General features: G+C 43.8%; 1 protein-coding gene, 1 non-coding gene and 1 pseudogene across 4 annotated transcripts; all 3 read right to left on the reverse strand.

Moving 5' to 3' along the window:
* Positions 1 to 21,651: 21,651 nt before the first annotated feature.
* LOC136004239 (kelch-like protein 36) lies at positions 21,652 to 76,812 on the reverse strand. 3 transcript variants are annotated; one of them, XM_065660547.1, is made up of 7 exons: positions 76,575 to 76,812; positions 62,639 to 62,718; positions 45,810 to 45,877; positions 41,260 to 41,336; positions 35,144 to 36,217; positions 34,165 to 34,322; positions 21,652 to 23,603 (listed from the first exon to the last, which is right to left on the reverse strand). In XM_065660547.1, the coding sequence occupies exons 5-7, from the start codon at positions 36,059 to 36,061 to the stop codon at positions 23,054 to 23,056; spliced, it is 1,626 nt and encodes a 541-aa protein (XP_065516619.1). In that variant the 5' UTR covers positions 36,062 to 36,217; positions 41,260 to 41,336; positions 45,810 to 45,877; positions 62,639 to 62,718; positions 76,575 to 76,812; the 3' UTR covers positions 21,652 to 23,053. The 3 variants fall into 3 exon arrangements, with proteins under 3 accessions (XP_065516619.1, XP_065516621.1, XP_065516620.1); XM_065660549.1 differs by lacking the exons at positions 45,810 to 45,877; positions 62,639 to 62,718; positions 76,575 to 76,812 and adding an exon at positions 41,603 to 41,932 and having other exon boundaries at positions 41,260 to 41,333; XM_065660548.1 differs by lacking the exons at positions 45,810 to 45,877; positions 62,639 to 62,718; positions 76,575 to 76,812 and adding an exon at positions 41,603 to 41,932.
* Positions 65,100 to 65,204, reverse strand: LOC136004526 (U6 spliceosomal RNA). The gene has a single exon (XR_010608524.1). It is a non-coding gene; the product is annotated as a U6 spliceosomal RNA (small nuclear RNA).
* Positions 76,813 to 118,064: 41,252 nt separating the features above from the next.
* LOC136004240 (uncharacterized) lies at positions 118,065 to 122,503 on the reverse strand (annotated as a pseudogene).
* Positions 122,504 to 127,911: the final 5,408 nt, after the last annotated feature.

Below are 127,911 nucleotides of genomic sequence, written 5' to 3' on the forward strand. Positions count from 1 at the left end.
GTCACAACGGCGCCCAGGAGTTGAAGGATTTATACATATGACTTTTCTGAAGTAACCAGGACTCACACATCCATTCTTTCAGGGTGGAGGAGAGTATCTTCCTGGAGTGTTGCAAGAACTGTCACTGTGGTATGTTTCCTGCTGTCCATGCAAAGGTTCCTCCCAGTGCCAAGAGCTTTTAGAGCTCTGAAGACTTTTTCTTCAGAAATGCAGAACTTTTATTCCAACAGTCTCTAGGTAAAAGAAGGGCTTTGCTACTTCTCTGGTCATTCTGGTAATGGGATTCAACTGTGAAGAAGAAACAGCATTGTGCTGTATTTTGGGGGGAACCAAGGCACAGAAAGGTGTCTGCTGTGTAGAGAAATACCAGAAACCTTATTTAAAGCACCAAGAGTCTAAGGGGCCATTGTGGTGCCATTCTTGAGCCCATAATGGCACAAAAACTGTTGGGGAGGGAGATCTTTTCACTCCATCCATACCACTGCCTATCATAAAGTACTTAGAGGCAGCAGTCATCTACCCTGGTTGGCTTGCCAGGAGGGGTGTTTGCTCGTGGGTCTGTTGGCTCCTTTCATTTCAGGTTTTCCATTTAAAATGAACCTACTCTAGGCCAGCATCCCCAGAGGTGCTGTTGATGTACCCTGCCAAGCAAAGCTGTCGTGGAGCTCCTCCAGCATGAGGTCCAAGAGGTGCCATGAGTTTTGCTGGAGGGAGGTAGATAGATCAAGCTGTTTTCACTGTGGTCGTGGGGGCCTAAAGGCTGTTACATGGTGTGGTGCCTGTGAAGAAGGAACAAAGTAACTGCTCATGGCTATAACAACACATGTTTACAACCCTGATAAAGTGCTTCTCCTTCCTTTGGAGAACTTGCTTAGGTCCTTCTTGTTGAACCTCTTTTTTTTGACAGCTGCTATCGCTGGATAGGAGAAGGACAACTCTAATTTCAAACCTGGGCAGATGGAGCTCATCTAGCCTTGTAAGGCCATCCATCTAAGAGAAGGATACTCTAACCAAACCTACGACCTGAGGACTTTGCTGTCATCGTCCAAGCTCACTAGGCCCTGGCAGATAAACCTCAGGTGTAAAGGGTGGGGCCAGTTCCGCGCACACTGTACCTCACCTAAAAAATCCACTGCGCAGGCCCGAAGGGTTTACTCAGCTTGTAGTAAGCGTGGGTAAAGCCTTTCCCAGATCTTCATTTGCGAAGTCAAGCCATCATGTCGTGTCATGCTTCTGAGGTTTTCCCAAAGTCTTGTACTTCTGAGTACCCTGAGCACCAAAACAAGATTGTAGAATAAGTTTTAACTTGCTGTGGTCTGAATTGCAGGGGACAGAAGCAGATGGACACAATGAGCTGAGTAGCACAGGACACCATTAGTAAATGTTTCATTCCAAGAATGTGTTAATGCAAACCTGACTTCAAACTCTGTATTCCTAAATTTGCTGGAAAAATCTAACAAATACATTTAATTTGCCAGTGTAAGGAACTTCAGCATAGACCAGTTCAAGTTAACCTAAACCAAATTTGAAGTCTGGGCAAGCCTTTAGTAGATCATGTGGAGGCTTGGTTCACTATGTTTGGTGTTTCAATTATCTATGCAGACCTTTTGGCTGAATTATTTGTGGCTTATCCTTATCTTCAACATGAGCCTTCTTTCATTCAGTCATCTGGTTTAGGGCTGAAGTAGTCTTGAAAGAACCCACAAGTCTCTGTCTCACTTTCCTTTCATGTTCTGTCACCAAACCCATCAGGATAAAACCAAAGGTACATTTTTTTCCCAAATCCACTCTGAGTTCCAAAAAGAGCCTATGTGATGCTGAAAAATGGACGTGGGATTGACAAACCCACTGCTGGGCTGTCTGTCTCTCACTGAATTATGGAGTTATCAGAAGGGAGAAGGAAACTGCAAGTAGCTGGAGCTGGTCTGTGGTCTGATTCACACAGTGCAGCGACAGAACGTCTCCACCTGGACTGCAGATGCATCAGCTCTGACCCAGTCCCTAAAACAAAGCTGTAAGGTCACAAAGGGGTAATTAGCTTCTCATTATTACATTTATGAGAACTGAAATATGACAAGAAGCCAAAATAAAATTTAAAAAATATAAATATAAAAAATACAAAGCTTGTCACACCAGCTTTTTTTTTGGTTTTTTTTTCTTTCCTCCCCTGTAGAGTGTCTTACTGGTCAGAGCTTTCTTAAGATGTTTTAGCAAGGTAAAGAATCACAATTAGAATCCAGACTTTTTTTCCTGCAAGTTAAATTGCTTCTCAGAAAGAGTACTGAAGGTTAAATAGTTCTTTAAATTCTGTAGACATGAGACACTTTTTTGCTGTCACTTTAAGAATACTGAATCCTGAACAGCACATGGAAAATCACCAGTATTTGGAGGAAAGCAGTCTGATCTTATGGAGAAAAACAGACAGACAAAGAGGTGCTCAGGCACATTTTTTTCAATTTAGCAAAAATATTTCCATCTTTTTTTTTCAGGCCTTCAAAACAATTGCATGTCGCACCTCAGTCATTTTTCCTCAGGGTATCTTGAGGGATTTATGTCAGATAATGCTGGTGTTACAGGCAGCACCTCTTTGACAAGATATGGGTATGGAAGTGTGGGAAGAGAAAACCCAAGGCTTTCAATAGCTGCTTCGTGTCAGGTAAAACAAACTTTCCTCAGAATTTGGCAATAGGAGTCTTTTAAAAAAATTATGTAGAGCTGTAGTTATTTTCCCCCAGGGCAGGAAGAAAGAGCTATGCTTTCTGGCAAGAAGTAAAATGTTTTACAGAGTTTGCAGATGAAGGCAGTAGGGGGTGTACAGGTGCAGGAGCCAGGCTGATTCCTTAGGAGCACCTTGAAAATCAAAGTAGAAATCCACTTCCATCATACATATTCTTTCATTTCTACAGAATTCCAGCATACCAATTGCAGAGCAGTTCAGCACTTGGGAGCTCAAGTTATTTTCAAGTATTGTGTGCTATCTCCTAATGCTTCCCAAGTGATGATAAGCCATGTCTGGGTTCACAATATCAAAAATAACGTGCTTGTGGCAATGCTTACTGCTGTGGGTTTCAAAGGTGTAAATGGTAATCACTTCTTCCTTTAATAGTGGAGAAACGCTTATGGCAACAAGAGGTAGGATACTCCAGTGACTTCTGGTAACATGAGAGATGTCCCATACTCACTTCTAGCCTCTGTTTTTGAAGGGATGATACATGGACTGGGAAAGGTAAAGCTTGCTTTGATGACTACTGCGGTTCTGTTTTGCCTCTGCAATTAAGTTTAACATTATGAAGTCCTAACATATTTATCTATTCCCCATTAGGTACTATCTTTGAAGCCACTATATGGATCAGGTCTTTTCTCACAGCTGCAAACAAAAAATGTGAAAAGTAATTCATAGAATCATAGAATCATAGAATAGTTAGGGTTGGAAAGGACCTCAAGATAATCTAGTTCCAACCCCCCTGCCATGGACAGGGACACCTCACACTAAACCATCCCACACAAGGCTTCATCCAACCTGGCCTTGAACACTGCCAGGGATGGAGCACTCACAACCTCCCTGGGCAACCGATTCCAGTGTCTCACCACCCTAACAGGAAAGAATTTCCTCCTTATATCCAATCTAGACTTCCCCTGTTTAAGTTTTAACCCATTACCCCTTGTCCTGTCACTACAGTCCCTGACGAAGAGTCCCTCCCCAGCATCCCTATAGGCCCCCTTCAGATACTGGAAGGCTGCTATGAGGTCCCCACACAGCCTTCTCTTCTCCAGGCTGAACAGCCCCAACTTCCTCAGCCTGTCTTCATACGGGAGGTGCTCCAGTCCCCTGATCATCCTCGTGGCCCTCCTCTGGACTTGTTCCAGCAGTTCCATGTCCTTTTTATGTTGAGGACACCAGAACTGCACACAATGCTCCAGGTGAGGTCTCACAAGAGCAGAGTAGAGGGGCAGGATCACCTCCTTCGACCTGCTGGTAATGCTCCTTTTGATGCAGCCCAGGATACGGTTGGCTTTCTGGGCTGCGAGTGCACACTGCCGGCTCATGTTCATTTTCTCATCGACCAGCACCCCCAAGTCCTTCTCTGCAGGGCCGCTCTGAATCTCTTCTTTGCCCAGTCTGTAGCTGTGCCTGGGATTGCTCCGACCCAGGTGTAGGACCTTGCACTTGTTGTGGTTGAACTCCATAAGGTTGGCATCAGCCCACCTTACAAGCGTGTCAAGGTCCCTTTGAATGGCATCCCTTCCCTCCAGCATATCAACCGGACCGCACAGCTTGGTGTCATGGGCAAACTTGCTGAGGGCGCACTCAATCACACTGTCCATGTCAGCGACGAAGATGTTAAACAAGACCAGTCCCAACACCGATCCCTGAGGGACACCACTCGTTACCGGTCTCCAGCCGGACATCGAGCCATTGACCACAACTCTTTGTGTGTGGCCATCCAGCCAGTTCTTTATCCACCGAGTGGTCCATCCATCAAATTGATATCTCTTCAATTTAGAGAGAAGGATATCGTGTGGGACAGTGTCAAACACTTTGCACAAGTCCAGGTAGATGACGTCAACTGCTTTACCCTTATCCATCAATTCTGTAGCCCCATCATAGAAGGCCACCAAATTGGTCAGTCAGGATTTCCCCTTACTGAAGCCATGCTGGCTGTCACCAAGCACCTTGTTGTTTTTCAGGTGCCTTAGCATGCCATCCAGGAGAATGTGCTCCAAGATTTTACCAGGCACAGAGGTGAGACTGACTGGTCTGTAATTCCCCGGGTCTTCCATTTTCCCCTTCTTGAAAATGGGGGTTATATTTCCCTTTTTCCAGTCGTCGGGAACTTCACCTGATTGCCATGATTTTTCAAATATGATGGACAGTGACTTAGCAACTTCATTCGCCAGCTCCTTCAGGACCCGCGGATGGATTCTGTCAGGTGCTACGGACTTGTGCGCATTCAGATTTTTAAGATGGTCTCGAACCAGATCCTCTCCCACAGTGGGCCCAAGGTCTTCATTCTCACAATCCCTGCATCTACCTTCTAAGACCTGCGTGGTGCAGTCAGAGCATTTGCCAGTGAAGACTGAGGCAAAGAAGTCATTCAGAACCTCAGCCTTCTCCAAATCCTGTGTAGCCAGTTCTCCTGAAAGCTTCCTCAGGGGGCCTATGTTGTCCCTAGTCTGTTTTTTGTTTGCTACGTACCTGTAGAATCCCTTCCTGTTATCCTTAACATCCCAGGCTAGGTTTAATTCTAACTGGGCCTTAGCCTTCCTAACCAGGTCCCTAGCTTCCCGGACAACACCCCTGTACTCTACCCAGGCCACCTGTCCTTGCTTCCATTTTTTATAAGCCTCTTTTTTCCTTTGAATTTTCCTCAGCAGCTCCTTATCCATCCAAGGACGTCTCCTGGCCCTTCTGCTGCACTTCCTTCTAGTTGGGATGCAGCACTCCTGAGCTTGTAGCAGGTGATCCTTGAATATCAACCAACAGTCTTGGGCCCCCCTGCCCTCCAGGGCTATATCCCATGGAACCTTACTAAGCAGGCTCCTGAAGAGGCCAGTTTGCTCTTTTGAAGTCCAGGGCAGTGAGCTTGCTACACGCTCTTCTCACTGTCCTGGGGATCTCAAATTCCACCATCTCGTGATCACTGCATCCAAGGCTGCCCTGGAGTACCACATTCTCAACGAGCCCTTCCCTGTTGGTGAGCACAAGGTCAAGCATGGCACCTCTCCTTGTCGGCTCCTCTGTTACTTGCAGGAAGAAGTTGTCTTCCACACAATCGAGGAACCTCCTGGATTGCTGTGTCTGGTTTGAAGCACAATGCAGAAAAGGTGGATTAGACAAATAAGTTAATTTTCTACTTCATACTGTTACATTTAGCTTCTGTCTATTAAAATGTTTCCACCATTATCAATGCCACCTAAAAATAATTACAAAATTACTTCTCCAATTTCTTTAAAAGGAAAACCTCCATTAAATCAATACACAAGTCAAATGGTGATGAATACAACACTCTGAATTTATTGTTTCCAGACATTAATGTAATACATAAACACATTAAAAGGGGGATATAGGAACAAGCAACCTATTAACAAACACTGAAATTCATGTTCTATACACATGAAAATATATAAAAAAGTTAAGTAGTTGTCAGTCAACATAGCAAGGATTACAGATTATAAAATACACTCAAACAACTCAATAAGTTTGTCATAACCAACATTTTTTTGTTGTTGTTATTTTTAATTTATTTTTAGGATAAAAGAAGACTAACCATTACCTCATGCAGTATACAAAGGCTTTAAAAGTAATCCATTAATGCAAGTGAAAGACTAACTCCTGAGGCCTTTCTTTTTTTTAAACACCAAAAAATCCTCAAGGAGTTTCACAAAATTAATTTCAACTGGTTTTCTTTAATCCTCTTTTAGCACTGAAGAAGAAACCTGTAACTTCCTTGCACTCCAGAAACTTATTCAGAGGTACCTCTTTCAATACATTCTTGTAATGTATCTAAGAGTTCTTGAATTTACAAGACCTTCAAATGCAATTAAGTGCAAAATGTTTTCTTAGTGTTTTCCAATTATTGAGGTAAATAGTTAAAAAATAATAATAATAAAAAAGGAAGGGTAGCAGGATATCAGCTGTATGTGCACCACATGCAAATACAGAAGGCAAATCTGAAATACATAGTTATGGTGCATGAGGGAGATGTGAAAGAAGGATGGAGGAACAAAACCAGCAACAATCAACAGTTCCCCAGCAGGGCTTTAAACCAAAGCCTCTGACATGCCACACAGATCACCACTAGCTGAAAATAAAGCGTGTTTATCAGCATGTCTGGCGAGCTGGGCTATGAGGAAGAGCCTGTACAATAGTCACAATTACAGCCGACTGCCCCAAAATGCTGCAAATGTAAACGCTGCTCCAACAGCTGAACCACATCCCAAGCAACCACACAAAGATCAAAAGAGCCATCAAATGATGAGCTCCCGACAGCAACAGCGGGGTCACGATTACAGAGCAGTAACTTCTACAACAAATAATAGAATATATGGCAAACAAGAGATTGAGCTAGCAAAATGTGGTACAAAAACAGTATAAAAATTGTTTTTAAAAACTTTCTAAAAGTTCTTCTGTTGGGAAGGAGGAATATTAGTCTGTGGCATTATTACAATAACTGAAGTGGTTGTATCAGATTGCTGGTTATGAACTTCTTGCAAATCAGTGAATTTGTGAAATGCCCCAGGCTAAATGCCTGAAAGCTGCCCAGACAGTTGGTGAATTTTAGTATTTGCAGCAGAATCAGCTGTGTTTGTAGAGGGTGGACTAACACTTGGGTTGGAAATCTCTTTACTTGGTATGCAGAGGATAGTGTGACACAGAAGGTCTCAGATGATAGTCAGTTCAGTCCCGCTGTTTGGGCCACAAACACAGGCCTGATTATATTTTGGGTTTCTGCCTTTTCACAGAATCACAGAATCCCAAGGGTTGGAAGGGACCTCAAAAGATCATCTAGTCCAACCCCCCTGCAAGAGCAGGGTAACCTACAGTACATCACACAGGAACTTGTCCAGGCGGGCCTTGAATATCTCCAGTGTAGGAGACTCCACAACCCCCCTGGGCAACCTGTTCCAGTGCTCTGTCACTCTTACAGTAAAGAAGTTCTTCCTGATGTTAACGTGGAACTTCCTATGCTCCAGTTTACACCCATTGCCCCTTGTCCTATCACTGGATATCACTGAAAAAAGCCTAGCTCCATCATACTGACACCTACCCTTTACATATTTGTAAACATTGATGAGGTCACCCCTCAGTCTCCTCTTCTCCAAGCTAAAGAGACCCAGCTCCCTCAGCCTCTCCTCATAAGGGAGATGTTCCACTCCCTTAATCATCTTTGTGGCTCTGCGCTGGACTCCTTCCAGCAATTCCCTGTCCTTCTTGAACAGAGGGGCCCAGAACTGGACGCAATATTCCAGATGCGGCCTCACCAAGACTGAGTAGAGGGGGAGGAGAACCTCTCTTGACCTACTAACCACTCCCTTTCTAATGCACCCTAAGATGCCATTTGCCTTCTTGGCCACAAGAGCACATTGCTTGCCTGTCTCACTGGGGAAGGTGTCTGCACAACTGGTGAGCCATGGTGGCAATTCAACACCAAATCCATAAGGAAAGGCTACTCAGGAAAAGACATGTTGAACATTAAAAAAAGGAGGAAAGTATGAGGTATTAGCTCAGAAAAAAAACCCCAAAGTTGCTGTTTGAAGAACATCAATTACCGAAACCCAATTAATCATCCTTGGTTAATAAGCTTTGACAGCAAAGTCTAGTATAGGCCCCTGCTCACACTGGCTACTAGCCATGATTGCTGTGAGCCTTGAGTTAAATGATGTGGATCCCAGCTTCTACAGCCTGGTAGGGCTGGGCAGGGACATAGAACCATAGAATAACAGAATAGTTAGGATTGGAAAGGACCTGAAGATCATCTGGTTCCAACGCCCCAGCCATGGACAGGGACACCTCTCACTAAACCATGCCACCCAAGGGATGCCACTGACAGGGATGGAGAATTCACAACTTCCCTGGGAAACCCATTCCAGTGCCTCACCACCCTTACAGTAAAGAATTTCTTCCTTATATCACAGAATCACAGAATCCCAAGGGTTGGATGGGACCTCAAAAGATCATCTAGTCCAACCCCCCTGCAAGAGCAGGGCAACCTACAGTACATCACACAGGAACTTGTCCAGGCAGGCCTTGAATATCTCCAGTGTAGGAGACTCCACAACCCCCCTAGGCAACCTGTTCCAGTGCTCTGTCACTCTTACAGTAAAGAAGTTCTTCCTGATGTTAACGTGGAACTTCCTATGCTCCAGTTTACACCCATTGCCCCTTGTCCTATCACTGGATATCACTGAAAAAAGCCTAGCTCCATCATCCTGACACCTACCCTTTACATATTTGTAAACATTGATGAGGTCACCCCTCAGTCTCCTCTTCTCCAAGCTAAAGAGACCCAGCTCCCTCAGCCTCTCCTCATAAGGGAGATGTTCCACTCCCTTAATCATCTTTGTGGCTCTGCGCTGGACTCCTTCAAGCAATTCCCTGTCCTTCTTGAACAGAGGGGCCCAGAACTGGACGCAATATTCCAGATGCGGCCTCACCAAGGCTGAGTAGAGGGGGAGGAGAACCTCTCTTGACCTACTAACCACTCCCTTTCTAATGCACCCTAAGATGCCATTTGCCTTCTTGGCCACAAGACCACATTGCTGGCTCATGGTCATCCTCCTATCCACCAGGACCCCCAGGTCCCTTTCCCCTTCGCTACTTTCCAGCAGGTCAACCCCCAACCTATACTGGTACATGGGGTTGTTCTTCCCCAGATGCAAGACTCTACACTTGCCCTTGTTAAATTTCATCAAGTTTCTCCCTGCCCAACTCTCCAGCCTGTCCAGGTCTCGCTGAATGGCAGCACAGTCCTCTGGTGTGTCAGCCACTCCTCCCAGTTTTGTGTCATCAGCAAACTTGCTGAGGGTGCACTCAGTTCCCTCATCCAGGTCATTGATGAAAATATTAAACAGCACCGGTCCCAGCACCGACCCCTGAGGAACTCCACTAGTCACAGAACTTCCCCTGTTTAAGTTCTAACCCATTACCCCTTGTCCTGTCACTACAGTCCCTGACAAAGAGACCCTCCCCAGCATCCCTATAGGCCCCCTTCAGGTACTGGAAGGCTGCTATGACGTCTCCATGCAGCCTTCTCTTCTTCAGGCTGAACAGCCCCAACCTTCTCAGCCTATCTTCAAACGGGAGGTGCTCCAGTCCCCTGATCATCCTCGTGGCCCTCCTCTGGACTTGATCCAGCAGTTCCATGTCCTTTTTATGTTGAGGACACCAGAACTGCACACAATGCTCCAGATGAGGTCTCACAAGAGCAGAGTAGAGGGGCAGGATCACCTCCTTCCACCTGTTGGTCACGCTCCTTTTGATGCAGCCTAGGATACGGTTGACTTTCTGGGCTGTGAGCACACACTGCCAGCTCATATCATTTTCTCATCAACCAACACCCCCAAGTCCTTCTCCACAGGGCTGCTCTGAATCTCTTCTGTAGCTGTGCCTGGGATTGCCCCGATCCGGGTGTAGGACCTTGCACTTGGCATGGTTAAACTTCATAAGGTTGGCACAGGCCACCTCACAAGCGTATCAAGGTCCCTCTAGATGGCATTCCTTCCCTCCAGCATATCAACCGAACCACACAGCTTGGTTTCATCAGCAAACTTGCTGAGGGCGCACTCAATCCCACTGTCCATGTCACCAACAAAGACGTAGAACAAGACCGGTCCCAACACCGATCCCTGAGGGACACCACTCGCTACTGGTCTCCAGCTGGACATTGAGTCATTGATCACAACTCTTTGCGTGTGGCCATCCAGCCAGTTCTTTATCTATCAAGTGGTCCACCTATCAAATTGATGTCTCTCCAATTTAGAGACAAGGATGTCATGTGGGACAGGGTTGAACGCTTTGCACAAGTCCAGATAGATGACATCAACTGCTCTACACCTGTCCATCAGTTCCATAGCCCCATCATAGAAGGCCACCAAATTGGTCAGGCAGGATTTCCCCTTACTGAAGCCATGCTGGCTGTCACCAAGCACCTTGTTGTTTTTCAGGTGCCTTAGCATGCCTTCCAGGAGAATGTGCTCCAAGATTTTGCCAGGCACAGAGGTGAGACTGACTAGTCTGTAATTCCCCGGGTCTTCCATTTTCCCCTTCTTGAAAATGGGGGTTATATTTCCCTTTTTCCAGTTGTCAGGAACTTTACCTGACTGCCATGATTTTTCAAATATGATGGACAGTGGCTTAGAATCTTCATTTGCCAGCTCCTTCAGAACCCGCCAATGGATTTCATCAGGTCTCATGGACTTGTGTACGTTCAGGTTCTTAAGATGGTCTCAAACCATATCCTCTCCTACAGTGGGCCTAGGGTCTTCATTCTTGCAGTCCCTGCATCTGCCTTCCAAGACTTGGGTGGTGTGGTCAGAGCATTTGCCAGTGAAGACTGAAGCAAAGAATTAAGAACATCAGACTTCTCCAAATCCAGGGTAGTCAGTTCTGATCGCTTCCGGAGGGGGCCTAGCTTGTCTTTTATTTGCTACGTACCTATAGAATCCCTTCCTGATCGCTTCAAGTCCACCTGAGGGATCCTCCTGCCATTTCTCCCCACTGTTACCCTATTCAGCAAACCCCAGGCTTGCAGTGGGTTCTATCAGTTCCATCAGTTTTGAAGCCCAAGACAAATTGTGCAGTTTCCATGAAAATCCTCAAATCTTCAAGTTCTTCAGTAAATTTTTCCCCCCCAATCTGGGACACAGTTTAAAGCCCAAGGAAAATTTGCTATTGTGTTTAGATATGAAAAGCGTCATGACAAGGGATGCAAAAGTCATTTCACCTTTCCCAGATTTCCAAGTCACAGTGTTGTCAATCCAAACCCCAGTCAATCCTGTCTATTCTTCAGCCACACAGTAAAGTCTTAATCTTAAGAGTTGAGACAAGGGGGGCACAAAATCACAAAATGGAATATATAAGCCTTTAGAATTAGTTTTAAGTAATGTTAAGTTTGATGGCTTTGTAACAGTAGCAGTGCAAAATTACTGAGGTGCAGGATATATAGAGAAAAAATAGAGTACAGCTAGAGAACATACTGAGAATTCTCACACAAGATAAATCGTTATAGTTGACATAGTTTTAAGAAAAACAGTCTAGAAGAACAAGACACAGGGATAAGGAGTATCTGGGAACGGCAGGTGTCCAGGATGGGCTACAGCTAAACTAACTGATAAGTAGGAGGATAGGAGTCTCTGGTGCTAACGAACCAATTAAACTGGTATGAGCATCTACTGCGCATGCTTCAAAGGCTGCCAGAAGTGATGAAGATTGTTGGAAGAAGTAAACGACCTTCAGAGACCACCACCACAATTCTGTACGCATGCGGGGAGCTTTCTGGAAAATGATGTAATGTATGTATGCCTAGTGACTATAAAAGGACAGCGTGTGTGGCAATAGGGAGACTCACGTTAGGTGGAGCTATCTCCCGTGTCTCTCGGCGCCGCAATAAAGAATACCTGCTTGTCAGCTTGAAAACTTTGTTGGCAAGTTTGTTCCTGGAGTTTTCTCTGAATCAATCTGGCACCCCAGATGGGACCCTCTCTGCTCGGCTGCAGGACCCGCTGAGGACAGGGCTCTAAGGCCCTCGGGAATTTTTCCCGGAGGGACCCCTCGACTCATTTGGATCACTGCGGGAGCAGACAAGAACCATCTTCATAAAAAGGTATTCTTTTATATAGTCTGTAAGGTGCAGGGGGCATCTTGGTTTGGTAAGCGTACACATGGTTTGGAAGCCTTCCGTAAATCGAGATAGGAAATCTCGTAGGTAAAGTCGTATACCCGGCTGCTAGCGTCCGTTTGGTATACACCCACAAGAAGCAGGGGGCTTCTTGTGGTTTGGGTCCTACAAGACGCAAGGGGTGTCTTGTGGAAACGGTTTTGAATCTTACTGGTCGATTTGTTTTGTGGCTTGTTACAGTGCCGATTTTGGTCTTGTGATTTTGGTATCGGTGAACTGTATTGTTAATTGTGTTCTGTTTGATATAATTTTAGTCTCTGTATCTGTTTCAAGTGTTGCAACTGCGTGGAGTGTGTCTGTGGGATCCTTAGTGTGTGTTAGTGAGAGCTTGATAATGGGAAATCAGCAGAGTGAGAAGATCATGAAAAAGAGTCCTTTAGGGTGCATTTTGGCACACTGGAAAGAACTGGGAGGGTCTCCTGGGGGCTCAGTAAATAAGAAAACATTGATAAAATATTGTAACCAATGGTGGCCTTTGTACACTCTGGAGGATCAGGAAAAATGGCCTAAAAATGGAACTCTGAATTATAATATATTGTTGCAATTAATGTTGTTTTTGAGGCGACAAGGAAAATGGGATGAAGTAATATATGCAGATATGTCTTTCACATTGCGAAATCACCCAGAACGGCAGAAAGAATGTGGAATTAATATAGCACCTTCGGATCCTTTAATTTTGGCTTTAGAAAAAGAAAGGAAGCAGGCAGGGAATAGATTGGAAAGATGTTGTTCTGGTTGTGATATTGGGGAAATTTGTTTGAAACTTAAGAAACAAGCTGAAGATAACAGGGTTGAAGATAGAATGGAGGATTGTGTTTCCCCAAAAGTACCGGATCAGAGACCACCTCTGATTGAGGAGGAATCCTCTGATTCAGATGAGGAACAAGAACAAAGCGTAAAACAAGAACAAAGTGTAAAACAAAAACAAAGTGTAAAGCAAATTTCCTCCTCTCCTGTTGCTGCCCAGATTCACAGTAAAACTAAGACTGTCCTGCAAGCCCCTCTGAGGGAAGCAATGGGACCGGAGGGACTTACTAAAATAAAAATGAATTTTTCTTTAGGAGATTTGGATAATTGGAAGCAGATTGCAAAAGAGTATCGAAATGACCCTATAGGGGTAGCGAAAAAATTTGAGATACTGGTAAAAAGCCAGGATCCTGACTGGAATGATATAGATGTAATCCTGGATGCATTAACAGAGACAGAAAAACAATTGGTTATAAAAACTGCTTGTACTCAGGTAAATGCTCAGATTACTGCAGGGGCGATAGAGGGGAGGGTTGAAGATCATATTCCCCTTACAGCTCCAAATTGGGATTATGATGATGATGAAAATCATGCGTCTTTGAAAAGATATCAGAATTGGATTAAATATGGGCTTGAAAAGGCTGTTCCTAAAGCGGTAAATTGGTCGGTGCTGTTTGAAATAAGACAGGGGCCGAGGAAGTCACCGACAGAGTTTCTGGATAAGCTCAGAGAAGCTATGCGAAAACGCACCACACTGGATCCTTCCTCAGAGGAAAGAAAATTACAGCTTGCAAATTCCTTTGTGGGGCAATCATCGGAGGATATCAGGTGAAAGCTTCAAAAGTTATCTGTGACCGAAATAAGAGATATGGAAAAGTTACTGGAAGTGGCTTGGAAAGTATACAGGAATAGAGAACAAGTTAAAGAAAAGAAATTAGGAAAGGTCATAACAACAGCTACAATTGCAGCATTGGGACAAGTGAATGAGGGATATAGTGGAATGAGAGGCAGAGGTCATGGCCGAGGAATGGGAATGAGAGGCAGAGGGGGGGACTATAGGAGAACTCCCTTAGTCAGGATCAATGTGCAAACTGCAAAGGATTTGGACACTGGAAGTGGGAATGTCCACAGAGAAAACAGCAAACTCAATTGACCACTGAATTGGAATTAGATTGACGGGGACCTGGGGAATCTACCCTAGCGGATCCACTGGTTAAAATCAAGCTAGGGGCCACAGAAAAGGAAGTGGAATTTCTTATAGATACTGGGGCAACTTATTCAGTTCTGAATCAAGATATGACACTAAAAGGAAAAGAGTCTGCAATGGTTGTGGGAGCTACTGGCCGTCAGGAAAAAGCATTCTTTCTAAAACCTTTAAGATATAAGATAGGAAAACAAATTAGGGGTACGTAAATTTCTATATATGCCAAATTCACCCAAATCATTATTGGGAAGAGATTTATTAGAACATTTGGAGGCAATCATAACTTTCAAAAGAGGTGAAATAGAACTAAAAGTAAAAGAGGACCAATTAATTGAAGCTATAAGTGTGTCATTAATTCAACAGGAAATCGAGAAGTCCAATTCACCCGAAGTAGAAGAAATCCTCAATCAGGTACATCCAGGAGTTTGGGCATCAGAAATTCCAGGTAAGGCAAAAAATGCTTTGGCCTATTAAAATAGAAATAAAAAGGGGGGCCTGCCCAGTTTGAATAAAACAGTATCATTTAAGAATACAAGATAGAAGGGGAATTAAAGGAATAATTGATAATTTTTTAAGATATGGTGTATTAGTGGAATGTGAATCGGAACACAACACCCCCATTTTACCAGTAAAAAAAGCAGATGGGAAAAGCTATAGGCTAGTTCAAGATTTAAGAGCAATAAATAAAATACTAGAAGATATTCACCCTGTGGTGGCTAATCCATATACTTTATTGACCAAACTAAAACTAAATCAGAAATGGTTTGCCGTCCTGGATTTAAAGGACGCTTTCTTTTGCTTGCCATTAGCCAAAGAAAGCCAAAATTTATTTGCTTTTGAATGGGAAAATCCTGACACAGGAAGAAAAACCCAATTAATTTGGACGGTATTACCTCAGGGGTTTAAAAACAATCCAACAATTTTTGGAAATCAGTTAGCATGAGAACTAGAATCCTGGAAGCCACCTACTCAGACGGGGACTCTGTTACAATACGTGGATGACCTGTTAATTGCTACAGAAACAAAGGAAGAATGTATCCAGTGGACAGTGGAATTACTGAATTTTCTGGGACTGAATGGTTATCGGGTATCCAGACAAAAGGCCCAACTAATCCAAACCCGAGTTTCCTACCTAGGATATGAAATAACAGGAGGACAGAGAGAACTTGGAATTGCCAGAAAAGAAGCCATTTGCCAGACTCCACGACCGTCAACCGTCAAGGAGCTCCGGACATTCCTGGGAATGACTGGATGGTGCAGACTTTGGATCCATGATTATGGTGTTCTGGTAAGACCACCATATGAACTGTTGAAGGGAAACCCTCCCTCTTTAAAATGGACTGATAAAGCAGAGGAAGCTTTTAAAAATTTAATGAGAGCTCCAGCTCTGGAACTTCAGGATGTGACTAAACCATTTTGGCTATATTCCTACGAAAAACAAGGAATAGCCTTGGGGGTCCTTGCTCAGAAACTAGGACCATACAGAAGGACAGTGGCGTATTTTTCAAAACAACTGGATGAAGCGAGCAAAGGATGGCCCAGATGCCTAAGGGCTGTGGCAGCAGTCATCATGAATATTGAAGAGGCTCACAAATTCACCTTGGGACAGAAGATTACTGTGCTAGTGTCCCATGTGGTATCAGCAGTCCTAGAACAGAAAGGATCCCACTGGTTATCTCCTTCACGTTTTTTAAAATACCAGGCCACCCTTGTGGAACAGGATGATATAGAAATTGTGGTCACTAATGTTGTGAATCCAGCATCCTTTTTGCAGGAACAATCCACAGAACCACTAACACATGACTGCTTGGCCACAATAGAGACTGTATATTCGAGCCGACCAGACTTGAAAGAAAAACCTCTGGAAGGTGCTGATTCTTGGTTCACTGATGGCAGTAGCTTTGTGAAAAATGGTGAACGAAAGGCAGGATATGCCGTTACCACCACTTCACAGGTAATAGAAGCTAAACCTTTACCTGCGAACACCTCTGCCCAGAAGGCAGAAATAATAGCATTAACGAGAGCCGTGGAACTGGCTAAAGATCAAAGGATAAATATTTGGACTGATTCTAAATACGCATTTGTTGTGGTACATGCACATGGGGCTATCTGGAAAGAACGAGGACTTTTGAACACACAAGGGAAATAGATTAAACATGCTGCAGAAATTCTACAATTACTGGAAGCTGTTCAGCTACCTGAAGAAGTAGCTATTATGTACTGTAAGGGACATCAAGGTGACTCTGATCAGGAAATTGGAAATAATTTGGCTGATTTTGAAGCCAAACGAGCAGCTGAACAATCTCAAATCACGTCCTTAATCCCTGACGGCAAATTAATAATTGAGAAATCTAAACCTAGATATTCAAAAGAGGATAGAAAATTGATTGAGGATCTAAAGGGAGAGGAAAATAAAGAGGATTGGGTTCAAATACCTGATGGGCAAATTGTAATCCCCTATAACCAACTCTGGAAGTTAGATCAGGAAGAACATAATAAAATTCATTGGGGTAGCAACTCTTTACATAAATATTTAGACAAACAAATTGAAGGAAGAAATCTATACACCACAGTTCAATTAGTGACAAAACAATGTCAGCTATGTCTTAAGAATAATCCTAAAACTGAAAATAGAAATCAAATTGGGACAATTGGGAGAGGAAGTTATCCGGAACAGCAGTGGCAAACAGATTTTTCTGAATTACCAAGAAAAGGAGGCTATCGATACTTGTTGGTGTTAACGGATACTTTTTCAGGATGGCCAGAAGCATTCCCTTGTAGGATAAATAATGCAAGACAGGTGATTAAGACATTATTAAATGAAATAATACCTCGTTTTGGGGTACCAGCGACAATATCTTCTGACCGACATTCACACTTCAGTGCAAAATTGTTACGAGAAATTAGCAAAAAAATTAGAAATGGACTGGCAACTCCATGTTCCATATAGGCCTCAGGCCAGTGGGCAAGTACAAAAGATGAACCATCTGATTAAACAACAGATTAGTAAAATATGTCAGGAAACAAATTTATATTGGTAACAAGCTTCACCACTGGCTCTATTAAGAATTCAAACTAAACCTCGGTCAAAAGAAGAGGTTAGCCCATTTGAGATTTTGTATGGAAGACCTTATCAGTCCCAGTTTAAAGGAGAAAGTCTTCAGGAAGTGGGGGAAGGCTATCTCCGACAGTTTTTGATCAATCTGGGAAAACAGTTGGAGGAGATAAATAAGAGAATAGTAAGGACAAGAGCAAGAGGTTTGGATTATCCGATTCACCCTTTCAGATCTGGAGACTGGGTTTATGTTAAGAATTTTTCAGGAGATCCTCTGCACGAGAAGTGGAGTGGACCGTACCAGATATTACTGACCACCTTTACAGCAGTGAAGATAAAGGAACAACCTGCTTGGATACATTATTCAAGAGTAAAGAAAGCACCAGAGCCATGGAAAACATGGCAGATCGAACCTTCAGGACCCTTACGTATGAGATTGCGTCGATCATGATTTGGACTTATGTGATAACTGGCGCGCAAGCTTGGGACCAGAATTTATACCTGAAATTAGTGCAGAATGTTACTAATATTTTTAATCGTAGTGACTGTTGGGTATGTGCACTGTTGCCTAAATCAGGAGAAAGCCTGGATCTCCCATTGATTGGAATTCCAATTCCTAACACTGTCTCATGGACAAATTTGTGGGTGAACACTAGCAATCTGTATCTGAAGGAAAGTTTAAAATTTGGAATAGTTAATCCTAATCCAAGTAATAAATATTACACCTGTGCACAAAGATGTATTACACCAGGAACAAAGGTAGGAAATCATGCTTGTTCAAATGCCACAGATGTAGGTCACCATTCAAACTGCAATCATACTATTAATATAGATGGTATCATAGTTCAGTGGTGGCCTGTTCCTAAAGGGAAAGGATGGTATTGGTTATGTGGAGAGAATGCTTATAAGACTCCACCCACCAACTGGAAGGGAGCATGCACCTTAAGTGCTGTAATACCCAATTTTACTATTATCGACAGGTATCCTTCCGGGACCTGGATTAGAAGTTTTGCTAAACAGATTAAGCGAGGATTTAACCCTATTATTGAACGGCACACTGCATTTCGTAGTTTTGTAAGAGGACTAATTCCATCTTTGGGAGTAAGTGAATTAGAAAAAGCAAATGTAAATATCTCAGCAACTATAGAGGAAATGGAAAATAAAAACACTGATATAATCCAGGCGGAACAACAGGAGATAACTAGCCTGTCTAAAGTGTTATTACAAAACCGAATGGCTCTAGACATGTGTCCTGGGTTGAGCAGCAGCAGTCAGTTTTCTCCTTCTTAGGAGCTAGTGCAGTGCTGTGTTTTGATCTTTTGGCCTGGGAACAGTGCTGATAACGCCGATGTTTTCAGTTGCTGCTCGAATGTTTGGTCTGGCCAAGGACCTTCTGAGCCTCATGCTCTGCCAGGGAGGAGGGGAGGCTGGGAGGAAGCAGAGACAGGACACCTGACCCAAACTAGCCAAAGAGGTATTCCATACCACAGCACGTCATGCCCAGGATGTAACGGGGAGTGACCCGGAAGGGGTAGAGGGACTGCAGGGTTGGAGGAGGTATCGGTCGGTGCTTGGCTGGGGGAAGGGGGGCGAGTTATTGGTCGGCTGGTGTTGAGGTGTTGTATTCTTTCCTCTTGTTATTTCCTTTAGCACTATTATTATTGGTGGTAGCAGTAGTGATTTGTGTTATACCTTAGTTACTAAACTGTTCTTATCTCAACCCGTGGGAGTTGCATTCTTTTTGATTCTCCTCTCCGTCCCTCCAGAAGCAGGGGGAGGGCAAGAAGGGGGGGGAGTGAGTGGACGAGGTTTGTGGTTGGGTTCAAACCGCGACAGTTCTTTTTGGCGCCCAACGTGGGGCACGAAGGGTTGAGATAACGACGGAGATGATCAGATTAATAGTCGTCACAGTGCTGATTTATTGGCTCTCGAAGTTGTTTCTCTTGCTCTCAGAGCTTCAGAATGTAGTACATTACATAGAGCCGGTATTCCCTGTGTTCGTGTTTATCAAGTGTGGGGCTTGGGCTAAGGTTTTTGTTTCACTGTACTTTATGGCAATGGCTTGTAATACGGGTGGGCTCCAGCAGCAGGGAGAGATGGACGTGGCCGTGGACTTGTACCGGGCCGTCCCACTGCTCTTCACCGTCCTGGACCTTGTCCTCGCCTCCGTCTTCGTGAGGCTGCGGGGAGCCGAGGGGGAGCGGCCCCGGGAGCCGGCGGCGGCCGAAGCGGCCCGGGAGAGCGGCCCCGGGGACCAGGCGGCGGCGGGAGCGGGGCCCGAGGCCGGGAGGAAGGCGGCTGCTGAGCAGCGGGAGGAGGCGGCGAAGGAGCCGAGCCCCGCGGAGGAGCCGAGCCCCGCGGAGGAGCCGAGCCCAGCGGAGGAGCCGAGCCCAGCGGAGGAGCCGAGCCTCGTGGCGGCCGAGAGCGTCCCCCGGCAGCCGCCCGCAGAGCCCCCGGAGGATGCAGGAGTGCACACAGCATTTCCCAGCACGGCAGAGGAGGAAGAGCTGCACCCAGGAAGAGAGAAGCTGGTGGTGGGAGAGCCGGCAAGCACAGCAGCTGCACCAGCCCCAGGGACAAGTACAGCAGCATCGTTTGAGAGTTCTGAAGGGTTTGAATGGCCTTTGGGTACCCTCGAGACCTGCCTGCTGATTGTGATGGGGATCAGCATGTTGGCACACACACAGAGCGTGTTCTACCCATGGCCATTTTGTCTGATCTCAGAAGTCAAGCAGAGTCGGGTTTGCTTCTTGTCTGGGGTTAGACCACAATATGGGAGGACCAAGAGATCTTCCCCAAGGCTGGACAGCCATGAGTGGCAGGGTGTGTGGGACAGTATGAGCGAGTATCTGGTCTACTGGGCCCCTCCAGTGCTTTGGAAGCATTGGAGATGGAAGGCAGCTCTATGGAGTCCCCAGCAACAAGCTGCAGAAACTGCTGAAGGGGACAGTGAATTATTTTGAGCCTGGTGGGCCCATGGCACTTCAGGCCATCAGGGCAGAGATGCAACATAGAGATGGATTCATGATCGAGGGGTGGACTTAGCAATGGACACTATTGCCCAGGTTATTCATGAGTGTGAACACTGCACACAGACTCTCCTGCTCTAAGAGACTGTAACAAGAGATGGAGCCTGACATCATGGACCAGATGGACTCAGCAGCTTTATAGGTCCATGCACTAAGAAATGATCTTTTTCTCTGTGTATATGTAGATGTATATATATATGTAAGAGTGATGGCATATTGAAGATGTGGGATCTGAGCATGACGTGAATGGTATGGAATAAGGGGTGGATAATGTCCTGGGTTGAGCAGCAGCAGTCAGTTTTCTCCTTCTTAGGAGCTAGTGCAGTGCTGTGTTTTGATCTTTTGGCCTGGGAACAGTGCTGATAACGCTGATGTTTTCAGTTGCTGCTCGAATGTTTGGTCTGGCCAAGGACCTTCTGAGCCTCATGCTCTGCCAGGGAGGAGGGGAGGCTGGGAGGAAGCAGAGACAGGACACCTGACCCAAACTAGCCAAAGAGGTATTCCATACCACAGCACGTCATGCCCAGGATGTAACGGGGAGTGACCCGGAAGGGGTAGAGGGACTGCAGGGTTGGAGGAGGTATCGGTCGGTGCTTGGCTGGGGGAAGGGGGGTGAGTTATTGGTCGGCTGGTGTTGAGGTGTTGTATTCTTTCCTCTTGTTATTTCCTTTAGCACTATTATTATTGGTGGTAGCAGTAGTGATTTGTGTTATACCTTAGTTACTAAACTGTTCTTATCTCAACCCGTGGGAGTTGCATTCTTTTTGATTCTCCTCTCCGTCCCTCCAGAAGCAGGGGGAGGGCAAGAAGGGGGGGGAGTGAGTGGACGAGGTTTGTGGTTGGGTTCAAACCACGACAACATGTTACTGGCATCACAAGGAGGGGTTTGTTCCATAATCAGTGAAAGTTGTTGTTCCTATATAGACCAAAGTGGCAGAATTGAAACAGATCTGGAGGAAATTTGGAAACAAAGATATTTCATGAAATGGCCATGGATGACACCTCCTGGGGTTTTGAAGGGATATGGAAAAAGTTAATTTCGTGCTTACCTGATCTCTCCTGGTTGAGGCAACTGCTTGCAGGTATATTGGTGTCAATTATTTTAATATTGAGTACTTGTGGTATGATACAATGTTCCCTCTGGTGTTGTAAATGATCTATGTTAAATTATGAAGACTGGAAAAGGAATGAAATTAAGCACCAAGTAGAAACGGGAAATTATTTCAAAAAGACTTTTGATAGCAATGGTAATATATAAAATGTTGCAAAAGAATTTGTAAGAGTACAGAAAAAGGGGGGATTTGAGACAAGGGGGACACAAAATCACAAAATGGAATATATAAACCTTTAGAATCAGTTTTAAGTAATGTTAAGTTTGATGGCTTTGTAACAGTAGCAGTGGAAAATTACTAAAGTGCATTATACATAGAAAAAAATAGAATGCAGCTAGAGAACTCACTGAGCATTCTTGTACAAGATAAATTGTTATACTTGACACAGTTTTAAGAAAAACAGTCTAGAAGAACAGGACACAGGGATAAGGAGTATCTGGGAATGGCAGGTGTCCAGGATGGGCTACAGTTAAACTAACTGATAAATACGAGGAGAGGAGTCTCTGGTGCTAACGAACCAATTAAACTGGTATGAGCATCTACTGCGCGTGCTCCAAAGGCTGCCAGAAGTGATGAAGATTGTTGGAAGAAGTAAACGACCTTCAGAGACCACCACCACAATTCTGTACACATGCGGGGAGCTTCCTGGAAAATGATGTAATCAAAACGTAGCCTCATGAATATGTATGTATGCCCAGTGACTATAAAAGGACAGCGTGTGTGGCAACTGGGGAGACACACGTTAGGTGGAGCTATCTCCCGTGTCTCTCGGCGCCGCAATAAAGAATACCTGCTTGTCAGCTTGAAAACTTTGTTGGCAAGTTTGTTCCTGGAGTTTTCTCCAAATCAGAGTACAGTGGAGTTATTTGCTCTTCAAGCTGACCTGACCTGCATTCACCAAAAGCAATATCCTCTTTGAACACTCATGTGTTCCAGAAATCTGATACAACTGAAGAACATATTGTAAATGAAATTTAACGTTACAAATATTCAAAATCTATAGTAGTGAAGATCCATTTCATTTTCTCTTAGCAGTTGCTTCTGAACTCCTTTGAACTGCCCTGTAACTTCAAACCAGACACTCACTACTCTGCCTCCTTCCTCTCCCTTGAGATTATCACCTCAGCCACAGATTCAACTTTATTTTAAAAACATCGATATAATATGACATACGTGGAAATGCCAAAAAACACATAAGTAAAAGACTGAGCCTTAACATTCAGGAGAGGAGCACAACCTCTCTTGCCATCTCACCCCTTATATAGTAGGTGGGTTGGGGTGCTTCTGTTTTTTTGTTTGGGTTTTTTTTTTGTTTGTTTCTTTTGTTGTTTTTATCTTAAACATGAGCTTAATTCTAAAATCACATTCAACTGTACATTTTCTGAGGCTTCAGAAGCTGCGCCCCCCACCCTGCATTTTAAAAATAAAAAGAATCAAGGTTAAATAGAAATTATTAAATACAAGGTCCTTTTGGAGTCCACTATCAAAGGGTGGTTATCCAGGAATATTCATCTTCCTCTATCTTGATGGTTTTTTGTCTTTTTCTGTTTGTCCTCTGTTTTGGGTTTCAACACACAGACACATGCAGACACACCAGCAATTGCTTTGGGTAAGTCAGTTCCTTTGTACCACCTGTTTTTCTCCCTATCATAAACCTGGACTGTTTTGGAGAAGACCGTTTCTTCCCAGCTGTAGCCTCCGAGGATGTAAATCTTTCCTTCCCAAACTGCCACCCCTGACTCACTGTTTGCTTGCAGCAGAGGAGCAACTCTGGTCCACTGATTACATTGAGGACTGTAGGACTCCACATTCAGAATGTCAAAGCGAGCCATGGTTTCTATGTTGTCATCACTGCCACCAATGGAGTAGATGTTGTCCTGTAAGGTGCACATGCTGTGCCACCCTCGGGCAACAATCATTGGCCTCTTCTCTTCCCAAGCATCCGTGCGGTAGTCATAACATAGCAGATTTTTTCTATAGGGACCAATTTGGTAATCATGGCCTCCTGAAATGTACACAAATTCCTTGTAGACTGTTCCAGCATGGCCATAGGTAAATCTAGGACAGGCAACCAAAAATGATCTGGCTTAATGCTTACGGATTTCACCAAGACACAGTGTTCCAACAAGGATTGCTATTAAAGTACAATACAAACAGTAACTAAAGACAAAAGAATCCCTAACCCTGTTAGTTACCCAGTAACTATTCTCATCCATAGTGCTCCACCCTGCACTGCAGAATGCTAAAGGTATGACAGTCACTTTTTAAGGCATCCTCTACAGTGTGTCAAACAACACAAGTAACCCATCCTGCTCTAGGTGGCATGGTCTTCACTCCCATTTTCCTGCTCCAGTGCATGGGTTGGATCAGTCTGAGAGGGCCAGAGAGGAAAAAAAAAAAGTCCACATTCAGCAAGGGTTTCTATGACAGAAAGAGGAAATAATCATGATAGCTCTCAGACTTGAGAGTGGCTATTAACCAAGAAAACTACTGCTGCCTTCCCCTTTGACAGCTTCAGAATCATGAATCACATTTCTTACCCACTACTGTCCACAGCCCAGTGTATCTGCAGTCATGATACATGTAATTGTCCTTTTCATGAGTTATTCACTTGTTTTACCACTTCTCCTATTGTCCTGGTTCAGCTACAGCAGTCATTTTTCTCAGTCTTAGTAGTTAGTGAAGTGCTGTGTTTTTGACTTTCAGCCTGGGAACAATGCTGATAACACCAATGTTTTCAATTGCTGCTAAGTAATGTTTAGTCCTACCAAGGACTTTCTCGGTCTCATGCTCTACCAGGGAGGAGGGGAAGCCAGGAGGAAGCAGAGACAGGACACATAACCCAAACTAGGCAAAGGGGTATTCCATACCACAGCACATCATGCCCAGTTGTATAAACTGGGAGGAGTTACCCAAAAGGCCCAGATCACTGCTCGGTTGGGCTAGGTATCGGTTGGCAGGTGGTGGGCAATTGTATTCTTTTCCCTTGTTATTCCCCTTATCATTATTATTATTGGTGATAGCAGTAGTGGTTTTGTGTTATACCTTAGTTACTGGACTGTTCTTAACCTGTGGGAGTTACATTCTTTTGATTCTCCTCCCCATCCCTCCAGGGAGGAAGCGAGTAAGCAGCTGCGTGGTTCTGAGTTACCAGCTGGGTTTCAAACCACGACACCTATAAAGTTAATAACTTCTTTGGTCACTCCAAGACAAAGCAACAGACCTCAGTCAATCATACCTCAGAGTCCTCATGGAAGTCTAATGGAAGCACATAACTCATTCTCGGTTCTTCTTTTTGACATGACAGACCCTGAGCAATGCTCTCCAACTTTCACACCTGCTCTGGCAGGTGAAGTGTACATAGATGCTGCTCTACCTTATTTGTGGTCTCTTATGGACAAGAGCCATTAGCATGTCTCCAGTGGCACCCAGTCTGGTTGCTGGAGTCTTTGCTTCTCTATATGCACAGGGATGGGTCTTAAGAAGTAGACTACCTATCTGGGAAGTGGGATGAACAACTTGAATTCATCTCCTTTCTCAAACTGCACCAGATTTTAAACCCATATCTAACCAGCAAGCCACCTGGAGGATGTGCAGCGTGCTCCACTGTGGAGGTAGTGTCAGATAACAGATAGCTTTGAGGAGTCAGGAGAACAGTAAAATGACACTGGATCCAGCACAAAGCCTGCTGCTGACAGCAATCACATTACATTCAGCATTTTAAAAAATGACAGCAAGTTAAGAAAAACTTGAAAGACCTTTGTTGAAGTAGGTTAAATGTTTTCCTACACTAACTGGAAAGTGGAGTTCTGTACAGGTAAGCAAGCAAGACACTCTCAGAAGTACATGCATGCAGCCTAGCTTAGACAGCTACAGAAAAAGCTGATGCTTTTCTTTTTGCCACAATCAGTGGCTATGCCTAGTGAACAGCAATAGCTACAAGAATCATCTGAAAGAGGCAATCAAATCTGAAGAATCAAAATTGACCATCAATTTGTTATTTTTCAATGCAGGAATATTACTCATTGAAATATGCTGGAGGTGTTTCACTTTGCCTGACTTCTGAAAAGCTCATACAAAATTGCACATACCCTGCTTTGTTACTGTAAAAGTCTCTAAGGCTCAGTTTGGAGTTTCAGAAAGCAGGCATTCCTTATTGCAGCGCTGGGCACACATGCGAATCGTTTCGCAAAGGTGAGTGCAACCGATACTTGCCGACAGCGGCTATATATTTAGCATAGTCATGCATATTCATAAGGTTTCCAGGAATTATTTACATATTCATTAGATTTTCCAGGAACTACTTATAATATTTGCATCCTAATTACACATGTGCTTTCTTGCTGAGTGGGGGTCCCTGGCGGTCACTGATAATCTTCCTCACTGTATTTACTGAATGACCTCAGTGCTTGCGCACACTTGCAAGGTCCTAGTGCCGAGTTAACAGTTCACATATCCTTGCTTCTGTTCTGTTCCAGTCTCGCTCCATGCTGGGTGCCGCTCTGTTATCTTGAAGGCTGACATCCTTGGTTCTTATTTGCTGTCTTCCTACTTGTTATCAGTTCTGTGATGTTCCTTCCCCCATGAGCTGAACATTCTTTTCTCTCTATGTGCTAGTAAGTTAGAACAGTTTGGTCTATTCTACTAAGTTAAAGGTGCACACAGTCATCAGTTTAAGGTCTAGGGTTACAGCTTCATATTACTCATAGAATAGTTAGGGTTGGAAAGGACCTTAACATCATCTCGTTCCAACACCCCTGCCATGGGCAGGGACACCTCACACTAAACCACGTCACCCAAGACTCTATCCAACCTGTCCTTGAACACTGCCAGGGATGGAGCATTCACAACTACCTTGGCCAACCCATTCCAGTGCCTCACCACCCTCACAGTAAAGAGCTTCTTCCTTACATCTAACCTAAACTTCCCCTGTTTTAGTTTGAACCCGTTACCCCCTGTCACTACAGTCCCTAATGAAGAATCCCTCTCCAGCATCTTTGTAAGCCCCCTTCAGATACTGGAAGGCCACTAGTCAGTAAAAAAGTGTAGGAAGGGATGGGCACAGAAGAAAATATTCCTTCCTATTGCTATGTCTCTTCCCTTCTGTCCCACACCCCATCCTTTACATTTTGCTGGAGGAGATAAGAGCTCTGCAGATTCAGAAAATGTGATTAAAAGATTTAAAAAAAAATTAAAAATGGTATCAGAATAAACTTCCTTCTTTGTTTTGAATTCCTGTTTTGTGAAAAACACTGCCCTGAAAAACACAAAGTACTGGAGCTGCCTCTGGTAGAAGCGGAGCCTAATTTTGTGGTTGAAAGTTAGAGCAGGAACTGGAGTTGAAAACCTCAGCATGTGAAGCGTCACCAAGCCCCTCCATCAGGCTTGCTCTGTTCTACTTTCTGCAGGGGGGGAAGGGGGGGATTTGGTTGGGTTTTGTGGGGGTTCCCCCCCCCCCTTTTTTTTTTTGTTACTAGTTCTCAGCTTCCGGCATTAATGCCCTCCTCCTTTTCTGGATGTGCTATGGTGGATGCTTGTGGCCCCTGCACAGTTTGGGCCTGGGGTAAACAGCCCAGCTTCCCTGAAATCTTTTAGGTTACTGACAGTCTCCCGCAGCTCAGTCACCTGCTGCAGGAGGACCTCTACCAGAGCACACTGAGTGTGGCCCTGCCTATTGTGCACCCTTGCCTTAAGAGACAAGTGGCACCAACAATACTCCAAGGTCTGCACTGCAGCCTCCCCTCATCAGTTCTGTCTGGGTGCAGATGCTGGCTACTGCCAGGGCAGCCAGAGCAGAGCTGCCAGACCAAGCCATGGGCTTTAGACAAGTGCTCACCATCACACTCGACCACTCACTCTGCCTGCACGAACTGCCATGACACAACCTGCCTGCCCACACTGTTCACCATGCTCCTGGTTGCTCATGCTTGCTGAGGCACGTTTTAACCACTCAGGGCTGGCGCTGCCCCCTGTTAATCAGCTGCTCACATCAGCAGAGCTGCCGGCTCCTGGGCAAGTCCTGTCAAAGACTTCCTCAGTGGCTCTTGCCACTCAGAATTGAGGCACCTGGACGCTGTGTTTCCCCTTGCTCCAGTGTTGAAGACATTCTCTCTGGAGCTACTCACCTCGCCAAATGACCATTAGTGGCTGACGATGACTGGTTGTCATCTGCCACCACCCTTCCTGGTGCCGTCCCCTGACTTATATTGAGGAGGACTGGGGGAAGATTCAAAACCCTCCCCAGCAGAACCCCTGGCTACAGTTAGGTTGAGGAATGATAAGGTAAAATTTCTTGTAGAAACAGAAACTACTTATTCTGTTACAAATACTTCTAAATGGCAACTACGCAAACAAAGAGCTTCAGGCATTGGTGCCACAGGGTGGACAGGAACCCAGCCTTTCTTTAAATTTTAAAAAATGGCAAAGAGATGTTGACCCATCAAATTCTTTGCATGCCTGAGTGCCCCATGCTGCTATTGGATAAAGATATACTGAGTAAATTACATGCATAACTTAGGTTTAAAGAAGATTCAGATGCATGTTCCTGATGAAAAGGCTGTGGAGACACAAGTTTTTATGTTACAGAAACCAGCCACTGAGCTGGATAGACAAGATACGGAGAACATACCCCACAAGTATGGGCTGCTGGAGCACCAGGACAATCACAAAATGCAGAAGCAGTAACTATTCATCTGAAACCAAACATCAGACCACCAGTAAGACAGAAAAAATATCCTATAAAACTGGAAGCAAGAAGAGGACTCGAGACTCTAATAGAAAATTTTGTCAAACACTTTGGGACAAAATTAAACTGTATTTCTATTTCACATAGTAACAACCATACTGGAACAGAAAAGCAGTCATTGGCTTTCCCCAAGCAGGCTGTTAAAATATCAGGCTGTGCTTTTAGAACAAGAGGACATAGAATTGAAAGTAACTAACCTTTTGAACCCAGCAGTGGTTTTGATGACTGATCCAGAAGCAGGAGAGCTGACTCACAACTGTTTACAGACTATTGAGCAGGTGTATTCCAGTCATACTGACCTGCAAGATACATCCCTGAAGGATGTGGACTACTAACTGCTTGTGGATGGCAGCAGCTTTATGAAAATGGAAACTGGAAAGCAGGATTATGCTGTGATAACCAAACATAAGATAATGGAGGTTGAAGCCCTCTATTTACCCCCCCACACACACACACACATTAGCACAAGAAAGCCGAGCTGATGGTACTACTGAGACTTCTGGAATTGTCAGAAAGTCAAAATTCGCTTTTAAGGCACATCAATTTGATAACACTCCAGTGAATATTGGTAATCACATTGCTGACATAGCAGCCAAAGAAGGTATGTGTGGGGATCTTTTATTAATATTGACTCATAAGTATCAGTGCTTGGATAATGAAGTTCCAGGTTATCAGACAGAGGATGAGAAATTACCTAGTCTATTAGGAGCCAAGAAGAATGATGAATGGTGGGTTACACCAAACAGGCAAGTAATAATTGCCCAGCCTCTCATGAGAAGAAAACCACCAGGCAACTCATGGGGGAACAGAATCAATGACTGAGGCTTTAAAACTCCAAGTTCTGAGTATGCAAATGGCTGGAATTATAAAAGTGTTATAAAGAAGTGTGAACCTTGTTTACCATGCTAAGAGATCCCCACCTGGAACAAAGGCAATTGTCCAGGAGACTATTGGCAAGTGGACTTTACAGAATTGCCACAGTACAATGGGCTCAGGTATATGTATATATTGGTACTAATAGATGCGTTTTCTGGTTGGCCAGAGGCTTTGCCTTGTCGCACCAATATGGCTTGTGAAGTAGTAAAATATTTATTGAATCAAATAATACCCCAATATGGTGTACCAGCAGGCTTGTCCTCGCACAGAGGTCTACATTTTGTTGCAGAAGTAATTAGGAAGGTGGGAGAATGTTTAGGAATCAAGTAGGATCTGCATACCCTATATAGGCCTAAGGCTAGTGGGAAAGGGGAACGTATGAATCAGACACTCAAACTACAATTAAGTAAAATATGTCAAGAAACTTGTTTAACTTGGTTACACAAGCCCTACCAATTGTGTTAAGGATACAAATACAGCCAGGAAGACATCATGTGAATCCATATGAAGTGATGTATTGGTGGTCTTACCAACATGTAGCCACTCGCTCACTCCCCCCTCTTCCTCCCCTCACTCCCAGAGGGATGGGGAGGAGAATCGAAAGAATGTAACTCCCACAGGTTGACATAAGAACAGTCCAGTAACTAAGGTATAACACAAAACCACTAATGCTACCACCAGTAATAATAATAAGGGAAATAACAAGGGAAGAAAATACAACAGCTCACCACCTGCCGACTGATACCCATCCTGACCGAGCAGTGATCTTGCCCTTCTGGGTAACTGCCCCCAGTTCTACATCCTGGGCATGATGTGCTGTGGTATGGAATACCTCTTTGGCTAGTTTGGGTCAGGTGTCCCGTCTCTGCTTCCTCCTGGCTTCCCCTCCTCCCTGGCAGAGCATGAGACTCACAAAGTCCTCGGTCAGAGTAAACATTACTGAGCAACAACTAAAAACAATGGTATTATCAGCGCTGTTCCCAGGCTGAAAGTCAAAACCACAGCACTGCACCAACTACTAAGATGGAGAAAAATGACTGCTACTGCTGAACCCAGGGCAATCAGGAAAGGACTGCCCAGGTCCCTTCCGGCAGCCACCAACACCAGCCTGAGCTGCTCCTCTCTCAAGCAGCATTTGCCTGTTCCTGCATTCAGAAAGGTTTCTTCCTTTGTCCACCTCTGTGCTGATTTTTGCCTTTTGCAACGTGCATGAAGTACTTTTTGCTTTATTCCTTCTGTGCAGTAAAGTGGTTGTTGCAAACAATATGCTGCCCAAGGCAAGAGTTCTCCAAAAGGAGAAAGTGTCCTGAAAAGACAGAAAAGCTCTAGGTAGTAAGTGTCCATTAAGATCTTTAGAGATATTAACATGCAAGAGAGCAGCTACATGGAAGACTGGGAAACTATCTAGATCCCTAGGAACACCAGAACTGGCACAAGGGACAGTTAGCATGGGATGAAGACAGAGCAGGCAGGAAGAGAGGATGCAAAACTATTTCTGGGGGATGCAGAAATAACTTAAAACAGTCATTGTACAGCCCAACCCTGCAGCTTAGCGAGTGACCAGATAAGTCAGTATAAGTGGGGTCTATCCCATAAGGGGGACTTTTTCCTTGTCCAAGTGGATCAGCTAGGCAATTTATTTAAAAATAAGTAAATAAAATTCATCAACATGCCCCATGTCCAAGTTCACTTTGAAATACTGCAGCTGCAAAATTCCCAAAGCCAGCACTCAGGTAGCAGGAGGAACATGAAGACAAACTGCCCCTTTTTGGACAGTTTGCAGTCTGGTTGGCTTAAGCCAATCATACAAACTTCCCCAGGATCATTTATGAGCAAAAATATCCATACCTGTTCTAAGGTGTTTTTCTAACATCATACAAGACAGTCAGGTCACATCTACATTTCTCTCAAAAATGTTTAAAAGAAAAGCTGTGCTACAATTTCTATGAGATGTTACTGGGATCTCTCAGGTCACTCCAGTTAACAGGAAGGCTTAAAAATGGAGATGCTCTTATACACAGCTTCCCAGGAAAGAATGTGATGTTTAGCCTCAACTGCTCAGTCTTCCTGTATGAGCAGAAATAAAAAGGATAAAAGCACCATGGCTCTGAAGAGCACTCAAGCCCAGCTGTTAGTCTGGATCACACTCACATTGCAGCCCCCACCCAAAATAGAACTGAGCAACAGACACCTGTGCCTGCACTGGCTGCCTCTGGCTCTGCAGCTCTGTGGCTGAGGGAACAAGGGGAAAAGCCTGAACTCAGAAATCAGACAGCAACTATCTTACTCGTAATGCCATTAAGAAAGCAAGTGCTGCTGCTGATGTCACGGGTTTCAGACATCATGAAAACACCATCCACATAGCCAATACTCTTGTAATTTCCATGCATGTCAACTATTACTAAACCTGAAGAGCTGTTTACAAATGAAATGCTATCCTACCATTCTTACAAAGTCACCAATCAAACACTGATTCAAAATACTAGCAATGTCCTGTGCTGCTGTTACAAGAGCTGCAGTACTAAAGCCTCTCAGAAGTAGTACAGCTAAGTTTTAACTCAGACTGAGAGAAAGAGAGGTCATATTTGCCAGGGTTACCTATTTGCAATACAGGTCAATGTGGTTTAACTGCAACAGCCAACCAGAACAACCAGAAACACCTTACAAGGAAAACCACCACACCAAGGTGTCGTGTTTTTCCAAAAAACTGTCGTAGTTTTCCAAAAAACTGTCGTGGTTTAAGCTCAGCCAGCAACCCACAACCATGCAGCCACTCGCTCACTCCCCCCCACCTTCTCCCCCCGCTCCCAGAGGGATGGGGAAGAGAATCGAAAGAACATAACTTCCATGGGTTGAGATAAGAACAGTCAAGTAACTAAGGTATAAAACAAAACCACTACTGCTACCACCAGTAATAAACATGAGCCAGCAGTGTACACTCACAGCCCAGAAAGCCAACAGTATCCTGGACTGCATCAAAAGGAGCATGACCAGCAGGTGGAAGGAGGTGATCCTGCCCCTCTGCTCTGCTCTTGCAAGACCTCACTTGGAGTCCTGGGGACAGTTCTGGTGTCCTCAACATAAAAAGAACATGGAACTGTTGGAACAAGCCCAGAGGAGGGCCACGAAGGTGATCAGGGGACTGGAGCACCTCCCGTATGAAGATAGGCTGAGAAAGTTGGGGTTGTTCAGCCTGGAAAAGGCTGTGTGGAGACCTCAAAGCAGCCTTCTGGTATCTAAAGGGGGCCTACAAGGATGCTGAAGAGGGACTGCCTGTACTAGGGACTGTACTGATAGGACAAGGGGCAATGGGTTAAAATTTAAACAGGGGAAGTTTAGATTGGATATAAGGAAGAAATTCTTTACTGTAAGGGTGGTGAGGCACTGGAATGGATTACCCAGGGAAGTTGTGAATGCTCCATACCTGGTGGTGTTCCGGGCCAGGTTGGACAGAGCCTTGTGTGGGATGGTTTAGTGTGAGGTATCCTTGCCCATGGCAGGGGGGTTGGAACTTGATGATCTTAAGGTCCTTTCCAGCCCTAAGTATTCTAAGATCTTAAGGTCTTTTCCAACCCTAACTATTCTATGATTCTATAATAATAATAAGGGAAATAACAACGGAAGAGAATACAAATGCTCACCACCCCCCAACCGATACCCAGCCCGACCCGAGCAGTGATCTCACCCTTCTGGGTAACTGCCCCCAGTTTATATACTGAGACAAGGGGGGCACAAAATTACAAAATGGAATATATAAACCTTTAGAATTAGTTTTGAGTAATGTTAAGTTTGATGCTTTGTAACAGTAGCAGTGGAAAATTACTGAGGTGCAGGATACATGGAGAAAAAATAGAGTACAGCTAGAGAACACACTGAGAATTCTCACACAAGATAAATCATTATAGTTGACATAGTTTTAAGAAAAACAGTCTAGAAAAACAGGACATAGGGATAAGGAGTATCTGGGAACGGCAGGTGTCCAGGATGGGCTACAGCTAAACTAACTGATAAGTAGGAGGATAGGAGTCTCTGGTGCTAACGAACCAATTAAACTGGTATAAACATCTACTGCGCATGGTTCAAAGGCTGCCAGAAGTGATGAAGACTGTTGGAAGAAGTAAACGACCCTCAGAGACCACCACCACAATTCTGTACGCATGCGGGGAGCTTTCTGGAAAATGATGTAATCAAAACGTAGCCTCATGAATATGTATGTATGCCCAGTGACTATAAAAGGACAGCGTGTGTGGCAACTCAGGAGACACACGTTAGGAGGAGCTATCCCCCGTGTCTCCCGGCGCCGCAATAAAGAATACCTGCTTGTCAGCTTGAAAACTTTGTTGGCAAGTTTGTTCCTGGAGTTTTCTCCGAATCAATACTGGGCATGACATGCTGTCATATGGAATACCTCTTTGGCTAGTTTGTGTCAGGTGTCCTGTCTCTGCTTCCTCCCCTCCCTGGCAGAGCATGAGACTCAGAAAAGTCCTTGGGTCAGAGTAAACATTACTTAGCAGCAACTAAAAACATCGGTGTTATCAGCGTTGTTCCCAGGCTGAAAGTCAAAAACACAGCACTGCACCAGCTTCTAAGACTGAGAAAAATGACTGCTCCTGCTGAACCCAGGACACAAGGTAACAAAGTAAAGCCAAATAAATTATAAAAGCCTTTGCTCAAGATCTAAACAGTGCCTCTGAGAAGATTCAGCTCCAGATGACCTCAGGAAAAACATTTTAAGAAAAGTAGAGCTAAATTACAAGAGTTCTCCCTCCCGTCCTTCAGACATACCTCAGCACAAACATTACAGCTAATCAAGCTGACATGAAGCATGCTGTCACAGAAGAGCTGGTTGCTCAAATACCAAATGCTGATATGGTTTGTTACTTGCAGATACCATGTGGTTACATATCCCCTTGCCTCTCTTCTAGAGATACCCATTCATCAGCTCCCTTTACTAGCATTCTTCAAACACAGGATAACTTTCCAAACATCTCTATTTACCTGGGCAAGCCTGCTACGTAGGACCATGAATCCTTCTGAGGAGTGTAGGTCTCGACTGAAGAAAGTGCCCCATTTTCATTCCTGCCACCAACAGCTACCAGTATGTCGGTAACAGCTCCTAGGTAGAAATCTACACGGCGCTGTCTCATGGAGGCAACCTGTCAAAAAAAATAACATGCTGACATCTTCAAACATCTGGTAAGCAAGCTGACTGAAGGTACATTCATGTCTCAGGATAGGACAGTTGCTTCTTCCCATGTATTTGGAAAGCAGAGCTACTGGTTTTGACCATTATGTTCATAAAATACTTTTGTTTTTCTGCAGTAGCATATTACATAGCATTAATTTCCAAAAAAGGGGACAACAGGAAGCATCCAAGAGACAAGTTACTCTATAAATTTTGTCTTACATGGGCCTCCTTCCAAAAACTCTGCAAGAAATATACTGGAATCACTCAAAACCACAACTGAACAACAAAGGATGATTGGTTCATACAGGAATCTGTGCTGGCCCCAGGGTTTTACAGGACTGGGATTGAATAGCTTGTTCTAAGAGACATTTAGCACAGAGACATTGACAGAAACAGAGACATTTTCTTTTTATTTCATACCCAGTTTTGATTTTATTATATGTGTTACTGCTTGAGAAAGATGAACTACGCAATCACCTCTGCAAGTCCATTTTAGCATTATTCCCAAAGTACTCTAGAGTTGCAGATGGATGCTGACAAACAATTTCACAGATGAGACACCCAAATCCCAAGTGAAGTTGAAAATCTGCCCCAAAGTCTTCTGCTGTAACGTAAACACTCCCACAAAGGATTCAAGTAGCTGCTTTTTCAACTTAAATAGGTTGAATTTCCATTTGCAAGTATTGCTGTGTTGGCTATTCTAATGAGCCCTGTCCTCTCACCAAAAAGAAGAAAACACTCTAAACATTAAGAACTTTAAACAGAGAAATAATACAGCTCATGTCTCACCTTTATCCACTGGTTACAGCGGGGATCATACCTATATAAGAGATTTGAAGCTGCATCCCCTCCATTGTCTCTTGAAAAGCTGCCTCCAGCTATGAAGATGAAGCCTCCCAAGACTGCAACACAATGGTGACTTCGCCTGGCTGGGAGAGGAGTCTCTGCTACCCACTGCCCCTTTCTGGTGTCCAGGAAGCAGGTATCATCGCTCAGTTCCAGGCAGCACTCGGAAACCTCCCCACCCACAAAGAGAAGCCTCTCCTCGCAAGTCCACAGGGCTGTCTGCTTGTTCTGCAGCACTGGCTGAGCTGTGATGTTGTTGTGATAATGCATTGCCTCCTCTATAAACCCCTCACAGTTTGCTTCTTTGGGAAGAAGAGAGCAGACAGCAGGCTTGACTCGATGAAGGAGATCACTTTTAGGTATCAAGGGAAAATGAATGTTATCCAGAACCTGGTAAGCCTCATTCTCCCTTTCTGGGTACTGGGTAAGCCACTGCAAGGCAGCCTGCAGCAAGTCATGCTCACACTCCTGCTGCATGTTGCTGCTGTCCAGGTATTGGCACAACTTCTGCAAGGAAATGCTCTGCAGGAATTCCGGTGTGAAAGACAGTGTGCCGAAGTTCTGCAAGATGAAAGAATCAATGTAGGAGTCAAGGCTCTTCAGGTTGTAAATAGAGGCCAGCTCTTGCAGGTACAAATAGTTCTCCTCACTGACTTCATTCTCCAGATACTCACAACAGAAATCAACCACCTTCCAGATCTGCAGCAGGTGAGCTGTTTCGAGCACATAGTCAATATTGCCTCCATCTAAAGACAGCTCACTGCCGTAAAGGAAATCCACCACAACCTTGAGACCAATGTAAGAGGCTCCAAAAAGCTCAACCTCTTTTTGGTGGGCTTCTCGCATACCAATGGTGAACATAGAGTTGAAGTAGTCACTGCAAACAGCAAGGAGGTTCCGATGGGCGGGGACTCTCTGTTCATCCACAACAAGGACAATGTCACAGAAGAGACCTCGGTGCCTCTGCTCATTCAGGCTCTGAAGAACTAGACTGGAGTGGTCATCCCACCTGTATACCTGGAATAAACAAACGCTATTAGGTAGGTGTTATCTTCACCAAGATAAATTTCAGTATGTACAAAAGTGTTTTCCCACCAAATGTAGTCATATACAAGTGTGAGAATGCTTACTTGTGCTGTACATTTATGATAAATTCTGACTTCAAGCAGTTGGCAAGCAACATAGCACAAGCACCCAAGCCCCTCACCTTCACTTTGAAAGGTCTATGCAGACTTTAACTGCTTCCTACTCGCCCTTTTTATATATATATACACATATAAAAAAATTTTACTCTTATCTCCTCCACAATGCTGCATCCAAACCTCCTCTCTGATGATTTATACAGACACAGTTTTCTGAAACTCTTCCACTCATTGTCTTTGAGACATCTTGTTGAAATTTCCTTTCTTACTTGTCCCCCAAATGACTTATTACAGAGTTTTTCTCAACCGAGTTACTTGCTAAATATTTGGAGTGGGAGAAACACATGCAGCAGTATGACAAATTTTCATTCAGGACATGTATTTTGTTTGGGTTAGTGCTTACTTGACAGCTGCCCCCTCTTAAATCTTCTCAGAGATCTGCATTTCCAAGCTTGTTATGGTAAAATCTTTCTTTCTTTCCATATTATTCCAGACACACACACAGCATTCAAAATCATAGCTGTTTACTTATGTGCAAAGCCACACACGTGGATAACCTATTCCCATAAGATGACTACTTGCTTCCAGAAGCCAAGGTATTTTATGTTTTAATGAATACAACTAAGTATTTTCCTTTAAAAAAAAAAAAAAAAAAAGAAAGAAAAAAGAGGAAAATGCCCTCAGAACATGTCCATTAAGTGCCTTTCTGGGATCCCTCCAGTCCAGACATTCTTCCCACCAGCTCTGTACGTGCCACAGAGCTTGTGAAGCAACCACTGTTTGCTTCTTTCTCTACAGACTCACGTTACCAGTCTTAAGAACCGCTAAAATGGAAATGCTTTTGTTACCCTTTGAATGTCTTGCAGAACACATACTGAAGGGGCTGGTTACCCCAGTATGTCAGGCAATGCAGCTTTTAGGGACATCCTTCCAGAGGAATGGTGTCCTGGGTTCAGCAGTAGCAGTCATTTTTCTCCTTCCTAGTAGCTGGTACAGTGCTGTGTTTTTGACTTTAGTTTGGGAACAGTGCTGATAACACACTGATGTTTTTAGTTGTTGCTAATGTTTATTCCCATCAAGGACTTTCTGAGTCTCATGCTGTCGTGGTTTAAACCCAACCACAAAAACTCATTCACTCTCTCCCCCCGCCTTCTTGCCCTCCCCCTGCTCCTGGAGGGATGGAGAGGAGAATCGAAAAGAATGCAACTCCCACAGGTTGAGATAAGAACAGTTCAGTAACTAAGGTATGACACAAATCACTACTGCTACCAACAATAATAATAATGCTAAAGGAAATAACAAGAGGAAAGAATACAACACCTCAGCACCAGCCGACCGATAACTCGCCCCACTCCCCCCAGCTGAGCATCGACCGATACCTCTTCCAACCCTGCAGTCCCAGCCCTTCCAGGTAACTCTCAGTTACATCCTGGGCATTACGTGCTGTGGTATGGAATATCTCTTTGGTCAGTTTTGGGTCAGGTGTCCTGTCTCTGCTTCCTCCCAGCTTTCCCTCCTCCCTGGCAGAGCATGAGGCTCAGAAAGTCCTTGGCCAGACCAAACATTTGAGCAGCAACTGAAAACATCAGCATTATCAGCTCTCTTCCCAGGCCAAAAAATGAAAACATAGCACTGCACTAGCTACTAAGAAGGAGAAAAATGACTGCTACTGCTGAACCCAGGACACATGCTCTGCCAGGGAGGAGGGGAAACCAGGAGGAAACAGAGATAGGACACCTGACCCAAACCAGCCAAAGAGGTATTCCATACCACAGCACGTGTGTTCATGCCAAGTATATAAACTGAGGGGGGAGGAGTTACCCAGAAGGCCCAGATCTCTGCTCGGGTCGGGCTGGGTATTGGTCAGCACATGGTGAGCAATTGTATCCTCTCCCCTTGTTATTTCCCTTATCATTATTATTAGTGGTAGTAGAAGTAGCTTTGTATTATACTTTAGTCATTGGACTGTTCTTATCTCAACCCATGGGAGTTACATTCTTTTGATTCTCCTCTCCATCCCTCTGGGAGCAGGGGAGGAAAGAAGGGGAGAAGTGAGCAAGTGGCTGTGTGGTTCTGAGTTACTAGCTGGGCTTAAACCATGACAACTGGAATGCTTGATAGTCAGGTTAAGTTAAATGCAAATACGTAATTTTAATTACCAAATCCAAACCAGGTAAAGTTGCAGAGCCTTTAAAAACATGTAAGAGAAATGAAAGGAGGTGGAAAGGAAGCACATCTTGCCATTAAACCTAAATTAACTCTGAACAGTTCTGGCTGCAAGACCCTGGGTCTTGCCCAGTTCTATACCCTCAGGATGCATTCCCAGAAGTGACATCCTGAAAAGGCATATCAGCCCATATCTACATGGCAGTCACACAGATGACCTGAGGTCTCTTCAAGGCTCTCAGGCATTCAACCTTTCCTTCATCAATGTGTTGCTTCTCCTAGAAATCCTAACTATCCGTGGCTTTCCTGGTTTCCCCAAACAGAAAGCACATGATTATTGCTGTCTGGATAAGTCATTAATGGGTTGGTTAAACCATGGTGAGACAACCTCCTACCCACCTGGGTAGGAAAGGTTCAAGTCCTACAGTCAAGTTTTCTCCCCTGCATGCAACCCTTGCTCTAGATCTGTGCTGTGTGTACATAATTTGGTAATTGTACTTCTATCTGAGGAGATAACCAGGACTGAGGCATGCAGCTCACCACTGGCCAGACATGATGGCATCCAATCTTCCCGAGCTAACATCAACCTTGGGAACCTCGCCTCCTACATCTACCTTTTAGCAGTTTGTGGTACAGTGACAGGCATTCCACCAAAAGTGAGACCCAAATTAATAACCAAGTGTGCCGCTCTTAGCGTTATAGCCCAGTGGTTTCTCATTAGTTTTGCTTATGTTCTTCTCTAAACAATGGAGACTAAGCTGCCAAAAAGCCTTCTGTTGGAGTAGCCTTGTACATGCAAGTATACAGAGTTAAACCAATCTAAGTGAAGAGGCTTCAATAATTATAGGTTTCCTGGGCCAAAACTTTTTAATTTGCCTTACACTCATTGCCTAATCAGATCACTGAGCCTAAAAAGAAAACTCTGGCATAAACAACAAAGTAACTTCCATTGAGGAATAAAACTGCCAGAGATCTGTAACAGAAAAAAATACAGGGTTTAAGGACTGTGAAGTTTTTTATCTTCATTTTAATGAAGCTGAGAAAAGGTGGCACCACACAGGAGCCCAAATCAGAGATGAGGGGATGGAGGAGATGGGAAGAATAAATATGGCAAAGGACAAACAACAGATTTACGGCAACTATGATAAAGGACAGTGGATGAACAGACAATAACTAACATCTTACAGCACCTTCTTCTGCATCTGACTCCTTGGGGACAGTTACTGGATTACACCAAAAACATATTCCCTCTTGTCTCTTTAAATTGGCCAATCATTTCTCTCTAATATTCCCTTAATACCATCATGCATAACGAGATTACACTAGAACATGAAATTTGCCAGAGATCCCTATTTACTTGGCTGGATGTCAAGTCAGCAGCACACACACCTGATAACTTGTACTCCCAAAAGCCTTGTTGCCATGCAGAACTGCTGCTACTTCAGAAATCAAGCATCAAATCATGATGTACAGCATTGGATGGACTCAGAATACATTAATATGTTTCAGTCTCTTAGCAAGTTCATTGGTTCAGTGAGCAAATAACAGAAGCTGATAGCTGCATGTTTCAAAACCAAGATTAATTTTATACTGAACATTTTTCTCAAGCTATTTATATTCTGTAGAACAGCTTTAGCATTATCCAGTAATTTTAACATAGTTACAGCTGCTGTCTAAGCAAGAAAATAAAGCAATGCTGTCTAGTTAATTAATTTTTAATGCACTGAATTATTACTACACTCAGACTAAACTACTTGAATGGTAGACAGGATCAGCACTCAGGGAAAGATTATATTGGTAGGGATGTATTTAAAAATTAGTCCTATTTATCTTTTATCAATTGTATCAGAGCAGTATTTTAACTTCTTTCAGATTCAAAGATCTAATTTCTTTCAGATTGTTAATGCAGTACCACTACCCATCGGTGATGCAAGAGAAAATGAGATTTGTCTCATTTGACTTTGATAAGACAGATAAAGGCACTGAAAAGTTTCTCTTTTCTAGTTGTTGGTAGTACAAGGTACTAGCTCTGCAGCTTCTGTAACCTAGTGCTCACCCCAGAACAGAAAAGCAGTTTCCACTGGTATGAAACAAAGCAAACATAAAAATTGCAGCTGATATCAACATCTTATACACCTTAGGCCATCATCCTGGTGACCTGCATAAAGAGCTAACCTAAGGTGGACTTCTCTGGATTCCCAACTAAAATCAATGTACTTGTGCAAACAGATATTCTATGCAAAGAAAATTAACCTCACAACCCCAAGAAAACATCTTGAGTTCACTGGAATAACCCCTGTTTACAGGATCTGGACTCCCATTTTGCACAAAACAAAGACTAAATCTAAAGAGTAATCCCAGCTTTGCTTCTGTGGCTCACTTGGACAGATGGATCAGTGTGAAAAATTCCCCAAATAAACACTTTGCATTTAATGACTGAATTTTTGGTGCAGGGAAAACACTGTGCTGTGATGAAGTGGGTTTCTTTTTTAAGTTATGAGTCATGATGAGCAGATGCCCATTTGCTGCTGCTGATTTTTTATTTTTTTTTTTAATTGCTAGGTAGCAACTTTTTCTATCAAAACTATTTGAGCAGGTAGACCACCATTTTTATACCTCTTTTTAAAAGCTTTGAATATTCACATGCCTCCAAACAGTTCATCCAAGGGAGAGCTTTCACTACCCAACCCCGCCCCTCTCGAACCTTCTTGTTATTTCTGTAATTTGGGGTTTTACACAAAACATACAAACCTTTGAGGATTCACTTATCTTGTGTGGACGACAGATCCTTGTTTACCTGGTTCCCTCCATGACAGCCCGCAGTACTTCTGGAACAAAAGCAAAGATGTTAGCAGCATACCAATCCTTTCAAGCTGCTGAAACCACGGTGTACTGAATAAACACCACAATTAATAAGGCATGCACATCCTAATCTGCACCTCGAAAATGTCCAAGTTAAAAAAGGATGGTTTTGTCGCTGTCCGATATTGTTTTCTCACGTTAATAACGCTCGGTTGTGTCAACAAAGTTGGCTGTACGCTAGAGTATAACCGAAGACCACCACATGTACTACTGATGCAAGTTATTTACTTACCAGTGCTCGCTACAGCTGGCAGAGATAAGACCATTTCCCTCTCACGGCCAGGCCAGGCCAGGCCACGCTTCACCCCTGGCTGACACTGGGCCGCGGGTGGCTCCGGCAAGACCCCAGCCGCGCATTCTCATTGTGCTCGAACAGCTGCACAGACCGCGCTCCCTAGAAGCGCTCACCGAAGCGGAAAAGAGAGCGCGAAAGCAAAGCGGCAGCAAATATCAAGAGCCGGAGGCCAAGGGAAGACGCCTCGCAATCGGCTCGTAGCGCACGCAACAACCTACGGCGGGAGGAGGACCAAAAGTCGCAGCAGCGCACAACCACATCTCAAGGCCGGCCTAGGAAACGCTACTGGTCGGAACGGGGCGGGACCAAGGCGGGGCGGGAAGGGAAGAGATGCTGGGCAAATGGCAGCTGGGCTTGGAGTGACAGTTTGTGGGTCTGGACTGCAGCGGGGACTCCTTAGAGCTCGGGGATTTCCCCTGCCGTCAGTGTCAGGGCGGGCATTGTGTGGTGTTATTGGCACAGAGGTGATGAGCTGCACAGGGTGGGTGTGCTAAAGGTACAGTGAGAAGCCTGGTCAGCACTTCATCTGGTTTTCCTGGGTGTGAAGCTATCCGACCAGCCCAGGCTGCAGCCAGCACCACTGCAGCAGTGCATGCTGCTGTTGGGCTTTGTCTCATTAATTAGGGCCCAGAGGGCTTAAAAGTTAATAAAGCCACCTTGGTGAACAACAAGGATCCTTACAGGTGAAGTAAGATGCAAAGAGTTTGTATGCAGACCCCACCGAGTCCCCTTTCAGTGCAATGTTCTGCAGTGAAGTATGAGATGGAGACAGCATGCGTGTGCAAACTGAATCACTTTTACTGAGTTTCTTGCCATATTTATACAAAATCACACAAGCTACTTTTAGACAAGCTATTTTTAGATCTTAACTATTCAACTGTTATCCTTGTTTTTGTACTAGCTATGCTTTAATCAGTTCCAACACTACAATTCACACTGATACGCAGATTGACTCCACAACTCGTTAAAGTTGTAAAGTAGGTATGCTTTTATTCAGCGCTGAGGTGCATGGGGATAGTTCCTCCAAAGTATGCACACCCAGGGTCATTTTTCCCTTTACATTTATTCTCTTAAGTTATACATATGCATTAGATTATTCGATACGCCTATACGTATTTAGTATCTATCCCCGCTTCGTATTATAATGAGCTAGAAGGTCCTTTGTGCCTGTGCAGTGCCCCCTCTGGTCATGGGCAGGGGTCTCAAGATGAAGTAAATGAGTCTTCCTCCTGTGGGCAGGGGTCTTCAAGATGAAGTAAATGAGTCTTCCTCTTCTTAAACTTTTCACCTTTTAGTCTTATCCCATACGTAACTCCCACGGGTTGAGATAAGAACAGTCCAGTAACTAAGGTATAACACAAACCACTATTGCTACCACCAATAATAATAATGATAAGGGAAATAACAAGGGAAGAGAGTACAACCACTCACCACCCACCGATCGATACCCATCCTGACCGAGCAGTGATCTCGCCCTTCTGGGTAACTGCCCCCAGTTCTACATCATGGGCATGACGTGCTGCGGTATGGAATACCTTCAGAACTCTCAAATGATGCTATAAATAGTCTGGTGGGGAGGCTGGGAACGTAAGGGAATGTCTCCTTCATAAGTTGACCACCCAAAGCGGGGAAAAAAGATGTGCAATTGCTAAACACTTCCATTATATACCTCCCAAAGTATAGAGGTGGTGACCACACTCTGAACTGGTCTGGCTTCAGACCAGTTTCATGATCAGTGAGTCTAATGTATTGCAGGTTATTACCATAAAGTATAGTGAAACAAGAACCTTAGCCCAGGCTTCCCAGGCGATAAACTCTAAAACAACAAATACTGGCTCTAAGATGCAACATGCTGAAACTCCAAGATCAAGAGCAACAACTTTGTGAGACAATAAATCAGCACTGTGACAAGTGACTATTAATCATAGTAAATGCTTATGACAAATGTGATTAGACACACTCTGGTAAGATCTGTCATTATTTCAACCCTTCCAGCCCCATGTTGGGTGCCACAAAGAACTGTCGGGGATAAGACCAGCTGGCAAGCCAGAACCATGCAGCCACTCGCTCACTCCCCCCCTTCCTTCCCCCTCTCCCAGAGGGATAGAGAGGAGAATCCAAAGAATGTAACTCCCACAGGTTGAGATAAGAACAGTTCAGTAACTAAGGTATAACACAAAACCACTAATGCTACCACCAATAATAATAATGATAAGGGAAATAACAAGGGAAGATAATTCAACCACTCACCACCTGCCAACCGATACCCAGCCCGACCCGACCAGTGATGAAGCCCTTCCGGGTAACTGCCCCCACTTTTATACTGGGCATGATGTGCTGTGGTATGGAATACCCCTTTGTCTAGTTTGGGTCAGGTGTCCTGTCTCTGCTTCCTCCTGGCTTCCCCTCCTCCCTGGCAGAGCATGAGGCTCACAAAGTCCTTGGTCACAGTAAACATTACTGAGCAACAACTGAAAACATTGGTGTTATCAGCATTGTTCCCAGGCCAAAAGTCAAAAAACTACAGCACTGCACCAGCTACTAAGAAGGAGAAAAATGACTGCTACTGCTGAACCCAGGACACTAACATATCAGTGCTGCTAATTTGCAGGAGACTATGACAGCAGTGTTTTCAGAAGAGTCATTCCAGATTTCAGTTCATGCAGTTAATAAAATTTGCTCTACATTCAATATTACATTAAACTGCTCCTTTTAACATATCAAACCACTGCAGTGCTTTAAATTCTATACTTCCCCCTTTCTTACACTGTGCAGACACTGGTGTTCAGCAGCTAAAACCTAATTGTACAATGAAAATGATATATTGTTCTAATAAAAAAAATACACAAATTGCATGAAGCAACTTTACAGTGATAGACATTTACTCTAAAACAACATACAAATTTAACACCGATGGGAAGAAACAGTTTCAGCACAACAATTTAGTATGGTAGAAACAGGTAATTAATTTGTTTTGCAGTGACTTTTTCTGGAGTCATTTCAGCAATACCTATTCTGTAAGGGATAGAAAGATCCAAGGAGTCTTGATTAATGTGCAATGCCCTTCATTGCATTACTGTAAGCAGGGGAGTAGATGCCCCCTTCTCACCAGGAAAGAAATCACATAGACTGGTCCAAGCCAGGCCGATTTGCTACCAACTCCCTTGATCCAAACACAAAGACATTCGGATACCAGGAGGAGCAGGTGGTAAGCTTCTCTAGTAGCCTTTTGTGCCCAATTAGCAACTGGCTTAGGGGTGCCCAGCCAAGCAGGAGCAGAAGTGGTTCTGCCCTATCTTTCACTGGGGCAAGCAGGCCACTAGGTGGTAGCCTCTTCTGGCAAACCCAGGCTTTATGATGGCACAAAAGTCTGTTTGCCTCCTCTGGTCTTTGAAGCAGGGTCACAGGCCTGACTGCAGGCACATGCAGGACACCATCTCCACAGAAAAAATGAGAACTGCAGCTGAAGAAGACTCCTTTCACACTCACTGCAGAGATTAATACTTTCAGAGAGCAGTACAGGTCTCAGAGGTGCTACATCAGCCTCTGAAAGCACTAATTTCTTTACATTGATTATAACATCACTGTTGGATTAACTGACTCTTTACTTAGGGGTCTCAGATATTTGTCTGACATTGGGAAACAGAAAATCTGTGCCAAAGCAACTGCAGAATTTCCATAAGAATAAACTAGTTGAGATAGATCTAGATATGACATGACATATATAGAAAATAAATACGCTGGCAACTGAATTAAATTTTACCAAGGGTATGAAAAATTACATTGCAGAAAGGTATTTCAGCTAACACCCCAGGGAATCATCATGAAAACTGACTACCCTAATGCAAGAGGTGATGCCTCCAGAGCAGAGGCAAAACTAATGGGGGTATCTCCCAGATTCCTTCAATCCACACTATATCCATCCATGTAATGGCTTAAATGCAGTTTTTATCAACTCACTTGTAATGGTTGTAAAAAGTGACAAATTAAATTAAATGTGAGCCTGAATCAGTATCTTATTAAGAAATGCAAGTACACTAAAATTATTCAAGTAGTTAAAATAATTATACATCATGGAACAACAGTATTCCAAACATTAGTGACCAACAGCCCATATAGCCATAAACAATAACATTTTCCATACCTGTTTGCATATCTTAATGTATTTAGAGTGTTTTCACATGATGCCATCCCGCAAGAAATTTTAGCGATCTGTAGAAAACAAGCCATGCATTAATAAATCACTTTGTACAGATAAAAGGGTAGATGGATTTAAATGAACATTTTTTTTAATCTCCACTTTCATTTGAGATGTTCTACAAAAACTGTCTACTATGTGCAGCTGTCCTAATACAATGACATCTCAAGAAGAGGTGTCAAGTCAAAGCTTCAATTTAATTTTTTCAACCATACCTGAAACATTAAGAATTCATAGAAAATTCAATTTCCCCAATTTCACAGTCTTTGTAAGATAATATGCAAATGCAAAACTCAAATTAAAAAAAAAAAAGACTCCTCAAAGAAGGAAATATGCAACTTAGGAGAAAGTAAGTGAAATGTATCCTGCAAACAATTACCAGATTATTTATATATATATATCTTTGTAGACTGTTCAAGCAGACTAATTTGAGAAATTTTTTTTGGCCACAGTACAAAACTGTACTTAATAATATTAAAGATAAGCATGTGTTTAAATATTTTCCTAAGAAAAAATATTTTTTTTTCTTTTTTTCTGACCTGGACATTATCTGTAAATAATACTTGATAGCCAACTTATTATCAAACAGCTGGCATATAGAAGTCTTTCCTTTACCAGTTAAATATCAGGGAAGATCAGGGAAAATGGCCTGAAAATGACCTAAAAATGGAACTCTGAACTGTAATACATTGTTACAATTAATGTTGTTTTGAGGTGGCAAGGAAAATGGGATGAAGTAATGTATGCAGATATGTTTTTCACTTTAAGAAACCACGTGGAGTGACAGACTGTATGCAAAATTAATATAGCTCCGCCAGATCCCTTAATTTTGGCTTTGGAAAAGGACAAAAAAAACCTGAAAGTTAAGATGGAGAGATGTTGTTCAGCCTGTGATATTGGGGAAAGATGTTTAAAGTTAAAAAACAGTAATCAGGAAGATAGGTTGGAAAATTATGTGTCACAGGTACCTCTGAGAGGAGGACCCTCTGCACCTGTCCTACCTGATATTGATAAGGAGGAAGAGATTGCTGTCACTGGCAAAAAGCGGCAGATTCACATTCAGAGTTAAGAAAGGGTTAAACCAGAAGTGCTGTTGCAGAGGCAGGCATCTGCAGCCCCTGCAGAGCAGGGTGAGCAACTGCGAGGAAAAAAAAAAAAGAGAAAACCAAGGGGGAAAGGAGGGGAGCTCGAGCAGCTCCTGTGTTTGAGCCTGGGAGGAGGGATGTGGGGCAGAGGTGGGGGAGTGGGCTCTTCTTCTGTGGAAGCGGATCGGTGTGCGTGCTATGGGGAGTTTGGACGTTGGAAGTGAGACTGCCCTGGGTGGGGGGAACAGTGCCATGGGGTGGCTCCGGTGACTGAATTGGAACTAGACTGACGGGGACCTGGGGAAACTACCCTACCAGATCCACTGGTTAAATTAAAACTAGGGACTAGAGGAAATAAAGTGGAATTTTAGTGGATACAGGAGCAAGTTATTTGGTGTTAAATCAGAGAGAAAAGAATTCGTTACAGATGTGGGAGCTACTGGCCACCAAGAAAAAGAAAAAAAAAAAAAAGAAGAGAGGCATTCTTTCTGAAACCTTTAAAGTACAAATTGGGAAAACAAATAGGAATGCATAAATTTTTATGCATGCCAAATTCTCATAAATCTTTATTAGGGTGAGAAGTAACATTTAAAGAAGGCAAAATGGAATTTATAGTTAAAAATAATCAATTAATTGCAGTTTTGAGTTTATCTTTAATTCAGCAGAAAAGCAAACAGGAGGACCTCCCTGAAATAGAAGAAAACCTTAATCGGGTGTATTTGGGAGTATGGGCATCTGAAGTTCCAAGTAAGGCGAAAAATGCTTTGCCTGTTAAAGTGGAAATAAAAAAGGGGGGGGGGAGCCTTGCTCAATTAGAATAAAACAATATCCCTTAAAATTAGAAGATCAAAGGGAATCAAAAATCATTGATAAATTTTAAAATATAGATTATTAATTGAATGTGAATTGGAATATAATACTCCTATCTGGACAGTAAAGGAATATGATGGGAAATGTTGCAGATTGGTTCAAGATCTCAGGGCAATCAACAAAACAGCAGAGGATATTCGTCCAGTAGTAGCTGATTTGTATGATTTATTGAGTAAATTGAATAATAATCAGAAATGGTTTGCCGTCCTGGATTTAAAGGACGCTTTCTTTTGCTTAACATTGGCTAAAGAAAGCCAAACTTATTTGCTTTTGAATGGGAAAATCCTGACACAGGAAGAAAAACCCAATTAATTTGGACGGTATTACCTCAGGGGTTTAAAAACAGTCCAACAATTTTTGGAAATCAGCTAGCATGAGAACTAGAATCATGGAAGCCACCTACTCAGATGGGGACTCTGTTACAATATGTGGATTACCTATTAATAGCTACAGAAACAAAGGAAGAATGTATCCAGTGGACAGTGGAATTATTAAATTTTCTGGGACTGAATGGTTATCGGGTATCCAAATGAAAGGCCCAACTAATCCAAACCTGAGTTTCCTACCTAGGATATGAAATAGCAGGAGGACAGACAGAACCTGGAGCTGCTAGAAAAGAAGCCATTTGTCATACTCCATGACCGTCGACCACCAAGGAGCTCCGGACATTCCTGGGAATGACTGGATGGGGGCAGACTTTGGATCCATGATTATGGTGTTCTGGTAAGACCACTATATGAACTGTTGAAAGGAAACCCTCCCTCTTTAAAATGGACTGATACAGCAGAGGGAGCTTTAAAAAAATTAAAAACAGAGCTAATGAAAGCTGTAACTCTGTGACTTCCGGATGTGACTAAATCGTTTAGGCTATATTCCCATGAAGAACAGAGAATAGCTTTGTGGGTCCTTGCTCAAAAACTAGGACCATACAGAAGGGCAGCGGCATATTTTTCAAAACAACTGGATGAAGCGAGCAAAGGATGGCCCGGATGCCTAAGGGCTGTGGCGGCAGTTGTCATGAATATTGAAAATGCTCGCAAATTCACCTTGGGACAGAAGATTACTGTGCTAGTGTCCCATATGGTATCAGCAGTCCTGGAAAAGGAAGGAGCCCACTGGCTATCTCCTTCACGGTTTTTAAAATACCAGGCCACCCTTGTGGAACGGGATGATATAGAAATTGTGGTCACTAATGTTGTGAATCCAGCATCCTTTTTGCAGGATCAACTGTCAGAACTACTAACACACAACTGCTTGGCCACCATAGAGACTGTGTATTTGAGCCAACCAGACTTGAAAGAAAAACCTCTGGAAGGTGCTGATTCTTGGTTTACTGATGGTAGTAGCTTCATGAATGAAAGCAGGTGAACGAAAGGCAGGATATGCCGTTACCACCACTTCACGGGTAATAAAAGCTAAACCTTTACCGGCAAACACCTCTGCCCAGAAGGCAGAAATAATAGCATTAACGAGATCCCTGGAATTGGCTAAAGATAAAAGGATAAATATTTGGACTGATTCTAAATACTGACTTCGTGTGGTCCATGCACATGGTGCTATCTGGAAAGAACGAGGACTTTTGAACACACAAGGGAAACAGATTAAACATGCTGCAGAAATTCTATAATTACTAGAAGCTGTTCAGCTACCTGAAGAAGTAGCTATTACGTACTGTAAAGGACATTAATAACGTGACTCTGATCAGGAAATTGGAAATAATTTGGCTGATTTTGAAGCCAGATGAGCAGCTGAGCAATCTAAAATCATGCGATTAATCCCTGATGGCAAACTAGCAATTGAGAAATCTAAACCTAGGTATTCAAAAGAGGATAGAAAATTGATTCAAGATCTAAAAGGACAGGAAAATAAAGAGGGTGGGGTTCAGATACCTGATGGGAGAATTGTAATCCCCTATAACCAACTTTGGAAGTTAGTTCAGGAGGAACATAAAACTCATTGGGGTAATAACTCTTTGTATAAATACTTAAACAAACAAATTGTAGGAAGAAATCTATATACCATAGTGACAAAACAATGTCAGCTATGTCTTAAGAATAATCCTAAAACTGAAAATAGAAATCAAATTGGGACAATTGGGAGAGGAAGTTATCCGGGACAGCAGTGGCAAACAGATTTTTCTGAATTACCAAGAAAAGGAGGCTATCGATACTTGTTGGTGTTAACGGATACTTTTTCAGGATGGCCAGAAGCATTCCCTTGCAGGATAAATAATGCAAGACAAGAGATTAAAACATTATTTAAAGAGATCATACTTCGTTTTGGAGAACCAGAGACAATTTCTTCGGACCAACATTCACACTTTAGTGCAAAACTCTTACAAGAAATTAGCAAAAATATTAGAAATTGATTGGCAACTACATGTTCCATACAGGCCTCAGGCCAGTGGGCAAGTAGAAAAGATGAACCATCTGATTAAACAACAGATTAGTAAAATATGTCAGGAAACAAATTTATATTGGTAACAAGCTTCACCACTGGCTCTATTAAGAATTCAAACTAAACCTCGGTCAAAAGAAGAGGTTAGCCCATTTGAGATTTTGTATGGAAGACCTTATCAGTCCCAGTTTAAAGGAGGAAGTCTTCAGGAAGTGGGGGAAGGCTATCTCCAACAGTTTTTGATCAATCTGGGAAAATAGTTGGAGGAGATAAATAAGAAAATAGTAAGGACAAGAGCAAGAGGTCTGGATTATCTGATTCACCCTTTCAGATCTGGAGACTGGGTTTATGTTAAGAATTTTTCAGGAGATCCTCTACAGGAGAAGTGGAGCGGACCGTACCAGATATTACTGACCACCTTTACAGCAGTGAAGATAAAGGAACAATCTGCTTGGATACATTATTCACGAATAAAGAAAGCACCAGAGCCAGAGAAGACATGGCAGATCAAACCTTCAGGACCCTTACATATGAAATTGCGTCGGTCATAATTTGGACTCGTATGATAACTGGCGCACAAGCTTGGGACCAGAATTTATACCTGAAATTAGTGCAGAATGTCACTAACTTTTTAATCGTAGTGACTGTTGGGTATGTGCACTGTTGCCTAAATCAGGCGAAACCCTGGATCTCCCATTAATTAGAGTTCCAATTCCTAACACTGTCTCATGGAAAAATTTGTGGGTGAACACTAGCAATCTGTATTCGAAAGAAAGGTTAAAATTTGGAATAGTTAATCCTAATCCAGGTAATAAATATTACACCTGTGCACAAAGATGTATTACACCAGGAACCACGGTAGGAGATCATGCTTGTTCAAATGCCACAGATGTAGGTCACCATTCAAATTGCAATCATACTATTAATATAGAGGGTATTGTAGTCGTGTGGTGGCCCGTCCCTAAAGGGAAAGGATGGCATTGGTTATGAGGAGAAAATGCTTATAAGACTCTAGCCCCCAACTGGAAGGGGGCAAGCACCTTAGGTGCTGTAATACCCAATTTTACTGTTATCAACAGGTATCCTTCCTGGACATGTATTAGAAGTTTTGCTAAATGGATTAAGGAAAGCTTAACCCTACTATTGAACAGCACACTGCATTTCATAGAATCATAGAATCATAGAATAGTTAGGGTTGGAAAGGAACTCAAGATCATCTGGTTCCAACCCCCCTGCCATAGGCAGGGACACCTCACACTAAACCATGCCACACAAGGCTTCATCCAACCTGGCCTTGAACACTGCCAGGGATGGAGCACTCACAACCCCCCTGGGCAACCAATAACAGTGCCTCACCACCCTAACAGGAAAGAATTTCCTCCTTATATCCAATCCAAACTTCCCCTGTTTAAGTTTTAACCCATTACCCCTTGTCCTTTCACTACAGTCCCTGACTAAGAGACCCTCCCCAGCATCCCTATAGGCCCCCTTCAGGTACTGGAAGGCTGCTATGAGGTCTCCATGCAGCCTACTCCAGGCTGAACAGCCCCAACTTTCTCAGCCTATCTTCATACGGGAGGTGCTCCAGTCCCCTGATCATCCTCGTGGGCCTCCTCTGGACTTGTTCCAGCAGTTCCATGTCCTTTTTATGTTGAGGACACCAGAACTGCACACAATACTCCAGGTGAGGTCTCACAAGAGCAGAATAGAAGGGCAGGATCACCTCCTTCGACCTGTTGGTGTCCTGGGTTCACGCTCCTTTTGATGCAGCCCAGGATACAGTTGGCTTTCTGGGCTGCGAGTGCACACTGCCGGCTCATGTTCATTTTCTCATCAACCAGCACCCCCAAGTCCTTCTCCACAGGGCTGCTCTGAATCTCTTCTTTGCCCAGTCTGTAGCTGTGCCTGGGATTGCTCCGACCCAGGTGTAGGACCTTGCACTTGTCGTGGTTGAACTTCAATAAGTTAGCATCAGCCCACCTTACAAGCGTGTCAAGGTCCCTCTGGATGGCATCCCTTCCCTCCAGCATATCAACCAGACCACACAGCTTGGTGTCATCGGCAAACTTGCTGAGGGCGCACTCAATCCCACTGTCCATGTCAGCGATGAAGGTGTTAAACAAGACCAGTCCCAACACCGATCCCTGAGGGACACCACTCGTTACCGGTCTCCAGCCGGACATCGAGCCATTGACCACAACTCTTTGTGTGTGGCCAGCCAGCCAGTTCTTTATCCACCGAGTGGTCCATCCATCAAATTGATATCTCTCCAATTTAGAGAGAAGGATGTCTTGTGGGACAGTGTCAAATGCTTTGCACAAGTCCGGGTAGGTGACATCAACTGCTTTACCCTTGTTCATCAGTTCTGTAGCCCCATCATAGAAGGCCACCAAATTGGTCAGTCAGGATTTCCCCTTAGTGAAGCCATGCTGGCTGTCACCAAGCACCTTGTTGTTATTCATGTTCCTTAGCATGCTGTCCAGAAGAATGTGCTCCAAGATTTTACCAGGCACAGAGGTGAGACTGACTGGTCTGTAATTCCCCGGGTCTTCCATTTTCCCCTTCTTGAAAATGGGGGTTATATTTCCCTTTTTCCAGTCATTGGGAACTTCACCTGACTGCCATGATTTTTCAAATATGATGGCCAGTGGCTTAGCAACTTCATTCGCCAGCTCCTTCAGGACCCGCGGATGGATTTTGTCAGGTCCCACGGACTTGTGCGCATTCAGATTTTTAAGATGGTCTCTAACCATATCCTCTCCTACAGTGGGCCCAAGGTCTTCATTCTCAGTCCCTGCGTCTACCTTCTAAGTCCTGGGTGGTGCAGTCAGAGCCTTTGCCAGTGAAGACCGAGGCAAAGAAGTCATTCAGAACCTCAGCCTTCTCCAAATCCTGCGTAGCCAGTTCTCCTGAAAGCTTCCTCAGGGGGCCTATGTTGTCCCTAGTCTGTTTTTTGTTTGCTATGTACCTGTAGAATCCCTTCCTGTTATCCTTAACATCCCTGGCTAGGTTTAATTCTAACTGGGCCATAGCCTTCCTAACCTGGTCCCTACATCCCCACAGATGCTCACGTACCCAAGAGTTGGGCCGCTGAAGAACACCAGAACAACCAACCGGTGGATAAACCTGCTCAGGTGGAAGTGGCTCAGATGGACTTAGCCAGGTTTCTGTACAAGGACAATGTTATGAGTCGTTCAGGCAACTGGTGCTATTGCAAATAGTCTGGTGGGGAAGATGTGGGAGGATATCTCCTTCACAGGTTGGTCCTCCGAGGAGAAAAGGCTAAAGGTATAATTATTAATAGTTGCCATCACATGGCTCCCGAAGTACAGAGGTGATGGCAATGCTGAGAACACATAGAATCATAGAAGAGTTAGGGATGGAAAGGACCTCAAGATCATCTAGTTCCAACCCCCCTGCCATGGGCAGGGACACCTCACACTAAAACATGTTACCCAAGGATCTGTCCAACCTGGCCTTGAACTACGCCAGGAATGGAGCATTCACAACTTCCATGGGAAACCCATTCCAGTGCCTCAACACCCTCACAGTAAAGAACTTCTCCCTTATAGCCAATCTAAACTTCACCTGTTTAAGTTTTAACCCATTACCCCTTGTCACATCACTACAGTCCCTAATGAAGAGTCCCTCCCCAGCATCCTTAAAGGCCCCCTTCAGATACTGGAAGACTGCTATGAGGTCTCCATGCAGCCTTCTCTTCTCCAGGCTGAACAGCCCTAACTTTCTCAGCCTGTCTTCATACGGGAGGTGCTCCAGTCCCCTGATCATCCTCGTGGCCCTCCCCTGGACTTGTTCCAACAGTTCCATGTCCTTTTTATGTTGAGGACACCAGAACTGCACACAATACTCCAGGTGAGGTCTCACGAGAGCCCTGCTGGTCACACTCCTTTTGGTGCAGCATAGGATACGGTTGGCTTTCTGGGCTGCAAACACACACTGCCAGCTCATGTCAAATTTCTCATCAACCAACACCCCCAAGTCCTTCTCTGCAGGGCTGCTTTGAATCTCTTCTCTGCCCAATATGTAGCTGTGCCTGGGATTGCTCCGACCCAGGTGCATGACCTTGCACTTGGCATGGTTGAACTTTATGAGGTTGTCATCAGCCCACCTCACAAGCGTGTCAAGGTCCCTCTGGATGGCATTCCTTCCTCCAGCGTATCAACCGAAACACACAGCTTGGTGTCATCGGCAAACTTGCTGAGGGCGTGCTCAATCTTACTGTCCATGTCAATGACAAAGATGTTGAACAAGACCGGTCCCAACACCCAACCCTGAGGGACATAACTCATTACTGATCACCATCTAGGCATCGAGCCATTGACCACAACTCTTTGTGTGTGGCCATCCAGGCAGTCCTTTATCCACTGAGTGGTCCACCTATCAAACTGATGTCTCTCCAATTTAGAGACAAGGATGTCATGTGGGAAAGTTATGAACGCTTTGTACAAGTCCAGGTAGATGATGTTAAGTGCTCTACCCCTGTCCATCAGTTCTGTAGCCTCAGCATAGAAGGCCATGAAATTGGTCAGACAGGATTTCCCCTTAGTGAAACCATGTTGGCTGTCACCAACCACCTTGTTGTTTTTCATGTGCCTTAGAATGCCTTCCGGGGGAATCTGCTCCAAGATTTTGCCAGGCACAGAGGTGAGACTGACTGGTCTGTAGTTCCCTGGGTCATCCATTGTCCCCTTCTTGAAAATGGGGGTTATACTCCCCTTTTACCAGTCATTGGGAACTTCACCTGACTGCCATGATTTTTCAAATATGGTGGACAGTGGCTTAGCAACTTCATTAGCAAGCTCCTTCAGGACCCGTGGATGGATTTCATCAGGTCCCATGATGATGTCATCTCCCTGGACTTGTGCAAAGTGTTTGACACTGTCCCACACGATATCCTTCTCTCTAAATTGGAGAGATATCAATTTGATGGATGGACCACTTGGTGGATAAAGAACTGGCTGGACGGCCGCACACAAAGAGTTGTGGTCAATGGCTTGATGTCCGGCTGGAGACCAGTAACGAGTGGTGTCCCTCAGGGATCAGTGTTGGGACCGGTCTTGTTTAACATCTTCGTCGCTGACATGGACAGTGGGATTGAGTGCGCCCTCAGCAAATTTGCCGATGACACCAAGCTGTGTGGTCCAGTTGATATGCTGGAGGGAAGGGATGCCATCCAGAGGGACCTTGACACGCTTGTGAGGTGGGCTGATGCCAACCTTATGAAGTTCAACTACGACAAGTGCAGGGTCCTACACCTGGGTTGGAGCAATCCCAGGCACAGCTACAGACTGGGCAAAGAAGAGATTCAGAGCGGCCCTGCAGAGAAGGACTTGGGGTTGCTGGTCGATGAGAAAATGAACATGAGCCGGCAGTGCGCACTCGCAGCCCAGAAAGCCAACCGAATCCTGGGCTGCATCAAAAGGAGCGTGACCAGCAGGTTGAAGGAGGTGATCCTGCCCCTCTACTCTGCTCTTGTGAGACCTCACCTGGAGTATTGTGTGCAGTTCTGGTGTGCTCAACATAAAAAGGACATGGAACTGCTGGAACAAGTCCAGAGGAGGGCCACGAGGATGATCAGGGGACTGAATCACCTCCCGTATGAAGACAGGCTGAGGAAGTTGGGGCTTTTCAGCCTGGAGAAGAGAAGGCTGCGTGAGGACCTCATAGCAGTCTTCCAGTATCTGAAGGGGGCCTTTAAGGATGCTGGGGAGGGACTCTTCATTAGGGACTGTAGTGATATGACAAGGGGTAATGGGTTAAAACTTAAACAGGTGAAGTTTAGATTGGCTATAAGGGAGAAGTTCTTTACTGTGAGGGTGTTGAGGCACTGGAATGGGTTTCCCATGGAAGTTGTGAATGCTCCATCCCTGGCGGTGTTCAAGGCCAGGTTGGATGAAGCCTTGTGTGGGATGGTTTAGTGTGAGGTGTCCCTGCCTATGGCAGGGGGGTTGGAACTGGATGATCTTGAGGTTCTTTACAACCCAAACTATTCTATGATTCTATGATTCTATGACTCGTGCATATTCAGGTTCTTAAGATGAGCTCGAACCAGATCTTCTTCTACAGTGGGCCTAAGATGTTCATTCTCACAGTCCCTGCATCTGCCTTCCAAGACTTGGGTGATGTGGTCATAACCTTTGCCAGTGAAGAGCAAGGCAAAGAAGTCATTAAGAACCTCAGCCTTCTCCAAATCCAGGGTAGCCAGTTCTGATAGCTTCTGGAGAGGGCCCATGTTGTCTCTAGTTTGTCTTTTATTTGCAATGTACCTATAGAATCCCTTCCTGTTATCTTTCACATCCCTAGCCAAGTTTAATTCTCACTGGGCCTTAGCCTTCCTAACCTGGTCCCAGGCCGTCTGTCCTTGCTTCCACCTTTTTTCCTTTTTTAAGCCTCTTTTTTCATTTGAATTTTCCTCAGCAGCTCCTTATCCATCCAAGGAGGTCTCCTGGCCCTCCTGCTGCACTTCCTTCTAGTTGGGATGCAACAGTCCTGAGGTTGTAGCAGGTGATCCTTGAATATCAACCAGCAGTCTTGGGCCCCCCTGCCCTCTAGGGCTATATCCCATGGAACCTTACTAATCAGGCTCCTGAAGAGGCCAAAGTGTGCTCTCTTGAAGTCCAGGGCAGTGAGCTTGCTTCTCACGCTATTCTAACTGTCCTGAGGATCTCGAACTTGACCATCTCATGATCATTTCAATCCATGCTGCCCTGGAGCATCCCATTTCCAACCAGCCCTTCCCTGCTGGTGAGCACAAAGGCAAGCATGGAACCTCTCCTTGTCGGCTCCTCTATTACTTGCAGAAGGATGTTGTCTTCCACACAATCAAGGAACCTCCTGGATTGCTTGTGCCAGGCTGTACCAATGCTCCAACAGATATCAGGGTGGTTGAAGTCCCCCATGAGGACAAGGGCCTGTGAGTGTGAAGCTGTTGCTGTCTGTCTGTAGAGCACTTCATCCACAGAGTCCTCTTGATCAGGCAGTCTGTAGCAGATCCCCACAGTAATGTCTCCCATCACTGTTTTCCCTTTAATCCTGACCCTCAATCTCTCTGTTGACTGCTCACCTGTCTCCAGACAGAGTTACATACTCTCCAGCTGTCCTGGGTTCAGCAGGAGCAGTCATTTTTCTCCTTCTTAGTAGCTAGTGCAGTGCTATGCTTTCATTTTTTGGCCTGGGAACAGTGCTGATAATGCTGATGTTTTCAGTTGCTGCTCAAATGTTTGGTCTGACCAAGGACTTTCTGAGCCTCATGCTCTGCCGGGGAGGAGGGGAGGCCAGGAGGAAGCAGGGACAGGACACCTGACCCAAACTGACCAAAGAGGTATTCCATACCACAGCATGTCATGCCCAGGATGTAACTGGAAGTTACCCGGAAGGGCTAGGGGACTGCAGGGTTGGACGAGGTATCGGTCAGTGCTCGGCTGGGGGGAGTGGGGCGAGTTATTGGTCGGCTGGTGTTGAGGTGTTGTATTCTTTCCTCTTGTGATTTCTTTTATCATTACTATTATTGGTGGTAGCAGTAGTGATTTGTGTGATACCTTAGTTACTAAAGTGTTATCTCAACCTGTGGGAGTTGCATTCTTTTTGATTCTCCTCTCTGTCCCTCCAGGAGCAGGGGAAGGGCAAGAAGTGGGGGAGGGAGTGAACGAGCTTTTGTGGTTGGGTTTAAACCACGACACCAGCCTATTCCGAACATAAATAGCAACTCCTCCTCCCTATCTGCCAGGCCTGTCCTTTCTAAAGAGCCTGTAACCTTCCATTCCAACACTCCAGTCATAGGAGCCATCCCACCATGTTTCTGTAATACCTATTATATCATACCCCTGTAGATGTGCACACATATCTAATTCCTCTTGTTTGTTCCATGACATGATCTGTTTCATGACCAGCAATACTAACATATCACAAGCCATTATCATAATGTACAATGAAAGAAGAACCTTAGCCCAGGACCCAAGGGTGATAAACACCAAACCAGTGAGCGCTGGCTGCAAGTAAGTTATTATATAACGTAACACAGACCAAACACAACAACTCTGAGAGCAAATAAATCAACATTGCTGCCAGCAATTATTAAATCAATACAATGAATGCTTGTAACAAATTTGTTTTGACATACTCTGGTCAGATCTGCTTATCACAAATATGATTAGACACAATCCTGTCAGATCTGTTCTTATCTCAACCCTGCGCACCCCACATTGGGTACCAAAAATTACTGTCTGGGTGCCAAATGGGACTGTCGTGGTATAAACCAAGACAGCAGCTAAATACCACACAGCCACTCATTCACGCCTCTCCCCTTCCCCCCTCCCCGGGCAGGAGGGGGAGGAGCATCAATATAATTTAAAAGCCATGGGTTGAGATAATAGCAGTTTATTAACTAAAGTGCAATATAATACTAATGCTAATACTAATAATAGCAATAGTATTATACATATCCATAAGCAGGGATAAATAAAATCCCAAACATTCAGAATGATCACCTGTGTTGTTTTAACTTTAGATCACCTGGGTTGTTTTAACTTTAATGCAGAAATCTGGACTTTAAGCAGAGATGAGACAAAGGGGAAGCAGGAAGCAGACAAAAATACAAGTAAGGAGCGAAGCAGCCAGTCAGAGCATCATTAGTAGAAAAGAGAGGGAGAAAGGAAGTCAAATTTTAGATGTTGTGGTTTAAGCACAGCTGGTAAATCACAACCAAGAAGCTGCGCACTCACTCCCCCACCTTTCCCCCCCCCCCCCCCCCCACTTCCAGAGAGATGGGAAGGAGAATTGAAAGAATGTAACTCCCATGGATTGAGATAAGAACAGTCCAGTAACTAAGGTACACTACAAAACTACTGCTGATACTACCACCAATAATAATAATGATAAGGGAAATGATGTCGTGGTTTAAACCGAGCCACACAGCTCATTCACTCACTCCCCCCCTTTCTCCCTCTTTCTTTCCTTCCCCCTCCCCCCCCTGCTCCTGGAGGGATGGGGAGGAGAATCAAGAGAATGTAACTCCCACAGGTTGAGATAAGAACAGCCCAGTAACTAAGGTATAACACAAATCACTACTGCTACCACCAATGATAATAATGATAAGAGAAAATAACAAGGGAAGAGAATACAGTACCACCCACCGAACGAGTTTGACCCACCCCCCCGAAGAGAGCCTGTACCCTTCCGAGTAACACCCAGTTACCTCCCTGGGCATGACGTGCTGTGGTATGGAATACCTCTTTGGCTAGCTTGGGTCAGGTGTCCTGTCTCTGCTTCCTCCTGGCCTCCCCTCATCCCTGGCAGAGCATGAAGCTCAGAAAGACCTTGGTCAGACTAAAACATTTGTGTTATCAGCTCTGTTCCCAGGCTGAAAGTCAAAACACAGTGCTGCACCAGCTACTAAGAAGGAGAAAAATGACTGCTGCTGCTGAACCCAGGACACAAGAGGAGAGAATACAATTGCCCACCACGTGCTGATCCATACCCAGCCCAACCCGAGCAACAATCCAGACCTTCCGGGTAAATTTCCCTAGCTTCTATACTGGGCATGACATGCTGAGGTATGGAATAACTGTTTGGCTTGTTTGGGTGAGCTGTCCTGTCTTTGCTTCCTCCCGTCTTCACCTTCTCACTGGCAGAGCATGAGACTGAAGAAGTCCTTGATGGGAGTAAACATTACTTAGCAACAACTAAAAACACCAGTGTGTTATCAGCATTTTTCTCAGACTAAAGTTGAAAACACAGCACTGCACTAAGAAGGAGAAAAATAACTTCTCCAGCTGAACCCAGTATACTAGGTCAAATAAGGTAGGACATTATTATGAAAAGGTTTGAATACTAAGGCAAGAATACTGAATTTAGCAGGGAGGTGCTGAATTTGAGAAACATACAAGAATTTGTAGTATGTGCTGAAAAGGTTGTAGAATTGTATTTAAAGAGTCAATATTTATTCTCAGTGGGATGGAGTGCATTAGTAATGACTGAGGAATTAAGTTCCAAGTATTTTGTCCAGGTTTCATCTGGGATAGAGTTAATTTTCTTCCTGGTAGCTGGTACAGTGCTTTAGTTTGAGAACAATGCTGATAACACACCACTGTTTTTCTTGTTTCAAAGTAGTGCTCACCCTGATCAAGGACTTTTCAGTCTCCCATGCTCTGCCAGTGAGGAGGGTCACAAGAAGCTGGTAGGAAGTAGAGACAGGACACCTTACCCAAACTAGCCAAAGGGGTATTCCATACCACAGCACATCATGTCCATGGTATAAACTGGAGGGAGTCACCCAGAAGGCCCACATCGGTGCTCAGGTCAGGCTAGGTATCGGTTGGCAGGTGTTGAGCAATTGTATTGTGCATCACTTGTGTTTATTGGTTTTTTCCCCTTCCCTTTTCAGATTTATATTCTCTTCCCTTGTTATTTCCCTTATCATTATTATTATTGGTGGTAGCAGTAGAGGGCTTGTGTTATACCATAGTTACTGGACTGTTCTTATCTCAATCCATGGGAGTTACATTCTTCCGATTCTCGTCCCCATCTCTCCAGGAGTTGGGGGAAGGGGAAGAAGGGGGGGAACGAGCCAGAGGCTGCATGGTTATGAGATAATGGCTGGGCTTAAATCACAACAGCCCCTCCAGTGCTTTGAAATTTCACTCCTGAAAGTGTTAAATCCAGAAAAATTAGCAGAATGCTCAGACAAGGTACTCTGTTGTCCTGGCAATACCAGAGAGGGACAAATCACTGCCATGTGCTGGGGTTTGGCTTGCACCTACAGAGCCCTGCTCTGTAAAGAGCATGAAAAAAATTTGGTTCTGATAGCAAAGCAACAGACAACATGGCTGCTCCATCCCCAGCCATGAGCACAGCAACCACTTTAACCGCAGTGACAGACAATGCAGCCACTTCAACCCCAGTAGGAGGATTAGCGTGTCTAATCGTATTTGTAATAAGCATTTACTGTTTCTGATTAAAAGTCACTCATCACAATGCTGATTTATTGGCTCTCGAAGTTGTTGCTCTTGATCTCAGAGTTTCAGCATGGCGTACCTTACTAACAGCTGGTATTTGCTGTTTTAGTGTTTATCGGCTGGGGGGCTTGGGCTAAGGTTTTTGTTTCACTGTACTTTATGGTAATGACTTATAATACAATAGAATCACTGATCATGAAACTGATCTGGCTTGTGTTCCCAGTGTGGTCACCACCTCTGTACTTTGGGAGGTATATAATGGAAGTGTTTAGCAATTACACATCTTTTTTTCCCCTCCTCGGGTGGTCAATCTATGAAGGAGACATCCCCTTACATTCCCAGCCCCGCCCCCCCCCCCATCAGATCAGATCAGACTATCACACAGATCAGGCAAGATGTAAAATATGCACTTTCCACCTCATCCGGGGAGAATGGTCCTACCTGGAGGCTCTGGAAGAAAGCCAGACTTGAGGTCAAACCCTCGGCTTTAGGAGTTGGGGATACAGAGTATCCAAGGGATACTCCATCTGAAAATGAGATACTGACAGCCTATGAAGGGGTCCTAGATGCTTCAGAAGTGATTAGCACTGAAGTACAGCTCCTCCTGGCACCCTGGTTGCCTGTGCTGAGCTGGATGTTCAAAGGCAGGGTCTCCTCTACACATCATGCAACCGATGCTACATGGAGTAAGTGGGCTGCTCTAATGTTGTGGTTTAAGTCCAGTCAGTAACTCAGAACCACGTAGTCACTCTCTCACTCCCCCCCTTTCCTCCCCCCCTGCTCCCGGAGGCATGGGGAGGAGAATCAAAAGAATGTAACTCCCACAGGTTGAGATAAGAACAGTCCAGTAACTAAGGTATCACACAAAACCGCTACTACTACCACCAATAATAATAATGATAAGGGAAATAACAAGGGAAGAGAATACAACCGTTCACCACCTGCTGACCAATGCTCAGCCCGACCCGAGCTGTGATCCAGCCCTTCTGGGTAACTCCCCCCCAGTATCTATACTGGCATGATGTTCTGCAGCATAGAATACCTCTTTGGCTAGTTTGGGTCAGGTGTCCTGTCTCTGCTTCCTCCCAGCTTCCCCTCCTCCCTGGCAGAGCATGAGACTCACAAAGTCCTTGGTCAGAGTAAACATTACTGAGCAACAACTAAAAACATCAGTGTTATCAGCGCTGTTCTCAGGCTGAGAGTCAAAAACACAGCACTGCACCAGCTACTAAGGAGGAGAAAAATAACTGCTACTGCTGAACCCAGGAGAGCTAATTACACAACGAGCTCAAATACGAAATCCCAGTTGTGTAGGAATTCTAGAACTCATCATAGACTGGCCAGAGGGCAAAGATTTTGGAATGTCACCAGAGGAGGAGGTGATGCATGCTGAAGAGGCCACACCATATAATAAACTGTCAGAAAGTGAGAAGCAATATGCTTTGCTTACTGATGGGTCCTGCCATATTGCGGGAAAGCTTCAGAGATGGAAAGCAGCTGTATGGAGTCCTTGACGACAAGTTGCAGAAACTGTGAAGGAGAGGTGAATAGAGTCAGTTTGCCAAGGTGAATCACAGAATCACAGAATCACAGAATCCCAAGGGTTGGAAGGGACCTAAAAAGATCATCTAGTCCAACCCCCCTGCAAGAGCAGGGTAACCTACAGTACATCACACAGGAACTTGTCCAGGCGGGCCTTGAATATCTCCAGTGTAGGAGACTCCACAACCCCCCTGGGCAACCTGTTCCAGTGCTCTGTCACTCTTACAGTAAAGAAGTTCTTCCTGATGTTAACGTGGAACTTCCTATGCTCCAGTTTACACCCATTGCCCCTTGTCCTATCACTGGATATCACTGAAAAAAGCCTAGCTCCATCATCCTGACACCTACCCTTTACATATTTGTAAACATTGATGAGGTCACCCCTCAGTCTCCTCTTCTCCAAGCTAAAGAGACCCAGCTCCCTCAGCCTCTCCTCATAAGGGAGATGTTCCACTCCCTTAATCATCTTTGTGGCTCTGCGCTGGACTCCTTCAAGCAATTCCCTGTCCTTCTTGAATTGAGGGGCCCAGAACTGGACACAATATTCCAGATGCGGCCTCACCAAGGCTGAGTAGAGGGGGAGGAGAACCTCTCTTGACCTACTAACCACTCCCTTTCTAATGCACCCTAAGATGCCATTTGCCTTCTTGGCCACAAGAGCACATTGCTGGCTCATGGTCATCCTCCTATCCACCAGGACCCCCAGGTCCCTTTCCCCTTCACTACTTTCCAGCAGGTCAACCCCCAACCTGTACTGGTACATGGGGTTGTTCTTCCCCAGATGCAAGACTCTACACTTGCCCTTGTTAAATTTCATCAAGTTTCTCCCCGCCCAACTCTCCAGCCTGTCCAGGTCTCGCTGAATGGCAGCACAGTCCTCTGGTGTGTCAGCCACTCCTCCCAGTTTTGTGTCATCAGCAAACTTGCTGAGGGTGCACTCAGTTCCCTCATCCAGGTCATTGATGAAAATATTAAACAGCACCGGTCCCAGCACCGACCCCTGAGGAACTCCACTAGTCACAGACCTCCAGCTAGATTCTGCGCCATTGACCACAACTCTCTGCCTTCTTCCTTTCAACCAGTTCTCGATCCACCTCACTACTTGATCGTCAAGCCCACACTTCCTTAGCTTATCTATGAGGATGCTGTGGGAGACAGTATCAAATGCCTTACTGAAATCAAGAAAAAATACATCTACCGCTCTACCATCATCCCTCCACCTAGTCACTTCCTCATAGAAGGCTATAAGGTTGGTCATACATGACTTCCCCCTCATAAAACCATGTTGGCTGTTCTTAATGACCCCCTCATCCTTGATATGCCTAGTGATGGAGTCAAGAATAAGTTGTTCCATCACCTTTCCAGGGATGGAGGTAAGGCTGACCGGTCTATAATTACCCGGGTCCTCCTTCTTGCCCTTCTTATAGATTGGTGTGACCTTTGCCATCCGCCAATCCTCAGGCACCTCGCCCGTTTCCCACGACTTACCAAAGATGATGGAAAGTGGCCTAGCAATGACCTCCGCCAGCTCCCTCAGCACCCGTGGGTGCATTCCATCCGGACCCATCGATTTACAGATGTCCAGATTGCATAGCTGATCCCTAACCCAATCCTCATCTACCAAAGCAAACTCCTCCTTTGTCCTGACTCCTTCTGGGGCTATAGAAATCCGGGGCCCTCGGGGAGAGTCTGCAGGAGTAAAGACAGAGGCAAAGAAGGCATTCAGCACCTCTGCCTTCTTTATATCCTCTGTCTCCAGGGTACCCACTTCGTTCAGCAGTGGGCCTATATTGCCTCTTGTGTTAGTTTTATTTGCTATGTATTTGAAGAAGCCCTTTCTATTGTCTTTAACCCGACTAGCAAGATTGAGTTCCAAGGAGGCCTTAGCTGTCCTAATTGCCTCCCTACATCCTCTAACAACTGTCCTATATTCCTCCCAAGCGGCCAGCCCCTCCTTCCATAATCCATAGATTCTCCTTTTCCACTTGAGTTTGCCCAGCAGCTCCTTGTTTAACCACGCCGGTCTCCTAGATCCCTTACTTGACTTCCTACTTATTGGGACGCTCCGATCCTGAGCTTGGAAGAAGCGGTCCTTGAATGCTAACCAACTATCTTGAGCCCCTTTACCGCCTAGTACACTTTCCCATGAGACTTCCCTTAGCAGTTGACTGAAGAGGCCAAAGTTGGCCCTTCGGAAATCCAGAACTGTGGCTTTGCTAGGTATTCTATTCCTCCCACACAGGATCCTAAACTCCACCATCTCATGGTCACTGCAGCCAAGGCTGCCATTGACCGTCACCACTTCGACCAAACCCTCCTTGTTGGCGAGTACTAAATCTAGCAGCGCTGCTCCCCTAGTTGGTACGTCCAAAAATATGGAACGCTTCACGAATTTGCGTGTCATCCTTGCGCAGGGGCCATGCTAATCTTCTCTGTATCGTTCCAATTTTAGTATATGTGCTGCCGAATGCCATCTAGCTGCCCTTGGACATTGCTGAACGAGAAAAATGGCCTGTACTTTATCTCTCTAATGACTCATGGGTGCTGGCAAATGCCCTGTAGGGGTGGTTGCAGCAATGGAAACAGAGCAACTGGTAATGCAGAGGTAAATCTATCTGGGCTGATGTATTGTGGAAAGTTATCATTGCCTGGGTAGAGAACCTGGTTGTGAAGGTACACTACACAGATGCTCACGTACCCATGAGTAGGGCCACTGAGGAACACCAGAACAACCAACAGGTAGATCAAGCTGCTAAGATGGAAGTGGCTCAGATGGATTTCAATAGGCAACATAAGGGTGAATTGTTTTTGGCACAGTGGGCCCATGACACCTCAGGCCATCAAGACATAGATGCAACATATAGATGGGTTCGTGATCATGGAGCAGACCTAACAATGGACACTATTGCCCCGGTTATTCAAGAATGTGAAACATGTGCTGCAATTAAGCAAGCTAAATGGTTAAAGCCTCTTTGGTATGGAGGATGATGGCTGAAGTACAAATATGGGGAGGCCTGGCATATTGACTATATCACACTCCCACCAGCCCCCAAAGGCAAGTGCTGTGTGCTTCCCATGGTAGAAACAACCACCAGATGTCTGGAAACATACGCTGTGCCCCACGCCACTGCCTGGAACACTATCCTGGGCCTTGAGAAACAAGTCTTGTGGCGACACAGCACCCCAGAATGAACTGAGTCAGACAATGAGACTCATTTCTGGAGCAACCTCATAGACTCTTTTAGCAAAAGCCACCTTGTTGGTCAACACCAGGGGATCTTCCAACAGGGCTGTCCCAGAACAAGCAGAACTTTTACTTACTGTAGAGAGCGATAAAGTTCCTGTGGTGCACATAAAGAATTTTCTGGGGAAGACAGTCTGGGTTATTCCTGCTTCTGGTAAAGGCAAACCCAGTCGTGGGATTGCTTTTGCTCAGGGATAATTGGTGGGCAATGCAGGAAGATGGGGAAGTTTGTGTATACCTCAAGGCTATTTAATTTTGGGGTAAAACAGCCAATGTCCTCAGCTATATGCTGTTGCCTGCTATATAACACTTTTATAGCCCATCAGCTAGATGCCCATCTCCATCACTCTGGGCTTTGAAGAGAAGATACGTGTTGTCATGATCATCATTGGGGAATAAAGTCATGGGAAAAGCTGGCACAGGCAGCATAACTGTCCTCAGGTCACTATCGACTGACCCTGACTTCCCTCCTATCATCACCACAACAAAGAATGAACATTGACAGAACCAGATGAGCTCAGCAGTGACCAGACAAGTTTGGCTGTGCCATCAGGAGGCAACAATACAGCATTACATACCATCTCTCTTTCCCTGAAAGACTGTTACAAGAGATGGAGCCTGACACCAAGGACTGGATGAATTCATCAGCTTTATAGGGATTGGCTCATGGACTAAGTAATGATCTCTCTCTTTGTGTGTGTGTGGACTAAGTAATGATCTCTCTCTTTGTGTGTGAGGGGGTGTATATATGTATGTATATATATGTGTGTATATATATGAGACAAAAAGAATGGTATATTGAAAAATATGGGATCTGACCATGACGTGAATGGTATGGAATAAAGGGCAGATACTGTCCTAGGTTCAGCTGTAGCAGTCAGTTTTCTCCTTCTTAGTACCTGGTGCAGTGCTGTGGTTTTGACTTTCACCCTGAGAACAATGCTGATAACACCTCGATGTTTTTAGTTGTTGCTATGTTTACCCCGATCAAGGACTTTTCAGGCTCATGCTGCCAAGGAAGAGGGGCATTGGAAGCTGGGAGGAAGCAGAGACAGGACACCTGACTCAAACTAACCAAAGGGGTGTTCCATACTATAGCACATCATGCCCAGGATAGAAATTACCCGGAAGGGCTGGATCACTGCTCGGGTCGAGCTGGGTATGGGAGGGTGGTAAGCAGTTGTATTTTCTCCCTTGTTATTTCCCTTACCATTATTATTATTGGTGGTAGCAGTAGCTGTTTTGTATTATACCTTAGTTACTGGACTGTTCTTATCTCAACCCATGGGAGTTACATTCTTTCGATTCTCCTCCCCATCCCTCTGGGGAGCAAGTGGCTGCGTGGTTCTGAGTTACTGGCTTGACTTAAACCACGACAGTATGTCAGTAGTGCAAGAAAAATATCCTCCAGGTTTTGAATAAGAAAAATATAAAAGTCAGAATTATAGATGAAAGAATTTTTAGCTTCACTGAGACTCAGGGAGAGAGCAAAATCTACAAGAAATTGTGTGAATCAGATTAAAAAATATAACAATAGTAAAGGATGACACATGCAATTGTTTGCAGGAGTCTTCCAATGTCTCAGAAAGACTATATTAAATATTACAGGTAAAAGAAAGTCTACATACACAGCTTACATTGATTTCTACAGGAGAAGAGACTGTTTTTATGGTGCTCTTACAGCTAAAATAACAGCTTAATTTTAAATTTCAGTGAAATATTTGATCCATCAAATATTAATGAAAGTAGCCAAAAGAAACCCTGTTTTAAATATATTCACTGAGGCAATTACATTCACAATTTGGCACAAGAATAATATTTATGTTCTATAAAATTAATGACTTTAAGATATCTTCATTTTTTTAAATTGAAGTACTACATTGTTTTATGTACTTTACATTAATATAGTTTCTCTGTGGGAATCGCCGGGAGACGAGCTCATCAGATGATGACCAACAAGTCTCGTTTATTGCTAAGCAGATGGATACCTATATACCTTGCTTGCATGTTTATAGTTTGGTTACAGAGAGATTATTGGCTTATAGCTTTTACATGTTACAAGATCATTGGTTTATAGCTTCTACATGTTACAAGATCATTGGTTTATAGCTTCTACATTTTTGCAGCTAAACCATGCACCCCCCCACCATCCTCCTTCTCATGCACTTATCACTTAGTGGCCTTGGCTGTGATTGGTCATAGTATGTTGGTGTTTGCCGGTGTCCTTCATTTCCTCATTATCTGGCGTGAGAGGTTTGCACCATGTTCTACACAGATGTCTTGTTTCAGCTTGTTGATGGGAGCGTGACCTTTTGACCTTTTTCGACAAGCCAATCCTCCACATTTCTCTACTGTTTTTTTCATACAAAACTTTTACTGATGATCTTAATAAATTTTTAACCATTCCTATCCCATATGCAGTTTCCATTACGTCAGTGAGAATTATTTATCCACTGTCAAAAAGCATGTAAATTGACCTCCTGGATCAGGCTATCTTAACTCTATTGCTGGGCAGCATTATTTACACGCAAGGAAAATCTATTTAGCACTAGAACTGATCATCATAAAGTTCCTAGTCCAGAAGGAAAGTTTCTCACTTTTACTTACTGACTAGTTATATGTAAAACATATTACTTTACATATAACTGTGGCTACTCGAGTTGTCTATTAGCATGCTTAATACTTTGCTGGAATATTATCCTAATTATTTCTTACAAAAATGAGTTTCACATGTTAATTATGTAGCTTTATTTTTAAGAAATACTAATAATACTGTTCTTAAAAAAAACATCATTTTGACTATGATTATTAACTGCAAATTGCCTTAATTTTATGGAAGGAGTTACTAAGTGGCCTCTGTAGCTTTGTGTCTTCTTTCGTTTATACTGTGAATAATGCTCCTACTTAAAAAAAAAATGCTGGTTTTTACTAGTTGCATCCTGTGATGTGAACAGGAAATGCGCTTTGTGAAACTTGTTAATTGTAACTTCATGGAACACATTGTTTCAGCCTTGGAACCACACATAGGTATTTTGAATAAGGTTATTTAAAGAAGCAGTTAAAAACTTAACATTAAAAAATGGAATATAGGCATATAAAATGCCATGAATGTTGAAATTTGTATCTTTAGAAGAAAAGTTAGGTGCCCAAGCGTGTAACCTTTAAGAGCATAAATAAATCTCATATGAATACACGCTATAAGCTTTTACTTATGCTGATGCAAATTTGAAGTAATTCTTTTGACCTCAAAAGATTTACTCAAGATGCACCCCTTGTACAGATGAGAGAAGAATTTGGCCTTTTGACCTCAATGAAACTCCATATGCAGGTAATATATCATGAAAGTCAGGATAGCAGAATCAAGTCCTTCATATAGAACATTATTGCTAAGGGATGAAGCCTTGGGTGGGATGGTTTAGTGTGAGATGTCCCTGCCTATGGTAGGGGGGTTGGAACTAGATGATCTTGAGGTCCTTTCCAACCCTAACTATTCTATGATTCTATTCTATGAATGCTTAGACAGTGATTTTTGGAGTAGTCTTTAGATCTGTAATTGGGCTTAGTTAAGTCATTTGCTATCAATTCTTTCATTTTACAGCTTTCATACTGCTGCCACACTATCAGTACTTCCACTTATCCTATTTCTATGAAGCATCAGATTCCTTGTTTCTCAATAATCTCACAGTGATCCAGATTATGCAACTGACTTTTGAGCAGAACCTCCTGTTTGAGTCAGTGTAATCCAGTTATTTTTTCTTTTATACACTGGGGTTTTTTGCTCAATGTATATGCACTTACAACCATGGAACTACAGCGATGCATCTCAGAACTTGATGAGACAGGAGACTACATTGCATCAAGGGATTTCAGCAAATACAGAAATTTTCAATGGTAATATTTTTCCATCAGCTTTTTTACAAATCACTTTGATTCCCATGTTCTTCTCTTTCTGAAAGGGCATAATAAATGCCTTCAGTGAAAGTAAGAAACCCTCAATAATAGGCAGGCTAGAACATTTAAATTTAATTTTTTTTTAATCTGTTAACTCACAGAATCGTTAGAGTTTGAAGGGACCTCTGGAGATCATCTATTCTAACCCCTGCCAAGACAGGGCCACCTTGATCAGGTTACACAGGAACGTATCCAGACAGGTTTTAGATGTCTCCAGAGAGGGAGACTCTACATCTTCCCTGGGCAGCTTGTTCCAGTGCTCTGCCACCCTCAGTGTGAAACAGTTCTTCCTCATGTTGAGGTGAAACTTCTTGTGTTTTAGTTTATGGCCATTATTCCTCATCCTGTCACTGGGCACCACTAAAAAGAGTGCCCACCATCCTCCTGGCACCCACCTTTGAGATATTTATATGCATTAATGAGATCCCTTCTCAGTCTTCTCTTCTCTAGACTAAATTGGCCCAGCTCTTGCAATCTCTCCTCATAAGAGAGATGCTCCAGATCCCTGATCATCCTTGTGGCCCTCCACTGGACCCTTTCCAGTAGCTCCCTGTCTTTCTTGTACTGAGGAGCCCAGAACTGGACACAGTACTCCAGATGTGGCCTCACCAGGGTCGAGTAGAGGGGGAGAATCACCTCCCTTGACTTGCTGGCCACACTCCTCCCAATTCACCCCAGAATACTATTGACTCTCCTGGCCACAAGGGCACACTGCCGTCTCATAGTCAACTTATCGTCCACCAATACGTTCGGGTCCTTCTCAGCTGAACTACTCTCTAGTAGGTCAGCCCCCAACCTGTACTGGTACTTGAGTTTCTTCCTCCCCAGATGCAGTACCCTACACTTGCCCTTGTTGAACCTCATTAGGTTCATTACTCTACATTAGCTACATTAATTTCTGAATTTAAAATTTATATTTCAAGCCAATGTTTGTAATCCTACTACTCCTAAGCACAATTGGTCTCTATCAATCATAAAAACCAGTGTACAAATGCACTATGAAGATTTATCTTTAAAAAACATTTTATTTGAAGATTTAACTACAGGAAAAAGAAACACCTGGAATCAAATGACTCTATAACCATAAAAACTTAGAGATGAAAAAAAGATGTAAAAGTTGATATAGTCAATCCTCTTAAGCAACCTACAATGGGTTCTCTAGAGCAGTAGTCTCCAAAGTGGGATGCATACATCCCAGGAGGTGCACACGATGATCCATTGCAGTGTGGGGGAAAAAAATAAAATCAAAACTTAGAATCATGGAATCATAGAATAGTTAGGGTTGGAAAGGACCTCAAGGTCATCTAGTTCTAACCCCCCTGCCATGGGCAGGGACACCTCACACTAAACCATGTTGCCCAATGCTCTGTCCAACCTGGCCTTGAACACTGACAGGGATGGAGCATTCAGAACTTCCCTGGGCAACTCATTCCAGTGCCTCACCACCCTCACAGTAAAGAACTTCCTCTTTATATCTAATCTAAACTTCCCCTGTTTAAATTTTAACCCGTTGCTCCTTGTCCTATCACTGCAGTCCCTAATGAAGAGTCCCTCCCCAGCATCCTTATGGGCCCCTTAACTTCTACTTATATTTAAATTTTATCTGAAAAAAAAAAAAAAAGAAAGAAATGAAGTGTGGAGAAGTGGCTAACAGAGAAAGGTCATGTTCCCATCAACGAGCTGAAACAAGACATCTGTGTAGAACATGGTGCAGACTTCTCACGCCAGATAATGAGGAACTGAAGGACACCGGCAAACAGCAACATACTATGACCAATCACAGCCAAGGACACTAAGCGATAAGTGCATGAGAAAGAGGATGGTGGGGGGGTGCACGGTGTAGCTGCAAAAGTGTAGAGCTTACGCAATGCCTTATTTGTGCCAGAACCAATCAAGTGCCTAGTATTTGCATATTCACTGTTACATTAACCGAAGGTAGAAGCCCAATAAACGAATCGTGCTTATTGATCACAATGGTCGTGTTGATTGCTCCCTGCTGCAACAAATTGGTGCCCGAACTAGGGACCCTCTTGCTGTTGCTTGACTGAGCGAAGAAGACAGCTGGAATAGGAGGGGAGTGGACCGATTGGAACAGGAACCCAGGTACCTTTAAAGGCTGGGAAGACAGCAGGGATTGGGAAAGCTCCGAAGAATGCAGCCTTCGGAAGGCAAAGAAGGCTTCGATGCTGGCAGCGTCGGTTCTGAAAGCCTTAGCAAGATTTTACTTGGCTCGCCGCCCGTATTTCGTCTGCCTCCTGGTGAGCTGCATTGGCGCCAACGTCTTATGAGTTGAGAAAAAGTTGAGTAATAATTGAGTAATAATGGATAGAGAGGCAGCATATGATTTATTTAAGTGCTTCTTGGAGAAGCGGCAAGTGGATAAGGAATTGGACTTAACGAAGGGATTAAAGGCTCTGTTAGAATACGCGAGAGAGTTAGGCTGTTTCTGAGATCCTAAAGATGTATTTGATCCACCCGAATGGAGGAAATTTGGAGATGAGCTTTGGAATAGAGTGATTGATGATAACAAGCAAGCGAAAAAAAAAAAAATGTGCTAAAGACTGGAGGACAGTTATTAATTGCCTACATAAGTATGCAGTACTTCAGTTCTTCCGACATATCCTCTCTGCGAGAGGGACAGCGTATGATGAAGCTATGCTAAAAAGATTGTTGCTCTGGATTAAGGAGAAGGACTTAATCCAGGGGGTTGGAGAAGCCTTTGAACTTGGGACTTGGGAGAAAATCGCTAAGGAAGAAGTCTCTGTTTTATGGATGTTTTCAGTCCTTAAGGTGAAGGGAGCAACCTTTAAAGAGACAGACTTAAATTTAATGTTGAAATGGTCGAAGACGCATTATCCAGAGACTGATGAGTATACTGTATCTGAGGTCTCTTTGTGGAATGGTGCATGAGTTAAGTTGTGGGACGCAGCCACAAAAGGCAGTGACACTGTGAAACATTTGTTAGTCATTTGGAGAACTATTTTAGAGACGTTAAAGTCAAAAAGTGAGATCGTGGAACCCAGTGTCCCACCCCCCATCCCTGGCCACCCCTGAGCCTCTGCCAGTTGCCGCCACGGCTGCAAAGACTGAGGACAGAGATGAAGACAGTCTTTTTGTCCTGGGCCCTATTGACCCCAAGAAGGAGCCTGAACGTGCTCATCAGACTGCTGTTGCTGCTCCTGAGGTTCTGACGCCCGTTAATTCTGATGCTGACCTGGATGGTCCTTTTGACAAGGAGCCGGAAAAGAAGCCTGATTTATATGCCCCAGATCCTCATGACAAATGGGCAGCTGTAAAGGGAGAAGCGAGATGGGTGGGGGATGCAGATGTATTGTGTGCTTTCCCTGTGATGTATGTGCTGGATCAAGACCCGCGGTGGGAAGGTCTCTCGTATGCTCTTATCAGGGGTATCGGGCAGACTGTGACTGACAGTGGACTTGGGGTCCCATATACAACTCATTTGATACAGTCTCTCTGTGATACTCATGTACTAGAAGTTGGCAAAAATGTCTATGATTCTATTGATGCTTGGAAACCTTTATAGATATTGCTGGCCACTTCTTCTGACATAGGCTGGCCACTTGTGTCAGAATGAGTGTACATTTTGATCAGTATAAAAGCCCAAGCCTCATGCGATGTGAGGGAGGCAGAGCCTCTGCGGGGACGCTCGCTAGGGCTGAGCCTGCCACCTCACACTGCGATGATGCTTATTGGAGCTGGTTTCCTGATAGTCTTCACAGAGTCCTTGTACCACGTTCTGTACGTGGGACTGTGTAGTGGGAGTAATGATTGTCTGGATTTTGTGTTTCAAATATTGTTCCAAAAGATGTGTGAAGTGTGCTTGTGGGATCCCATACGTGTGTTTGTGTGTGTGTGTGATGAGGGCAGATGGTGTTCTATGTATTTTTTTTGTTATCGTGTTCATGTAAAAGTTTTTAACAGGTAGTGGTTTAACATTTCAGGCTAAAAAGGGTTAATGCAAAAGTGCGGTTGTTGACAGGTATTTATGGTTGCTGCTGAAGCAGGCAGGCAGCTGTAGCTGCTGCCGAGCAGGCTGCTGTTTGTAGCTGTGCAAAGCAGGGTGAACAACTTTAGGAAAAAAAAAAAAAAAAAAAAAGGTAAAGTTGCAGAGCACGGGTAGACAAATGCGAATCCAGGTGATGCTGATGGCAGCGAGGGACTAGCCAAAGAAATTTCTTACCAGTGGAGTTCTCCCACCCTCTTAATTTGTTCCATTGCCTGCTTTATAACACTACCGTCATATTAGAATCTTTCTAGCTTTTGCCTTAGCATTTTCTAGCAGCTGCTGCAAATTTGCATGCTCTAACATCTCTTTTACAAGTAACAAATCCAGACAATACAAGGTGTAGTTTCTTATTAGCAACTGGCTAGTAAATGCAGGTGGTTTTATACACAAAATCACAGCCTTTAATAATTTACAAGCACACATATTCAAGTTGTTACTTTTCAGTTGCCCCCAAGTGATGTTTTGTAGTCATTCGTTTTTCTCTTCCTCTATCTCATTCTGCTTGGGGCATTCACGGTCAGCTCCTGTAGCTGAGGCATTGGGTTTTTCCACTCGTCTGTCCAACTCATGGCATGGCTTGACAAACTTTGCAGGCAGCCGCCATGGACCTGTAGGTAGGAGGACACAAATATACCCCCTCCCCCAGGTTATCAGTTCTTGGGAAGTAGAGAGGTTAAAGTGTTTCCTTAAAGCAGAAGCATTCTGATGAAAAAGGAATGTGAAGCAGCTGCAGAAGTAAACTGCACACTGTTAACAGTCAAGGAGTTTGCTATATCATTACCCATTTTTTTTCTTCTTTCTCTGCCACCCTGATGCTGCTTAGGTGACGGCTGGTAAAGCTTGTGGTTGCACTACCCCTCTCGCTTTTTCGGTTTGCAGTTCTTGTTTCAAGCGATCTGTTCCTCCAAGTCTTGGATTCACCCCCAGGTTACTTTAAACACACTAAGCAAGGCTCCTACCATGGGCCCAGCTTATTGCAGGCACTCTTTAGGCTTTGTCTGTGGTGTCTCTACAAACTGCCTCAATACTTCAATAGTTCGAGAGGCTTGTTTTTTTGTTGGGTTTTTTTTTTCCGAAGTTGCTCACCCTGCTTTGCACGGCTACAAATGCGAGCCTGCTCGGCAGCAGCTACAGCTGCCTGCCTGCTTCAGCAGCAACCACAAATACCTGCCAGCAACAGCACTTTTGCATTAACCCTTTCTTGCCTGAAATGTTAAACTGCTACCTGTTAAAAATTTTTACATGAACCCAACAACAAAAAATACACAGAACAGCGTCTGACCTCAACACACACACACACACACACACGTATGGGATCCCACAAGCACACTCCACACAACTACAACATTTGAAACACAAAATCCAGACAATCATTACTCCCACTGCACTGTCCCATGTACAGAACGTGGTACAAGGACCCTGTGAAGGCTATCAGGAAACCAGCTCCAACAAGCATCATCTCAGTGTGAGGTGGCAGGCTCAGCTTTAGCGGGCGTCCCCGCAGAGGCTCTGACTCCCCCACATCGCGTGAGGCTTGGGCTTTTATACTGGCCAAAATGCACACTCATTCTGACACAGGTGGCCAGCCTATGTCAGAAGAAGTGGCCAGCAATATCTATTAAGGTCTCCAAGGGTCGATAGAAACATGGACATACTTATATTTGCCAACTTCTAGTACATGAGTATCACAGAGAGACTGTATCAAATGAGTTGTATATGGGGTCCCAAGTCCACGGTCTGCCACACTCCACCCGATACCCCTGATAAGAGCATATGAGAGACCTTCCCACCGCTGGCCTTGATCCAGCGCATACACCTCCAGGAAAGCACACAATACGCCTGCATCCCCCACCCGTTTCGCTTCTCCCTTTACAGCTGCCCATTTGTCATGAGGATCTGGGGGATATAAATCAGGCTTCTTTTCCGAATGAATAGGCTCCGGGTCAAAAGGACCATCCAGGTCAGCATCAGAATTATCAGGCATCAGAACCTCAGGAACAGCAACAGCAGAATGTGCACAGGCTCCTTCTCGGGGTCAACAGGGCCTGAGTCAAAAAGATCATCTTCATCTCTGTCCTTGGTCTTCGCAGCCGTGGCAGCAACTGGCAGAGGTTCGGGGGGGGGACGGGATGGATGGACGTGGGGCATTGGGCTCCACGATATCATTTTTTAGACTTTAACGTCTCTAAAATAATTCTCCAAATGACTAACAAATTTTTCACAGTGTCATTGCCTTTTGCGGCTGCATCCCACAATTTAACTCCTACCCCATTCCACAAAGAGACCTCAAATACGGTAGACTCATCAATCTCTGGAGAACACGTCTTCGACCATTTCAACATAAAATTTAAGTCTGTCTCTTTAAAGGTTGCTCCCTTCACCTTAAGAAGGACTGAAAACATCCATAAAATGGAGGCTTCTTCCCTAGTAATATTCCTCCCCCCATAGTCCCATTCTCGGAGCAACAACCTCTTTAACATAGAGTCATCATACTCTGTCTCTCTCTTAGAGAGGATATGTTGGAAGAGTTTAAGTATTGCCGTTTCTTCTTTGATCATTTGATTACCCATCCTTTTTTTTTTTTTTTTTTTTAATCCTCTTCCACCAATGTCGGCTGCTCACCTTAATTGCACAGCAGCGTCTTCTGGGCTCACAAGGCTCCGTTCCAAGGCGTCTACCTCTGAGGCTTCTACCTCCCGATCCTGGTCCTGCCGGATTGAATCTTCCACGCGGCGCCGCGCTTCACGCTTTCCAATTTCACTATGAAAATTTAAAGGGTCCCTGTTCGGGCGCCATTTGCCGCGGAATGGACTCAGTCAGAGATCAATATGATCAGACCAAAAGCTGTTTATTACAAAGCATCAACTCCTTATATACTGTTGCTTACATTTGCTCACAATGATTTGGCACATTATGATTGGATATATGTCCTTAAGACCCCTAGTAACTAACATATAATTGGTCAGGCACATTTATGAGAACTTGACCATGAAAGCTTGCCAACAGTCCATGGTTTCACAACTCAGTAAATTCCAGCTTCTTCTTATCTTGCTTGCTTAAGCTTCCTTGGGCCTCTCATGGCCTTGCTATATCTTTTGGGGTTATTCAGAGTTCATGTACCAAATACCCATTCTCCTGTGAGAACAGTGTCTCCACAGATGTCAACTGCTTTGCCCCTATCCATCAGTTCTGTAGCCCCATCATAGAAGGCCACCAATTGGTTAGACAGGATTACCCCTTAGTGAAGCCGTGCTGGCTGTCACCAAGCACCCTGTTGTTATTCATGTGTCTTAGCATGCTTTCCAGGAGAATCTGCTCCAAGATTTTGCCAGGCACAGAGGTGAGACTGACTGGTCCGTAGTTCCCTGGGTCTTCCATTTTTACCTTCCTGAAAATTGTGGGTTATATTTCCTTTTTTTCATTCGTCGGGAACTTCACCTGACTACTGTGAGTTTTCAAATATGGTGGACAGTGGCTTAGCAACTTCATTGGCCAGCTCCTTCAGGACCCGCAGATGGATTTCATCAGGTCCCATGGACTTGTGCACAGTCAAGTTCTCCTTGATAGGAGTAAGCATTACTTTGCAACAACTAAAAACCTTAATAAGCAGGTTCCTGAAGAGGCCAGTCTGATCTCTTGAGTGAGCTTGCTGTGTGCCCTCGTTACTGTCCTGAGGATCTCGAACTCCACCATCTCATGATTGGTACAGCCAAGGCTCCCTTGGAGAGTCACATTCCTTAAGACTGAGAAAAATGACTGCTACTGCTGAACCCAGGACACCTGGGTTTTTTACTTTCAGCCTGGGAACAATGCTGATAACAATGATGTTTTTAGTTCATGCTAAATAATGTTTACTCAGACCAAGGTCTTTCTGAGTCTTGTGCTCCACCAGGGAGGAGGGTAAGTCGGGAGGCAGCAGAGACAGGACACCTGACCCAAACTAACCAAAGGGGTATTCCATACCACAGCATGTCATGCCCAGTATATAAACTGGGGGTAGTTACTTGGAAGGGGTAGTTTGCTGCTCGGGTCAGGCTGGGTATCAGTCGGCGGGTGGTGTGCAGTTACATTTTCTTCCCTTCTTATTTCCCTTATAATTATTATTATTGGTGGTAGCAGTAGTGGATTTGTGTTATACCTTAGTTACTGGACTGCTCTTATCTCAACCTGTGGGAATTACATTCTTTAGGTTCTTCTCTTCATCCCTCTGGGAATGGGGGGAGGAAGGAGGGGGGGAGTGAGTGGCTGCGTGGTTCTGAGTTACCAGCTGGGTTTAAAACATGTCAGTTTGCTGTAGCGCCCAGCGTGGGGCACGAAGGGTTGAGATAAAGACAGATCTGACCGGAGTGTGTCTAATCGTATTTGTGATAAACATTTATTGTTTTGGATTAATAGTCACTCTTCGCAATGCTGATTTATTGGCTCTCAAAGTTGTTGCTCTTGATCTCAGAGTTTCAGCATGTCGTACCTTCCTTACAGCCAATATTTGCTCTTTTAGTGTTTATCAGCTGGGGGCCTTGGGCTAAGGTTCGTGTTTCGCTGTACTTTATGGAATAGACTTATTGATCATGAAACTGATCTGGCTTGCGTTCCCAGTGGTGGTCATCATGTCTATATTTTGGGAGGTATATAATGGAAGTGTTTAGCAATTACACATCTTATTTTCCCCTCTTCGGGAGGTCAACCTGTGAAGGAGACATTCCCTTATATTCCCAGCTCCCCCACCAGACTATTTACAGCATCATTTGAGAGTCCTGAAGGTTTTGAATGGCCTTTGGGTACCCTCGAGACCTGCCTGCTGATTGTGATGGGGATCACCATGTTGGCACACATACAGAGCATGTTTTACCCACGGCCATTTAGTCTGATCTCAAAAGTTAAGCAGAGTCGGGTTTGGATCTTGTCTAGGGTTAGAAGACAATATAGGAGGACCAAGAGATTTTCCCTGAGGCTGGACAGTCATGAGTGGCAAGGTATGTGGGATACTATGGGCAAGTATCTAGGCCATTGGGGCCCTCCAAGGCTTTGGAACTTCACCACTGAACAAGTGCAAAATCCAGAAAAATTAGTAAAACACTTAAACAAGGTGTGTTGTCATCTTGGTCATAATAGAGAGGGACAGATCATGGAAATGTGCTGGGGCTTGGCCTATGCTTTCAGAGCCCTGTTCAACACTGTGCAGCACTTTCAAAGGGAAAAAAAATGTCTCTGGATCTGATGCCCAAGCAACAGGCAGCGCAGCTACGCCAGCTCCAAGCACAGCAGCTACACCAATCCCAGTGACAAGTACAGCACCTACCCAAACCCTGAGAGCAACAGACATCGCAGCCACTGGTGCTACTCAAACAGCAAGCACAGCAGCTGCACCAACCCTGACAGCAGATACTGCAGCCACTCCAACCACAGTGGTAATCACTGCAGCTAAACAAGAGGACCAATTTGTTGCAATATCGGTTGCCCCTGTATACAAGGGGAAAAGCAAAAAAGAGACACAAAAAGCAACCCTTACAGTGAAGAAAGATGAAGAACCAGTGCACAAACTACACGGGACAGCATCTGATCAGGAGTTATTATTACATGAATCAGAGGAAGAAGAAGAAGTGACTTCTTGACCCCAGACCTCAACCAAGCTACGGAATATGTGAAAAGATTTTACCTGTCATCCAGGGGAGCACATTATCACCTGGTTGCTCCAATGCTAGGACAATGAGGCTGACGGTCATGAACTAGAAGGTAGTGAAGCTAAGCAGCCTGGATCACTTCCCAGGGAAGGGGGACCTGAGAAAGCAATTGCAAAAGAGAAACAGTCCCTCAGCCAGGTTTCTGTACAAGGACAATGTTATGAGTCGTTCAGGCAACTGGACCACTCTAGAGAAAAACAACCAGTCTCTGAGGGAATCAGCCATTGTAGAGATGATCTATTGCAGGCTGGATGCCGGGAATGGGCCCATAGATCCAGATGAAGTCGAAGGTACACGACCCATGTGGTAGAAATTTACACGGAACGCGCCATCATCATATGCCCACTCATTGGCAGCAATAACCTGGAATGACATAGTACCACCGACAGTGAATGAAAGGATTCATAACCTCCGAGAGTTCGAAGACAATCTCACCCCTTCCATCATTTCAGCTGTGGAAAACCTGTATCAGGAGTTCAAACAATTGAGAGACAATCTATCCAATCTGTCCAGCTCCCCACGTGTACCAAGACACATCTCAGCTATTAACAAAAGGCATCCTACTGCTCAAGATAGAAGATGTAGGAGGTACAAGCCATGGGCCACCCCATGGTTTTACCTGCGGGATCATGGAGAAGACATGAGAAAGTGGGTTGGAAAACCTACTTCATCTCTGAAGGAATGGGTGCGTGAATTGAAGAGGAGCACAAACATGAAGGAATACCTTCCCATGAAAACTGAGCCTTCAGTCTCTGGTGAGCAGGTTCCCAAATGGAGTGGAAGAGCTGATTTTAATCCAGCTCCCATGATAAAGAGGAATAATCCCTGTCTACAAGACGTAAGGGACCAATATTGTGATCACTATTAAAGGGGCTCTGCCTCCAGCCTGGTGGAGGTGAAGGACAATTGTATTTACTGGACTGTGTGGATCAGATGGCTTGGCACATCAGTCCCACAGAAGTATAAGGCTCTAGTAGATACTGGTGCACAGTCTACCCTGATGCCATCAAGCTGTCAAGGGGTGGAACCCATTTATATTTCTGGAGTGGCAGGAGTCTCTCAAGATTTGACTGTACCAGAGGCTGAAATCAGCCTGAGTGGGAGGAAGTGGCAAAAGCACCCCATTGTGACTGGTCCAGAGGCTACATGCATTCCTGGCTTAGACTACCTCCCTGGCAGTGTTCAGGGCCAGGCTGGATGAAGCCTTGGATGGGATGGTTTAGTGTGAGGTGTCCCTGCCCATGGCAGGGGGGTTGGAACTAGATGACCTTGAGGTCCTTTCGAACCCTAACTATTCTATGATTGTATGATTCTATGTAAAGAATGTAGTTTACACTGCAGCTGGGGAGTATGGTCCTACCTGGAGCCTCTGGAAGAAAGCTTTAGTGGAGACTTGAGGTCGACCCCTTGGCAGCTGTGGAAGCAGAGCAACCCATCTGGGCTGCTGCAATTTTGCAAGAAATTGCTGCCTGGGTGCAGAAACTGGTGGTGAAGGTACACTACACAGATGCTCACGTACCCCAGAGTTGGGCCGCTGAAGAACACCAGAACAACCAACCGGTGGATAAACCTGCTCAGGTGGAAGTGGCTCAGATGGACTTAGATTTGCAACATAAGGGTGAATTATTCTTTGCCCAGTGGGCCCATGACACCTCAGGCCATCAGGGCAGAGATACAACATGTAGACAGGCTCATGATCAAGGCATGGACTTAACAAAGGACATTATTGCCCAGGTTATTCATGACTGTGAAACATATGCTGCAATTAAGCAAGCCAAGTGGTTAAAGCCTCTTTGGTATGGAGGATAATGGTTGAAGTACAAATATGGGGAGGCCTGGCAGATTGACTGTATCACACTCCCACCAGCCCCCAAAGGTAAGTGCCATGTGCTTCCCATGGTAGAAGCAACCACCAGATGGCTGGAAAAATACGCTGTGCCCCACGCCACTGCCCGGAACGCTATCCCGGGCCTTGAGAAACAGATTTTGTGGCAGCACGGCACCCCAGAATGAACTGAGTCAGACAATGAGACTCATTTCCAGAACAACCTTATAGACACTTGGGCCAAAGAGCATGGCGTTGAGTGGGTATATCACATCTCCTGCCATTCACCAGCCTCTGGGAAAATCGAACGGTACAATAGGCTGTTAAAAACTACACTGAGAGCAATGGGTGATGGGACTTTCAAACATTGGGATACACATTTACCAAAAGCCACCTAGTTGGTCAACACCAGAGGATCTGCCATCAGGGCTGGCCCAGCCCAGTCACAACTTTTATATACTGTAGAAGGGGATAAAGTTCCTGTGTTGCACACACCTAAAGAATTTGCTGGGGAAGAGAGTCTGGGTTATTCCTGCTTCTGGTAAAGGCAAACCCAGTCGTGGGATTGCTTTTGTTCGGGGACCCGGATACACCTGGTGGGTAACGCCGGAAGATGGGGAAGTCCGATGTATACCTCAAGGGGGTATGATTTTAGGGGTGCTATGTAGCACTTTTATAACCAGTTAGCTGGATGTCTTCAGGTCACCAGCGACTGACCCTGACTTCCCTCTGATCATCACCCCAACAAAGAATGAACTTTGACAAAACTAGGCAAGCTCAGCAGTGACCAGAAGAGTTCTGCAGTGTCAACAGTAGGCAACAACCCAACACTACCCATGTTCTCTGAAAGACTTTTACAAGAGATGGAGCCCAACATCATGGACTGGATGAATTCAGCAGCTTTATAGGGATTGGTCCATGGATTAAGGAATGATTTCTCTGTCTTTGTGTGTGTATGTATATATATATATATATATATTTATATATAAGACAAAAGCAATAATATATTGAAAAATGTGTGATCTGAGCATGACGTGAATGGTATGGAATAAAGTGTGGATACTGTCCTGGGCTCTACAGTAGCAGTAATTTTTCTCCTTCCCTGTAGCTGGTGTAGGGCTGTGTTTGGGCTTCAGTCTGAAAATAGCATTGGTAATGCACTGATTTTTTAGTTGTTGCTCAGTCGGGCTTACTCCAATCAAGGACTTTTCAGTCTCATGCTCTGCAGTGAGGAGGGGCACAGGAATACGGGAGGAAGCAGAGAGGGGACACCTGACCCAAACTACTCAAAGGGGTATTACATGCCACAGCATGTCATGCCCAGTATAGAAACTGGGGGGAGTTACTGGGAAGGTGGAGATAGCTGCTCTGGCCGGGCTTGGTATCGCTTGGCAGGTGGCGAACAATTGTATTCTCTCCCCTTGTCATTATTATTCCCCTTATTATTATTATTGGTGGTGGTAGTAGTAGTGGTTTTGTGTTATACCTTAGTTACTGGACTGTTCTTATCTCAACCCATGGGAGTTACATTCTTTCAATTCTCCTCCCCATCTCTCTGGGAGTGGGGGGAGGAATATGGGGGGGGAGTGAGTGAGCGGCTTTATTGTTCTGAGTTACCGGCTGGGCTTAAACCATGATGCTCTGGTAATACCTTGGTAGGACATTACCCAGACTGTAGCTGGACAATGCAACTCCAGATTAAGGGACCCCAAAGTGGTTATTGAAATGCTCCAGGAGCAAAAGGGTGGTCTAGAAAAGCCTGTCCCCCATGATGGACTGGAAAATGTACATTGGGTCTTGTACCCTTAGGTGCTATACAGGCATTGCAGATTGAGGTATCCAGCCTATCCCAGGTAACACTGCAGAACCGCACGACTCTTGGCACATACATAGACCAGAGCAGCAGAATATCCACAGATCTAGCAGAAATCTGGAAGCAAAGATCTTACATCAGGCTGTTAGAGATGATACTAACTGGGTATTTGAAGAATTATGGCATGGGCTTACTTACTGGCTACCAAATTGGATATTGTTAAAAAAAACTTGGTTGCGATCAATTTATTAATAATTTGTCTTTATCTTTATATGGATCTTGACTCAATTTTGTAGTTGCTGGTCACGATGGTGTATTAGAATCAAATATGGGTAAAAGGTATAGAATGAGACAAGATATATGCATATCCTATAGGTCTCAAAGGGGGGAAATGTAGGCTTAAATTTTAAACTAACAATAGTGTGTGTGCTTTTAACATAGTAGAATAGACCAAACTCTTCTAACTTACGAACACAGAGAGAGAAAGGAATGTTCGGCTGACAGGCGGAGGAACATCATGGGACTGATAACAACTAAGGAGACAGTAAATAAGACCAGGGATGCTAGCCTTCAAGATAGGAGAGCGGCACCCAGCTTAGAGTGAGAATGGAACAGAACAGAAGCAAGGACATACCAACTGCTAACTTAGCACTAGGGCCTTGCGAGCATGCACAAACACTGAGGACATTCAATAAACACAGTGAGGAAGACTATTGGCGACCATCAGAGACCCCCCACTCATCAAGAAAGCACATGCTTAATTAGAATACAAATATTATAATTGGTTCCTGAAAGAGCTATGAATATGCATGAGTATGCTAAGTAGGTAGCTGCTGATGGCAAGTAATGGCTGCACTCACCTTTGCGAAATGATTCGTGTGCCCTAGCGCTACAATAAAGAATGCTGCTTTCTAAGATTCCAAATTGAGTCTTAGAGAGGTTCTTTGATGGACTTTTATGGTAGCAATATTACAGGTGTTTGTATAGTGGCAATATATTTAACACAAATCATAGAATCATAGAATAGTTAGGGTTGGAAAGGACCTCAAGATCATCTAGTTCCAACCCCCCAGCCATGGACAGGGACACCTCACACTAAACCATCCCACGCAAGGCTTCATCCAACCTGGCCTTGAACACTGCCAGGGATGGAGCATTCACAACTTCCCTGGGAAACCCATTCCAGTGCCTCACCACCCTCACAGTAAAGAATTTCTTCCTTATATCCAATCTAAACTTCCCCTGTTTAAGTTTAAGCCATTTCCCCTTGTCCTACCACTACAGTCCCTAATGAAGAGTCCCTCCACAGCATCCTTATACAGATACGGGAAGGCTGCTATGAGGTCTCCATGCAGCCTTCTCTTCTCCAGGCTCAACAACCCAAACTTTCTCAGCCTGTCTTCATACAGGAGGTGTTCCAGTCTCCTGATCATCCTCGTGGCCCTCCTCTGGACTTGTTCCAAGAGTTCCATGTCCTTTTTATGTTGAGGACACCAGAACTGTACACAATACTCCAAGGGAGATCTCATGACAGCAGAGTAGATTGGCAGAATCACCTCCTTCGACCTGCTGGTCACACTCGCTTTGATGCAGCCCAGGATACAGGTGGGCTTCTGGGCTGTGAGCACACACTGCCGGCTCATGTTAAGTTTCTCATCTACCAACACCCTCAAGTCCTCCGCAGGGCTGCTCTGAATCTCTTCTCTGCCCAACCTGTATCTGTGCCTGGGATTGCCCCCACCCAGGTGTACGACCTTGCACTTGGCATGGTTAAACTTCATAAGGTTGGCATCAGCCCACCTCACAAGCGTGTCAAGGTCCCTCTGGATGGCATCCCTTCCCTCCAGCGTATCAACCGAACCACACAGCTTGGTGTCATCGGCAAACTTGCTGAGGGTGCAGTCAATCCCACTGTCCATGTCACTGACAAAGGTGTTGAACAAGCATGCTGAATTCAACAAAAATGTTGAATTAGTTGCATTTAGCTTATAATATTATTCCATGCTGACCTAAGAAAAAAATAAGTTTAGGTGTATTTAACCCATTATTTTGCAAACAGTATGCACCAAACTATTTGTAGGAATGCAGGTCAAAACATGTGCCGAATGAAAAGACACTGTGCAAAATACTACTTATGTATAGAGCCCAATCCTGTAAGCTCCCAGTTATTCAGTTAGTCATTATTTACATTTAGGTATTTCCCTGGTTTAAATGAGACAGCTCCTATAAATAATAACTAGGTTGGTCCTGAATCTACACTCTTTTTTGTCCTATCGCTACAGTCTGTCCCCATCTTATAAGCCCTCTTTAAGTACTGAAAGGTGTCAATAAGGTCTCCCAGGAGCCTTCTCTTTGCCAGGCTAAACAACTCCAACTCTCTCAGATTTTCCTCATAGGAGAGGTATTCCATCCCTCTGATAATTTTTGTGGTCCTCCTCTGGACCCACTCCAATAGGTCCATGTCTTTCCTGTACTGAGGACTCCAGAGCCGGATGCAGTACTCCAGGTGGGGTCTCACCAGAGTAAAGGGGAAGAATTACTTCCCTTGATCTGCCAGCCACACTTTGTTTTATGCAGCCCAGGATACAAGTGGCCTTCTGGGCTGCAAGTGCACAATGCCAGTTCATGTCCAGCTTTTCATCCACCAGTATCCCAGAGTTCTTCTCTACAGGGCTGCTCTCAAGCCCTTCATTCCCCAGCCTGTATTGATACAAGAGGTTGCCCCTACCCAGGTGCAGGACCTTGCACTTGGCCTTGTTGAACCTCATGGGGTTCACATGGGTCAACTTCTCCAGCTTGTCCAGGTCCCACTGAATGTCACCCTGTCCCTCAGGTGTGTGAACTGCACCATTCAGCTTGGTGTCATCTGCAAACTTCCTGAGGGTATGCTCGATCCTATTATGTCATTGATGTAGACATTAAACAGTACTGGTCCCAATATGGACCCCTGAGAGACACCACTTGTCATTGATCTCCATCTGGACATTGAGCCATTGAATACTACCCTCTGGATGTGTCCATCCAGCCAATTCCTTATCCACTGAATACTCTATCTATCAAATCCATATCTCTCCAATTGTCCTGGGTTCAGTCAGAGAGAAGGACGTTGTTTAATGATTTTAGGGAAATTTATTACCTATTTCTATAAATACTGAATTAATCATTAATAATTTGGAGAATGCAAATGAAACTGTTCAAGTAACTGTATTTGGATATGCTGTAAGTGCTTGTGGGAAAAAGAGAAAGAATAAAACTAACCAAGTCAGGTTAGCAATATTGTCTAGAAATCAAAATATAAGATTTAACATGGAAAAATATACTGTACATTATAAATCATGAACAAAAGTAGAAATTAAAAAGGATGCAATAAAGATGGTATAAGCAAGATTTGCAATTTAAAAATGTCCTGGGTTGAGCAGCAGCAGTCATTTTTCTCCTTCTTAGGAGCTAGTACAGTGCTGTGTTTTGATCTTTTGGCCTTGGAGCAGTGGTGATAACGCCGATGTTTTCAGTTGCTGCTCGAATGTTTGGTGTGGCCAAGGACTTTCTGAGCCTCATGCTCTGCCAGGGAGGAGGGGAGGCTGGGAGGGAGCAGAGACAGGACACCTGACCCAAACTGACCAAAGAGGTATTCCATACCACAACACGTCATGCCCAGGATGTAACGGGGAGGGACCCGGAAGGGGTAGAGGGACTGCAGGGTTAGAGAAGGTATCGGTCGGTGCTTGGCTGGGGGGAGTGGGGGTGAGTTATTGGTCGGCTGGTGTTGAGGTGTTGTATTCTTTCCTCTTGTTATTTCCTTTAGCACTATTATTATTGGTGGTAGCAGTAGTGATTTGTGTTATACCTTAGTTACTAAACTGTTCTTATCTCAACCCGTGGGAGTTGCATTCTTTTTGATTCTCCTCTCCGTCCCTCCAGAAGCAGGGGGAGGGCAAGAAGGGGGGGAGCGAGTAAAAGAGGTTTGTGGTTGGGTTCAAACCACGACAGTTCTTTTTGGCGCCCAACGTGGGGCACGAAGGGTTGAGATAACGACGGAGATGATCAGATTAATAGTCGTCACAGTGCTGATTTATTGGCTCTCAAAGTTGTTTCTCTTGCTCTCAGCGCTTCAGAATGTAGTACATTACTTAGAGCCGGTATTCCCTGTGTTCGTGTTTATCAAGTGTGGGGCTTGGGCTAAGGTTTTTGTTTCACTGTACTTTATGGCAATGGCTTGTAATACGGGTGGGCTCCAAGAGCAGGGAGGGATGGATGTGGCCGTGGACTTGTACCCGGGCGTCCCGCTGCTCTTCACCGTCCTGGCCCTTGTCCTCGCCTCCGTCTTTGTGAAGCTGCGGGGAGCCGAGGGGGAGCGGCCCCGGGAGCCGGCGGCGGCCGAAGCGGCCCGGGAGAGCGGCCCCGGGGACCAGGCGGCGGCGGGAGGGGGGCCGGAGGCCGGGAAGAAGGCGGCTGCCGAGCAGCGGGAGGAGGCGGCGGAGGAGCCGAGCCCTGCGGAGGAGCCGAGCCTCGTGGCGGCCGAGAGCGTCCCCCAGCAGCCGCCTGCCGAGCCCCAGGAGGATGCAGGAGCCCAGGCAGCATTTCCCAGCAGGGCAGAGGAGGAAGAGCTGCACCCGGAAAGAGAGAAGCTGGCGGTGGGAGAGCCGGCAGGCACAGCAGCTGCACCCGCCCCAGGGACAAGTACAGCAGCGTCATTGGAGAGTTCTGAAGGGTTCGAATGGCCTGTGGGTACCCTTGGGGCCTGCCTGCTGATTGCAATGGGGATCAGCATGTTGGCACACACACAGAGCGTGTTCTACCCACCGCCATTTTGTCTGATCTCAGAAGTTAAGCAGAGTCAGGTTTGGGTCTTGTCTGGGGTTAGACAACAATATGGGAGGACCAAGAGATCTTCCCCAAGGCTGGACAGCCATGAGTGGCAGTGTGTGTGGGACAGTATGAGCGAGCACCTGGTCCACTGGGCCCCTCCAGTGCTTTGGAAGCATTGGAGATGGAAGGCAGCTGTATGGAGTCCCCAGCAACAAGCTGCAGAAACTGCTGAAGGGGACAGTGAATTATTTTGAACCTGGTGGGCCCATGGCACTTCAGGCCATCAGGGCAGAGATGCGACACAGAGATGGACTCATGATCGAGGGGTGGACTTAGCAATGGACACTATTGCCCAGGTTATTCATGAGTGTGAACACTGCACACAGCCTCTCCTGCTCTGAGAGACTGTAACAAGAGATGGAGCCTGACATCATGGACCAGATGGACTCAGCAGCTTTATAGGTCCATGCACTAAGAAATGATGTTTTTCTCTGTGTATATGTAGATGTATATATATATGTAAGAGTGATGGCATATTGAAGATGTGGGATCTGAGCATGACGTGAATGGTATGGAATAAGGGGTGGATAATGTCCTGGGTTGAGCAGCAGCAGTCATTTTTCTCCTTCTTAGGAGCTAGTACAGTGCTGTGTTTTGATCTTTTGGCCTTGGAGCAGTGGTGATAACGCCGATGTTTTCAGTTGCTGCTCGAATGTTTGGTGTGGCCAAGGACTTTCTGAGCCTCATGCTCTGCCAGGGAGGAGGGGAGGCTGGGAGGGAGCAGAGACAGGACACCTGACCCAAACTGACCAAAGAGGTATTCCATACCACAACACGTCATGCCCAGGATGTAATGGGGAGGGACCCGGAAGGGGTAGAGGGACTGCAGGGTTAGAGAAGGTATCGGTCGGTGCTTGGCTGGGGGGAGTGGGGGTGAGTTATTGGTCGGCTGGTGTTGAGGTGTTGTATTCTTTCCTCTTGTTATTTCCTTTAGCACTATTATTATTGGTGGTAGCAGTAGTGATTTGTGTTATACCTTAGTTACTAAACTGTTCTTATCTCAACCCGTGGGAGTTGCATTCTTTTTGATTCTCCTCTCCGTCCCTCCAGAAGCAGGGGGAGGGCAAGAAGGGGGGGAGCGAGTAAAAGAGGTTTGTGGTTGGGTTCAAACCACGACATAATATTAGATTTATGAATAGTACAAGAAATTTTTTGGCTTTACCCCAAAATATATTATTATTAATAATGTTTGTTTGTTTGTTTTTAAGTGAGGGCTGTGTGATTGATTATGCTCCATTATTTGTTGAAAATTTTGGTTTAATACTTTGTAATGCAGTGACTCAAAGATCTGTTTCTAAGTTCAGTTTATTTTGCTACTGATAATTTCAAATTTTTTGGGCCATGTTCTTGTCAGATCTGATTAGGTCATCATTGTTTTTACTTTGACAAAGAACCCATACTAGAAGTAGGAGAATCATAGAATCATAGAATAGTTTGGGTTGGGTTGGAAGGGACCTTCAAGGGTCTAGTCCAACCCCCCTGCAATGAGCAGGGACATCTTCAACTAGATCAGGTTGACCAGAATCACATCCAGCCTGGCCTTGAATGTCTCACCTCTGCTATATTTTTGTTGTTCCCTTGTGCTTGCATTACCAGTATTATCTTCTGTGTCAGGGACAATAGATAATGGTCCTTTAGTGAAGCACACAAAGACAGTTTGTCCACTTTGGCTGGAGAGTCCCGCTTTGGCTGCTCCCCTGAAAGTCCAGCTTTGGTTCCTACCTGGAAAGTTCTGCTTTAGAACTCCCTGTAAAGGTCTCAACCCTTGGAGGCCTTTCTAGATATTGCTAGCTACTTCTTCCAACGTAGGCTGGCCTCCTGTGTTGGAATGAGTGTGCATTTTTGTCAGTATAAAAGTCCAAGCCTCATGCGATGTGGGGGAGGCAGAACCTCATACCACCCAGGACAACGTTGCCTCCACGGGGATGCCTGCTAAGGCTGAGCCTGCCACCTCGCACTGCGATGATGATTCTGGGAGCTGGTTTCCTGATCGTCTTCACAGGGTCCTTGGGGTTGGTAAGATATACACTCTTCAGAAATATCCTTCAGATATAGATAGAAATATCTGTTAGATTCTCTATATTTTTCTCTATATTTTTCTGTATTAATAAATTACTTCAGAGTTCTCTATTTGTCTCTCATTTTCTCTCACCTGGAATCCTCGAACTCTGGGACATCTTCAATCCGCAGTTTCTTTGCAGGAATATTTTTAAGCTACTTGTCCATTTTGAGAGGGTTATCTTAGTTAAAATTAGATATAACCTGTAAATCCACTTTACCAGACACACATGAACCGCAATACGTTGCAATACGCTGAAAGCAAACGCATGAGTGAACAGACCACTGTCAACCTCTCTGCATTGTGGACCACCCACTCTTTGTTCAGGATACCTCATGTACTGTACATGTAATTTTTTACTTACAGACTGAGGGTGACAGTGTCAATCCATATAGTAAATATTAGTAAAGCTTCATTGTTGCAGCAGGGAGGAATCAACACGACCATTGTGATCAATAAGCACGATTCGTTTATTGGGCTTCTACCTTCGGTTAATATAACAGTGAATATGCAAATACTAGGCACTTGATTGGTTCTGGCACAAATAAGGCATTGCGTAAGCTCTACACTTTTGCAGCTACACCGTGCACCCCACAGAATCACAGAATCACAGAATCCCAAGGGTTGGAAGGGACCTAAAAAGATCATCTAGTCCAACCCCCCTGCAAGAGCAGGGTAACCTACAGTACATCACACAGGAACTTGTCCAGGCGGGCCTTGAATATCTCCAGTGTAGGAGACTCCACAACCCCCCTGGGCAACCTGTTCCAGTGCTCTGTCACTCTTACAGTAAAGAAGTTCTTCCTGATGTTAACGTGGAACTTCCTATGCTCCAGTTTACACCCACTGCCCCTTGTCCTATCACTGGATACCACTGAAAAAAGCCTAGCTCCATCATCCTGACACCCACCCTTTACATATTTGTAAACATTGATGAGGTCACCCCTCAGTCTCCTCTTTTGCAAGCTAAAGAGACCCAGCTCCCTCAGCCTCTCCTCATAAGGGAGATGTTCCACTCCCTTAATCATCTTTGTGGCTCTGCGCTGGACTCCTTCAAGCAATTCCCTGTCCTTCTTGAACAGAGGGGCCCAGAACTGGACGCAATATTCCAGATGCGGCCTCACCAAGGCTGAGTAGAGGGGGAGGAGAACCTCTCTTGACCTACCAACCACTCCCTTTCTAATGCACCCTAAGATGCCATTTGCCTTCTTGGCCACAAGAGCACATTGCTGGCTCATGGTCATCCTCCTATCCACCAGGACCCCCAGGTCCCTTTCCCCTTCACTACTTTCCAGCAGGTCAACCCCCAACCTGTACTGGTACATGGGGTTGTTCTTCCCCAGATGCAAGACTCTACACTTGCCCTTGTTAAATTTCATCAAGTTTCTCCCCGCCCAACTCTCCAGCCTGTCCAGGTCTCGCTGAATGGCAGCACAGTCCTCTGGTGTGTCAGCCACTCCTCCCAGTTTTGTGTCATCAGCAAACTTGCTGATGGTGCACTCAGTTCCCTCATCCAGGTCATTGATGAAAATATTAAACAGCACCGGTCCCAGCACCGACCCCTGAGGAACTCCACTAGTCACAGACTTCCAGCTAGATTCTGCGCCATTGACCACAACTCTCTGCCTTCTTCCTTTCAACCAATTCTCGATCCACCTCACTACTTGATCGTCAAGCCCACACTTCCTTAGCTTATCTATGAGGATGCTGTGGGAGACAGTATCAAATGCCTTACTGAAATCGAGAAAAACTACATCTACCGCTCTACCATCATCCCTCCACCTAGTCACTTCCTCATAGAAGGCTATAAGGTTGGTCATACATGACTTCCCCCTCATAAAACCATGTTGGCTGTTCTTAATGACCCCCTCATCCTTGATATGCCTAGTGATGGAGTCAAGAATAAGTTGTTCCATCATCTTTCCAGGGATGGAGGTAAGGCTGACCGGTCTATAATTACCCGGGTCCTCCTTCTTGCCTTTCTTATAGATTGGTGTGACCTTTGCCATCCGCCAATCCTCAGGCACCTCGCCCGTTTCCCACGACTTACCAAAGATGATGGAAAGTGGCCTAGCAATGACCTCCGCCAGCTCCCTCAGCATCCGTGGGTGCATTCCATCCGGACCCATCGATTTACAGATGTCCAGTTTGCATAGCTGATCCCTAACCCAATCCTCATCTACCAAAGCAAACTCCTCCTTTGTCCTGACTCCTTCTGGGGCTATAGAAATCCGGGGCCCTCGGGGAGAGTCTGCAGGAGTAAAGACAGAGGCAAAGAAGGCATTCAGCACCTCTGCCTTCTTTATATCCTCTGTCTCCAGGGTACCCACTTCGTTCAGCAGTGGGCCTATATTGCCTCTTGTTTTAGTTTTATTTGCTATGTATTTGAAGAAGCCCTTTCTATTGTCTTTAACCCGACTAGCAAGATTGAGTTCCAAGGAGGCCTTAGCTGTCCTAATTGCCTCCCTACATCCTCTAACAACTGTCCGATATTCCTCCCAAGCGGCCAGCCCCTCCTTCCATAATCCATAGATTCTCCTTTTCCACTTGAGTTTGCCCAGCAGCTCCTTGTTTAACCACGCCGGTCTCCTAGATCCCTTACTTGACTTCCTACTCATTGGGACGCTCCGATCCTGAGCTTGGAAGAAGCGGTCCTTGAATGCTAACCAACTATCTTGAGCCCCTTTACCGCCTAGTACACTTTCCCATGAGACTTCCCTTAGCAGTTGACTGAAGAGGCCAAAGTTGGCCCTTCGGAAATCCAGAACTGTGGCTTTGCTAGGTATTCTATTCCTCCCACACAGGATCCTAAACTCCACCATCTCATGGTCACTGCAGCCAAGGCTGCCATTGACCGTCACCACTTCGACCAAACCCTCCTTGCTGGGGAGTACTAAATCTAGCAGCGCTGCTCCCCTAGTTGGTACGTCCACCATTTGCATTAAGAAATTATCATCAATGCACTCGAGGAACCTCCTAGACTGTGAATGACTGGCTGTGTGAGTCTTCCAGCAAATATCGGGGTAGTTAAAGTCCCCCACGACGACTAAGGCATGTAGTCGCGAGGCTACTTCCAGTTGCCTGTAGAAAGCCTCATCAACTCCTTCGTCCTGATCAGGAGGTCTGTAATAGACCCCCACAACTGTATCACCCGTGCCAGTCAGCCCCTTGATTCGTACCCACAGACATTCCACTTGCTCCTCATCCGACCCCGGACAGAACTCAATACATTCTAGTTGCTCTCTCACGTAAAGAGCAACTCCACCACCTCGCTTTGCTGACCTATCTTTCCTAAAAAGGACATAGCCATCCATGACCACATTCCAGTCATGTGAACTGTCCCACCATGTCTCTGTAATCGCCACTAGATCATAACCTTTAGCCCGCACACAGACTTCTAACTCCTCCTGTTTATTCCCCATGCTGCGTGCATTGGTGTACAGGCATTTCAGGGAGCCAGTCCTAGTACCCTTTTTCCCCTGCGGGACAGGGTCTAAAAAGCTATCCTTTCCCACAAGTGAAACAAGAGATTGATAGTCCTCCTTAGCCCGCCATCCTTCAATCCCTAGCATGTTCCTCTTGGGCTTGTCCCCAACAGGCCCAGTTAAATCCCCTCCCCCCTTCATGACTAGTTTAAAGCCCTGTCAATAAGCCCTGCTAACTCCTGCCCCAAAACCCTTTTTCTTCTCTGGGACTGGTGTATCCCGCCTGTCACCAGCAAACCAGGTGTCCCATACAGCAGCCCGTGACACCCCCCCACCATCCTCTTTCTCATGCACTTATCGCTTAGTGTCCTTGGCTGTGATTGGTCATAGTATGTTGCTGTTTGCCGGTATCCTTCAGTTCCTCATTATCTGGCGTGAGAAGTCTGCACCATGTTCTACACAGATGTCTTGTTTCAGCTCGTTGATGGGAACATGACCTTTCTCTGTTAGCCACTTCTCCACAATTCCCCCTTTTTCTTTATGAAGGAATAAGGACTGAGTCAGGAGTCATTGTAAACAAGCAGAACAACATTGCAAAGCACAACAAAGCAACAAACCCCCTATAATTATGAGACCTATAACGGCGAAGCAGCTTGTAAAGCAAACGTATATGCAGCTCTATGAAGTGAACCTCGATTTTCAAATAACTTGAGTAATTCAAAATCTGTACTTTTAAAATCAGCTAAATATTTCCGAAGTGCTATGAGCGGGTTACATAAAAGTTATTTCGACAGACTATACAAAAAGTCTTTGTTTCAGCCAACTCTGGCGAAGATATCTTATAGACTGACAACCACCACAATACAATTCTACTGTAGGGTCACACTGATGACAAAAACTACAGAGTTATCAAAGCACTTGTTGTATCACCAGTCTCAGTTGTACCACTATATGCCTGTAGAAAAAACAGTTTGCCTTAACTGAGATAGCAATTTCCAATTTAAGGGAGACATTTCAGCATTTACTGCCTGACCTTGAGCGTTAATCTGGTACTTAACAGGAAAGGCGAGAATCTTTTCCTGCAACGCCTGCAAACAATCAAAATCATTGTTTGACAGAGCCTCTCTCTGAATAGATTTCCAGTCTATTCCCTGGATTCGCATTTGTCTACCTGTGCTCTGCAACATTACCTTGTTTTTCTTCTCTCTCTCGTTTTTGTTTTTTTTTTCAAAAGTTGTTCACCCTGCTTTGCACAGCTACAAACAGCAGCCTGCTCGGCAGCAGCTACAGCTGCCTGCCTGCTTCAGCAGCAACCATAAACACCTGTCAGCAACTGCACTTTTGCATTAACCCTTTCTTGCCTGAAATGTTAAACCACTACCTGTTAAAAACTTTTACATGAACACGATAACAAAAAAAATACATAGAACACCATCTGCCCTCATCACACACACATACGTATGGGATCCCACAAGCACACTCCACACAACTACAATATTTGAAACACAAAATTCAGACAATCATTACTCGCACTACACAGTCCCACGTACAGAACGTGGCACAAGGACTCTGTGAAGATTATCAGGAAACCAGCTCTAACAAGCATCATCGCAGTGTGAGGTGGCAGGCTCAGCCCTAGCGAGCGTCCCCGCAGAGGCTCTGCCTCCCTCACATCGCATGAGGCTTGGGCTTTTATACTGACCAAAATATACACTTATTCTGACACAGGTGGCCAGCCTATGTCAGAAGAAGCGGCCAGCAATATCTATAAAGGTTTCCAAGCATCAATAGAATCATAGATATTTTTGCCAACTTCTAGTACATGAGTATCACAGAGAGACTGTATCAAATGAGTTGTATATGGGACCCCAAGTCCACTGTCAGTCACAGTCTGCCCGATACCCCTGATAAGAGCATACGAGAGACCTTCCCACCGCGGGTCTTGATCCAGCACATATATCACAGGGAAAGCACACAATACATCTGCATCCCTCACCCATCTTGCTTCTCCTTTTACAGCTGCCCATTTATCATGAGGATCTGGGGCATATAAATCAGGCTTCTTTTCCGGCTCCATGTCAAAAGGACCATCCAAGTCAGCATTAGAATTAACGGGCGTCAGAACCTCAGGAGCAGCAACAGCAGTCTGATGAGCATGCACAAGCTCCTTCTTGGAGTCAATAGGGTCCAGGTCAAAAAGAGTGTTTTCATCTCTGTCCTCAGTCTTTGCAGCTGCGGCAGCAACTGGCAGAGGCTCAGGGGTGGCCAGGGGTGGGGGGGGGCACTAGGTTCCACGATCTCACTTTTTGACTTTAACGTCTCTAAAATAGTTCTCCAAATGACTAACAAATGTTTCACAGTGTCACTGCCTTTTGTGGCTGCATCCCACAACTTAACTCTTGCACCATTCCACAAAGAGACCTCAGATGCGGTAAACTCATCAGCCTCTGGATAATTTGTCTTCGACCATTTCGACATTAAATTTAAGTCTGTCTCTTTAATACCGCGCTTTTCTAAAAAGCAATTTAATAAATTTAGGGCAGCTTGCCTCTCCATACCCCCTTTTAAGGTGCTCGCGCTCCGTTGCCCTACGAGGTTTCGGCTGCTCCTCCTTGGTGCAACGCTGTCGATACAGCCACTGCAAGTCCGGCAGCGCCCAGATATCATCTATACGGTCGTCCTTTCGTGCGATGCGCCGCTTTGACCCTCCGGGGCAAAATCAGAGCCAAGTGCCAGTTTTCACGGCCGTGGTGTTGTTACCATCCAAGCGAGGACAAGTATCACACCGGGGTCACCATTTGTCGTGAAAGGAGGACTTGGACGACTCAATATGAGTTAACAGCAAGCTTCGTTTATTGGGCTTCTACCTTCGGTTAATATAACAGTAAATATGCAAATACTAGGCACTTGATTGGTTCTGGCACAAATAAGGTATTGCGTAAGCTCTACATTTTTGCAGCTACACCGTGCACCCCCCCACCATCCTCTTTCTCATGCACTTATTGCTTAGTGTCCTTGGCTGTGATTGGTCATAGTATGTTGCTGTTTGCCGGTGTCCTTCAGTTCCTCATTATCTGGTGTGAGAAGTCTGCACCATGTTCTACACAGATGTCTTGTTTCAGCTCGTTGATGGGAACGTGACCTTTTTCAACAAGCCAATCCCCCACACCAACCATTTGGTATATTAGTTCCATTAGTCCAGTTACGGAATTGGTGATTCATTTCCATAGGATTTCCCCATTTTTTTCCCAGTCTTTCTTTGTTCTGTTCCATATATAACCTCCTTCACAAAGCAAATTTCCTACTGGTTTTCCACCATTTTCTAAGTTTTGCCGACAACTTTTACCAATTATACTTGTTTGTAAGATCCATTGTTGTTTTCTATTGTTCCCTCTGCTATTTTTCCATATTGTAGGACCACTTATGTTACTCTCCATTGCCTCCCAGGGCCATCTCTCTCCCTAGTTAGTTCCCCCACAAACATAGCAGTTAGTTACATTCAATGCTTTAGCTATATTTTCAGCAAGATTCACAAAGAGATTCTTAGCAACAGTGGGAATTTCATACTGGACTCCTGCTTCTATTTCTTGATAAAATGAGTTATATAATAAATGATGTTGCATTGATTCCTTAACACTTTCCATAATTTTAATTTGGACTATAGCTCCTGGATCCTCTTCTGTAGCCCATATTTTAATTCCAAATTCCTTAACTTTCTTATTTTTCCATTTTCCAATGTTTATGATTGTTAGATTGAGTAGGGTACATTCGTGTGGTCCACAATCTGGCTTTACTGGGACATTTTGAATAAAGGCTTCCAATTCAGGACAATGATATTCATAACCCCAATTTGTGGTAGCCCAGCATACACAGTTCCATCCATATCCACAAAGGTGGCCTCCCAATTGGGGGGTACAACTGGGGTTTCCATTTGTCATACTAATATATTTGGTTAGATTATACAAATATATTTGGTTAGATTACACAAATATATTTGGTTAGATTTCCATAATATCTTCTCCATCCTATATCTCCACATCCTCCGGTATCCAAATCTTTGTCAATTGCTTTACAGACATCAAAAATCACAGATACTGAAAAATCGAGGTCAGGGACCTTATTACTACTACCAAGGGGTATGCTCAATTCAGGTTTCCAATTTACAGCAGCTCCCCCTGTTTGTAACTCTATCCAATATAGATAAGGGAGTTCTTTTGGATCGAAACATACTGTTTTATTTTCTCCTTCTCTACAAAGTTCGTATTGAGTTTGGTTGTGCATACAGTGACCGATTCTTGTTCTTTTGCATTCATTCATGGTGTGATAGACCAGTGTTTGAGAGGTTATTTTCCCTTGTCTAGTTGTGGTGATACATTCACTACAGTTGTTGTGAATGTCCCTAGAAGCCACGGCATTTTCCCATATGGTTCCCATCAGAACCAACACCAAGAGAGGTCCGGTCAGGATCATAGTGTTCAGCGGTCACAGCCCCAGGGGTTGCAGCCCTCGGCAGACCTTTCCAGCTGCAGCACTGATTCCATCCAGTCTTGCCCACTCTGGCGGGTTAGAGGTATATTTTCCCTTCGGCTATTACGGCAATAATATTTGACCCACAACAACTGTTCTAATGAGGTGGTAGTTTCACACCGAATGCAAAAGAACTGCAATTGATTCCTCAAAAATTGTTCTTGGTCTCCTCTACAAGTAATAATACATTTTTAAACAATTGGGATACCTTACCGTAATATACAAATTGCAGCGTTTGCATATGGTACTGGCCCTTATCCTATGGTTTCTTAAAATAATTTCAGCTATACCTGCATTTTTCATATCATGTTTACAGGAGTCAATATGAATTCCCTCAGTTACTTGTTTTAAGTCCTTGGCGAGATTTAGCTTGGTGTCTCCAGGTTCAGTCACAACTTCCACTCTCTTATGTGTCCTTTCACTCGTTATCATGTAGGTCTTTATATAGAGTGGGCATTTGGCCAGCCTCAGTCCTTGCACCTTGTTGTCAATGCAGAGTTTCACCTGCTTCATCCAGTAACAAGTCACTACTATGGCAAAGCACATACAGATTTACATTAGCAGAGTAACTATTTCAGGGTGCAGCAGCATGTCGAAGATGCTGATAGCAGCGAGGGACTAGCCAAAGAAATTTCTTACCAGTGGAGTTCTCCCACCCTCTTAATTTGTTCCATTGCCTGCTTTATAACACTACCGTCATATTAGAATCTTTCTAGCTTTTGCCTTAGCATTTTCTAGCAGCTGCTGCAAATTTGCATGCTCCAACATCTCTTTTGCAAGTGACAAATCCAGACAATACAAGGTGTAGTTTCTTATTAGCAACTGGCTAGTAAATACAGGTGCTTTTATACACAGAATCACAGCCTCTAATAATAGCTACTTTACAAGTACACTTAGTCAAGTTGTTATTTTTCAATTCCCTCCAAGTGATGTTTTGCAGTCATGCATTTTTCTCTTCCTCTATCTCATTCTGCTTGGGGTATTCACGGTCAGCTCCTGTAGCTGAGGCATTGGGTTTTTCCACTCGTCTGTCCAACTCATGGCAAGGCTTGACAAACTTTGCAGGCAGCCGCCATGGACCTGTAGGTAGGAGGACACAAATATACCCCCTCTTCTGGGTTATCGGTTCTTGAAAAGCAGACAGTTTAAAGTGTTTCCTTAAAGTAGAGGCATTCTGATGCAAAAGGAATGTAAAGCAGCTACAGAAGTAAACTGCACATTTTTAACAGTCAAGGAGTTTGCTGCATCATTACCTTTTTTTTTTTTTCTGCCACCCTGATGCTGATTAGGTGACGGCTGATAAAGCTTGTGGTTGCACTACCCCTCTTGCTTTTTCAGTTAGAAGTTCTTGTTTCAAGCGATCTGTTCCTCCAAGTCTTGGATTCACCCCCAGGTTACTTTAAACACACTAAGCAAGGCTCCTACCATGCACAGTTGTTCACCCTGCTTTGCATGGCTACAAACACTGGCCTGCTCAGCAGCAGTTATAGATGCCTGCCTACTCCGCAGCAGCTACAGCTGCCTGCCTGCTTCAGCAGCAACCATAAATACCTGACAGCAACCACACTTTTGCATTAACCCTTTCTTGCCTGAAATGTTAAACCACTACCTGTTAAAAACTTTTACATGAACCCGACAACAAAAAAATACCTAGAACACCATCTGCCCTCATCACACACACACACATACGTATGCATATGGGATCCCACAAGTACACTTCACACATCTTTTGGAACAATATTTGAAACACAAAATCCAGACAATCATTACTCGCACTACACAGTCCCACATACAGAATGTGGCACAAGGACCCTGTGAAGACTATCAGGAAACCAGCTCCAAAAAGCATCATTGCAGGCTCAACCTTAGCGGGCGTCCCCGCAGAGGCTCTGCCTCCCCCACATTGCATGAGGCTTGGGCTTTTATAATGGCCAAAATGTACACTCATTCCGACACAGGTGGCCAGCCTATGTCGGAAAAAGTGGCCAGCATTATCTATAAAGGTCTCCAAGTTTCCCTTCTGTATCAAATCCTCTACTATTGGTTTCAGCCCTTTTCTTCCTTCCAAAGAAATAGGGTAACCCTGATAGGTTCTTTTGGTTTTGTTATTTTTATTTTACTTGCCATTTACATATAAATTTAAAGCCTGACATATCCAATCATCAAAAGACCCAAATATTGGCCAATATAAATGGTCAGGCCGAATTTCCTCTTTAGTCCACACTTCCATGCAGTAATGGACCATTTTTTCCTTACTCTTTCCTTCCTGGGATGGCCAAGAACCTCAGTAGTTAAACATTAACCCCAAGGGACTGTCTGGGGTTATTTCCAGTAACTTGCTCCCTGCCTTATTTCTGGGACCTCTCCGTGGGCCCCTTCCTGGGTTAGAGTTACGACTCCTACTCTGACCCGTTTCCCGCCAGGTGTGTTTCCTTTCAATCACCCACTATCACTTCCCTCCTTCAGCAGCCAAGTCCCTTGCGGGAGATTGGAAACACGCTTAGAAAAGGTCCACACTCGCTTCACAGATCCTGATATCCTGACTCGTATTTTCACAGATTCAGAATATCTGGTCCATGTCTCACCATACACTCCATCTCTTCACCGAACGGTTTCTTCACTGAAACCATGGTTAGAGGAAAACCACGCAACTTTGTTGAGTCTCATACACACGCACACCGGCCTTCCCACCCAACTGAATGGTACTTACAGTCCGCTGTTCTCGTCCAGATCTTCGTGCACAAGAATTATGAGTAATTTATACTGCAGTGTTCAGGGAGCTCGAATTCCTTGGTTATTGCCTCTCTGTTCGTTGATCTCATGAGACTGCCCGGGACTAGAACTCTCGAGCCAGAAATTGTGGGGCGTCTCCTCGTAAGAGCTACAGTCCCAGGCAGCCTACACAGAGATCACGTCGGGGTCACCAATTTTGTTATAAAAATCTCATCTTGGCCATGGTTTGATTTAATCATTTTATTACAATTGATTAATATCAAGAGGCAATAAGCAAGCAGCGCTGGGTGCATAGGGGTGCCTCTGCTCCACCAAGATGCACGCCGGGGTCTTTGGGGTCCAGTCTCTTATACTTCTTGGTCTTGGGTCTCAGCCAATGCCAACGTGGCCCCTTTTCATTGTTCTTTTCTTGTTGCCGAGGTCTGCTTTTCGGTGAAGAAACTTCTTGGAAGAGGATCTGAACCCCTTGGTAATTTATTAATAAAGAATCGTTTATCACAAGCTTAATCACAGCCCTAGTTCTATCCTTATATGGTTATTTAGTCAAAGCATAGGTTTCACAAACCCCTGTATCTGGATGTATCTCTTGGTTACACAACCCCTTCCTTAAAGCACTCAAGCAGTAAAACAAAACCTTATTATTTTAACAGTCAAAAATGATTAAAGAGAAGACTATTCTATTTGTTTCTTCTTCTCTCCCTTCATTATATTGACAGCAACATTTCTTATAATCAAAGTCATTTTTATACATCCCGCACATGGTACACGGGTCACAGGTGCATTGGTAACAATGATTCCCAAGTTCTTGACACGAATCATTCTCGTATTCTTTACATTTATCAATAGACTTTCTACATGCATGGCTTCCCCTTGCACCCAATAAATTGTTGTGTCATGAAAGGAGCTTCCTTTTATCTTGTCATAATAAAGTATTTCAGAATTTGATTGGGATGTTACACTTCCATATCCAGATGAGCTTTGTGCTTTCCTTTTGTGGTGGTTGGTTCTGTTCTGTTAAGGAAGCCTACTCAGCTTCCTTAAGAGTCTTCCTCCTCACAACAGAATGGTAGTGTTTCAGATATATCTCCAGTTCAAGCTGCAAAAAAGCAATTTGGACCCCCTTGTATGTAAACCATGTATCAAGAATTCATTCATTCTGGACATTTCATGTGCATTTTCTTTGATTATGTTGTTGTCCATAAATGACAAATGGTCTATATATGCAGTTGCCTGTAGGCTTCCTCAAGAAGCTTTTTCCAAGTGCTGTGGCTAAACATACGTTCCCTTTTGTCATAGTTGTTCTTGTATTTGGAATTTGTTTTTCCTTTATCTTTTCTTAACATGACAGTGATTGTTTTGTTGTGTTTTTTTTTTTTTTATTTGCCCAGGCTTTCTTTTAATTCAAACCAAGAGATCACGTGTGTCCAAATATCATCACGTGTCCAAATATCATCACATGTCCAAATATTTTTTGAGGGTCATTGTCCTTATATTTTCCATTCTGTAATTATTGTCCCATTCCTATGAGTTTTTCTAATTAATTTATTCTATAAATTTTAGAAATTAAATTGCCATAATTAGTCTGTAATAATACCGATTTGCTTGAAAAGACAGTTGATATAAATAAATGCATTCTAATTATTCATAGTTAGTAGAATTGAAATGTTATAGTGTAAATGCTAAATTCATGCAACACTAAAAATATTTTTTAAATATATATAATTTTCTTTAAGCACATAGAAAATCTAATTATGTAAAAGAGGTTGAAAAATTGCAAGAGAAACATGAAAAAAGAATGCTACAGCATCAGGAACTTAGAAAAAAAAGAGCTCAGGTTAGTATTCTTATCTCAGATGGAAAGCTTGATGTTTTCAAACTTATGCACCTTTTTCAGTCTTCAATAATTTTTATGAACTGCAATAATTTTGAAATTACTTTTCATCCTGTATACAATCTTGATAAATATTTTGATACATGGTTGCATTGCTCTGATAACTGTTTCTTTAGACAGTTTTCCCCCTCTTTTTCTTCTCACAGAAATGACTTCTTACAGTTGCTTGTCTTTCTGCGTTTTATTTTAAAATCATAGTACTGATTATAGCTATTTCTTAGGGAAAATATGTTGATGAAATTAATCAAATTGGCTTTTAGATAGGGAGGTATTATGACATTATGATAAATTGTTCTTTATGATCTTTGTTTCTTAGATTCATTTGAGGCTCAAGTTTGAACAGTGTTTTTTTTTTCCTTTGCACCTGCCTATGCATTTATAATTTACCTCTACATCATGCAAACAGCCTGGCAGCAAGTTATTAGAAACTTGCGTAAAAGAAATAAAGTTGTTAATCCTTTGATAAAATCTCTTACTAGTAAATGACTTTCTGTCACAGTACTGTAAAAGCTTTAGCAAAACTAGCAATCTTGTCAGCAGGCCTTTGTGAATATGGTAGTCTCTCTTTAGAGATCTGCTACTGATGAGAAGTACCATCACCAAGTAAATAAGTCAGGCAATCTACTTCATGGTTTAACGATATTTCTGAGTTGACCTAAAATCACTTATGTTGAATTAATGTTCTCTAATTTCCATCCACTTAAACAAATGCAAAATATTACTATGGCAAATAATTTTTGTTTTATATATTCAAATTCTTTGATGTGGTACTACACACAAAATTTTCTTTTTATCACTTCTGTGACAAGTCCCTTTGCATTCAAGTCTTCAGCTTCTGTATGAGAAAGTTCTGTTTTTCTTGGCGACTTGTATGTATCTATGCTTTGTGTTGCTCTATGTATTCTGTTGTAAAATGCAGCAATAATTAGCCAAGCACTGGCTTCTGGTGGTGTCCTGGTTTCAGCTGTAGCAGTTATTTTTTTCTTCCTAGTAGCTGGTACAGTGCTGTGTTTTGGCTTTAGTATGGGAATAATACTGATAACATACCCGTGTTTTAGTTGTTGCAAAGTAGCGCTTACCCTGATCAAGGACTTTTCGGTCTCATGCTCTGACAGTGAGGAGGGGCACAAGAAGCCAGGAGGAAGCTGAGACAGGACACCTGACCCAAACTAGCCAAAGGGGTATTCCATATCACAGCACGTCATGCCCAGTATAGAAACTGGGGGCATTTACCCAGAAGGGATGGATTGCTGCTCAGGTCAGGCTGGGTATTAGTCAGCGGGTGGTGAGCAATTGTACTGTGCATCACTTGTATTTTCTGAGCTTTCATTTATTTTCTTGTTGTTTCCTATTATTATCATTATTGTTATTGTTGGTATTCTTTCTATTATCAATATATTTTACTTTATTTTAATTATTAAACTGCTCTTATATCAACACACAGGGTTTACATTCTTTCAATTCTCTTCCTCATCCCACCCAGAGAGTAGGGGGAGGTGAGTGAGCAGCTGCCTGGTACTCTACCTACAAGCTGGGTTTGAAGAATATTAGACAAATACCTTTTCCATAATATACAGTACCCCTTTCTGAATATTAGGGAGAAGTGACAGGAAGGATATTTGAGCAATTCTGTAGAGAACCAGCTCAGCTCATAGTAGGTTCAGTAGCTCAGGCTTTCGGAGGTTTAGAGGGACTCCATGCATTGTCTCTTACATGTCCATTCACTCTGATACTGATGGTTCCAGGTTTAGGGACACCCCCCCACCATCCTCTTTCTCATGCACTTATCGCTTAGTGTCCTTGGCTGTGATTGGTCATAGTATGTTGCTGTTTGCCGGTATCCTTCAGTTCCTCATTATCTGGCGTGAGAAGTCTGCACCATGTTCTACACAGATGTCTTGTTTCAGCTCGTTGATGGGAACATGACCTTTCTCTGTTAGCCACTTCTCCACAATTCCCCCTTTTTCTTTATGAAGGAATAAGGACTGAGTCAGGAGTCATTGTAAACAAGCAGAACAACATTGCAAAGCACAACAAAGCAACAAACCCCCTGTAATTATGAGACCTATAACGGCGAAGCAGCTTGTAAAGCAAATGTATATGCAGCTCTATGAAGCGAACCTCGATTTTCAAATAACTTGAGTAATTCAAAATCTGTACTTTTAAAATCAGCTAAATATTTCCGAAGTGCTATGAGCGGGTTGCATAAAAGTTATTTCGACAGACTATACAAAAAGTCTTTGTTTCAGCCAACTCTGGCGAAGATATCTTATAGACTGACAACCACCACAATACAATTCTACTGTAGGGTCACACTGATGACAAAAACTACAGAGTTATCAAAGCACTTGTTGTATCACCAGTCTCAGTTGTACCACTATATGCCTGTAGAAAAAACAGTTTGCCTTAACTGAGATAGCAATTTCCAATTTAAGGGAGACATTTCAGCATTTACTGCCTGACCTTGAGCATTAATCTGGTACTTAACAGGAAAGGCGAGAATCTTTTCCTGCAACGCCTGCAAACAATCAAAATCATTGTTTGACAGAGCCTCTCTCTGAATAGATTTCCAGTCTATTCCCTGGATTCGCATTTGTCTACCTGTGCTCTGCAACATTACCTTGTTTTTCTTCTCTCTCTCGTTTTTTTTTTTTTTTTCAAAAGTTGTTCACCCTGCTTTGCACAGCTACAAACAGCAGCCTGCTCGGCAGCAGCTACAGCTGCCTGCCTGCTTCAGCAGCAACTATAAATACCTGTCAGCAACCACACTTTTGCATTAACCCTTTCTTGCCTGAAATGTTAAACCACTACCTGTTAAAAATTTTTACATGAATACGATAACAAAAAAAAATACATAGAACACCATCTGCTCTCATCACACACACACACATACGTATGCATACGGGATCCCACAAGCACACTTCACACAACTACAATATTTGAAATAAAAATCCAGACAATCATTACTCGCACTACACAGTCCCACGTACAGAACGTGGCACAAGGACTCTGTGAAGACTATCAGGAAACCAGCTCCAACAAGCATCATCGCAGTGTGAGGTGGCAGGCTCAGCCCTAGCGAGCGTCCCCGCAGAGGCTCTGCCTCTCCCACATCGCATGAGGCTTGGGCTTTTATACTGACCAAAATGTACACTCATTCTGACACAGGTGGCCAGCCTATGTCAGAAGAAGTGGCCAGCAATATCTATAAAGGTTTCCAAGCATCAATAGAATCATAGATATATTTGCCAACTTCTAGTACATGAGTATCACAGAGAGACTGTATCAAATGAGTTGTATATGGGACCCCAAGTCCACTGTCCGTCACAGTCTTCCCGATACCCCTGATAAGAGCATACGAGAGACCTTCCCACTGCGGGTCTTGATCCAGCGCATATATCACAGGGAAAGCACACAATACATCTGCATCCCTCACCCATCTTGCTTCTCCCTTTACAGCTGCCCATTTATCATGAGGATCTGGGGGATATAAATCAGGCTTGTGCATGCTCATCAGACTGCTGTTGCTGCTCCTGAGGTTCTGACGCCCGTTAATTCTAATGCTGTCCTGGATGGTCCTTTTGACAAGGAGCCGGAAAAGAAGCCTGATTTATATGCACAAGGTCAAGCATGGCACCTCTCCTTGTCGGTTCCTCTATTACTTGCAGAAGGAAGTTGTCTTCCACACAATCGAGGAACATCCTGGATTGCTTGTGCCGTGCAGTGCCATTGTTCCAACAGATGTCAGGGTGGTTGAAATCCCCCATGAGGACAAGGGCCTGCGAGCGTGAGGCTTTTCCTATCTGTCTGTAGAGTGCTTCATCCACAGGTTCTCCTTGATCAGGTGGCCTGTAACAGATCCTCACAGTAATGTCTCCCATAGCTGTTTTCCCTTTAACCCTGACCCACAAACTCTCTGTAAACTGCTCACCTGCCCCCAGACAGAGTTCCATACTCTCCAGCCTATCCCTAACATAAAGGGCAACTCCCTTTCCCCGCCTGCCTGGCCTGTCTTTTCTAAAGAGCCTGTAAGCCTCTATTCCAACTCTCCAGTCTTAGGAGCCATCCCACCATGTTTCTGTGATGCCTATTATATCATACCCCCGTAGATGTGCACACATCTCTCATTCCTCTTGTTTGTTCCCCATGCTATGGGCATTTGTATAGAGGCATCTGAGCCGAGCTCCAATTGAAGCTGACTCGTTGGCTGGAGCAGCCGGAATGTATGTACATTGTTCCGAGCATTTATTATAGGTGCTGGCAACTGACCGGGTGTGTTGGAATAGAATGATGCCCCCCTCCTCCAACACATCTAGTTTAAAGCCTCCTTGACCAGTCTGGCAAGCCTCCTACCAAAACTGTTCTTCCCCTTCTTTACCAGACCAGCTCCACCAGCCCCCAGTAGATCTGGCCTACTAACTTCAGTCTTATGTTCAAGACACCCAAACCCCTGACTATGACACCACCCTTTTAACCATTTATTAACCTGTCCTCATGCCTCAACAAGTCCAGTCCAGGCAGGACAGGGGGACTCCAACATGTCCGTCACTCGCTTCCTCATTCATAATTCCAAATGAGGATGAAAAAAGCAGCACTGTTTATGGACAGGAATATCCTTAAGACCTGTAACTACCATTCTTCCTATTTTGAATGTGTCTACATTGCTTGCAAGCCACCAAAGTGGGATCATTGGCCTTTTTGTGACATTGAAGTCACCGAGTTCCTACTCTCCCCCTGGAGAGCTGAGGGGTCTGGCACTTCATCTATGACTGAAGCATGTCAAGGATGCAGCACATCAAAGATTAAACACTGGTTAAAAAATTAGACTATTCTATGTAGCTACCTTGCAAATTTCAATTTGTTATATATTATCCTGCTATGCAACTCTTCAAAACCAACTTGAAATATTATGGTAAATGCTCCATCCCTGGCAGTGTTCAAGGCCAGGTTGGACAGGGCCTTGGGCGACATGGTCTGGCGTGAGTCATCCCTGGCCATGGCAGGGGGTTTGGAACTAGTTGATCTTAAGGTCATTACACCAACCCTAACCATTCTATGATTCTATGATTCTATGTTCAATTTTGGGGCCCAGGAAGATATTGAGGTGCTGGAGTGTGTCCAAGGAGCAGTAACAAATCTGGTGAAGGGTCTAGAGAACAAGTCCTATGAAAACCGGCTGAGGAAACTGGGGTCGTTTAGTCTGGATAAAAGGAGGCTTAGGGGACACCTTATTGCTCTCTACAAATACCTGAAAGGAGGTTGTAGTGAGGTGGGTGTCAATCTTTTCTCCCAAGTAACAAATGATAGGATGAGAGGAAACAGGCTCAAGTTGTGCCAGGAGAGGTTTAGATTGGATATTAGGAAAAAAATTCTTCACTGAAAGGGTTGTCAAGCATTGGAACAGGCTGCCCAGGGAAGTGGTTGATTCACCACTGCTGGAGGTATTTAATAGTTGTGTAGATGTGGCACTTAGGTACATGGTTTAGTGGTGGACTTGGCAGTGCTAGGTTAATCACTGGACTTGATGATCTTAAGGGTCTTTTCCAGCCTAAATGATTCTACGATTCTATGAAATTACTTTTGAAAATATTTAAGGACAAGAACTCCATTAAAATTGCAATGACTGATAAAGTCCTATAACTATTTATGCTGACTGTATGTCACTGTATTTCTTTGGAATGATGCAGATCCTAGTCATAACTGTCCACAGGGAAATTAATTTCAAAATATTTTTTTTAATTTGACAAAACTAAATTTTAAAATCATATTTTAACTTTCTATACAGATGATATGCTCCATCCCTCAAGAAGCAACTATTAAAATTGCAACAAGAAATTCCATAAATGATAAAAGGCAAAGTCAAATAAAAATTAAGTGTAGAAATTAACAAAAGAAATTTCACTCAAACATCCTATTTACAAATCAGTATATCAGAAAGTAAGTGAAAAAAACAAGGTAGGTACTTTCTACCAGGATGCTTCAGGAATCTCTCAGAAAGTTAAAATCACAAGGTTTTACTACATAATTTTATATGCCTTCCATATTAAAAAGTATCACATATTTGCAAAACATCTTACTCTCTAACAGCACGTTAGAACATTGGAATCCTTTTATAATAAATGCCTCCTCACTGACAAGCAAAACCAGCATCTTAAAAGAGGTCAAATTTTGATAACTGATCTTACACGTTCAATAAATAATGTTCTCTAATTGAATAATACTTCTATAGTGCAATCTCTTTATTTTGCCTGTAACAGACTAAAATATTTTGGAGGAAATGCTAACTTATGACAGCCAAGGATGAACGGAGCCTCTGGACCAGTCACAATGGGGTGCTTTTGCCACTTCCTCTCAGTCAAGCTGATTTCGGCCTCCAGTACAGCCAACTCTTGGGATCCTCCTGTCACTCCAGAAATACAAATGGGTTCCACCCCTTGACAGCTTGATGGCATCAGGGTACACTGTGAACTGATAACTACTAGAGCCTTATACTTTTGTGGGGCTGATGTGCCAGGCTGTCTGATCCACACAGTCCAGTAAATCCGATTGTCCCCTACCTCCACCTGGCTGGAGGCAGGGCCCCTCTAATAGTCATCACATTGGTCACTTACGTCTTGTTGACAGGGATTAGTCTTTACCACAGGAGCAGAAGTAAAATCAGCTCTTCCACTCCATCTGGGAACCTGCTCACAAGAGACTGAAGCCTCAGCTCTCATGGGATGATCAGCCTTGACCCTTGCTCTCCTCTTAAATTCATGCACCCATTCCTCCAAAGCTGAAGTAGGTTTTCCATCTCACTTCATCATGTCTTCTCTGTGTTCCCGCAGGTAAAGCCATAGAGTGGCCCATGGTGTATACCTTCTATATCTTCTCTCTCGAGCAGAAGGACACCTTTTGTTAATAGCTGAGACGTGTGTTGGTACACGTGAGGAGCTGGATAGATCAGATAGATTGTCTCTCAATTGTTTGAACTCCTGGGACAGTTTTTCAACAGCTGAAATGACGGAAGAGGTGAGATTGTCTTAGAAATCTCGGAGTTTATGAATCATTTCATCCACTGTTAGTGGCACTATGTCATTCCAGGTTACTGTCGCCAATGAATGGGCATATGATGATAGTGCATTCCGTGTAAATTTCCGCTACATGCGTCGTGTACATTCGACTTCATCTGGATCTATGGGTACATCCCCGTTATTCAGCTTGATATGATAGATCATCTCTACAATGGCTGTTTCCCTCAGATACTGGATTCCTTTGTCTAAAGTAGTCCACTTGGCAGAATGACTCATAACATCGTCCTTGTATGGAAACCTTTCTTTCACAGCTGCCAAGAGCCGCCTCCAAAGGCTGAGGGATTGTTTCTCTTTTGCAATTGCTTTGTCAATTCCCCCTTCCCTAGCAAGTGATCCCAGCTGCTTAGCTTCACTACCTTCTAGTTCGTGACCGTCAACCCCATTGTCTCAGCATCAGAGCAACCAGGTGATGATGTGCTCCCCTGGTTGACAGGTAAAATCTTTTCTCATATTCCGTAACTCAGTTGAGGTCCGAGGTTGAGAAGTCACCTCTTCTTCTTCTTTTCTTTGTCATGTGATGATGACTCCTGATCAAATGCTATCCTCGCTAGAAAGTGCACTGCCATTGCTTCTTCATCTTGTTCCTTCATCTTTCTTGTCTTTTTTTTGCTTTTCCCCTTGAGTACAGGAGCAACCGATATTGGTACGAATTGGTCCTCTGGTTTAGCTACAGTATCTGTTGTTGGGGTTTGGGTAGCTGCTGTACTTGTCACTGGGGTTTGAGTAGCTACTGTACTTGTCGCTGGGGCTGGTGTAGCTGCTGTACTTAGAGCTGGATTAGCTGCACTGTCTTTTGCAGTCGAAGTTTGGGTAACTCCTGTACTTGTTGCTGGGGCTGGTGTAGCTGCGGTACTTGGAGTTGGAATAGCTGTGCTGTCATCAGATCCAGGGAAATTTTTTTCCCTTTGATGGTGCTGGATAGTGTTGAACAGGGCTCTTTAAGAATAGGCCAAGCCCCATCATCTTGCCATGATTTGTCCCTCTCTGGTATGACCAGGATGACAACACACCTCATTTAAGTGTTTTACTAATTTTTCTGGATTTTGCACTTGTTCATTGGTGAAATTCCAAAGCACTGGAGGGTCCCACTGGCCTAGATACTTGCCCATACTATCCCACACACCCTGCCATTCATGACTTGCCAGCCTCGGGGGAAATCTCCTGGTCCTCCTATATCATCGTCTAACCCTAGACAAAGCAAAAACCCGACTCTGCTCAGCTCTTGATATCAGATGAAATAGTCGTGAGTAAAACACACTCTGTATGCATAACAACATGGTCATCCCCATCACAATCAGCAGGCAGGTCTCAAGGGTACCTAAAGGCCATTCAAAACCTTCAAAACTCTTAAATGATGCTGTAAATGGTCTGGTGTGGGGGGCTGGGAGCGTGAGGGAATGTCTGCTTCGCAGGTTGACCACCCAAGGAAGAGAAAAAAGATTTGTAATTGTTAAACACTTCTATTATATACCTCTGTCCTGGGTTCATCAGTAGCAGTCATTTTTCCTCCTTCTTAGTAGCTGGTGCAGCACCGTGGTTTTGACTTTCGGCCTGGGAACAACGGTGATAACACTGATGTTTTTAGTTACTGCTCAAATGTTTAGTCTGGCCAAGGACTTTGTGAGTCTCATGTTCTGCCAGGGAGGAGGGGAAGCCGGGAGGAAGCAGAGACAGGACACCTGACCCAAACTAGACAAAGTGGTATTCCATACCACAGCATGTCATGCCCAGGATGTAACTGGGAGTTACCCAGAAGGGCTGGTTCACTGCTGGGTCGGGCTAGTTATCGGTCAGTGGGTGGTATTGTATTATCTTCCCTTGTTATTTCCTTTATTATTATTATTATTATTATATTCGTGGTAGCAGTAGTGGTTTGTGTTATACCTTAGTTACTAAACTGCTCTTATCTCAACCTGTGGGAGTTACATTCTTTTGATTCTCCTCCCCAACCCTCTGGGAGTGGGGGGAGTGAAAGAAGGAGGGGAGTGAGAGAGAGACTGCGTGGCTGATTTATGGCTGACTGGGTTTAAACCATGACAACTTCCCAAAGTATAGAGGTGGTGATTACACTGGGAACATAAGCCAGATCAGTTTCATGATCAATGATTCTATTGTATTACAAGACATTACCATAAAGTACAATGAGACAAGAACCTTATCCCAAGGCCCCCAGCCGATAAACACTAACACAGCAAATACTGGCTGTAAGGTACAACATGCTGAAACTGTGAGATCAAGAGCAACAACTTTGAGAGCCAATAAATCAGCATTGTGACGAGTGACTATTAATCCAAAACAGTAAATGCTTATCACAAATACAATTAGACACACTCTGGTCAGATCTGTAGTTATCTCAACCCTTCGTTGGGCACCAAAAAGAACTGATTTTAAAAGGCTGATTTCAACCTCTGATGCAGTCAACTCTTGGGATCCTCCTGTCAGTACAGAAATACAGACAGGTTCCACCCCCTGATGGCTTTCTGACTTTAGGGTATACTGCGTACCAGTGTCTACTAGAGCCTTACACTTCTGTGGGACTGATGTGCCAGGCCATCTGATCCACACAGTCCAGTAAACCTGATTGTCCCTCTCCTCCACCTTGCTGGAGGCAGGGCTCCACTAATAATCATCATCAGATTCTTCACTTACTTCTTGTACAAAGGGTTTAGCATTCCTATTCATAGGAGTCAGAGTAAAATCAGCTCTTCCCCTCCAGCTGGGAAACTGCTCACCAGAGACTGGAGGGAGGATCATCATTGACCCTTCTTTTCCTTTTCAATTCATGTACCTTTTCCTCCAGAACTGAGGTAGGTTTTGCATCCCACTTTCTCCTGTCTTCTCGGTGATCCCACAGGTAAAACCATAAGATATCTACTATATCTTCCCTTCTGTTAATAGCTGAGATGTGTGTCTGTACATGTGGGGAGCTGGATATATTGTCTCTCAATTGCTTGAACTCCTGGTACAACTGAAATGATGAAAGGGGCAAGATTGTCTTCAAACACTCAGTTTATGACTCACTTTATCCACTGTTGGTGCCACTGCATCCGTCCAGCTCATTGCTGCCAATGAGTTGGAATATGATGGTGGCTCACTCCATGTAAATTTCCACCACATGGGTTGCATACATTTGACTTCATCTGAATCTCTGGGTGTATTCCCAACTTACAATAGATCCTCTCTAGAATGGCTAACTCCCTCAGGTACTGAAGGCCTTTATCATGGTCTGCTTGCCTGGGCGACATTGCCTTTGTAGTGCTACCTTTCCTTCACAGCTGCCAAGAGATGCCTCCAGAGGCTGAGGACTTGTTTCTATTTAGCAGTTGATATGTCAATTCCCCCTTCCATAGCAAGTGATCCCATCTCTTTAGCTTCCTTATCCTCTAGTTCGTGACTGTCGGCCCCATTGTCCCAGCATCGGAGTATCCAGGTAATGATGTGTTCATACGGAAAATGGATGAAATCTTTCTGCATATTCTGCAGCTCAGTCAAGGACGAGGATTGAGAAGTTCTCGATCTCTTCCTCTTCTTCTTCCTCTGTTTCTCTTACTAATTCCTCTCATTCCTCTCATTCAGATGTCACCCCCTCTAGTTGTGGCATTGAGTCTTCAACTTCCTTCACTATGCGAGTTGCTTTTTGTGCTCTCAATTTGCTTTTAATCTTGCTTATATGGGCAACTGAGATTAGCATGGATTGGGCCTTTGGTTCAGCTGCAGTGCCTGTTACTGTGGTTGGTGTGGCTGCAGTGTCTTCCACTGGGGCTGGAGTGGCTGCTCTGCTCATTTTTGTGGATGGAGTAGCTGCGTTGTTTGCTGCTTTGCCATCAGATCCAGGGATATCTTTTTCCCCTTGAAGGTACTGGATAGTGTTGATCAGGGATCTGTAAGCGTAAGCCAAACCCCAGCACATTGAAGTGATTTTTCCCTCTCTGGTATTGCCAGGACAACAGCACACCTTGTCTATGTGTTTTACTAGTTTTTCCGAATTTCGCACTTATTCAGGGGTGAAGTTCCAAAGCACTGGAGGGGCCCACTGGCCTAGGTACTTGTCCATACGATCCCACACACCCTGCCACTCATGACTGTCCAGTCTTGTGGAAGATCTCTTTGTGGCATTCTTAGATAGTTGTTTAACCTTAGATAAGACCTGAGCATGACCCTGCTTAGCTTCTGACATAAGATGAAATAGGGCATTCTCATGGTGGTATGGATGTGTGTAAAACATATGCAGGATATGCAGCAACATGCTGGTTTCCAGAAAAAGGATCAGGCTGCTTTCAAGGGTATTCAAAATCTTTTAAATTCTCAAATGCTACTGTAAATAGCCTGGTGGGGGAGCAGAAGGTGCAGGAGGATGTTTCCTTTATAGGTTGGCACTCGGTGGGGGGGGGGGGGGGGGGAAGAGGTGTAATTGTTAACAATTCCCATTACATTCCCTCTGAAGTATAGAGGTGATAGCCATGCTGAGAAGGCATATCAGATCAATTTTATGGTCAATAATTCTATGGTATTACAAGCCATTATTATAAAGTACAATGAACCTTAGCCCAGGCCCCAAAGCCGATAAACACTAAACCATCAAATATTGGCTGCAAGTAAGGTGTGACATAATGAAACTATGAGACCAAGTGCCAACAACTGCAAGAGCAAATAAATCAACACTGTGATGAGTGGCTATTAATCTGAAACAATGAATGCTTATCACAAATATGTTTTGACACACTCTGCTCAGATCTGTCATTATCTGAACCCTTCATGCCTCATACTGGGTGCCATAAAGAACTGTCATGGTTTAAACACAGCCGGCAACTCAGAGCCACACAGATGCTCTCTCACTCCTCCCCTTCTTCTCCCCTTGCTCCAGGCAGGATAGGGAGGAGAATAGAAAGAATGTAAATCCTACAGGTTGAGATAAGAACAGTCCAGTAGCTAAGGTATAACACAGAACTCCTCCTCCTCCTAACAATAATAATGTTAAAGGAAATAACAAGGGGAGAGAATATAAAACAAAAGGTAAGGGGGGGAAAAATAAACACAAGTGATGCACAATACAATTGCTCACCACCCACCGACCAATACCCAGCCCAACACGAGCAGCGATCTGGCCTTCCAGGTAACTTCCTCCAGTTTATATACTGGGCATGATGTGCTGTGGTATGGAAGACCCCTTTGGCTAGTTTGGGTCAGGTGTCCTGTCTCAGCTTCCTACTGGCATCTTGTACCCCTCCTCACTGGCAGAGCATGAGAGACTGAAAAGTCCTTGATCGGGGTAAGCACTACTTCACAACAACTAAAACATTGGTATGTTATCAGTATTATTCCCATACTAAAGCCAAAACACAGCACTGTACCAGCTAGTAGTGTTAGCGTAAGAATATACACATAACCACCGTAATGGTTATATGAGGTGCTTTATTGCAGTGCTGGGAAACCAGGGGCACTCGCCCAAATCTGGCTTCGACCTCGTCACATCGCGTTCGCAATTTATACACTAAAATTTGGTTACTAATACATATTCAACACGGATTGCATCATTAACTAATACATATGTATCAAGGATTGCCACATCAGTCTATTACGACATCAGCCTCTTCTGCGCTTGCGCAGCCTCCTCTGGTGGTCGCATTGATGAAGTAAGGAGTCTTCCTCGGATGAAGTAAGAAGTCTTCCTCGCTCTGTCCTTCTTCACCTTTCTGTTCTTTGGATATATCCCAACCATTGTGTGGACGCCAGCATTGTCTTGTTCTCACTTGACTACCCTGGTGTGTCCATTAATTTCTACTTCGATAGACTTTCACAATACCTTTTAAATCCACCCATATGCCCTTTACCGTATGTAATTATGTTAGCTCTTACCACCTAGCCTACCATTGTTAACATTGGTTACTGAATAACTCTGGTACAAACTACAAACTGTACTGGAAAATTACAGTATTTCCAAACCCACACTACTGATTTATAAATTTTCAAATTTATTTCATTTCTAATGTTTATTATCGTAAAATTTTGCCTTTTTCTCTAACATTTCCCCCCTTTGAAAATACTTCACTTAACTTAAGTAAGTATTTTCATTCTCTTAGGTAGCTGTTTCCTGATAAGTCAGTGGAGGTGTAGGGTATTTCAGATGTTTCCTAGTTACTGCCTCTATGATTCGATGGGTCCATGCCCTGTTTTGGGCTATTTCCTTTCAAATACAAAGATACATCAAATATAGCATTAAAAATACAATCAGTATCACTATTATAGTTTGTACGAGGGAATGGACCCATCCTGTGAGGTGAAGGCCTAGATCATCAAAAAGTGCTCCGATCCAATTTTGTTCAATATATTCTTTTTCTTTTTTCCGTTTCTTTTTCAAATGTCGTACAGCTGGGAAATGTTGTATTCTATATCTGTGGTCACATTAGGAATGTGAATACAGCAGTGATCCACTCTGTCCTTTAAATATCCACAAACGCCATGTTCCTTAAGTAATAACATGTCTAATGCCATTCTGTTCTGCAAGGTCATTTTGGTTGTTGCCTGCAATTGTAAATTTAAATCTCTGAATTCTTTTTTTGTTATTCTGGCTAACCTTTTTGTTTGACTAAACAGGTTGTCAATCATTTCTCTGTTTCAATATGCTGCCACTGGGGCAAGTAGAGATTCAAAAGCCCATCCTATCTTAACTCCTGTTGAGGGCTCCTGCCAAATGTCTTCATCATTATTGTCGTTATTATCTATATCTCTTCTTGTTCGAATTTGTAAGATTTCTAATTTGCCTTTGAATGGTGACTTTTTCCAAATTGGACCAAGAGTCGGTAATCCTAAAGTAATTTCTTTAGCTGGACCTTCCATGGGTAGGTGGGTAGTCCAGGTTCCGTCACTTGCTGCCCAAACGAAATGTCCCATACTATGCACTGTTGAATATTTACAATCTATATTGTCAACGGGGACTTGTATTACTTTTCCTCCAATTTTCAGTCCTCGGCACGCGCATCCTACCTTTAAAGCAATCTTGATTGGAGGTATTGTAATTTTCTCAGGGTCAGTGTCACAATCTAAGATTCTGGTACAATTCCACCAAGGAACATTTTTGATTATATTTTGACTAACCCTATTTATGGACAGTAAGTTACTGATGTTTATATTTTCTGTTACATTTTGTTTTCCTGTCCATCTAAGACACCAAGAGATGTTCCCAATATATTGGAATTTCTGTAAAATGCTCACTGATCAAATTGTATTCCAGTCTTGTTTTGAACTATATGTTTTTCCACATTCCCACACCCTTTTTTGCCTATTTATCTTGATTTCTTTCTTATAAATGCATTTTCCCCATTCATCTCTTACAGAGGTAAATTGAGCATTTTGGTATCTCTCACAAACTGATCTTAGTACTAAAACTGCAGGATCTCCAAAAACACCTTCTTCTCGATATTCTGTCATTGTCATGTTTTCCGTTACCTCCTTTTCCTGACAAGTGATTGCTCTGTTAATTTCTGAAAGTGAAAATGTTATTATTCCCCATTCAGTTGGTTCTCCTGCCGCTTTGGGTATTGGTAAACAAGCTGTTATTCTACTTGTGTTTTTCATCTTTGCAAAATCTTCAATCAGTCCTATCATTAAATTTTCCTCAGGATTTCGATGATACAATTGGATTATTTGTGTTGAATTTACTGATCTTTTAGTCCTTTTTCTTGTAACCTTAGTTTCGTTATGGCTAATTGTATATCCAGTCCTATAGGACCAATTATCTTTTTCCCAACTACCCTTGTTGGTGTTGGTCCTATTGGAGTGGTTTTTGTGAACTTGCAAGTCAGAATGGCATCTTGTTTTAGGTCGTTTTAAAACATCTTTCTGAGGGATTGCTAGGATAAAAACAGCTGTCAGCTCTGTTAACGACCATATGAAAATCAAAGTTTTATAATAGAACCCAGGCATCTTATTTACATTCCAGTTTTAGTTTTGTAGGGCCTAGTACCTGTGTTTCCCAGATTTTTGAAACTTTCTTTATTCGTGTATAATGTATCCAAGAATCTATTCCTTTTACCTTCACTGCTGTGAATGTGGTTAGCAATACTTGATATGGTCCGTCCCACCGTTCTTTTAATGGTTCTTCATTCCAGTTCCGGATGTATACTTGGTCTCCTGGTTGGATATCATGTGCTGGATTTTCCAGAGATAGTGGCCTATTCCACACCAGAGTGCTTCGCAGTCGAGTTAAGGTTCTACCGAGAGATAGCACATAATTATAAACGTCCTGATTCCCTTTAATATGGGTATTAGGGTTGGGTTCCGGTGCCTCATATGGTTTTCCATAGAGGATTTCATAGGGGCTTACTGACATTTTACTTCTGGGTTTTATTCTAATTCGTAGCAGAGCTATAGGCAATGCTTGTGGCCATTTTATTTTGGCTTCCTGACATATTTTACTGATTTGTCTTTTTATTGTTTGGTTCATCTTTTCTACCTGTCCATTAGATTGGGGCCTCCAAGGAGTGTGTAAGTTCCATGATATTCCTAATAGTTTACTAACTTCTTGTACTGCGTTGGCAATAAAATGTGGACCCCTATCTGATGATATTCCTAAAGGAACTCCAAACCGTGGAATGATTTCTCTAAGTAACCATTTCACCACTTCTTTTGCTTGATTGGTGCGACAGGGAAAGGCTTCTGGCCATCCAGAAAAGGTGTCAACCCCTACTAACAGATATTTGTATCCTTGTACTTTTGGTAATTCCGCAAAATCAACCTGCCAATAATCTCCTGGCTCCATTCCTATCCTAATTCTTTCCATCTTAATTTGTCTTTTTACTACTGGATTATTTTTCAAACAAATTTCACATTTTGATCCCACTGCTTTTGCCATCGTTAACATCTGTGTGGAAATTATTCCTAGCCTTAAATAAGTTACCAATACTTCTGCACCCCAATGACATTTTTGGTGTTCAGTTTGTAGGATTTTTCGCATTATTGCTGGTGGTACTATTATTTGTCCAGTTGTTGGTGTATACCACCCTTCAGAATCCTTTTGAGCCTCCAATAGTCCTGCCAGCTTTTCATCTTCTTTTGAATAATTAGGATCTTGTGAAAGATAGGTATGGAGTGGGCTTACCTTGAGAGGTATCAGGGCCATCATGTTCCATACCTTTCAGGCAACTTGTCGAGCTGTCCAATCTGCCAGTGTATTTTTCGGACATCTTTGAAGTTCCTCCTTGGTGTGCTTTACAATGCATACTGGCTATCTGTTTGGGTTTTTGTACAGCAATTATCAGTTTCAAAATTTCTTCTTGATATTTTATATTAGTCCCTTGTGAAGACAACAGTCCTCGTTCTTTTTACAATGTTCCATGTATATGTATTATACCAAACGCATACTTTGAATCAGTTCATACATTCACCTTTTATCGTCGCTCAGTTCCAACGTTCTTGTAAGAGCTATCAGCTCTGCCCATTGAGCTGACGTCCCAGGAGGTAATGTTTTTGCCTCAATTACCTTTTGTTGCGTTGTTACAGCATATCCTGCGTACCGTGTTCTGTTCTCCACAAAGCTGCTTCCATCTATGAAAAGTTCCCAGTCCGGTTGCTCAAGAGGTACCTCTTTTAAGTCTGTTCTGGTTGCATATATATGTGCTCGATGACCTCTGTACAGTTATGTTCAAGAGTTCCTTCCTCTAGGTCAGTTCCTAGAAAAGCTGCTGGGTTTAACAGGTTAGTAGTTTTCAAGCTTATATCATCCTGTTCCAATAGGATTGCCTGATATTTCATCATCCGGCTAGGGGACAACCAATGTCCCCCTTTTTTTTCCAGAACAGTGGTTACCATATGTGGCACAAATACATCAATGTGTTTTCCCAAAGTTAGTTTTCTAGCTTCTTGAATCAAAATAACAGTTGCGGCTACTGCTCACAAACAGGAAGGCCATCCTGCACTCACCGGATCTAGTTGTTTTGAGAAATATCCCACTGGTCTTTTCCAGTTGCCAAGTTTTTGAGTTAACACTCCCAATGCCAATCTCTGTCTCTCGTGGATAAATAATTGGAAATCTTTTGTCAGATCCGGGAGCCCCAGTGCTGATGCTTTCGTCAGTGCCTCTTTTAATTTCTGAAAGGCTTTTCTCTGTTGTTTGTCCCAAACAAAGGTATGTGATTTTTGGGCCTCATATAGGGGTTTGGCAATTAGTCCATAGTCCATTATCCATAGTCTGCACCACCCCGCCATGCCCAAAAATATTCTCAGCTTATGCAAGTTCCGTGGTTCTGGGATAGCACAAATTGCCTCTATGCGATTTATTCCCAGCTTTCGCTGTCCTTGTGAGATTTCACATCCCAGATATAACACAGTCATGCATGCAATTTGTGCCTTTTCTTTTGAGACTTTATAACCATTTAAGCCTAGCTGATTCAGAATTTCAATTGTTACCTTTATGCACAGGGATCTTTGTTCTGTTGCAATGAAAATGTCATCTACATACTGTAACAACAGGTATTGTGATCTTGGTACTTGCATTTTTCCTTGGGTGGTCCATGTTTCCAAGTCTTTGGCCAGTTGGTTTCCGAATAGGGTCGGACTATTTTTGAATCCTTGTGGAAGTCTGGTCCATGTTAATTGTGTTTTCCGTCCATTCTGTGGATTTTCCCATTCAAACGCAAATAGTTTCCTGCTACTTTTGTCAAGGGGAATGCAGAAGAAGGCATCTTTTAAATCAATCACTGTAAACCATTTATATTTTTCCTTCACAGATGTTAACAGTGTATAAGGATTTGCTACTACTGGCGGGGATATCTTTTGTTATTTTATTTATTTCCCTCAGATCCTGTACTAACCTATATTCACTGTTTCGTTTTCTTACTGGAAAAATTAGTGTGTTATATTCTGATTCACATTCTTCCAAAATTCGATATTTCAAAAATTTCTCAATTATTTTAATAATCCCAAACTTTGCCTCTAGCTTCGGAGGATATTGTTTAACTCTTACTGGCCTAACCCCATCTTTTAATTCCACTGTTACTGGTTGAGCTGCTTTTGATTTTCCCGGGATTTCTGTCTCCCAAACTGTCGGTATCACAGCCTCTTTAACCTCTTTTGGAATTTGAGCAATGGGTTTTTTTTAAGAACCAAAATCTGTCCTGCTTTTGATTCGGGGATTTGCATTATTAATTCACCATCTTCAAAATGATCATTGCATCCAATTTGGCCAATAAGTCCTGTCCTAAAGGGGGAATGGGGCATTCAGGTACATATAGAAATTCGTGTGTTAATTCCTTCCCTCCAAATCGCAGATCTAGGGGCTGCAAGAATGGCCGTATTTCCTCCTTCCCTGTGGCTCTCACAGTTGTCATAGTTCTTTCCCCTAACCCCCCGTGTAAATCATTTAAAACTGAATATGTAGCCCCTGTGTCTATTAAAATTTTACTTCCTCCTCTCCTAGTTGGATCTTTACAAGGGGTTCTTTATTTTCTGCTTGGCTTAGACAGCTTTGATTAACAAAATCCCCCAACAACATTGTTTTAGCCATGTCGGATCCTGCAAAAGGATTTCTTGTTGTCATGAACTGCCCCCCTTTTGATGGACATTCATTTTTCCAATGTCCTTCCTGCTTGCAAAGGGCACATTGATTACATTCTGTCTACATTCATTCTTTTTTCTTTCTTTTTTTTTTTTTTTTTTTTTTAGTTACAAAATCCTCTTCCTCCCCCCCTTTCTTCATTTAATGCCGGTGGGGCTGATGGGGCAACTGTCAAATCCAAGCTTTCAATATCTTTCTGATGTTGTAAATTATTCTTTAAAGCAAGACACCCTATACCTCTTTTCTTAGTAGTAACACATCCCTTACATTGTTCATTAGTATTTACCTTAACAACCATTATTCCATAGGATTTCTGCCATTCATCTTTTCTCTTTTTTTTTTTTTTTGTTTTTTAAAGGTTTCATCTTTTTTTTTTTTTGGCTTTTTTCTTTTTTAAGGTTTCTGTTTTTCTTTTTCTTTTTTTTTAATTTTTTTTTTCATTTTCTTTTTTTTTCTTTTTTTCTGAAGGGAGGGAAAGGGAGTGGGGAAAGGAGAGGGGTAAAGGAGGAGGGGTAGGTGGGTGGGAGGAAGGCAGCAGCAGGGCTTTCCAGCTCACTCCTGCCTCCCTTGAAACTCGTCCCATTTTCCTTCCCTTTTGCAATACAACATCAACTGCAAGATGGTATTATACTGTAAAGTTCCATTCTCAGGCCATTTTCCTGGTCTTCTAATTCATATTGCATCCACCGTACATTACAGTAAACAATTAGTTTACTCTTTTGCATGCTCTGCCCAAACCGACCCTCCTTGCAGTGACTTAAAAAAACAACCTAATGGAGACGACTTAGGGACCAATGGCATTTTGTAAATACAAAGAGATCTCCAAAACACGCACACACACTTACCACTACGTTACAGGAATTATACAGACAGATGCTGATCCTGCAGCAGAAATACCAATACCATAACCACGTTTGCCGAACCTGCAGAGCTTTCGCTACTGTCTAACGGACGGCGCCTAGGCTTTTACCCCGAGAGCTCTCTAGCCCCAACCAAGCGCAGCTTTCACCGCGTCTAACAGGCAGGCTTTACTACTAGCCCAGCCAAACGCAGCTTTTCGCTGTGTATTACAGGCAGGCTTTTACCAGACCTTACCAAAGGTCAATACACCATACTTTTACTAGAAACCGGTTCTGTAACTTAAATAAAGCACCTTTCTTACCGTGTCAGAGGTCCGTCGTGAGCAGCAGAGGTCGGTCGCGGTCGATGGCTCCCCGAGAATCTCTCGGTGCCGGCTGGAGCGGGGTCGAAACGCGATCCGCCTCAGCAATGCCCGCGAGGTCCCATCTGGGTCGCCAAAATGTTAGCGTAAGAATAAACACATAACCACCGTAATGGTTATATGAGGTGCTTTATTGCAGCGCTGGGAAACCAGGGGCACTCGCCCAAATCTGGCTTCGACCTCGTCACATTGCGTTCGCAATTTATACACTAAAATTTGGTTACTAATACATATTCAACACGGATTGCATCATTAACTAATACATATGTATCAAGGATTGCCACATCAGTCTATTACAACATCAGCCTCTTCTGCGCTTGCGCAGCCTCCTCTGGTGGTCGCATTGATGAAGTAAGGAGTCTTCCTCGGATGAAGTAAGAAGTCTTCCTCGCTCTGTCCTTCTTCACCTTTCTGTTCTTTGGATATATCCCAACCATTGTGTGGACGCCAGCATTGTCTTGTTCTCACTTGACTACCCTGGTGTGTCCATTAATTTCTACTTCGATAGACTTTCACAATACCTTTTAAATCCACCCGTATGCCCTTTACCGTATGTAATTATGTTAGCTCTTACCACCTAGCCTACCATTGTTAACATTGGTTACTGAATAACTGGTACAAACTACAAACTGTACTGGAAAATTACAGTATTTCCAAACCCACACTACTGATTTATAAATTTTCAAATATAATCATTTCTAATGTTTAGTTATCGTAAAATTTTGCCTTTTTCTCTAACAGTAGGAAGGAGAAAAATCATAGGATCATAGGATCACAGAATCATAGAATGGTTAGTGTTGGAAAGGACTTTAAGATCATCTGGTTCAACCCCCCCTACCATGGGCAGGGATGCCTCCCCCTAGACCATGTTGCCCAAGGTTCTGTCCAACCTGGCCTTGAACACTGCCAGGGATGGAGCATTTACCACTTCTTTTGGCAACCTCTTCCAGTGCCTCACCACTCTCACAGTAAAGAATTTCTTTCTTATGTCTAACCTGAACTTCCACTGTTTATGTTTAAACCCATTCCTCGTTGTCTTATAGCTACAGTCTCTAGTGAAGAGTCCCTTTCCAGCATCCTTGTAGGCCCCCTTCAGATATTGGAAGGCTGATATGAGGTCTCCAGTTAGCCTTGTCTTCTCCAGGCTGAACAGCCCCAACTTTATCAGCCCATCTTTGTACAGGAGGTGCTCTAGCCCCCTTATCATCCTCGTGGCCCTCAACTGTGCTCTCTCCAACAACTCCGTGCCCCTGTTATGTTGAGGACACCAGAACTATACACAATACTCCAGGTGAGGTCTCACAAGAGCAGAGGGGCAGGATCACCTTCTTCAACCTGCTGGTCATGCTCCTTTTAATAACTGTATATAACTTGTTCTGGGTTTACCAGGAGCCGTTTTGCTCCTTCTTAGTAACTAGTGCAAGCTCTGTGTTTTGACTTCCAGCCTGGGCAGAGAGCTGATAATACCGATTGTTTTTAATTGTTGCTAAGTAATGTTTATTCTGGCCAAGGACTCTGTGAGTCTCATGCTCTGCTGGGGACGAGGGAGGCCGGGAGGAAGTAGAGACAGGACATCTGACCCAAACTAGCCAAAGAGGTATTCTATACCATAGCACGTCATGCCCGGAGGGGGAACTGGAAGTTACCCGGAAGGGGCAGGCTCTCGCTCTTCAGGGGGGTCGAACTCGTTCGGCGGTGGTATCGTATTCTCTTGTTATTTTCTCTTATCAATATTATCATTTGTGGTAGCAGCAGTGGTTTGTGTTATACCTTAGTTACTGGGCTGTTCTTATCTCAACCCGTGGGAGTTACATTCTCCTGATTTTCCTCCCCATCCCTCCGGGAGTGGGGAGGGTCGGAGGGGGTGAGTGGACAACCTGTGTGGATTGGTTTAAAGATGAACCTAGAACAAGATCCAAATACCTTGGGGCTGAGGTTGTGTCTGTTGCTTTTCTTTTTAAAATCAGAGAGATTCAGCATTTTGAGCAAGATAAATTAGCTCTATGTACATCCATGTTACATCAGCTAGATTGCTTACAACAGCCAAACTAGCTCATACATATCTCTCTCCCCCTCTTCCCCCCTCTCCCTCACTTGCCTCCTTCCTCACCATTCCCCTCTCTCCTCTTTGAGTAGGACTGAGATCTAAACTGAGGACAACAGAAATGGAGATGATACTGCATATGAAAAATTCAGGATAAACAAAACTAAACCAAAAGTAAATAAGCAAAAGAACAGAGGTAGCAATATACATATTGATAATACAGAGAGTAGAAGAAAAGTCAATGACCAAGGTAAGCTCAGAGTTATTGACATGGGAGATGATACATTAGAATTCACAAAAAAGTGTATATACACATACCTGTAAGCCATTTCATTAGGAGCCGTGTCATCAAAGGCATAATCAAAATGAAAAGTTTGGTTTTCTAGGTACCTTGTTAAATCCACCTTTTGTTTTGGTTCATGCACTATCACAACATCTTTACTTGGAATTGTTATTACATCTAGCTCTTTCATTAAAGTTTCTATAAAATAAATGAAATATGTATATATAAGTAGCAACACATCACTATTTTTCACATATTTTCATTGTTTACACTCTTATAAGATCTCAGATAACACAGCTCCTCCAAGTAACAACATTACAATGGACTTGGGCTTCTGATACCTAGATAATAATCTGCTAAGAGATTTCATTTTGTAATTCTAGTCATCCTATCCTATCAAGTTCTAGAATGTAAAGAGAAGTTGTACAAACTTGATTAGAAAAACTAAGATCATTAATGATAGCACTGTCATTATAGCTTAATTTCAAAATTTGGTCTTTTTATTTCCCCTAAATCCTTAAAATTATATCATATGTTCACAGTTTTCAAAAAGAAAAAAAATATTTATTCTACACAGACATTTTCATTTGTGTATTCCTCCTGGGATCTAAAGTACACATATTGAATTTCTCCAAAGTAAAATCCTTTCTAAAAATTATCTTGTTAGCAGAAAATGCTGAAAATGTTAATGATGCTTCCTGTCATTGGAAATGAACAAAAGCCATCTAGATGTGACTTCAGTAGTAACTTCCCAGGTTATAATTACTACACAGTGCTACAATTTATTGCTAATTGTTGTATGACATATGACTCAGCAAAACAGAGAACCCAGTGATCCATGATATGCACAAAAATAAAGATCCTTTCTGTGCACAGTCAGGATCACTAATGTGTCTTACTTGTATTTCTATGTAAAATTTCTTAAGGCATGCAGTTCAAGAATTTGATGTGGCTTTATAAAGTCAGATAGAAATCTTTGCATCAGGTAGCATACTGATCAAATAGTACAATAGTTACCATTGCATGACATTGCACGACATTGCACACCAACAGAAATATGCATTCAAGTAACTATATAATCAAATTTTCAACTTCACTGCAATAAAATAAAATGCCATTAGTCTGCATTTTATTATTATGCAAAGAAATAAGGAATAGTGGTGAAAAGATCTATATAAAGGTCAGTACTCGACAGCAAAAGCTTTTCAGTTAAAGCAGTCAAAAGCTGGTTTTTCTTAAATGATTGTTTGATGTAAAACATTTACCTGCTCCCAGCTATTTGTTATGACAAACTGTATTACTTGCTGATGAAAATTTGAAATAGTGTTGTTGAAATCCACCACACAATTATATACTTTCTGAATTATATTTAAATATGTCACTGAAATAAAGTCTCAAAATTTCAATCTGAAGACCTACTTTCTGCGAAGTCAATCCACAGAATGATTGCTGTTGAGAACACCTGAAGATGTTGATGATAATTCTGTTTGTGAGATTGACAGAAATTTATTTGTATATTTAGTTACGACTAAATTATTTAAACATCTTCCAGAATTTCAAAATGCAGAACATGAAAGGGGAAAGATAATATTTTTGATGTGCTGTTATTGCAGTAATAAAGGAAAAACTTCTTTTTTTCTCTTCAGCGTATTACTAATATCTTTGATTCCTTTATACTTTATATAAATTTATCTAATTTTAAAATATGGCATGAGAAATATTGTTTCTTATGAACTTTCAAAATTAAAGTGCATGTTCTCAGAAGACTGTATTATGTGTGTACTAGATTATCTCTATGGTTCCTCTCCAGCATAGATTAATTCATTAATACATTAAAAACATAAAATAAAATCTGCAAAATCTTAAATAGCCATACTCTTTTTATTGAGTGGTCGTTTTCATACACAAACACATATCTTGTGCTCATCAATCTACAAAGGAAACAATCTTTCAGTGAACTATACCCCAATTCCATTTATGTGACATTTTACTTCTATTCTTGAATTAACTAATGATTTAAACAAAGAGAAATTTCCAAGACAGCGAGTCATCTGAATGCGTAAAAATCCCCTTGTGTCTGTCTGCACAATAACCAGGAACCCAAAAGGGAGAACCATGTATTAATAAAACTTCCTGCATATAGTGATCTGATCCTGCAGACTACCAGATACATCTTGGAACACTGCAAGCAAATCCATCTGCAACAGGGTAGATACACTATTGACAGAAATTATCCCAACCTCTTTGATCATGCCCTGTTAGAATTCTCATTCTTGAGGGGTACAGGATTCATAAGAAGTAGAGTCAGGACCCTAAAACACAGAAAGGCAGACTTTTTGGCTGTTTATGGTACTAGTGCATGGGATCCCTTGGGAAACTGCCCTCAGTGGTAAAGGAGAAAATGAGAGCTGGGAGATTTTTAAAAGACATTTTCTTAGGTCACAAGAGCTCTCAATCCCAATGTGCAAGAAGTTGGGCAGAGAAGGCAGGAGACCAGCTTGGCTAAGTCAAGACTTCTTAGCCAAACTAAAATACAAAACCAAAATGCATAGGCAGTGGAGGTGGGCATACACATCCAGGGGAGATTATAGGGATATGGCCTGGGAGTGCAGGGTGGGGATCAGGAAAGCTGGAAAGACACAGCTGGAGTTGAACTTGGCTAGGCAACTAAGGGAAAACCATGCTTGACAAATTTGATGGCCTTCTACGGCAGGATTATAGCACTGATGGATAAGGGAAGAGCAACTGACATCATCTACCTGGACCTGTGCAAACCATTTGACACTGTTCCACATGACATCCTTGTCTCTCTTTTGGAGAGGCATGGGTTTGATGGATGGACCACTTGGTGGATAAGGAATTGGCTGGATGGCTTCACTCAAAGAGCTGTGGTTAATGCTTCAATGTCCAAGTGGACACCAGTAACATGTAGTGTAGTAGACCCCTAGTCTGTATTGGGACCG

Source organism: Lathamus discolor, chromosome W, assembly GCF_037157495.1.
Source record: "Lathamus discolor isolate bLatDis1 chromosome W, bLatDis1.hap1, whole genome shotgun sequence".
Lineage (NCBI taxonomy): Eukaryota > Metazoa > Chordata > Aves > Psittaciformes > Psittacidae > Lathamus > Lathamus discolor.

Coding starts and splice junctions, on each gene's coding strand:
- LOC136004239 (XM_065660547.1), bottom strand. CDS start 36,061: ATGTTCACCATTGGTATGCGAGAAGCCCACCAAAAAGAGGTTGAGCTT. Junction 34,323..35,143: donor GCTGTAACCAGTGGATAAAG/GTGAGACATGAG, acceptor TTTTTTTGACAG/GTTGCCTCCATGAGACAGCG. Junction 23,604..34,164: donor TACGTAGCAGGCTTGCCCAG/GTAAATAGAGAT, acceptor TGCCTGTCCTAG/ATTTACCTATGGCCATGCTG.